The sequence below is a fragment of the Leuresthes tenuis genome, unplaced genomic scaffold, assembly GCF_036924035.1.
Source record: "Leuresthes tenuis unplaced genomic scaffold, fLeuTen1.0.hap1 SCAF_9, whole genome shotgun sequence".
NCBI lineage: Eukaryota > Metazoa > Chordata > Actinopteri > Atheriniformes > Atherinopsidae > Leuresthes > Leuresthes tenuis.
Window position 1 is genome coordinate 33,269,892 of NW_027325363.1, and position 144,179 is coordinate 33,414,070.

At 39.8% G+C, this 144,179-nt stretch overlaps 4 protein-coding genes and 1 long non-coding RNA gene across 7 annotated transcripts in view; 2 read left to right on the plus strand and 3 right to left on the minus strand.

Annotated features, from left to right (window-relative positions):
* The first annotated feature begins 1,429 nt into the window (after positions 1–1,429).
* On the plus strand, positions 1,430–106,612 carry nf1a (neurofibromin 1a). 3 transcript variants are annotated; one of them, XM_072393136.1, is made up of 57 exons: positions 1,430–1,682; positions 11,253–11,396; positions 12,861–12,944; positions 19,479–19,669; positions 22,612–22,718; positions 22,957–23,024; positions 23,172–23,247; positions 23,870–24,027; positions 24,118–24,291; positions 25,037–25,165; positions 25,425–25,499; positions 25,590–25,721; positions 27,160–27,297; positions 27,526–27,639; positions 28,495–28,574; positions 30,716–30,839; positions 31,131–31,377; positions 38,043–38,116; positions 38,468–38,551; positions 39,428–39,811; positions 40,815–40,954; positions 43,525–43,647; positions 43,853–43,936; positions 44,030–44,146; positions 45,126–45,307; positions 45,411–45,622; positions 45,861–46,022; positions 46,158–46,255; positions 47,302–47,437; positions 51,730–51,792; positions 58,346–58,504; positions 59,491–59,588; positions 60,038–60,184; positions 60,261–60,407; positions 62,459–62,569; positions 84,163–84,595; positions 84,712–85,052; positions 85,424–85,626; positions 85,968–86,161; positions 86,256–86,396; positions 88,564–88,843; positions 88,999–89,213; positions 89,580–89,641; positions 89,729–89,870; positions 92,367–92,468; positions 93,002–93,142; positions 93,792–93,918; positions 95,243–95,374; positions 95,695–95,830; positions 96,217–96,377; positions 96,493–96,615; positions 96,728–96,846; positions 96,935–97,035; positions 97,583–97,725; positions 97,905–97,951; positions 100,488–100,704; positions 102,055–106,612. In XM_072393136.1, the coding sequence occupies exons 1-57, from the start codon at positions 1,623–1,625 to the stop codon at positions 102,195–102,197; spliced, it is 8,325 nt and encodes a 2,774-aa protein (XP_072249237.1). In that variant the 5' UTR covers positions 1,430–1,622; the 3' UTR covers positions 102,198–106,612. The 3 variants fall into 3 exon arrangements, with proteins under 3 accessions (XP_072249237.1, XP_072249238.1, XP_072249239.1); XM_072393137.1 differs by having other exon boundaries at positions 39,431–39,811; XM_072393138.1 differs by lacking the exon at positions 51,730–51,792.
* LOC140313812 (oligodendrocyte-myelin glycoprotein-like) lies at positions 64,798–70,611 on the minus strand. Its single transcript, XM_072391786.1, has 3 exons — positions 70,339–70,611; positions 68,397–68,600; positions 64,798–66,726 (listed from the first exon to the last, which is right to left on the minus strand). The coding sequence occupies exons 1-3, from the start codon at positions 70,341–70,343 to the stop codon at positions 65,739–65,741; spliced, it is 1,197 nt and encodes a 398-aa protein (XP_072247887.1). The 5' UTR covers positions 70,344–70,611; the 3' UTR covers positions 64,798–65,738.
* On the minus strand, positions 75,181–76,903 carry LOC140313813 (uncharacterized). Its single transcript, XM_072391787.1, has one exon. The coding sequence runs from the start codon at positions 76,901–76,903 to the stop codon at positions 75,620–75,622; it is 1,284 nt and encodes a 427-aa protein (XP_072247888.1). The 3' UTR covers positions 75,181–75,619.
* LOC140314780 (uncharacterized) lies at positions 80,943–87,822 on the minus strand. The gene is made up of 3 exons (XR_011917162.1): positions 87,648–87,822; positions 83,801–83,959; positions 80,943–83,659 (listed from the first exon to the last, which is right to left on the minus strand). It is a non-coding gene; the product is annotated as an uncharacterized lncRNA (long non-coding RNA).
* Positions 106,613–126,807: 20,195 nt separating the features above from the next.
* The window catches only part of akap1b (A kinase (PRKA) anchor protein 1b), an 18,071-nt gene continuing 699 nt past the window's right edge, over positions 126,808–144,179 (plus strand). The window contains exons 1-11 of the mRNA XM_072393139.1: positions 126,808–126,933; positions 129,896–131,463; positions 134,942–135,066; positions 135,441–135,567; positions 135,727–135,854; positions 135,969–136,146; positions 137,987–138,137; positions 139,109–139,176; positions 140,433–140,506; positions 140,598–140,663; positions 141,358–144,179. The exon at positions 141,358–144,179 is cut by the window's right edge and continues 699 nt beyond it. Of these exons, the coding sequence (XP_072249240.1) occupies positions 129,921–131,463; positions 134,942–135,066; positions 135,441–135,567; positions 135,727–135,854; positions 135,969–136,146; positions 137,987–138,137; positions 139,109–139,176; positions 140,433–140,506; positions 140,598–140,663; positions 141,358–141,420 (2,523 nt within the window). The 5' untranslated portion in view covers positions 126,808–126,933; positions 129,896–129,920 and the 3' untranslated portion in view covers positions 141,421–144,179. The remainder of the gene's footprint in view (positions 126,934–129,895; positions 131,464–134,941; positions 135,067–135,440; positions 135,568–135,726; positions 135,855–135,968; positions 136,147–137,986; positions 138,138–139,108; positions 139,177–140,432; positions 140,507–140,597; positions 140,664–141,357) is intronic.

Below are 144,179 nucleotides of genomic sequence, written 5' to 3' on the forward strand. Positions count from 1 at the left end.
TTGACTGAATTTACGCAAGAAATCCCTTATTTCTGCATTATAATAGTTTTCCAATGAAAGCCTTTCCTAATAGATAATAATCTAAAAAAATGTACCTTAAAAAAATGAGGAAAACTCATTTGAAAAAAAGTTCAAAAAGCAAAAATGTGTGCATCTTGAGACATGTCTTCACATTCTTTAATCAACACTAAAATTTGTTAATATGCAAAAAATGTAGGTATTGCAAAATAAAGTCTGTCATTTCATGGCACTGTAACAAGAAAATATGAGATGCAATGCAAAAGAAGCTGGAAGGCATGTTTATGTTGATTATCTATAAATAGCAGGCCTACCATTGTCTTGTGTTTCCCATCATTCTATTATTGCTCATTTTGACCCTGATATTTTAAATAATAATCATTTTATTGCTCAACAGGATGACAAAAATTGTGCCTTATGCCCGCATGCCAAAACTTTTTTACTAGTGAAGAAAGCAGCTCATAAAGTTATTTTATTATTCATTATTATAGAGTACACTTTTAAAAAGATAATATTGAAATTCCACTGTAATAATGGGATTTTTACATGACCTCTACAGGCAAAGTAGTAAATAAAAAAAGTTAAACTCGATCACATAAAATAGGCTATGCAAGTCTGCGTCTACTCTAAATGATCTTAAACTGAGAAGTTCAAATCAGTTTAAAATTATTATAAATCAAACAAAAATAGTATTTCTTGATCTCTGGTACAGACCACAACGCAGATCTGTAGGAATCCTCTGTATCACGTACCCCACGGGGAGCAAACAAACCAAAGCATGTAAACAGCACTTGGCACCATACCATGATGATCGACTGACCATTTTATATTAACCAGAAGTGCACACCGCCAGCTGCCGCTGTCCAACTTGTAATGCTATATCATATGGACTTGTCCCTGCACACCGTCTCCCAATGAAAACGAATAGCTATTAAAAATAATAAAATCTATTCTTATGGCTGAAACATACTGATAGAGCTAACCATAATAAACGCATGCGCAAAATGGGCCAGAATTTTTTTTCAGTTTCGTACATTCATAGCGGAAGTACGGCAAATCATCCTTCAAAGTAAAACCAAGAATATTAGGTCAGAGACTATATCTGTAGTTTGTTGGATATTATCTAACCACAATATAAATGCTATCATCATTTGTCCTTATAGAATGGCTATTTCATTACTCCATATGCACATTTTGATAGTTGCGTAAGAATTTGTAATCTTCTGTTATTTAAACAAGACAGAAAATCAAGGAAAATTAACAAAAAATTACGGGGTAATGTCCAGCCTCTTCAAAAAGTTTTTTTTCTAACAATGTGTATTTGTTAATTTATTCGATGAACATGAACTGATCATTTTTGCCTGGAAGTTGTGTTTTTCGTTTCAGCTAACTTGATCCAACACCTCCCATCAATTTCACCGAGGAAGACTTCCGGTGGTGTGTCATGGCGGTGGCATGGTGAATCCTACAGAAAGGGAAAAATACTCGCCCCTTCCGTCCTTTCTCATCCATTCAGGTCATTTTTCATGTATAGATAAGCCTGTCAGCTCCGGCTTTATACCTTGGACTTACCCTTACAGCTTTTCGTGTCCCTCTAGCCGGCCATGGCGGCTCACAAACCAGTGGAATGGGTCCAGGCCGTGATTACAAGATTTGATGAGCAGGTAAGATGGGCTGATTCAGTGGATGGGTGTAGCAAGTTTCGGAGAGTCTCAAAGCCTCACTATTCTTTCTGATGTTACATGTATACGGATGAAAACTATTTTGAAGTAGATTTCTTCGCCGTCAGGTGTAGTTTTCCTACAGAAACACGAACTGTGTTGGGTGTTCTAGCTGCAAAGCACTGAAGACGGGGTCTGTCGAGCTAGCGCCGTGTCTACAATCAATTAGCACATTTATCCCGCATTTCACCCAGGATATGTGAAGGCAATGCCATTCAATCCACTAAAAAATCCACAATAGAGCGATATGTTAGGGACGTGTCAACATACACACGGTGCTGCGGACAATTTAAAGTTCCTTAGCTAGCGGTCGTTTCATGCCAGCTAGGAAGCTAACTTTAGCAGGCCTAGTTTTACATGTAAACAAATTAACTTAAGTTTTTAACGTATGAGAAAACGAATGAAGTCGGAGCTACAGCTAACTACTCAGCTAATTAATATCTAAACAACCACTCTGATACACTATTTGTGTGCTTGCTGCAGCAGGTGAAACTTCAATGAAGCTTGGTTTTCCCTTTATCAGTGAGCTATCACTTTCTTTGTGTAGTATACCTATGGTTGTACTTATTTATTAATATTCTTTTTAAACAAAGCTGCTGTTTCCTATAAGTTTTTACATTTTATTATTGTATATTAGTTTGCATAACTCGCTTAATCTGTCGTTAAAGCAATGTTTTAGCCCTAAATTGACGTATTCTAGCAATACTTTGTTAAAACTTCTTGTTTGTAACACAGTTTGTTTGAGTTACTTACAGCTGAAGTAACTGGCTATTTTAAATGAATGTATACTGTCTTACTGAATGGAAATATATCAGACAGTTTAAGCTGAGAACCGTTTTTGTACATAATAGTAATTGGAAGTTTTTAAAAGTCTGTGCTTGTTAAGGTAACTGTCAGAGATTATGGTTTGTAGCTGGGTTTAACAGCTCAGCTTGGATTATTACAGTTAGAAGAAAGTGGCTTTGGGTATTATACACTTCTTAGTTATCATTACTCTAAGCTCTAAATAAAACCTTTCAAGGAGTTTAATTTAGTTAATCTGTTAAGAAACCTGTTTGTTATTGAAACTAATCAGTATTTTACACATATTGTAAAAAATATTAAACTCTTGTTTATAAGACAAACAACCTCTCTGACACAGTGTGCCTAGTGATTCACTACACTAAGTATGATAATAATAATAATAATAATGATACCATTATAAATTATTAAAAAATAACAATATAAAGAATGACAATAGCTTTGTTACAACTTCAGAGCCTCCTAGAAAAATAGATGAAAATAATGGGAAGAAACGGGTGCAACCACACAAACTGGGAGTTGCCTTTCCCGACTGTAAGTGTCATTGTATAAAGTGTATTGCAGTGGATAGAAAGCAGTGCTAAAGAAACCAATTGGTAACACTTAATGTTTCACTTCTATATTGTATGGAACGTGTCTGTTTTATAGTTGGTGGTATTTCATTTTTTCTTGTGTGAAGTTTGAAATTCAGATTTTTCATCTATCTTGACTGTAACAGCATTCTGGTATTACAAACATGGGTTAAACTTTGCCCCTCTGAACAGTTTTTTTTAATTATTATTTCCACTAGAAACTTAAACGGGATTCGGAACTATTGAGTGACAGTAAAGCCCTAAAATGGGTTGTTCTTAATAGAGGTCATATTTATGACTGAAAAGGATGCCGTAGTACTATCTCTCTCTGTGCTATTTTGATCAAAGCATGTCTTAGATAATCAGAAAGACCTCCGGAAACCCTGTCAGCCTCTGAAAAAGGGCATATGCCATTTTTTTAAAAACAACAGTAGTTACTGATGATAATGTGTTGGTATTGGTAAAGAAGATCTTTTTTCACCATTTATTTGAAGATGAGTAATAAATATTTACATGTTTCCCAGATTTTACCTAGATTGATGGAACGGAAGTGAATATTTCGATTGAAGTCGAACACAAAATTCTTACGTTTTCAACACTCTTTGTAAGCCATTGACGTACACCATTGCCAATGCAAAATTCATCATATCTAAGTATTATATTTCTCCCCCTAGCAAAGTTAAGGGGACTTTATGCCTCTAGTGGCATCAAAACTATTATTCTTAAATCATTGATTTTTCTTTTTTTCACATTTTATTTAATGCTATGGGTAAGTCTAGATGGTCCACCTTTAGACCAAACATGATGACACATATTTATTGCTAAAGTATCGACTCCCAGCTGGTGTAGCTGTAAATCCAAAGAATTTACACGCTATAGTAATAAGTGCAATTTCTTATTTTACTTTTCTGCATTCAACTGCCCCCTTTCAGATGCCAGGAAGCTTGTTTTTGGCAGTACACAGCCTGTATGGATACATTTTGTGCCATTTCATATGAACTAATTAATGCCTTAAAGTTACATCTTCATGTAGACCGCATTTCACCCACAACTTGAATATGATTTTGGCAAAATGCCTTATGTGAAATGCCTTATATTCTCCTTAAATTCAAAACTGAAAAAACTACTAAAATGATTTAACATAGTTGTGTTTTTGACATGTTGATTATTAGAACCACATTTTCATTCAAGTGTGTGAAAACAGATCTCGAACATCCATGTTTGATGCTTACTAAGTTCAGTAATATTTGATATAGTATCATACTATTGTGCAAATAGATGCTTTTATTCCATGAACAAGACTTGCTTTGAAGAGATCAGGTAAGTTTTTAATTGCTAGGTTTATGTTCTAGACTTTAGGTGACAAGATTTTGTATTATTATTACTGATTATTGTAACTGTTATGTGTGCCAAGAAAATCTTAGTCAGTGATGTAAAGATGAGAACAGTTCTGACTTTTTAAGATATCATCAGAGGGCAAAACTTGCAACTGTTGTCACATCTTGTTTACCTTTCTCTCACTCCCATGCTTAGATTTACTGTATCTGTATCATATGTGAATGACTCACTGAGATATTTCAGTCCTTGGGAGCCCCAAAGTAACAAACACCCAAATGTATGTAATCAAACACTTTTCTCATATGTCTGCTCTTTTGTTTTTTACTTTTAAAATTGAAAATCAAGGAAAGAAAAACATTTTAGTGGGTATGTACCACACTGTCAAAAATAAAAGACTGTGTGATAAGTATCACAGATATAATTTTTGATAATAACATATATGAGAGTAAAGGCTATCCAAAATCAGTATAGTAACCACGATGTCTACACAACAGCTATGAGGACAGTAGCAGTGGAACACAATATTGTTGAGCTCATTTTCAGAATTATTTATTTATTTTATTTTTGATGTTTTCTGACATGAACACAGACAACAAACAATACAACAAAACAACTTGGCCACAAAAACAAATCTCATACTACTTGTGTGCTATACACAGTACAATACACTCGAGAAAATCGTCTCCCCATATTAATGATCTATGAGGGTATCACTGGGAGGATGTGGGAACCAAGTATATGTACATACACATATATACACAATCACACATATACATGGAAATGCTCAGTCCTATTACATTAATTGACAGCTGGGAGGAAACTGGGTCTCTCTGGTTCTGTTACATATGGCGATCTCTCTAGCTAACCACCATATTTCCAACCATGTAGATTCATCTATTGTAAGATTGAAATCAGCATTCCATTTGCATCGAAGATACTCTCAAGTTCATACTGTTAGCAGAGTTGAGTTCAGCATATCCCTGACCGAGAACTGCTTTCTTGCCTCCAACAAGAAGTAAATCTTCCACTGTGCGTCCAGGGGCTCTTCACTGCTTTATAACTGGCTGTAAAATTCCCTGAAAGCCTTACAGATATTAACTGTGTCAGACTTCCTATGTCCATTTTTGTCTTTAATGGATGAAATTGTCTGAGAGTCAGTCCTCTTGTTCACTAGTCTTGCAAGATGTTTACTTGGTTTATTACCATACTCGTATAATCTTTGTTTAGCGACTCGAATACTCTGCTCAGCTCGATGAGTGAGAAGAGCATTTAGAGATGCTCTTGTAGCCAACATTGCTTTCATATTGATATTAGAGGGGTATTTCATATGCATATGTCTTCTCCAAATCAGCAAGTGTGCCTTCTAAATTTCTTTGGGCTTCTAAAGATTTACATTGTTTACTTCTAGTATAGGAGATAATAAGGCTTCTAGCATAAACCTTACAGGTTTCCCACAATATTGACAGGGTTATAGCTGGGGTTTTATTAATTTCGTAAAATATGTTAAATTCTGGTTTAAAGTAAGAAATGAATTTGGGATCACTAAGTAAGTGAATTGAACCTCCAGGGATTAGAAGAGCACTGTTTCTTGATAAAGAGCAACTGTAAAAATATTGGGCTTTGATCAAAAATAGAAACAGTTCCTATATCGCAAGACACAATAGAGGAAAGCTTTAACTTTGGGATAAAAAAAAAATCTATTCTGGAACTACTCTTTGGAAGAAAAAAAAAAGTGAACTCTTTAGAAGTAGGATGTACAGTTCTCCCTACATTAATAAACCCAACCTCCTCACATGTGTCTATTAATGCCCTGGCTCTTTTTGATGGGACCCTAGAATCTGCAGGCATCCTGTCAAAAAGCAGGTTCAAGTAGCAGTTAAAATCCCCCCACCACAATACAACATTCAGTTTAAAGTTCAGCAAACTCCAAGAATGCCTTTGTGACAAATTCATTAGGGTGATTTTGGAGGCGCATAAACATTAAGAATTGAGATTTATTTCCGTACAGCAGACCCTTAATTATAATATATTGTCCACTACTGTCCGTAACGCAAGATTCAAGTTTGAAGGGCAATTTCTTATTTATCAGGATACATACCCCTCTGATGTTTGATGTGTGGGATGAGAAAAAAGTCTGACCAACCCAGTGTAAGTTGAAGATGTTCTTGATCCTTCAAATGGTTTTCCTGTAGGAGGGCGATTTCCACTCCGTCCTTTTTGATAGAGGTGAGAATCTTTCTCTTCACTGGATGATGAATGCCCCGTACATTCCAAGAAGAGAGTTTAATACTAGGAATACTCATAGTTAAATTAAGTACTTAGCATATCTTAAATTGTTGCTACTCATCACTGCCACACATTTATCATTATCCACAGCCCATATCCAGCATGTCTTTGGGCAGCATAAATAGTATACCAACAGGACTAAGTGTGCTGATAATGCGTAACAAAACAGTGGCCATTCCTGGGACAAAACTATTTACAAAGGCTAACACTAGGTCCTTCGCAAAGTGTTCTAGAACCTCTAAACTTGAGATCACGCCTCAGAAAGCAGGTTCAAATTCTCCTTTCAGGTGGAGGACCCCCTGCCTAACGCTAAATGTAAGCACACTCCCTACTTATCTGGCACAGTAAGTTATAGTAGGAGTGGCTGAAAATATTGACAGACACTATCCCTACCACGCATAAGTAACAATGATAATAACCATAATAAAAATCCAACAAGAAAAGCGAATAAAATGGAAAGAAAAAACACAATTGGTAGGGCATAAATAACCAAACTAACAAAAACAAGAAGAATAAAGCAAAACCCACAAAAAAATCTCTCAAGTCCCGTATCTTAAGAGCATCTCGTGAGCCTCAAGCCTACATTAAAAATAAACAAACCCCGTGAAACATCACGTAGTTTACATGGGAGGTAATTAATGGGTGCGGCATGGGTGAATACCGCCCGTATATTTCTAGATCACTATACTAAATAATACCCATTAAGATTTATTTATTTATGAAAGATATATCCCGTTCTGAGTCAAGAGTCTTTCCGCGGGGAAACATAATAGGAAGTTGCGGGAAAACATAGCCTCTGAAGCTTCCAGGTGAAGCGCCCGACAATTAACACAAGGAAGTGGCTCACCTCACCTGCGCATCATAGGACAGGTACAGAGAGTCAACAAATGCTGAAGCCTCTTCTGGAGAATGAAAAGTTTTAACCGTGTCATTCACTGTAATTCTGAGGGAAGCACGGTAGATCATTGCATAACAAGCTCCCTCGATGTTCTGGAGCTTCTTCCGTACCTGGTCATATTCGCTTCGTCGTTTCTGTGTAGCAGCAGCAAAGTTGGGGAAGAAGTGAATCCTCGCTCCATCCTGTCAGATGTCTTTGAGTCATCTAGCCACATCCATCACCCTTTGATGGTCACTGAAGTTGTGAACCCTCATTATCATTGCGCGTGGAGATCTTGAGGTCTGGAGACCGGGGAGCCTGTGCGCCCTTTCCAACTTGACACGGCCCGCTTTGGTAGCCAGCTGTAGGAGCTGGGGAATCCAAGACTCCATGAACTTAGCTGGGTTTGTCCCCTCCAGTTTCTCTTGCAGGCCAATAATCCTCAGGTTTTTGCGTCGACCTCTATTGTCATAATCCTGATGCCGCTCTGTCAGCTCCTTCTGTTTTTTATAAAGCAAGCAAGCGCTGATCAGCATCAATTGACGTATTTTCCAACACTGAAATTCTCTGTTCCACCTCACTGACACGGTCAGTGACTTCTTTCAAACTCTGAGAAATATTTGTGGCGATTATCGTGCAGCATCTTTTGTAGTTTTTCATCCATCATGATAGCAATATTCGCTGTCTTCGCTTCAAGGGCTTTGGTCAGACCCGGATCACGTGCTAGTATTAGCCGCTAGCATAGCATCGTTGTCTTGAGGGGAGGCCACAGGCGTATCTTTTTCCTTCAAAAGTTGTTCAGGAGGCATTTTATTCGCAAGTTTGCTCAAGAATCGATCCAGGGACATCACCCAGAGTAATCACTCCGAATTTCTGTGAGATTTAATGCCACCAAGAATAAAAAATGCCAATATTGCAGGATTAGTGTGTCAGAGCTCCGACAAAACGTGGCTACTCAGGTGCTTGCATCACCGGAAGTCCAGAATGATTTGTTAAAAATTAAAGGAAAAAAAAGGCAATTAAAATACAGCCAGGATCGCATTCTTCTCCATGTTGAGCTAAAAGCAGGACAGCTCCAAGGTTTTGCTTCACATTGTTGTGTTGATATCATTCACATTCTTGTGATGAGGCATAGTAGTCAGGAAGGGGTCACCATTAGCTAAAGAGACTTATAAGGACTGCTTCGAATGCACGGACTGAGACATCCTGCAGGGGCTGCAGGTGAACAGTGCCAACAGTGATATTGGTAGGGCAGCAGATGTCATTACAGATTACATCAATTAATTGGTATGATAGTGTCTCTACAGAAGACTGTTGATTGCTTTCCTAACAAGAAGCCTTGGATAACCCGTGACTTTAAAGCGCCTCTGAACAAGAAGAAGAAAGCCTACAGAGATTGTGACAAAGTCAAGCTCAGGGCGGTGCAACATGAGTTGAAGAAGAAACTGCACCAGACAAGTACAGATAAAAGATGTAAAGAAGGTTGCAGCATCATAACACCAGAGAGGTTTGGAGGTCGTTGAGAAACATTTCGTACTACAACAGCAGAGACTGCCAAACCACAGATTGTGATGTAGACAGAAGCAATAAGTATGGATTTGACAAACTGGCTACTCATCACCCTGCCATTAGTAGTGTTGTCACCCCTGCCCCCTCTAGCAGCCTGAACCTGGCACGAGTACCCACACCTGTACCTCCATTGCAACTAACTGCCTGGCTCCTATGGTTTTCATCTAATGCCGACACTACTGATACCTCTTCCTCTTCTACTCCGGGACACTCATCTACACCATGCTTCACTGTGGATGAGGTTATAACAGAATTACGGAGACTGAGGCTGGCATAGGCAGCTGGACCTGATGGAATACGCCCAAATTTGCGTAAGAACTGCGCTGACCAGCTGTGTGTGCCTTTCCAGATGATGTACAAGCCGAGACTACAGCCAGGGAGGGTCCCGTTCCTGTGGAAGTCCAAGGTTGGGCAAGTTGAATAACAATAGACCTGTGACCCTCACGTCACATATCATAAAAACTCTGGAGCGGTTACCTCTAAGGGCGCTCAGACTTAGAGTGGGACATGCGGCGGACCCCTTCCGGTTTGCATACAGGGAACGCCTGGGTGCAGGAAATTCAGTATGCTACACCGTGTCTGCTCCCACCTGGATGATTCCAGTTATGTGAGGATTATGTTCTTTGACTTTTCAAGTGTGTTTAACACCGTCAGACCTTCCTTGCTGGAGGTCAAACTTGAAAAGCACGTGGACCCCTCTGTAACCTACTGGATCACAGACTACCTGACAAGAAGACCGCAGTTTGTCTGATTTAGGAGCTGTGTCTCTGACAAGGTGGTAAGCAGCTCTTGGGCACCACATGGGACCATTTAGGCTCCGCTCCTGACCCCCATGTACACAACAGACTTTGTGTACAACTCCAGGTCCTGCCACATCCAGACATGTATGGATGATATGGCAATTGTGGCATGCATCAGGAGTGGACAGGAAGACGAATACAGAAAGCTGAGAAAGGCCATCAGAGAGGGGAGAGATGAAAACTGTCTTCTGAATACTGCAAAGACCAAGGAAATGGTGTTGGAGTTTCGCAGGACCAAGTCTTCTGCTCGGTCAATTCCAGCAGATCCAGAATGTGGACTTTGAGATGGTGGAGATCTACAAATATTTAGGTGTCCACTTAGACCACCAGCTGGATTAGTCTTGGAATACTTAGGCTCTGTACCGACTGTATTTCCTCTGGAGGTTGAGGTACTTTGGTGTCTGTAGTGAGATGCTCCACATGTTCTACCAGTCAGATGTGGTAAGTATTCTTTTTTTTTATGCTGCTGTCTGTTGGGCAGGCAGCATCAGGGAGAAGGACAGGAGAAGGCTGGAGAAACTGGTGAAAAAGGCCTCAGTAATTGGACATAAGTTAGACTTGCTGAGCTCTGTGGTGGAGAGGTGCACGTCTCATCTAATCTTATGCTTTGTATTAAGAAAAGATAAATGATAAATCGCATACTTTAGATTTAGTTGCTGTTTACCTCTTTCAGATGAACTAATTAATAGTGAAAGGAATGCTTCTTTTCTGAAATCATCCAGTCTTGATTATGTAAATTACTGACTTACAAATAATGTTAGGTAAAAAAACTACCCACAAAATAAAACCAAAGAAACAATGAAGTCAAAATGACCCGCGACACACTCCCACAGCTTTTCTCCTTCTTCGTCGGTACAGAAGACAGAGCAACTTTGTTTAATTTACTGTTTTAAATATGTGACTCATAATTTTTTTTCTTTTTTTTTTTTTTCGGTGATTTTGAGCAGAAAAGTTTCAGATTCTGGATGCTTCAGATTAGATGAATATGTTTAGTGTAAATTTACACATTGTACAATTCATTATTTAGTGTGAAACATAGGCTAACACTGCTTGCATGCAGTAGCTGATGGGAAGCACATTGATGCACATCTGTAGACATAAATAGACCTTTGATGGTAATTGTTTGAATCATGTTTTTAGTTGATTCTGCTGCTTTTTTTTTTTGTTAAATTCAATAAGCATGTACATATTTATTTTGATGGCTTTAATATATAAGTAAATGAACATGTTAACATTGTCCTCGTTCTTTTTTTGTGGTGTCTTTCTTAAGCTTCCCATTAAAGTTGGACATCAGAACACCCACAGTAAAGTCAGCACAGAACACAACAAGGAATGTTTGATCAACATCTCCAAGTACAAGTTCTCCCTAGTGATCAGTGGCCTCACTACTATCCTAAAGAATGTCAACAACATGGTGAGTGAGAAAGGTCTTCTGTTTAATGAGAAGAACATGAACAGATGTAACCATTTATTAAAAAAAAAAAAAAAACCTAATTGTTCTGACTGTGCAACAGTTTTTGACAGTCTTCGTTTGAAATCCTAGTTTTGCATTCTGATGTTCAAACGTAAGAGTTCCAGGCACAATGTCACCCTCTGCCATGGTGTACAGAGAAAAAAAACGTTAAGAGAAGTAGGCCACTCTCATGATACAAGAACAACTTTATTGTTTAACCAGTGCATTTCAGCTTCTGGCCCTCACCAGGGTCATCTTAAAACATTCCATAACAAACATTTAAATAAGAAAAATATGGATCCGAAAAAGACAGAAACATTGAAAAAACAGACCAGCCTCTGTACTGGAAAACACGGTATTAGTTCCCACTACTGTTGCAGCTTTTCTCTAACAGGTTTGAATGAAAGTGTCTCAATTTTTGATTTTATGTGTAAACGCAGTTGAAATCATTAAGGGACACATAAAAAAAACTAATCTTGAGGACCGATTGTGCACCTACATGAACTTTAGAAGTGCCAATTGTAAGCCTTAACTTTTCACTTCTGAAGATAATTGACTTGACCGTGCATTTAAGGTTCACCTTGTAAACTCTGAAATCTTGCTGGTTACTTCAAGTACACCTGACAACCTAAAAGTATTCACAAAAGAATGATGAAATATCTTTTTAGTCATCTTCATTTAAAAAAAGAAAAAAAGTCAGCAGTATTAAATTTCACAAGTCTAGTTTTATTTTTGTTGTACAGAGACCTAACCTGGTAATGGTACGTAATAATAAATATTTTAGACAATATCATGTTTTGCCAGTCTGTCTAAAAGCTGCCATTGTTGCCATTTGTTTTTTGTTTGCATTGTGCAACCCAACTATTAATCTTAATTTCTGAAATTCTTGTTTTGCAGAAGGATGAATAAAAATTTGAACAGCAATTAACCAAATAAACAAAAAAAAAGTTAAATGCAATATAATAGCTCACAAGAATCAACTTAAACTTTCTAAAAATAAATAACTTAAAAATAATTGGCCTAAGCTGCATTGGAAGGGCAGAAATTGTCAATGAGAAAAGGTGAATTTCAAGGTGTTCAAAAAAAAGTAACTGAGACAAAAGTTTACGGACTCTGAATTTATGTCCAACAAGATAAGCAAGTGTTCCACGTTTTAGAAAATTAATTTCAGAAATTAAAATAAAATGAAGGATTTATTAACTAAACAGTTTTTTTAATTGAAATTAAAACTGCCTTTTAATTTGAAGAAGATCATTAAGTCTGTGTTTTATTATGCAAACAAAATTCTAATAAAGATTGTTTAAATTTTTACTCAGCCATTAAAAGTATTGAATTGAATGAATTGAATTTTATTATTTCATAAGGGTAAAGTTTGGTTTAAGACTCATCACAGGAGTGATGTTTTGATTGTTACTTTCTTCACAGCGGATATTTGGAGAAGCCTCTGAGAAGAATCTCTACCTCTCCCAGCTCATCATCCTGGACACACTGGAGAAGTGCCTGGCTGGGGTGAGGGTTCTCCAATTCTGCTTTTCTCTGTTCTATAGTAGAATCCCTCACAAAATATGGAATCGCTGCCTTGTCTCAGATAAAGTAGTTTAAAAAAATGATTGAAACGTGAATAAAAACACTGTTAGTATTTTGTTGCACCTCTTCTAGCTTTTATGACAGCTAGACTTTTTTTTTTTCATTTTCCACTTAAATTGTTTGATTGGATTGCGATATAGACTTTTTGCAATTTCTTTTTCAGATGAAGTTGAGGAAAAAAATGATTGATTCACCCGAATTTTGAAGAAAAAAAATGTCACCTTGTAATCTGCTTTTCTAGGAGCTTTGGTGATGCTGAGGTTGTTTTTCAAGATGCTAATGCGTCTTGCCACAAAACAAAAGGAGTTCAAATTTATAATAATCTCATATGACAATTGGCAGAATATCATCAAACTGATAATGACTCATACAAAAATGTTAAGTTTGCCTCGTAGGTAGTCAGTTCTCACAACAGAGAGAACTCTTAACTCAAGTTTTTTTCTTCAATAGTGAGGTTGATCCTTCAAAGAATTCAAGTTGTCATAGAAAAAGATGAGCTCAAAGTACCAGCTGTTTATTTTATTTTTTTCAATATTCCACAATTGCTTCCCCCAACTGTTGACATTTTTCCTTCTACTTCATTTGACACACACACACACAAAAAGGAAAAATTACAAATAAAGGCAGATAAAAGCAAGTTTTGCCTTGATATTCAGCTGTCAAAGTTGTTTTGTGTCATATCTGAGTCTGACAAAAGATGATATATTTTCTAAAGCTGAATTCTCCAAATATGGTGATTCTTTCATTTTGCCAGGGCTTATGAAAACAAATGGCAATTAAGATGAGTTGAAATGTGATTTTGTGAGTTTTGGCAACCAGTCATTCTATGCCTTGAAGACATTTAGTTTTTGTTCAGATAGTTTGAGTTTGTCCTCCTAATCTGTGATTTCTGCATTACGTCAAATCCAAAAACTTTTCAATATCCTTGCTGCACTGTACGTCTGCTTAGAGAGCGTTAAGATAAATAATAGCGGGAGATGACCTGTTTAAACATAGTGAAATGGCTGCGGCTGAATTATCGTCCTCTCCTCCAAAAGTGTCAAGGGTCTGGTATCATTTCACCCTCGACACCCAGAAAAAAAAAAAGATTACCTGCAAGTTTTGTAAAGCTGACCTCAGGTATCACGCATGAACATTTGAAGAGGAAGCAGGTTGGAGCTCTGGGAGACGCGGACTCACCATGGTATTTAGATATTTAGCTTGTTAGCGTAGCCTGCTAGCTAAATAAGCAGAGTTGTCTTGGATTTTAACATTAAAGTGCAACATTAGAATTGTATCATTCAACTTCACAGTCCAAAGTTACAACCAGGCTGTATTCTTTTTCAGTTGTTCACATTTTGAATTTGATTTGACTGTTGGTGCATTACTCCCAGCCATCTTCTTAGCATTTTCAGTTGATGTTAAAAGTCAATATATAATATGGCTTGAATGTATCCTTTTTCAGTTTTGGGTTATTTTAATTAGTAATTAACCGATTAGCCGATTGATCGTTTCGATAATCGATGATCAAAATAGCCGTTAGTTGCAGCCCTAATCAGTTCATCCATCCATTTTTTTTATTATTTAAATTTTTTTTTTACCATGGTTCGCAGGGGCAGGTGTCGAAGCAGAACTACATAGACCTCGCTCCCCAACCCTTTAATTTTAAGCAGCTCTTTCATGGGATGCCATACTATCTCAAAGTTATTTGAAAGACACTTTTATATATAATGTCTCAAGTTTGCCCAGGTTTTGCTTCCTGCTGTGATTAACCAAAGACCTTACCAGGGAGGCACATGAAAAGCATTTCGTAAAGGTGCTTGAAACACTTCAGTAAACTCCTTTTGATGGGGATGAGCAAAAACTCATTGCTTATTGCCATTGGTGACCAGTAAATTGACAGCTTTTCTTTTTGGTGGATCTTACACCTCACCAGTGTTGACTGTTGCGTTCCTCTAATCTGCCTGCCGTGTTCTGCTTCTTTTTTCCCTGACGTTGTCAAATATCTGTTTCCCCTTTCCTTACAGCAAAAACTGTTGCAAAAAAATCAAGTACAAATACACATCAAGTCCTTGTTGTTATCTAATTCTGCTGAATGACCATGAAGGACAGACCAGAATTATTAGCCTGACTTGGATGCAAGGGTCAAAGTTCATATTTTATTCTTTGATTCTTGTCAGACTTCTGTATGGTGTTTTTTGGTGGCTAGGACTGTCTGAGAGGTGAATCTATTTATCAATACTTAATTTGTCTAATTTTTAAGGTTAAAAATCCAAGGAAACGATAGAAATCTGCTTGATGAAAAACATATTACAAAATCCCATCATTTATTTAACAAGAAATATGTTAAAAAGTAGATAAATGCTTACTGCTATGTATTATTACCATGTAGACCCATGGTGATGAAAAAGATTAGTAGCACTCTGGTGCTGCTAATCAGATGCACTTGATCAGTTGATCAGAGCAAGTGTGAGCAACTCTATGAAAGCGGAAGTCTTGTGAATTTGCAGTGCCGAGGAGGAATGACGTCCTTAATTATAACTGCCCATCATTGTGAGAAGGGTTAGAAGATCATTTTGGAGTCCATCATACTATGAGAAAGATTATTCACAAGTATAAAACTTTCAAGACTTTTGCCAAACTTCCTAGGAGTGGACATCCCAGGAAGGTCACCCCAAGGTCAGACCATAGTATTTTCATAGCAATAATAAAAATGAAAAAAACTTACATCTCAGCTACATCTCAGACTCTACAAACCTCGGTTACCATGTTAAATATTACATTTAATGACTACAATTTGAAAAAGACTGAACAAGTATGGCTTGTTTGGAAGGGCTGTAGGAGAAATCATCTTCTCTCTTGAAAGAATATGGTGGTACAGCTTTGGTTTGCAACTGTGAACAAGACTCCTGGAACAATGTTCTTTGACCAGATGATAAGAAAATGGAGAAAATAATGGCTTAAACCAGGTAAGGCATTGCGACAAAGTTCCCAAGGACACCAAAAAATCTACTACAGAATGGCTGAAAAAGACGAGAATCGGGGATTTGCAATGGTCAAGCCAAAGTTCTGACTTCAAGCTAACTGAACTGCTGTAGTGGGACCATAGGCCCGCTCTGCATACATGAATGCTTGCAAACCTCAAGAAACTGAAGCAACATTGTAAAGATTTGGGTGACAAATTTCATCTACAACATTGTGAGTGACTGATAACATCATACAGACAACTATTTCTTCAAGAAATACAGCTGAAAGTGCTTAGGATACTCTTAATTTCTATCTCTTGGCTTAATTTTTGTTTAATAAAACTTCAGAGGTTCTTTAATTGAAGATGTATTAACCTAATTTTAAGAGTGGGTATGAACTAGATGATCCCTTTTTATTTGTGTCCTGATATGTAAAACCCTTCAGTGTTTCCCACAGAATTTTAGGAGACTGTGGTGGGAGACTCTCTGACCTTACACTTAAGTGCATTTTGAGACCATGGATGTAAATTGCTGCATATGAACATACGTTGACAAATAAGAACTTACAAAGGCATATCAGAAGTATTTTAAATTTAATTCAGAATAAAACACTACCAAAAACGAACTCACTCCCTCCTTCATTCGAACAAACAATCTACTGAACAAACAACATTTTTGGACAGGCTATTTACAAACTATTTACACGCTCTGCACCCAGGTGCTGAACATTTTATTTTTCTGGGCTTTTCAAAGAACAGCTACAGAGCTCTGACATAATTAAAATCTCCAGGGCTGGATCCATTAATGGAGATCCTCAAGCAGGCAGCGAGGTGTTCCCCCTAAAGTTGATTACAGAGGTTTGATTTCACCTAAAAATGAAAATAACTGCAATTAATCAAAAGTAATGAAAGCAGGAGGTGCCTTTGGAACACACATTTTGTACCCTAGTCTGGTTAGGTATACAGTTCCCTGTAAATGGATTGAATATTAGGCACACCACTCAGCAACTCTAGTCATGCCATTTTGCCTTACTCGATTCATTGTGGAGAAGTTCCTCTCACAGTTTACACTGGAAACTGGGATGACCAGCGCAACTGCTGCCAAGTGGCTCAGCAATGGGTAGATTTGTCCCCATTCATCACACTCACTTGCCAGGAGAGACAGGACTTCAGATTGGTTCTTGTCCTAGAAAAAAATATTTTAGAGATGTTGATCAAGTTTTGTCTTGATCTTGAATTGAATAATTAAGTCTTGAAAAAAAGTTTGAGTTACATCAAAAAAAGTGTTTATTTAAATCAGGAGAGGAGAATATAAATTAACAAGCCACATCAGCTCGTTGGTACAGGGAGCTCACAACCCCCCACCTCTGCTGCCAAAGAGGCCGAAGCAGGCATATTTAATAATCCATCTATACATCGGTTTCTGCAATAATAAGTTTCTCCTCCATGGTTTTTACTCTCACTTTGCCCTTTTCCGCCTCCGCCTCCGCCTCCGGAATCCAGGTCAGCTGTGTCCTCCGCTGTTCATTTGCATAAAGTTGAGCCTCTCTCAACTTTCGAAGCTCATGAAGCTCATGTTGCGCCGCTCACAACGCCGGCCGCTCATCGACGCCAGCTTACATTGAAGCTGAATGGCAGCTGGCCGCCTCGGCCGCTAAAGACGCTTTTGGTGTGAGCGCCCGGTAACAGGTGATTGTGCTGTGTGCCTGCTCCGACTCTGAATGCTCGGTGGTAATGAAGCAGCGGAGCCGACTACGTTACAGAAACTCTGAAACCGAGACGGTGAAAGCGACCATCGTCGGTGGCCGTGGAGTAGCCATTCCGTAGCGTGGGTGGATCCGGTAGAAATAGACGGTCCCTCACGAGAACTGCTGAGTTGGTGTCTTTGACGCACAAGCCACGGTAACCTCACGTCATAAGTTAGGAAATCAGTCAGTGGGTCTGGATCAAAAGTAGCTAAAAGCACTGGCGTAGAGGGATGAGATAAATGGCGCGAGCGGCAGAGGGAGAAATGGCGGAAAATCAGCACCATGGCGGGCAGAAAGTTAGACTCGGTTTGGTATGTTAGAAGTTGACTGGTTTGATGAGATCAACAACATAGCCTACTGCTCCATTATCCAACTTTATAGCTTTCTCTCTGCATGGGCTCTATTGGCCAAAGAAGAAGTTGCACTTACCCCGCAGTCGTGCTCCGCAGTCGCGCCAAATGCATCAAGAAAAAAGTGACGTCTATGAGCGTGACGGGTGCGGTAGTGAGCTCGCATTCTTCCTCTCGCTTGGTTATGGGCGGTAAGAAAGTACAGCTGTGGAATGGTCTGATAGACTGACAGATCTTTTTTGTTGTTCTTGTTGTTTTTTCTCTCTCTCTCTCCATATGACACTGTGGCGGGCCCAAACAAGACACAATCTCCTTCATGAATGGGAAACACTGCTTTCAGTTGAAATAGGGTAGTCTTTCTTTTTTATATAGCTTTATCATTTCTTTATCTGTACAACAGTGTGTTCATGTGCAATTGTTACAGCACAAGATATGCAGTGTTAAGTAAAGCAAACTTAAGCAAGAAAAAGTTGAATGGCATATAGAAGAGATCTGAATCAAAATGATTAACGTTCATCTATTGTACACTTTGGTTATTACTAACAAAGTCCATGCATGCAAGTGAAGTTCAGCTGCTGTCTGAACATGGCAAAAGAAGCAAAAAGAATTCCGTTACCATGGAAATATTTTGGCAACAGAAATTATTTTATTGATCAAATAAGGGTACATATATTTTGTCTGTTGTTCTTTTTAATGGTTGACACATTACCAATCAACAAAACAAACATGCTTAGCAGAAATGAAATCACTTAGATTGACATCTCATAGATTTGTATGAGGAGTGCAAAGCATGCTAACAAACAAAATAAGAAAAATAATTTGTCTTTGGCATGTTAGGTGGTTTACTTCAGCCAGGATTGATTGTATGGATCTAGTAGTATTATGGTTTGTCAACCATTGTATTGACCTGTCTAATTTCCCAAACAAAGTCACATCCAGTACATTGCATTAAAGAAAGCAAGATTCCCAGTTAAAAGTAATTCTTCTGTTGCTGTAATTCTTCGATTAAAATGAATACAGCCATAACCAAAAGTGAAACCTAAGATGCAGCTACTCAAATAGCTCAGAAATGTCTCCATTTCAGATAAACAGACAAATATGGAATTAAGTCTTATCCCTCATTGTGGGAATCTTTGTCACTGAAGAATATAGTTTGAGTTGTTTTGAAGAACAGTGGCTCTGTTACATGAGAAAATGAACCTTTTATTCTTTGTCGACTCATTGATTGTATTGGATATGGACTCGGGACTGACTTCTGACTGATGTCTGTATTTCTGTATGGTGTAGATGGACTGCTTGCAACCAGTGAGAAAATGGAAAAACACAAAGGCCATGGTTTTGTACAGGTGTTGACCTATAACAGTTTTAAAGCCCTTTTATGCTGACTCTTTCCTTCCCTACCCTTCCTTTTCAGCAATCTAAGGATTGCTTGCGCCTTGATGAGACTATGCTGGTCAAACAGCTGCTGCCAGAGATCTGCCATTTCATTCACACATATCGTGAGGGCCATCAGCACGCTGCTGAGCTGCGGGCCTCAGCCTCAGCTGTCCTCTTCTCTCTGAGCTGCAACAACTTCAATGCCGTCTTCAGCCGAATCTCCACCAGGTAACTCAGTTACCCAGTGCCTCACCAAGTCAAGCCAGTTCAGTTAGTTTGAACCTTTACTCAACAGACAAAAATAGAAGGGAGAATTGTTATTGTCTTCACTGACAAACTTTGTGTTACTTTGAAAATGTGCGAGGAAAACTTTTAAAGAAAATTGGGAGAGTGGTATGTTTACCATTGTGTTACTTGAGCCTTCCTTTTAATGAGATTTAGTAGTTGAAAACTGAGACTATTGTAGTTTTTAAAGAAAAATCTGTGTCCGTCTGTTTTTGTTGTCCCATTCTCCTCCTTTTCATACACCATACAATTTGAATGGGAAACAGATCTTGAATGCAAGCACGTGTACTTTGTCACTGAAGCCGCCCTGTTGTAAGTATAGCAGAAATAGCTCTGGCATTGTCCTGCTGATCCACAGACCTCCCAAGACAAAACCTTTCCTTGATGGTAGTAGATGTCTCCTTTAGAAATGCAATATACACATTTGCATCAATGGTTTTCCGCTGAACCATCCAAAGGTTACCCTCACTGGCAGGGTAATCGGGTGAACTGCTCAGGGCTAAGACCGAACAGTACTGGAAATGCATATGGGAGAAAGAAGCAACATATAACACCAATGATCCATGGCAGGAAGATCTAAGAGTTGACCACAGCAGTCTCCCAGAACAGGAACCAGTGAACATCAAAGTGGCAGACCTCCAAGAAAGGGACTAAATATATGGGGTTGGACTGCAACAGGCCTCAACATGATACACCCATTGGCTAAAACTATCAGCCCTCCATTTACAGTACAAATGAACCAGCTGCTAATAGGTGGATCCCTCTCTGGTTGACTGGTTGACTTGAGTTAGGACAGTCCTAATCATGAGTGATCCACTGAAGAGGGTTATTCCATCTAGCCAGTAACCTGCATCTGTACAACATGGAATCTCTTATCATGATGGATAAGATGAGCAGGCACATGGGTAAATACATGAGTGAGACCCAGAATGGAATTGGAGTTAACACCAGAGGAGCTTAACATCACCTTCTGATCAACAGAACTGTCACTTAAGACTGTAAGATCAGACATACAAATCTGTGCACCACCTGGACTGATCACAAGAAAGCCTAAGACTTGATACCAAGCACACGGATACTGGTATGTTTGGAACTCTGAATATTAACAGGACTATAAGAGCCTTCTTCAAAAACTCAATGGGATTTTAGAAGACAATCTTGGAGTGTGGCGTCAACCAAGCAGATTCTCTGTTCCCACTGCTGTTCTGCATAGGTCTGACCCCCTTCAGCCAGATCATCACAAAGAGTGGCTATGTATACCAGTTTTGAAGTGGAGCAAATATTAGCCACCTCCTCTACATGAACGACATAAAGCTCTGACTGAGCCAGGACTGAGCAAGACATCGACATGCTGATAGACTTCATCAGGATATACAGAAATAAATGCATCATCTTAACCATGCATAGTGAAGGAATGTTTAATAAGACCATAAGAAGATTAAGACAATTCAGTTTAGTTTTATTTATTTGTTTTAACAAATGTCACCTCCAATTACAATCCAGTTTATTGCAATACAATCAAATCTAATTACCGTAAATTCCAGACTATAGAGCGCACCTGAAAATAAGCAACACCCTCTAATTTTACGGGTAGCCTACCAGGAAAAGTCACTGATCGCCTTCTTCATCTTCCTCCTGCGCACTAGAACCATCAAAGTCATCTTCTTCAGTACCTCAGAACTTTGTCACTCCCTTCAGTCTCTTCGTTGTCGCTCACACAATTTCATCTCAGATTGATCGCCTTTGGCGTTCTCGAGTACGAGGCGCTATTTTACGATGATGCTTGCATCAGTGGACACTCCCATCAGTGTTATTTCTGCAAGATTGTTCTTCTTTGTAGTTCAGGGCTTTTGTCTTTGGTGGCTCCTTCGTTTACACCCAATTCTGACATCGTTACATCGTCAATTAATCTGCCTATTGCAGAATCTTCTAGGATTGTGTTACTTGTAACCTATAAACTTTTTGAATTGTGTTGTCATCAAATTCTAGATTTATTTATTTTTGGTCACAGATTGAAGTTTTTTTTTGGAATCCATTGGAAAAGTGTTTGTTTATACATTTGGCAGATGCTTTTATCCAAAGCGACTCATTTTATAAGGGTTTGTACTTGATGACTCAGGTCCACTTGTGATATAGATATGAAGTTTGTTGAAAAACATCTCAAAGTTTTTCTTTTTATAGTGTACTACCCATCTAGATAATGGAAAAAGTGCAGAAATGTAAAGTAGTAACATCCTAAAGTTAAATGATTTAGTTTAAATGTAGCTTACTTTTTTTTTAAGGTGTGGCTTTATATTTTAATTTTCTTTTTTTACATTTTCAAGCCGCTGCATTTAACATTGCACTTCAGAGGCCTCACATTTACTCAGGGAGTGGTTGTGGAAGCATCCTGCCCCAAAGCTTTTATCATCCTTTTCTGTTCTGACACATTTTTCTTTTTCTAGTAGCAAAAAAGGACTGAATAATTTCTACAAATTCTACAGAATATCAATACATATGCTACTGACTCATCATTGTTTGTTTGTAGCTTTTCAGTTTCGTGTCCAATTCAAAAAGGTCTAGTCATCGCAGCATGATCTTTTGGTATTTCAGAACTATTTCATTGTTCAAATTGATAATGACAAAGCCACGGTTAACTATTTTTGTTTTACACTTGGGAAGCTGTTTCGTGTCATTTCCTGTTCATGTGCTACGCTTTTCAACATTAATTTCATGTCTTGAAAATATTTTCAGCCATAGCGCACAGCTCCAGTGGTTCATGATCATCCGGTTGACTGGGTTGGATCGGACCTCCAGTGGAAAGCTAAAAAAAAAAACCTTGACCTCGTGTCTTTGCCTTTTTGACTGCATCCAGGGTAGCAGCTTTGATATGTGTGTCTCTGCAGGCTGCAGGAGCTGACTGTGTGCTCAGAGGACAATGTGGATGTTCATGACATTGAGCTGATGCAGTACATCAATGTGGACTGCTCCAAACTTAAGAGGCTACTGCAAGGTTTGCTTCTACTGTCTATGCCTGTTTACGTTTAAAAGGTGCTAAATATCGCCATATGCAGTTATTAATACAATATTGATTCAATTCAGCATTTGTAAGCAGCTGGATTAGTAAAATACGTGAGAATTACTTGCAACTAAAGCAAAATGATTGTGTTGCAGTGTTATTTTTTGGAGAAAAATCTATCATTTAATAACACGTTATTTTCTGTAATGCTGTTTTGTTTTTTCCTTTTCAGAAACAGTGCTGAAGTTCAGAGCTCTCAAGAAACCCGCCCAGCTAGCAGTCATCAACAGTTTAGAGAAGGTACTTGTTCTTCCAGTCTGAATCTGTCTTGGTATAATACTGGACATTTGTATAGCTGTCAAAAATGAATTCTGTCTCTTTTGTAGAAATGTGTGCTTGCACAGCCCTAATGAATAGCTGAAATGACCCTCAGTTTTCTCCCTACAGGCATTTTGGAACTGGGTTGAAAATTACCCAGATGAGTTCACCATGCTGTACCAGCGTCCACAGACAGATATGGCAGGTATGAATGGTTTCAAACTGGTCCGTCAAATTTTGATGTGCTGATGGCCTGTGCTTAGGCTATATCACTTCTTTCACCTTTCACTCTTTACTGTTTGCTGCTGGCTCATTGGCGCCGCACGTTCAGCACTCAATTCGGCCTCTTTATCGAGCAAATAGAATGTTAATGCATAATGAGTGCGCATCATTCTGTCCTTAAGTAGGCAGTGTGAAAAGAGCTCTTGAGAGACTCGTACAAGAAACCAAAAGCAATAACGTGCTAATTAAAACAGCCAATTCTTATGGTCTTATCATATATTCCTTGATTATTCATGGTGAAGTTTATCTTTTCCTCCTTGGGATTTAATCGTCTTCCAAAAGTGGAAGAGCATTTATTTTTTTCATATTGTTTTTCTAAAATTTAGTTTTATTTGGGTTGTTTTCCTATCTTATGCATGTGCCACATTATGCTAATTGTGAAAGCTGGATCCGTGCATTGTTGTTTTCTGCAAGATTGTTAGCAAAAATCACTAAAGTCAGGATAAAATGATAACATTACCAAAAAGACACAATTTTGAAAACGGTGTAAAATTGTGATGTTTGTGTCCTTAACTGCGTGTATATGCGTGTGTCTGTATACACAGAAGCTGCTGAGAAGTTGTTTGATCTGGTGGATAGTTTTGCAGAGAGTGCCAAACGGAAGGCAGCTGTATGGCCTTTGCAGATCATCCTCCTCATCCTCTGTCCAGAGATAACGCACACAATCTCTAAAGACACAGTGGAAGACAGCAAGGCCAACAAGGTGTGAGGAAAGAAAATGCATGTACGTGCGAACCGAGCACAGACCCACTTGGTCATTCACACAAACTGTACTGTCCTGTTGTGTCTACAGAAACTTTTTTTGGATAGTTTGCGGAAAGCTTTAGCAGGGCAGGGTGGGAGCAAGCAGCTGACGGAGAGTGCTGCCATCGCCTGCGTCAAGCTTTGTAAAGCTTCTACCTACATCAACTGGGAAGATCACTCAACCATTTTCCTTCTGGTCCAGTCCATCGTCATGGATCTCAAGGTTTGACCTCCTACTGAAAAGGGATTGGTTGGACTGTTTGTTAATTCAAATTTATATCCAAGTTATATCTTTTAGAGCAGAGGGGCTGGGGACTTCAGGAAAATTTGACTTGCTCAAGCCTTACATTGTGACATTCAAAAAAAAATTCCCATTTATCAAAAAAACTTGTCCCCAAGCTGTGCTTCTGTTTTTCTTACATTGCTGGTGGAGACATCCCTGAGTTCTGGTTGGCTTTGAAAGATAGTTTATTCAATTTGAAATGGAGATAATAAAACTTTCATTGGAAATAAATAGTACTGAAGCTTGAAGAAGGGTAGTCCCCGCTAGAATTTGGTATATACACTGTCACTGTGAATGTGTGATCTGCAAATGACTATGGCTTGGTATTCAACTTTATTCATTGTGAAGGAAGTCTTTTAGATGTGGCATTTTGAAAGTACAGTGCATTAAAAAAAATCCATTAGATTATAGAAATGACATGATCACATGAGTTGGTTGGATATGGTGATAGTTTTGAGTGAGCTATGATCAAAGATTGGTGATAATACACAATTTGTGTCCCCTCTGAGCAGAGGATAGTGTGTCTGTGTTTTGGAAACGTTCCACGCATCAATGAAGATGCAAATTAGCTGCCCTAAATTTGTCTCATTATTTTGTCCTGGGATTATGTTGTCCCAGTTCTGAAGTTTATTTACCTGAAATGTTCTTGTGAGTGTCCCTCATTGATCTCCTCTTGTTTGACCAGGCTCTGCTGTTTAACCCAGCCAAACCTTTTTGGAGGGGTACAGGCAGTCAGAATGCTGATGTGGAGCTCATGACGGACTGCTTTGTTTCCTGTTTCCGCATCAATCCTCACAACAACCAGCACTTTAAGGTGAACTGAAAATAAAGTTTTACTAATGTTTCTGTATTATTTAACTGCAGTACCTTTACCTAAGAACTGGCGGATGATATTGGTAAATTTCATGTACAAAGACAGTCATGCCATTGGTGTTTGTTTGCAGGATTAATCAAAAAGTTATGAACAGATCTGCTTTAACATTTTACTTAGGAAGGTTTATGGGCAAACTTGCATTGGCACACATTCTTGAACTGTTCTTGTTCTTTTAAGTGTTTCCCCTTTTATCCTTTAGGTCTGTTTGGCCGCCTCCTCCCCTTCTACCTTTCACTTTGTCCTGGTCAACTCGTTGCACAGAATAATCACCAATGTAAGTCTGTGGAGTGTCTTCATGCATTATTTACGATTGAATGTTTTTCATGTGACTTGGTATCTCTCATTCTGTGTTGCCTGCTTTCAGTCCCATCTAGACTGGTGGCCTAAGATCGACGCAGTGTACTGTTACTCTGGAGAGCTTCGCTTTATGTTCTCAGACACCCTCAACCGGGTTATCCAAGGCACTGGCAGTCACGCTCCACTACGCATGACACCGGTGAGCTGACAACTCATGCCATAAGTTGTTTTTTTGAGCGGTAGGGAGAACCACCACCACTCAAAAAAAGGAAAGAAAAAAAACACCCACCCTGATAAGGTAGGGGTGCAGTTGGTGCCCACTCTGTGGTAGTATGCCGGTAGTATGGGGGCAGGCTGATTTGCATGCCTGTGAATATGACCGCGTGGTGGCAGATGTGTCTGCTGTCTACCAGGGAGCTTTTGTTCAGGTCCCGTGGACCCGAGGCGTCTCCCGGTCTGGGAGATCAGGTCCGCCCTTTGTGGGGTCCCCTAGCGTTGGGTCTGCTGCACACGTGGGTGGGTTAGTGGCTGTGCCGAGGGCGGGGGTGATCGCTTGCTTGGGATGGGGTGGCGGGCATGTTTTTGGCCCATCTCTGCCCTTCTGTTGGGTGTCTCTTCATACCTCAAGGAACTATCCTGGTCTAAATCTTCATGACTGTCATTGTTATTATTGTTGTTGTGATTATTTAGTTACTGCCATAACCATGTGTTTTCATCATTTACACAATATTATTATTACCATTATTGCTATTGTTATTAACTATACTAGCCTTTGTCACTATTTTTAGCAAAATAAAAAAAGAAACAAAAGCAATTTGTGAAAACCGAAACCTCAAGGCAGCATAAAGTTGCTCCATTGTTTGTTTTTGTTGTGAACAAGCCAGCTGAAGGGGATGGATTTACATTTTTGGTCCTCACCAATAGATGAGCTGCCTTTTCTTCTTCCTCATGCTTTTTTCCTTTATGGTCAGTACTCGTTTCGAGCAATACTGCCCCAAACGAGCAGCTGTTGTAACTGCGTGAAAATGTCCAGGCAGTTTGGTCCACTGCAGCCTGAAAGTGAACCAAACCAAATAAAGGTGTGAAATTTCTCAGCATTTCCCGCCCAATCAACTTGAGCCCCTGAGACTACACTGATATGAAAGCGCTGTCAGTTGAAATTAAATCAATAATATTTTGATAATCCCCAAACGAAGATGATTTTGATGGGAAATTATCGAGGGACTTTCTTGGTATACAATATGTATGAAAAAAAAGACTCTTTCCAGATATATCTGGCTTTGTTATGCCTCTATGTATTTTGCTATGACTTTTCTCTGTTTTTGTTCTTTGTGTTTTTATTGATTTATTTTTATTCCTGTGATGTAATAATATGAATTAGTTCATTAAAACCTTAAACTGGGTGAAACCTGAGGAACTACATTCACACTTTGTGTAACGGAATGGTTTGTTAAGAACTGACTTAGAATAAACGTTCTGTTTCATGGATGGCGAGGATATTTTAGGCTTTGATATACACAGATTCATCAGTCAGCACCTTCTTCACAATTACGAAATTATTACAGTATTTTTGACTATAGTTTTAAAGTTTGAAAGGGGCAAACCTAACTAATACCCTGTCTGATTCCCTTTTGCAGAGTCTGACCTTTATAGGGAAGAAGACTACCAGCCTTAAGTTCAAAGAGAAAGCCACAGACCTAGACACTCGAAGTTACAAGTGCCTCCTTCTTGCTCTGGTCAAGCTTATCCACGCAGACCCTAAACTCATGTTGCATGTAAGTTCACATGATGCTTTTTGGAATGGTTTATTAACTAGAAAAAGTTTTTATTAATTTGTTTTCTGGTAAACTCAAATAGATAGTTTTTCTTTCAGTTCAAGTTTTTATAGTGTTCATATTTCATGTCAGTGTCAATGAATTTGAGCAGTTTGTGTGACTGGAAAAAGAAAATCTGTTTTAAATTCAGACCTGTTTAGTTTAAGGATTATTGTGCTTGTGTTGTAGAATCCAGTGAAGCAAGCTCCAGAGATGCAGAGCAGCACAGCGGAGCTCATCATTGGCCTGGTGCAGCTCGTGCCTCTAAACACCACCACCCAGCTCTCACAAGAAGCCATGGAGGTCAGGAACCACACCTATAGCTTTTTCAAATTTATTCTCATGCAGGTCATTACATTTCACGGACCAGTTCCTTTTGTTTTCTCCCAAACCCAAAAAATCAGATTGAAGACGCAGAAGTGTGAAAGATTATCTGTTATAAAATGACAAAATTATAGTTTGCAAGCAGTTGAATACACCCAGCCTGTGTAGGAGAAAGTATTGGCTCCAAAATATTCTCCAGTCAGACTCTGTTTGTTTAGTCTCTGCTGCGCTTCTGCAGAAGCATGGTAAAATTACAGAAAAATGTTGTACTATATTTCAGTAAAGTCGTTGGCTTCACAAAATTCAAAAGAAATACTTAAAGCTGAGGGCACAAATAACTCTGACTTTCATATCCGTAAAACATTTTGCAGAAGATCCAAGTATCAGATTACTAGCAAAAGTGTGAATTATCTGATGGAAATGCTTTTCATTTAATAGATTTGTGGAGGAAAGTCGGTGTCATTCACAGTGGTTGTATATGAGTAAAATGGAGAAAACTGGAAATATTTTTTAAAGAAAAAATTGTAAAGTGCTGAGTTTCACATGATAGATTATATAATCACATATTTAATTTAAGGAAGTGTCATTTCCTTTGTCTTAAAGCATTGAATGAAAAGAGGAACAAAATGGGAGGCCTCTTAAAATTAGAAATGAAGGGTGTCTCTTGTGGTTCTGTTCCAGATATAATCCTACTTCTCTGTGCTGTTGTGATTTGTTCATTATAAATTAAGACAGAATATTGGCATTGAGGTTTTTTTTTCTTTTCCTCTTCCTCTGTGAAACTTAACCTCCTCTTGGCATTTCTCTCCTACCTTTTGTTCTAATAATTTCCAGGCTCTGTTAGTTCTACACCAGCCAGAGACCATTGAGCTGTGGAATCCTGATGCCCCCATAGAGACATTTTGGGACATCAGGTACTCAACAGTCATTACATTTCTTTAAAGACGTTTATGCCGGTTGTGTTGAGGCTGCTATGGAAACCAACACTGCCTTAATAACAACATATAGTATAGTATATTAGCTTAGAAAATTATATATATACAATATTGTATGGCCTGAAAGGATTACAACTTGTGTGCATCTACATCATGGTCAATCAAGTAAAAAAACAACTAACATCAATGTAGAAGAAACACAACAGTATATACTGGGTTTTTCCTGGCTTAAAATGAGGCGGTGGTGGTACCTGATCGTGGGCTCACAGGTGCACATGTACCGTGCCTTCAACTGGCTCAAGCAAGTGTTTTACAAACAGTCTATTTTAGGAGTTCTAATTAAATGAATTCTAAAAAATGACAAGTATTGTTTTAGAGCATATTCATTTATTTTTATGTGCTATGTTTAACATTCAGTTCAGTTACATGGAAGCTAACCACCATTTACTTGCACAAGGCACAGTCAGTGGCAGAACATTTGGCCCTCCTTGGTTTGATCCTGTAGAACCTCCTGATGCAGTCTTTATACTCCGAGACCTCCTGGTTTGGGCCATCAATGGCCACCTTACAGCATACATCCAGGTGCCTCTCCTTAAGTCTGTTGCACAGGGGTGTTTTTATCTCCAAAAAAAGAGAAAAGTTCATGCATTATAAACTTTGCATTATTCTGGTGTGGACATGAATTGTGATAGTGTTCTCAATCATGTCTTACAATCTTGAATGCAGAAAATAGCCTCTCAACATCTGCTGAGATGTATTTCTTTCGTGTCTGACAAATTTACCACATCTCATCAATAACACCAATTACTGCGTTGTAGCTGCCTGTCTTCAGTGTCGAGCGTAGGGTCATGTGACAATACATTTCCCTGCCTAGTCCAGTATAAAAAATTCAAAGTAACAGTCAGACGACGACTACAGTTTAATAGTAATGATTTAATCTCCTTCTCCAAATGACAATTTCCACAGATAAGGTAAATGAACAATTTTAAATTGATACTAATGCCAGTTCGTGGTAAATGTAGTGTATATAATTCATATTGCATGTAGGCACACACTAGTGTGTAAACTGACATTTTTAACTGAATCTTGTAAAAATATATTTTACATTTGCCCTCCTCTTATCAGGGAGGGCGGCGCCCCCTATGGGCCGGCTGCCACTGAACTGGATGTGTTTGGGTGCAAAAGAAACAATACTAACCCTTTTCTGTTGATCTGTCATCATCCGTGTTTGTTACAGTGAAAACTTCCTCTTCTTCGTCTATCTGGATGTGGCGGTAAAAGATGCTTTATTTGACATGTTGGCCAGTGCTAATTTCTACACAGCGCCACCTCCACTACTGGTGGTTGCGTGCAACTGCAGTTACATATGAATGAAATGACAGATCCCGACAGGGTAACGCTTGGTGAAATTACCGATTGGTGAAAACCAGCCGTGAGCTGGTGGCGGTAATAAATTTGGCGGTGGCGGCCGCCACCAAATTCTTTATGCAGGAAAAACCCTGAGTATATTATTTGATTTATTAAACCTTGCTAAACAACGTTTAACTTAACAGCTGCTATTGGAAAGACTTGCTTCTAAGTATACTGTAACAAATGCACAAACGTAGCAGCAATTTGAACAAATTGAATGAAAAGATCATAACATTTCTAAGTTAGTGACTTGCATAGTGTCCTATAGCTATAGAAATTCACTGTTGTTGCGGACAGGGAGAGACACGGTGCCGCAGAGAACTGTGCACAAGCAGCATGCCTAAGAATGAATTACAATATATTGTATATAATTTAGCATTACATTAGCCCCAGACCTAAAATTAGGTCTTACCCAGGGACACGTAAAGGGGCTGTTATTAACACTGTAACCACTGATTGGTAGACAGTTACTGTATTACTTAAGCGAGGGGCGCTCCAAAAAGATATATTTATGTTTTCAGTTAAAAAAGAGAAAATGGAATCTTTCCTTTGTTAGCGCCCAGCAACAAACAAGGATTTGTTTTACTGTATATGCGATTATGTGAAGCAATAAAAATATTCCCTTTGAAGCTATATGCCCTGTTTGAGGAAGCTAATCTTTGTGTCATCATCCAAACTTGAGAAATTGACAGAACCTATTCTTTTTTCAGTTCACAGGTGCTCTTCCTAATCTGCCGCAAACTGATTAGCCAGCAAATTGTTAACGGGACAGATGTTCTAAAATGGCTAAGGGAGATCCTCATCTGCAGGAACAAGTTTCTGCTCAAGAACAAGGTGCCCACTATTTACTTGTCACAAAGTATCACTTTGGCAGAAGTAATGACACAAAAAAACAACCATTTTTATAAATGACTCATTGACTTGCAGCCTTGTACCAGTGAGCGCATGTCACAGTGATATGGGCCACTTTCTACTGATGTCTATGATACAGGCAAAGATTCAGCTTCTTGGCTTGAATGTTCACAAATGGTTAGGATTAGGTGTCTGTACACTGTATGGAAGAGAAGCAATGTGTAAACTGCTTTTTTATTTCCTTTTTTTTCTTCTTGTCCTTGATCATTCCAGGAGTGTGCCACCATGGGTGGTGGCATTCCCATCTGCCGACAGGCACAGACAAAGCTGGAGGTGTGTCTCTACATGTTCTTATGGAGCTCAGACACTGAGGCGGTGCTGGTGGCCATGTCCTGTTTCCGCCACCTTTGTGAGGAGGCTGACATCCGCAGCACAGCTGACGAAGTGCCTGTCCAGACAATCCTGCCCAACTATGCCACCTTCAGTGAACTAGCTTCTGTCAGCACCATGATGGGAACAGGTCAGCACTATTAGGCCCTTCCTTCATTTTTAATGTTTGGCTCTGAATTTGACATCCTGTCAAAGTTTTTTATTTTATTTATTTATTTTTTATTTTTTTACTGATTGTATTATTTTTTTTTACAATGTACAACAACAGATGAACTTTTCTAACCAAATCTTCATACATATGAACACAATGTTCACTTTTATCAACAACGGTAAGATCATTTTTTGATTTGGTTCACAATTAGGATGTGTTCACACTTTAAAGGTCTGGTTTGAACTTTGATGCAGTCAGCCTGTTTATCAGTCTGTTAATGTGATTGATTTGAACAAGTGTTATATGCTGTCATCTGGCAGGCTGAGTCCCACCTGTTCTGCAGTATAAATTAAGCCTGAAGATGGCACAGACCAAGACATCCAAGGACACAGTTGTAATTTCTTTTGATGAGTTTACTCAGTTTTTTTGCTCATAACAGCATAGTATAGGCATCAGAAACTTATTTTTTGGAAGCATATTTTCTTTCATGTGTGCAACAGAGGAAACCCTGGAACAGTTTAACCTCTTTATATTTGTTGCACAGGTTCTTCTTGACATATTTCTTGTAAAAATGCAAACAAAAGAATACAACCATATACACTTTTCTAATATAGCCAAAGATTCTGGCAAAGAGAAACGGGACTAAATGTAAAATTTCTTATTTGGTCTGGTCTAGAGAACTGAAATACCAGTAACCCTTAAATTACCACAATCCATTAAGCTGGTATGCTAACAATTGCCTTCTTTAATTTCTTGTGTAATGTCTTTTTGTTAGCAAAGATCAGTGTTGAAATAGTACATTAACATTTTTTTTGTTAAAGTCTCATGCTGCCCATTTTGTACTCAGATCAGTCATTCGATATTGTGTCATAGTTTTATTGATACTCAGTTCTGCAGTATACTGAACTCTGTGAGCTTCCTGACTGAACTCTGCCACAGGTTGAGTAAAAAATTGCAGCTCAGAGGTGGGTTGACCCACTCGATGCTGTCGATTGGTATAAGCCTCTTATGGGGTGCTACTTTCAAGCAGCATTCTTCTCACATTCCATTACCTACTAGTTTCTAAACGATAACAAGCAACATTTCCCTTGTTATCAGAAACGGCAGCTTGGGAGCTGGAACTTCCATCCATCAATTTTCTCGTTGGGGGGCTGGAGCCTATCCCAGCTGTCATTAAGGCAACAGGGAGGTTACACCCTGGACAGGTTGCCAGTCCATCACAGGGCCACACAGAGACAAACAAGACACACAACCACCAGAGCAGCCTTTGGCAGCTTTAGACCAAATTTTGCTTAGGTGAAACTGGGTGCTGTTTTTTTTTCTTCTTTTTTTTTTCTTTTTTACTTTTAGATACTTTCTGTTTGCTTACTTGTTCCTGGAAGTTATCCTCTAATAAGATTCAGCAGGGGCCTGTGCATAGAGGTCAGCAGAAAAGACGGCAAAGCAGCAGCTGTTACCAGCACACACACCTTTTCTACAAAAGCTATACATGCTCCAGAAAATTAGCTGCTTCATTCATACATTGACTCACTTGGTGTTCTGTCAGAGATACTGCTGCTCAATATGCTGGAAAGTCTGCAAAAAGTGTTGGCCATAGAGTTTCCGACATTCAGCTGCTCTGGAAAAAGCTGCCTTGGTGACAGCTTTGATGTGGCTGCTGAAAGTCAGATCTGAGTCTATCAACACTCCAAGGTTACGAACTTGGTCAGTGATTGTAAGGGCCCGAGTCTCAAGATATTTACCAATGCTGACCCTCTTCTTTTTGATACCAAACAGAATGATCTCAGTTTTGTCTTTATTTAATTGTAGAAAATTCTCTCTCATCCAGGTGTTTATTTCCTTCAGACACTGGTACATCTGCTGGGCTGCAGTCATCTGGTGACAGAGACACATAAAGTTGTGTATCGTCTGCATAACTGTGATAATTGATGTTAAAGTTCTGTAAAATCTGATCCAAAGGTGGCAACTACAAGTTAAACAGAAGAGGTCCAAGAATTGACCCCTGGGGGACTCCACAAGTCATGACCACTCGCTCAGATTCATAGCTGCCAATTGTAACAAAATAACTCCGGCCTTCTAAATGGGAGCTGAACCAGTTAAGGACCGATCCAGAAAGTCAACCCAGTTTTCCAGCCTGTGCAACAGGATTCTGTGATCTACAGTATCAAATGCAGCGCTGAGGTCCAACAGAACCAGGACTGAAACATAACCAGAATCAGTATTCAACCTGATGTCGTTTAACACTGTGACCAGAGCTGTTTCAGTGCTGTGATGACGTCGGAAGCCTGATTGAAAGTTATCGAGACTTCCACTTTCATTCAGAAAGTCATTGAGCTGGTTAAATACAACTTTCTCAATAATCTTGGATGTAAAAGAGAGGCTAGACACAGGTCTGTAGTTGTTCATCATAATGGCGTCTAGAGTCCTCTTCTTTAGGAGTGGCCTAATGATAGCTGTCTTTAGTGACTTGGGAAAATGCCTGATGCCAGTGAGCTGATAACTATTTGTATGATTTCACTTTCTACTGAGGTAAAAACACTTTTTAAAAAGTCAGATGGTATTATGTCCAGAGTGCAAGTTGTTGATTTCAGGTGCCGAACGGTTTCCTCCAGGATTTTGACCGTTGTGGTGTTTCTCCATGTTGTTTTCGGTTTGCTTAAGGTGCTCTTGATTCTTATCGGTGCAACAGCTTCCATTACATTCAATATTCTTAAGTTGAAATGATCCAGCAGTCCGTCAACCGACTCTGCGCTCATAGTTACATAGCTATGGCCTCCCTAAACTGAGCACTTGTTTTCTCATTAATGTACCTCTTCTTAACTGAGAAGCTGGTTGTTTGAAGATTCTGAGTTATCAATAAATCCAATAAAATACATAAATGGTCAGACAAGGCCAAATCAATAACCACAACAGAAGAAATATCAACACCTTTAGAAATGACCAGGTCCAGAATGTGACCGCGAAGGTGGTTTGGTTCTGTTACATGTTGCCACAAACCAAACATGTCCAGCACAGAAGAAAATTCTTTGGCGTTTATATCCGTCATATTATTCATGTGAATGTTAAAATCCCCGGTCAAAATAAAATGGTTAAAATCAGTCGAGATAACAGACAATAATTCAGAAAATGCATCAATAAAACTAATCATTTGCAGATCTCCAGTATCCTGGAGCTCTGTAAATGATGAACAGAATTTTAGGAACACCCTTTAAAATAAAACTAAGATATTCAAAAGAAGTGAAATCACCAAATGAGATCTCTTTACACTGGAATGTATCTTTAAATAAGACGGCTTCTCCCCCACTTTTCCTCCCATTTCGGCATTTATCCATGAAACTAAAATTTGGGGGTGCTGTTTCATTAAGAACAGTAGCACTTGTGCTTTCTGTTAACCATGTTTCTGTCAGGAAAAGAATATCTAAATTGTGTGAAATTATGAAGTCATTAACTAACAGTGACTTATTGGACAGAGATCTAATATTAAGTAGAGCGAGCTTTGTGGAGTTTACACTGGTCTCTTTTGTATTCTGAGTTGTACGTGGTACTGTTAACAGATTAGATAGATTGACCCAGGGGATTTTTCAGTGCCAAAACTTAGTTTTATGGTTAGAGTTGGCATTGGGTAAAGGTTAGGTCAGATTTAAGATTAGGATTAGGCATTCTGCTGTGATGGAATGAGTAAGGGGCTGAAGAATGCATTACTTTAACAGTGAATAGTCAAAAAAAGATAAAAGAAAATCAAGTGTATATTTTAAATATATTGTCACTTCCTCTTTCCTTTAGGGCAATGAGCTACGAGCTGTTTTTTTGTTGACAGATAATGCCGGCAGGAAGACAGGAAATGGCATTTATCAAAGGAGTTAAAGTCAGCCCTGAACTGGGTCTAGAACTGGATGGTCCTCATTTTAATCATGCTTAAACAAATAAACTTTCCAAACCAGCAGTTGTTCCCGTTCCACTAAATTTGATCTACAGGATCTTTCGATGATTAAAAAAAAAAGTACTTATTCTTACTTCTTTAAATCCGTTTTGTTCGGTGCTTTAAATCTTGCAAAAATCCTGTAATCATGTTGATTATCTGGTACTATTTTTCGGAAATCGCAGTGATATCTTGGTTCCTGCGCAGTTAAATATGGACCGTGAGCCTTGCCACGCAGTCACTTGGTCATTTTAGACCAATCCGGTGCTTTCTTTTAGTAAACAGACTGTCAGCTGAAAGCTTCCCTGACCTCATTCGACCTTACGATAATGAGGAAGGCCACCCTAGAAGTACTCAGAATTGACTCGTCTCGTGCTTAATCAGGGCTACATACACTGTAATGATGATAAAGTATCAACAATCAAGAAAAATGGGGTTTAGTGACAAAAAACGTCTTATAGCATGACACATTATCCTCCTGAGACCCCAGTCTTAGTTTGGCTTGCATTTTAGATTTCTTCTAGCTATTCGGGTGTTAGGAGGAACCAACAAATAGTTTTAAAATATGTACATATTTCCATATATACATTTTTGTATATTATAAATATTTCATTATATATGATGTAGATATACATATAATTTTAAATGGAACAAAGTCTCTTCTGACACCATCAGATGGCTGTGTAAGTTAGTGTCAACAGGTTCCAGTTTTTACAGATTTCATTTTTATGGTGCAGACAACTAAAAATGTGACCGCTGCGTCTCAGGGTTATCGTACATAATTATAATAAAAACCCAGTTATTACAATTGAGTTATCTTTGTTATCCGTTATTTGTTATCAAAAAGCATTGCAATGTAATGGCCTAATTTACATAGAATTATCTTTCTTATCAATGCCAGAGCTAATGTCATTTGGGTATATTTAATTGGCTCTTTTAAAATATCTACTGCTTTTAGATATATGCAGAAATGTAACCTCCACCCTCCTTTAACATGAATTTATGTCCAATGAAATTGTGATTGCGTACAGACTTTGCTTGTTCACAATAATGAAGATAACTTATTTTTTCCTCTGAGACTGCAAGCAAATGTTTTGTCACTTCTTCAGTTGTTACTCTTCCACAACTAAGACACACAATGCCATCTTGATATGTATCAAAAGGGTTCAGCATAGAGTTAATGGTGGAAATAATTCTGGTCACTGCTTTCTCATCAGCAGCAATTTTCGGGTACTGTCAAGGTCTTTGCGTACATGTGATACCGGACATATCCCTGCCATAGACTCACAATGTCTCGCAATAGCAGCCCTTTCATGCTGTGACAATATCCAGCGATGCACTGCACATTGGTTCAGTGTTATCCCCGTCCAGCCACCTTTTGTCGTGGCATCTCTGTTGCATGTCTGCTCAATGGCTTGGTCACAAGCAACAGATGCAAATCCATGGTTACTTTGACGCTGGACAGTCCACTGACCCTTTTCACTGATCTGAATGTGGCAAGATGGATGGATTTGCCTGGTCAAACACTAAAACTACATGATCTAGTTCCAGTCGGTCAGCAAATGCAACACTTCGTGTAAGGATTGTGTTGACTGTAGACATTTCTGTAGGTGAGGCTTCAATGACCGGAAGGTAATGGAGGCATGACTTCCACATTGTTTTCTACAGAAACGGCTTCACTACACACCTCTTGCGGGGTTACATGCGCCGAACGACTTACTTTCCGACAATTGGGAATATGCATATTATTATGGAAGAAAGATCCTGTAGATCTACTTGAGTGGAACAGAATCTTGTTCCTGAAGCTCTTTTCTGTGTTCACCTTACGGCCTATTTGCTGGCTTTCTAATTTATAATATCCCTCTGTCTTTTAGCATACTATGAGCTGGACTGACATATGCTGCAGTTTACCTTTCAAGCTTCGAGGAAGTCGCATACATCTCCAAAACTGTTTTAGTTGAAAAATGTATTTTGATAAACACAAGGACTAAGTCATTAGTTTCCAATACAAACTGAAAGTTTAATCTCACAAGGGAAAATTCATGTGAGAGGCTGAGAAAAAAGAATTTAGTGTACAGTTTACAGAAAGGGTGCTTTAAGATTAAGGATTTTTTTTAAATTTTTTTTTTACTTTTGTGAATGGATAAGCCAGGCACAGCTCTGTGATGAGTAATAGCAATGCAGTTTAATTTTTATTTTATTATAGAATACAGACATTGTCCCGGCGGTAAGCACAGTTGCTTCACAGCCAGAGGGTTCCTGGTTTAAATCCTGGCTGGATTCTTTCTGTGTGGAGCTTGCATGTCTCCCTTGTGTATGCGTGGGTTCTCTGGCTTCCTCCCACAGTCCAAAAATCTAACATGCATGTTAGATTAACTGGTCATTCTGAATTAGCTCTATATGAATTAATTGGATTATGATTACAATGAATTGAATTCCAATTGGCTTGAATTGGACTATATTACTTAAGTGCCTTGAGATGACAATTGTTGTAATCTGGCGCTATATAAATAAAATTGAATTGAATTGAATTGAATTACCCTGGGAATGTGAACATGCATGGTTGTTTGTCTCTCCGGCTCTGTGATGGACTAGGGACCCACACACGGTGTAACCCACCTTTCACCGCTGGGATAGGCCCCAGCCTAATTGAATTAAGCAAGTGAAGAAAATTAATGGATGGAGAGACATTGTCACCTCTTGACTGTGGTACTTGTTTCCACAGGTCGCTCCATCTTGCAAAAAAGGGTGATGGCCTTGTTAAGAAGAATAGAGCACCCGACACCAGGAAACATTGAGGTACCATTCATTGTTCCAGTTTCAGTGGGTTGTACTGTTTATTTGCTTCTTTAATGATACCATGTTCACTGGTGATTGGTTTCCTTGGATGGTGTCAAGATTAACATTGTAATTGTTAAGAATGAATAGAAATTAGTTGAAGAATTGTAATTAATTGAATGTTTTACCCAGTTTTTGGCTCTTTAGATAAACTATCAGTGTTTTAAATTCTTTATTGGAGTTCAGATAAGTAGGAATTGTTTAGTTTATTGAACCTTAACCAAGCAGTATCATTTAAAGACGAATGGTACCCATTACTGACATTCCTCACTTTATTTCCGCAATGTGAATGGCACTTGATTCTACCTTAAGGCTTGGGAGGACACGTATTCTAAATGGGAGCAGGCCACCAAACAGATACTCAACTTCCCCAAAAACAAGGCTGATGATGGACAGGTAAGCATCTTTTTTTTCGGTGTCAAAAATGCCCACCTTCACAAAGAGGTGCAGACGAGGTGCATTACAATAGCCTCTTTCAGGCATTCACTGCTTTTCATTCAACTGAACATGTTGGCGTCATGTCGGAATGAGCAACATACTGCTTTTCCATAAAAGACTGCAGCTGCTTTCCTATTAGCTATACCCAGAAACACGAGTATGTCTAGTTTGTCTCATGAGTATGTTTTCTATACAGCATATGTCTGAACAACTGGAGAAACATTAATGGATAGACGCACATAGTAGCTGTGACTCAATTGGACATATTAGATACATAATAATGATAATCTTGCAATGTTAATAATGACAACAATAATAAGAATGATTGTGATAAGCTGCTGCAGCTTCTGTTGTCACACACAGCAAACAGCACAGAGGCTGGATGTGATGGTGAACCCAGGTCAAATGAAAAACAATTTGTTTCTCAAATTGTTACTGTGAGCACAATAAAACCGTCAAGACTAAGGAGTCAATTGGAGTCCTTTATCACACCAGCTGCTGAACAGACTTATGAATAAGATATTTTTAACAGCTCTCATTCAGAGCTGATTTGTTTTACTCAATGACAGCTTGTTGAGGTAATATGCATTGCAATAGAAACCTGCTAATTCAGAAAACTGACTGTATAGGGACTCTTTGGTGATATGGTTTGACAGTATTGTGAGTTACAGACCCCAAAAGGAATGCTTGCAAGTAGAATGAAAGAGACCACTACTCTTGGTGTCTGAATTGTCATTGGAACAATTTAACTATTGAACTCACTCGTAGATATACATATGTAGGCTACTGGGTGTTGTGCCACTGCTGCTCAGTGTCCTCTCTGAACCCCCACAGCAGGAGTGGATCAACATGACGGGCTTCCTGTGTGCTCTGGGTGGTGTGTGTCTTCAGCAGCGCAGCACCCCTGGTCCAGCCACTTACAGCCCACCTATGGGCCCTCTGAGTGAGCGTAAACACTCGATGATCTCAGTGGGGCCCTGTGACATGTCCAATGCCATGGCCTCTTCCTGCTCTTCTTCAGCTTCCAGCGAGACACCTGTGAGCCGCTTCCTGGACCGGCTGCTGGCCCTGCTGGTTTGTGGCCATGACAGGGTTGGCATTCATGTTCGCAACAATGTTAAAGACCTGCTGGGTCTGGAACTCAGCCCCGCACTCTACCCTATGCTCTTCAACAAGCTGAAAAACAGCATTGGAAAATTTTTCGACACCCAGGGACCGGTAAGTTTAGCTATGTGAGAGCTTTTCAAGGCTCCTGTTACTCAGAGTTCAAAGTTTTATTGTGCACAGATTATCTACAAGATTAAAGCCACCTACCTAATGTTGTGAATTTGCATGTTTATCTAAAAAAATGTATATATAGAACTCATCTATGTTAAATTTGTTTCCCCAAAATAACTGTCAGAATTTGTTCTTATAGTTGAAACTATTCCAACAGGGATATCAGTTATGAAAAATGATGAGGTGCTGCCTTTCAGCCTCTCTCAGGTCGCCTTACCAAAAACCCCAAAGTTGTTGTGGTCCAACCCTGGAACTTGAGTCAATCAACAGTTGGTAAAACATTTACCCAGTTGTTTCTTTTGGTTGAAACAGCCCGGTGCTGATAAAGCACTGTAACACTACATGCCACATTCACCCATTCACTAACACAGCACGTTGCAGTCCAGAGAGCTACACACATTCATACACAGGTGGATGCATCGATAGACAACGTGGGGTTCAGTGTCTTTTCCAAGGACACTTCGACATGTGGCCTGGAGAAGCTGAAGTCGAACCTCAGACTTTCCCATTGATAGGCTCCTCTTCCTCCTGAGGTACAGCCGCTCTCTTTAGGCTTTCAGCGTCAGTCCCCTCAAAGCCAGCATAGTAGTCCGCCTTGTTAATGAAACAATCTGGGCCACCAGGGATCCGGGCATTGTAACAAAACAATTTCCATGTTTGCTGTAAAAAAAAAAAAAAAAAAAAAAAAAAAAAAAAAAAAAATCTGGACGAGTGCCTTTTGGATAAAAATACTAAAACATGCATCCACTCCTCTTTTCTTTTTCCTAAACTGACATTGTTTTCACACTACAGATAAACTAGAAGAGACAGAAAACGTGCCATGGACCCTTTAGTCAAAGTACATTGTTGAGCCTACTGTGTTGTTTAATATGTATTCTAATATAGACGGATGCCTGTGGGTTTGTTTTTTTGCCTAAACTATACTCTGTTCTTGTATTTCCAGGTTCCCATCAATGACACTAACACTCAGTTTGTTGAGCAGACCATAGCCATTATGAAAAACCTGTTGGATAACCACACAGAGGGCAGCTCTGAACACCTGGGACAGGCCAGCATTGAGACCATGATGCTCAACCTGGTCAGGTAACAAAACGCAATGCCATTTTAAAACGCACTATGGTGAATGTAAATGATGGACAGGGTTCCCGCGGAGTCTTAAAAAGTCTTAAAAGCATTGAAGTTACGAATTTGGAAATAATATCTTAAAAAGTTTTTATATATTGTGTCTTAAAACTTGTGCAATTTGTAACTTCTCCGTATCGCATTCTCCTCAAAAGTTTCGTTTGTCAACCACTATTATTTTGATTAAATAACGTAGCCTAAACAGAGAGTGGTGGAACCAATAATTGAGAACGCAGCTGCTCCGGTTCTGAACACGTCACTTTGCGACAGCACGGGCCACCACACAGACACGGACCACAAGCCACATGCCAGGCAGAGGCGCAACACAAGAAGTTTGTTTTTAACGTTAGTTTACCCATTTCATGTTTTATGGGGAAATATAAATTTAACGACGCTTGGCGAGAAATACAAGCATTTTGTCACTGGTTAAAACCGATGGACAACAATGTATTCCAGGCTTGGTACTATGGGCTTGAAGGCTTTAGAGTCTCATGCCAAGTCGTTCAAGCACATCAAGTCAACCAAAGGGAAGTATCAAACTCCTTCTATCGCCTGAGTATTTCAACCCACTAACGTTAGCCAGCTAGCTGTTAATGTGCCTGAAGCAGCTAACGTAAACCAGCTAGCTGCTAGCGCTACAGCCCCCCCAGCTACGACCGCAGCTAGAGTGGATCTGCGCGCAGCTTTTGAATCCACACCAACGATGAAAGTTTCATTTTCATCGTTGGTGTGGATTCAGTTGTTAAGGACTCTCTCTACTCCCCTTATTCCCAGCATGGAATAAGTAGCTAGCTGATGTAACCAATGTTAAAAAAGGAACTGAACTGTGTTAGTCAAACTTTTGTGTGGCCTGCTGAAACTTTTCTTTTGTCTGCATTTCAACATTTGTTTGAGAAATAAATGAACAAATTAAAAAAAGAATTATTTGCCGGTACGTCTGTGAAATAGGTATTAAGTTTTTATATAAATGGTCTTAAAAAGGTCTTAAAAAGACTTGAATTTGACTTGAAGAAACCTGTAGGAACCCTGGATGGATAAATCATTAAAACGTGTAATATACAGTAAAGCCTTAAAGATTTGTGTTTGTCAGTTTGTTGTTGGTGTAAGCTAAAATATGATCATGAAAAATCTTGAAATTATTGGATTTTTTCACACATCAGTCCCTTTTTAAAGTGAAACAGATTTTTTTTTTATATGGAGAAAGTGTGTAGCATTTTCATCAGAAGCTATTATTGTCCCTATTTGAGAAATGACATCTCTGATGGATTTTTTGCATTTGCTTGCTACAGTTTCTCAATGAAATCACACAAAAGTGCAAGACTGATCTGTTTTGCATTCTTTCATATGAGACACTTCAGGTGAAGAGGGTAAAAATGATAATTAATAAGTATCAGCATGAAACTTTTACATTTTATTTCCTACATTGTACAAGTTTAATTTGCAAATCAGATCACATGTCGCAGTAAGCATGCTAATTTGTTTCAATACAATATCAATACTTGATAAAATCTTGTTTTCATATTTTTTTTCAACAGGTTAGAATAAAAGAACAAATTTCGGATATCTGTTAATCACAATTTCGAAAATTATGTTAAAAAACATAGACATGTTTTTCCTGAACGAGTCTATGAAGGAGAGACTTAAAAATATGGATAGTAGGAATAGAATTGAAAACTTTAGTGTGAGTACAATTGACGTGGAGATTCTAATTTTAAATGAAAAAAATCATTTTGAAAAAACAGCCTTTAAAGTTTTGTAAGATTTTTGTTGGAATCCACTTTTTGCACCCATCATGGTAATCAAATCGTTGCAAATGTAAAATCTCAGTAACGCATTAAAGCTGTAAAATGAATTTTATTTATTTGAACAGAACCAAAGTAACGATCACACCTTACACTGGGCGATTGAAATTGTAGTAGTAGTTTCACAAATATTAGTTCAAGTTGATTGTACTGATAAGTTATACACACCAGCCCTAGTCTTATTTATTACGCAAACAAACCTTATGCCCAGTCTTCATTCCCACACCCCTGGGCTCTAATCCTCTATACTTTGTAGAGGAAAGGTATCTTTATTTCGGAAGGAATAGGTCTGTTGTTCATTTGGCTGAAACCAGCAGAATTTCTGCTGTTATGGAGGTTGTTATACTTGTAGCAAATAAGTACAATTAATAAAGTACATTGGATTAACTAGTTGCTATTTACCCTCATAATTGTTCTTGTAGCAGAAAGGATATTCTCAGTTTTTCACACACCGCATCTGCGTTTTGACTTTTTTTTAATGACACAGTTTGATGTCATTTGTTGTTCTTCATCTGGGTTGTATTTGTTGGTCCAGAAGATAATTGGATGATAATAAAGACCTGATAAGTAAAACCTCAGAATTGAAAGAAGGTGGTTCTCTTTCTCACATGGCACATATAGCCATGTTGTCTGATGATTTTAGTCAATATACAGGTTGACAGTATGTATACAGATGAGACTGATGGAGAACATTTCCTGGGTTCTACTGATCTGTGTTTCATCCCTCAGATATGTGCGCATCCTGGGTAATATGGTCCATGCGATCCAGATCAAAACCAGACTGTGCCAGCTTGTTGAGGTTATGATGGAGAGACGAGACGACCTGTCCTTCTGCCAGGAGATGAAGTTCAGGTCAGTAACACCAGTGGACTTTTAAGCAGCTGAGTGACACCACCTCTGGGACTACATTAGGTTTGTCTGTAGATCAGTCAGTCCATTCTTGTGAACACGAAATGTATTGACAACCATGAAGGATTTTCTTAAAGGCAGAGGCATACAGCTGCACGGTAATTGTACGGCTTTGAGTTTGAATGTTTCTCTCTTACTGTTATTGTAGGAACAAGATGGTGGAGTACTTGACAGACTGGGTGATGGGAACCTCCAACCAAGCTGCTGATGATGACATCAAGTGCCTGACAAGGTGCTACTCTCTTGCCTGTATTCAGATTAACAAATGCATTGTAAGGAAGGGAGAGAGTTCCCCTCTCAACATTTTATTTTGTGTGATTTGCAGAGACTTGGATCAGGCGAGTATGGAGGCTGTCGTGTCCCTGTTAGCTGGTCTACCCCTGCAGCCAGAGGAGGGTGATGGAGTAGAACTGATGGAGGCCAAGTCTCAACTCTTCCTCAAGTGAGAACATGCCATAATATGCTTGAGACTAACTTTTCATGCATATAAAATGAGTTGATATGGCTCAACATTAACAAAATACTTATTTATTTAACTATTTATTTTCAATTGACTTATTGAAAGAAGTGAAGAAAATGATTGCCTACTCCATTCATGTATGACATGAATCAAAACAAGGTGCAAGTTAGGTTCTCTGGTGAGTGAAACAAGAGGAGAAAAGAAGTAAGGGAAATAAATAACAAGCATTGATTTAGTCAATTATGTAGAAATAAATTTAAAGCTTTTTGGGGATCTTGTTGTCTTTATTAACAGTTGAGATTGTAAAGTGTAAAGAGAGAGGGAGATAACGGGCAGCAAAGGTGCACAAGCCAAACTGACCCTGCTGCAACAACAGTTTGGGTCCATGCACATGGAGTTTCGACTCAACCACTTCTCCTCCCCATAGCCAGGCTGTTATATTTATATACTTAGGTTTTTCTTGAGAAAAGAGCACTGGCTTGGACTGGGTTTAATGTTGTCACATAATTTATGACACTATGCAGCTGAGACAGTGATAGTAGATATTTGTTCATATCGTAATCAGTAGACGTGAATTCTGTTCAGTTTTTTTGCAAAATTGCAGATTCGGCTACTTCGTGCTGTGAATAGAGCCTTTGATTTTCCAGGAAAGTTTTGTCCCAAGCGGTAACCAGAATGGCAATGCTGATCAAGAAAAAATTCAAATACTGATGGTGTCATTCTATGGAAAGAACGTCGTCATACACTATTTGTTCAACAAGTAAACTATTTAAATTGGCTTCAGTTTTTTTTATTTAGTTTTTGGCTTTACACTCCAAAGAAGGGCACGTGTGTAGAAACATATCATCATTTGCCACAGAGCCTTATTCAGTTCTAACCAAGGTCAAATCAAATCTGAAGCATCATGTCTTAAAGCATGCCTTTCAAATAAAAACATTGTGTTGTTTTTGGTGGTGTGCAGGTACTTCACCCTGTTTATGAACCTGCTAAATGACTGCAGCGAGGTTGAGGATGAGGGCCAGACGGTGGGGGGACGGAAAAGAGGAATGTCTCGACGTCTGGCATCCCTTCGTCACTGCACAGTCTTGGCAATGTCCAATCTTCTTAACGCTAACGTAGACAGCGGCCTCATGCATTCCATTGGTTAGTCAGCTCCCAGTCGCCACATTTACAGACATGTTTGCAAAAATTTTGTAGATCATAGTATCATATCCGTGAGTACCAGCATTGATTACTTCTTTGGCAGGTCTGGGTTATCATAAGGACCTTCAGACTCGAGCAACTTTCATGGAGGTGCTGACCAAGATCTTGCAGCAGGGAACAGAGTTCGACACACTGGCGGAGACTGTGCTGGCTGACCGCTTTGAAAGGCTCGTGGAGCTTGTCACCATGATGGGAGACCAGGGAGAGCTACCCATTGCCATGGCACTGGCCAATGTTGTTCCTGGGTCCCAGTGGGTGTGTAGATCACTCTCATTTCAAATATTTTGCTAACTTAGTGTTAAAGTTTCTTTATGTGTACTTGGTAGGATATGAGCATAACAAAGCATCTCAAGGTACAAAACTAAAGTTGTATACTCCTTTCACATTTTGACTGCTTCATTTGAGATTGCGCAGCTGTATACAGGGGTAGAATGCCAACAACCGTATTGTTGTCCAGTAGTAATGGATCTTACAACATTTTTCTGATTTCCAGGATGAGCTAGCCCGGGTCCTGGTGACGTTGTTCGACTCCCGGCATTTACTCTACCAGCTGCTGTGGAACATGTTTTCCAAAGAGGTGGAGCTGGCCGACTCCATGCAGACTCTCTTCAGAGGGAACAGCCTTGCCAGCAAGATAATGACCTTCTGTTTCAAGGTAGAAAACAAAGCATTACTCTCTTTAGGAAATATTGAAATGTATAAGAAAGACCTGTTGCTGGTTTCTTGATCCTCAAAAAAGACACATGTTTGTATTTGAATTTTAGACTGTATATTGTGCTTTTTTTGTCAGGTATATGGGGCAGCATACCTGCAGAAGCTACTGGAACCCTTATTAAGGGGAGTTATCACAACCCCTGAACACATCAGTTTTGAGGTGGACCCCACCAGGTAAGTACTTGTATCTGTATCTGGCACAGACTTAATTTAGACTTTCACTTCTCTATTCATTCCCCAGAATTGTATAATAAATATTCGCAGTGAAACATGAAGCAATATTTCCATGATATTGTTTTTAAATATCTGTGGATTCTGAGACCATTTCTCCTATCAAAATTTGAGTTTTTAGTTGTTTAAGAAGTTAAGTTAAATATGGGATTCATCCAGAACCATTTAAAAAGCCCATGTTTTAGACTAAAGTAGATGGTTGCGGTTAGGAGGAGGATACACGGTTTATTTGTTGTGCCAGAGGAAGACGCGATCACATCAACCGCCAAACCAAATTATCCACAACTGACTGGTGAAAGTCTTTAGTCTTTAATCTCTAACTCACGCAACAACTATTGCACCAAAACGTTTTACAGCTGACATGTTTTAATGGAAACATTACAACTGGCCATTGTCCACATTTTCTCCTGCATTGTTGTCCCTTAGTGCAGAACACTATAATGTTGAAAATGAGTGGGAATGAAGTCACCGCAGGGTATATTCACATTCCTTTGGTTTCCCAGAATAATAGGCATTTACAAATATCTGGGGCAGTAAGCTGCAGTAAGGGTTGTTTTTTAGGTTAACCCAAAAGGTTTTGCTTGTTAACATTATTTGGCTACATGTTAGATTTGAACAGATTTCTCAATCTTACCCTAAAAAACACAAGCTAATTAGGTTCATTTCCTGTGTTGTAATGGGTAGCAAACTATGTCTGTCATTGATAAATTACACATTCCAGATTATCAACAGCTCTGCTTGTTTGTGATACTAAGCAAATTTGTGTCCTTAATCAATGCAAATTTAGAATGTTGTCTGCAGGACTGAACACTACTATAAGCATTGTTTGATGATATGATAGTAGTCCTTTTTTTTGATTGTGCATGGATGTACTAAGTACAGGATACAGTGCTTCAAATCGCCTCTTTCAGTCTTAATACTGTTGATGTTGTCACAGCTTAAGAATTTAAATCATGTCTTACCTCACGAAGATGCTTGTTGGCTTGTAGGCTGGAACAAGGTGAGAACCTAGAGGAGAACCAGAGGAACCTCCTGCAGATCACTGAGCGCTTCTTCCAGGCCATTATCGGTTCCTCAAGCGAGTTCCCCCCACAGCTACGCAGTGTCTGTCACTGTCTCTACCAGGTAGGCCACCCCTCCCATCTGTGTCATCTCACCATGCCCCTCAGCCACTCACCCAGCCTCCCGGCCCTTACCTGTGTGTGTGTGTGTGTGTGTGGGCGTGCACACTAAATGTCAGATAAACATTTCAAGCTCCTGGCTCTTCACTCTAAGGCTTCCTGTTGCTCTTCAACTCAATGCTTTGTTGATCACAGGCATCAATGCACTGCTTTGCATACAATTCAGCAATGTTCATTCTGCTGGACCGATGTATCAAGACCTGTTTGTTCAATTTCACATCCCAAACGTTTCTACACCTCGACGTTAACATCCCAGATTTGAAAAAAATCCTCTTAAAGTCTGATTGGACATTTGAAGGTAACTCTTGAATTGGACCTTGTTTTCCTAGCTTTTGCCATCATAACACTGATCCATCTGCACCTCATGAAAAGTACAACTTCCAGTCAAGTCAATAATTGATGCATTAGAAGCAGTGGCGTCACAAATATGAATAATAACTATAATTAGCTTATATGCTTTTCAAGTAATGGGTTGATCATTAAATCTGACACAGTGTATCAATAAATATAGATAAAATTCTCCTAATTTCTTCATATCTGTGCTATAAGAGAAGACTAGCCATAGGTCACATTTTGAGATTATTAAACTTTTCTGTTTTATAAGCTTTTCATTACAGAATTTAATTTTCCAAATTTTGATTAACCTGGTACAAAAGTATTTCTGTATTAGAATAAGAAACAATGAATCCTGAGTTTACTACGTTAGTGTGTTTTACTATGTAACCTAGATTTAATGAGTCTGTACACAAAAAAGCACCCGCTTGAAGAATTTCATCTCTTCCATTATCTGTTTGCAAGCAGTACTTCAGTTTTTTTCTTACTTCTGCCTGTTAGGCTACTTTCCTGAAATAAATAACTTAAATTAAAAGATGTTAATGATAAATTTAACACTGGGGAAGATAGATCCGTTAAATGTTGTCACTGCATTTATTGATCAAATGCATTTCCTTTACTTTTTTTTCATATCATTTTGTTACTTTAACCCCTCATATGGTCTTACCAGCTGGGAGACCCTACTAACCCTTGATGGCAAAAACTAGTAAAATCAGGCTGTGGCTGAGAAAAAATAAGTTGAGATGGGGCGTGATTGTAGGTTTTATTGAGCAACAGTTTCCCTGAACACACTGCAATGATTCCCTTTGACAGACTTGATGATAAATGGTCCACACTTTTATCGCTATTATAAAACCTTTGCTTTGTTCTTCTGGACACTTAACAATTAATACCACATTCAACCATATACACATACACTCATGCAGCACCTTTTGCCTATCTCTCAAAGGCACACACTCACACACTGGGGCAATGTGGGGCTCACTGTCTTGTCCAAGGACTTTGAACCACTGACCTGAGACATGGCTACCCATAAAGCTGTGAATGGTAAAATATTACTACTGTGATCACACCTAATCCTGCTCTTTGTCATGAGGTAAGCTAAGACTGCTTTAATTTTTTGGGATCAAATCTGTGAAATGGAAAATCATCTCACAATACATATCTTCCTTTGTCATATTTTTGGTTAATTCATAAGATCTCACATACTGCTACAAAAATATTTTCCCCATTTTCTGTGCCTGTATCTTTAAATTCTTACTATCTTACTTATTTTTGCTGAAACAGTGAAGAATATGATAGAATAAGATGGGAGGGATGAGTGATAACGTTTACCAAAAGCCTGCATTTAGATGTGGACTAGTCAAATTATAATGGTACTACAACCCAAATGCCACCAGGGGGCCCCCTGATAAAATATTATAAATCATATCAGCAGTACATATGAATGACGAATGTAGTCTCTAAACGTTTCAAGAAATACAGTGCTGAAAATAGTACATCCAAGGAGACAAAAAGCACGAGGTGTCATGTTTGAGCTGTAAGCAACATCAGAAGTTAGTCATAACAGAGACAGCTGAAGCAACAAGCAGAGTTGTGCCACAGTTTCATACAAAACGGTTAGAATGGTCCACAACATTACCTTATCTCTGCGTATTCTACATGCTTGCAGAGGAAGAAACTAGACTTCTGTTTGGTTCTTCAAGGCGTTTCATTTCTCATCTGAAAAGGCTTCCTCAGTTCTAACTGACTGCAGGGATGTTCCAAGCATTGAAACTCTCTTGGGATCGTTCACACCTTGAATGCTGACAAGGTCACACCCACCACACCATCCTGTGGGACATTACGAGTCTTTTATCAGTTCCAGTGCTGAGGGCCGGTGCTGGAAGCAGTTCTAAGTTGGTTAATGCAAAGAATTGGTTTGGTTTTCCATAGCCTGAGAGCCACAACAACATAAAACTTAAACAACAGGAAAAATGAGTGGGAAACTGAGCTTATCTTCTTGCACTGTTGCTCAGACTCCCTACCAGCGTTGCAGCTCAGTTTTCTAATGACGGCTGTCAAAACCTTTTAATTGATCTCCTTATTTCCATGCCTAGTATGTATGTGTTCCCACATGCATCCTGACCACTTGTGATCAGATCTCTTTACCACTCTATATCCAAATAAAGACGCTGTCTATGTCACACAGTATGCTGAGCAACAAGCAAAAAACCATGTCTGTTGATGTTTTTTGTTAATGTCTGAATGGTAATATGACAGTCACATTTATTGCTGAATTATTTACGTATCCAAAATCTTAATTGGGTTACAGATACAATGTGAGAGAAGGTTAAAAAAGAGCTTATAAGAGCTAAAATGACACGCATATCAGAGCTTTCAATTTCTCAAAATTCTGACCAAAAATTGCCACTTCAGTCTGTCCCCACAGATGTCTGTTGCATCACTTCAGATTAGCCAGCAGCTGTGCATAATCTTTTATGTGGGCTGTTCTATAAAAGCTGCAAACAAATATGTACTCCCATTTAGGTGACATCAGTTGCTTGGGTGGTCTCAGAATGTGTCCTGGGCACTGTTCTGTTCAGATTACTAAACAAATGTGAATGAATATGTGCTAGACTAGCCCTAAATGTGGCCTGAGTATTTGAATGTGGATGAGTTTTGCAGTTACGCATGTATTTATCATTGTGTGTGTTAATGGGTCAGTGATGTTATTTCTAAATATCAACGGGCATTATAGCTATGTTGCTGGTGTTTAGCAGCAAGCAGGAGCTAGGCCTAAAGACGGAACAGGCAGTTTAGATCCATTCTGCTCCGTTTATGTGCACAGACATAAAGGTTCACAATTCATAAAGGGACCATCACAAATAATCCAGCAACACAACTATTCCTTTGGATTGTTTTGACATGATAATTTCTCTTTTAGGTTGTAAACACGGTGAAACAATTAGTAAATAGGGATTTACTGCTTTTTCTTATCAAATAGAAGAGCAGGCTATCATTTACTGTCTGTATCTCTCTATACTACTATGGTATAAAAACTATAAAATATAGAAAAACTAATGGATAGCCTGCCTTTATCTGAGTTATACATTTCTGATCGGATACCTATTTTTAGAACACATTTTCGCTTCCAAGATTTGTGGTATAGAATATCATAAATAAGAATTATTAGTTAAGAAAGGCTCTTTTTCCATCTTGTAATGGAGCTTTGTTTCCAGATAACTTTTAAAGATTGTTTTAGATGCACTTTGAACTTTTACTGACACATCGACCCCGGCAGACACATGTATCCAGTGCCTGTCCCCGAGTCCAGCAAAGGATTAGGTGTGATTACAGCACAGTTTGATGGCAAACTTGGTGGCTTACATCATCACATGTAACAAACAAATGATCTAGTCTCGATACACATTGGTTTTCCTCAAACACTCAATTTGACTTTCTTGTGTTTTCCACCACTGCTTCCACGTCTGCTGCCTCCACCATCACACTCTCACCTGAATGGAAAGGGAGCTCTTTAGTGTGTGTTCTTCTCACACTCAGTAACTGAAAGACTTTTTGATAGTGTTTCACATATTACTAACTTAGAACAGTGCATACTTGCAGCAGTGAAAAGTGGTACCTGTTTTAATGGCAAACTAACACAGATACTCACATGCATACACTCAATCATAGTTTGCTGATATTAAGGCACATAAGCGCATGCTTGAAAATGCTTTAAGTTCCCCAATCAATGACGACCTTTGATTTTTTTTTTTCCTTTTTTTTTTTTCTTTTTTTGTGGTTCATTAAGTTTGAATGTATGTACACAACAAGTGCTTAAGGCTGTGATACCTGTGTGTGTTTGTATGTGTGTATGTAGCTGGTGCTGTGACCATGATTGTGCTCATCTCTGTTCTGTAGGCTACTTGCCACTCTCTACTGAATAAAGCAACAGTAAAAGAAAAAAAGGAAAACAAAAAAGCAGTAAGTTTGGAGAATCTATTTTCCTTCAGACACTTTCCCCCTAAGCAAAACATAAGAATAAAAAAGCTTTTTGCATTTTATCCTTTTGGTTTTTTTTTCGGTTCTTCATTTTTCTTTTTTTTTTTGGTGTTTTTTGGAATTGTTTTATTTTCTCCATAATCAACTTTGTGTTCAACCCTCTCTTAAAATCACTGTACTAATATCAGCTTCATTTGATGTACTTTCGATTAACAGTTCCTGGAGAATAACAGCATTCTCTATTCTCTTCTCTTTCTGGACTTTCTGTTGGCACTCCAGGAGTCATTTTTCAGAATATTTCATCTGCACTTCTGTCATGTTGGTCCATCTTATGATTAGTATTGATTTACCCTCAGGCTCATATACACAGTTGTGTGCCTCACCAGCCTAGCGCACACAGCTTTTTAATGGAATAAACAATTTTTTGATGAAATATTCTGATAAATGGCTCTCCCTCTGGAATGCATAGGATTCCTCAGCTTTATGGTGCGGGGCTCCAGACTGAAAACACTGCACTTACCATATTTGCAAACAGTGCAGCTTATACATAGGGACACCTGTGTAATTTGGAAATATGCCTCAGTTGCTTATTGATCTATTTTTATATATATTTTTTCAAATCAACATCCTGTATTAAATAAAACACACGGGGGGTGTATTCTGGCTCTCGTTGGGCTCAGTCAAACACCAATTTCTGAGCAGGTGAGCTTGTATTGGAAAAAGGCCAACTGCAGTGGCTCACACTACTTTTGAGTCGCAAACTTTAGATGTGAAACGCTAATAAAGTATAGTAGCAACATGACACATAAACTGTGAGGGGACAGAAAGAAGCAGTCGTGTCTGCCAAAAGCATTTTGAAAGCAGAAATTAACTAATAAATCTGCAGAAGAGGCTGAGATGACTTTGGGTTTGTAGTCAGTTACACCATTGAAGAAGAGAGCCAAATGATTAAAGTCCCCATGAGTCGTCGTCTCCCCCCACAGTTTTAGTTCCTATAGAAACAACCCAGTCTGCTAATTAGAAGTGCCGCCAACATGCTGGACAGTGAACTGAAATCTAGATGCAACTGCATCGGTAATAATGGTATAATAATGAATTGCTGAACCAGGCTGTTTTAAGGCAACTTTTGCTTGGATTTGGAGTGTTTATTGAAAAAGCCCTGTCTACCTTTTTGATGTTCTTTTATATGATATGTTTTTCTCGTGTTTTAAAAACGGTAGAAAAAGTTAGTCTGGAGCCCTGCGCTGTCCTTTTCTCAGCATTTCTGAATGTAAGTGTATGGTTTTCTGCATTTACATTTATTCCCTGTGTCCTCTGTCAGGACCTCGTCTCTCACATGCACATCACCCCCATTGGCTACTTTGAAGGCATCAGACACTTAAATTTTGCCCTTAGAAAATTGGATTAGGTTATCATGTTTTTTAGTCATCTCATCAAAGTTCCCTGAGCCAAAGGAATGATGAAATGGTTACTTTCTCTATGTATGATCATTGGTGATGTGCAATACAACATTATTTCCTAAAAATGTAAAACTTTTTACATAAAACTGTTTTTTGTGTAAACTGTTTTTAAAAAACAAAAACTAACAAATGTGATGCTTTACCAGAATAATTATGATAATCATAACTGCAAATGTTGAAACTGTGATTTATTTTTAATTTTTTTTAAATATGTGCTTAGTTGAGGGGAGCCTCATCGTCTGTGTTCCCTTTTCATAGATAATTTAAAGACTCATCTCAACTGTTATATTTCACCAATCTTTTAATTCTGGATTTATTCATGATAATCTTGTGAACTATAGCCAAACTGTTTTAACTCAAATATTGAGATTAGCAGCTGGGGAAAAAAGAAGAGAAAAAATAACTTGTGCATTGTATTGACTGATAAATGCTATATTTGGTGTTTTGAATCAAGTGTGCATCTCTTTTAATCTTTTGTTTTTGAGTAGAACAGAATTATTAATTTTATCTTATATAGCAGGATTTCTAAATAAAAATGAAATCAGGGCACTTTACAGAGAAAGTAAAATTCTATTTAATTTCATTTATTATCCACTGAAATCCAATTCATGGAATCTTAGGTCAATCAAATTTATTCCAATTAATAGATAATAACAGAATAAAATGGAGTAAGTTTTCACTGGTCCCAAAAGGGAGACTATATTTTTGAAGTATGTATGAACAGTTTAATTAATTAATAGATTTATTGCACTGAAGTATTTGTCTGAGGACACTTTGTTGTTTCATCACAATGCTGTTCAGTTTTTGCAACACTTCTCTTTGCCTAATAAGCTCCAGGGGCTCCAAAATAGCCAATAAAGTAACAATTTATGTTTAAAGAATTTTTTTTACATACTGGAACAGCTGACTGAGCCCAAGTAATTCCTGGAATAATCTCTGATAAGTGGCATACTATGTATACTAGATACTGCGGATGGTGGGCAGGAGTAAAGCTTAGAGAAAGACTGTAGAGGTTAAAAACATTTCTTCTGTTGATCACTATGGGGGAACGTAAGATCACTGGCAGATAGAATGAACAATTTTGGAGTACTAACAAGTACACATTGAAAATATTGAAAATGGAATACGAAGCGTTTCACGGAACATACACTGTAATGCCAAAAGTATCCACTCATCAGACTTTACACATATATGAACTTAAGTGACATCCCATTCTTAATCCATAGGGTTTAATGTGACGTCGGCCCACTTTTTGCAACTATAACAGCTTCAGCTCCTCCGGGCAACTTTTCCATAAGGTTTAGCAGTGTGTTTGTGGTAATTTTCAACCATTCTTCTAGTAGCGCATTTGTGAGGTCAGACACTGATGTTGGACAGAAGGCCTAAGAAAAAGGTCCGCTCTCATTCACCTCAAAGGTGTTCTATCAGGTTGAGGTCAGGACTCTGTGCAGGACAGTCAAGTTCTTCCACACCAAACTCGTTCATCCATGTCTTTATGGACTTTGCTTTGTGCAGTGGTGCGCAGTCATGTTGGAACAGGAAGGGGCTATTCCCAAACCACAAAGTTGGGAGCATGAAATTGTCCAAAATCTCCTGGTATGCTGAAGCATTCAGAGTTCCTTTCAGAGGAACCAAGGGGCCAAGCCCAGCTCCTGAAAAACAACCCCACACCATAATCCCCCCTCCACCAGACTTTACACTTGGCACAATGCAGTCAGGCAAGTACCGTTCTCCTGGCAACCGTCAAACTAGACTCCTCCATCAGATTGCCAGATGGAGAAGCGTGATTGGTCACTCCAGGGAACGCGTCTCCACTGCTCTAGAGTCCAGTGGTGACGTGCTTTACACCACTGCATCCGATGCTTTGCATTGCACTTGGTGATGTATGGCTTGGATGCAGCTGCTCAGCCATGGAAACCCATTCCATGAAGCTCTCAACACATTGTTCTTGAGCTAATCTGAAGGTCACATGAAGTTTGGAGATCTGTAGCGACTGACTCAGCAGAAAGTTGGTGACCTCTGAGCACGATGTGCCGCAACATCTGCTGACCCCGCTCTGTCATTTTATGCGTCCTACCACTTCTTGGCTGAGTCGCTTCCACTTTGTTATAATATCACTGACAGTTGACTGTGGAATATTTAGGAATTTTCACGACTGGACTTGCTGCACAGGTGGCATCCTATCACGGTACCATGCTGGAATTCACTGAGCTCCTGAGAGCGAGCCATTCTTTCACAGAGGTTTGTATAAGCAGTCTGCATGCCTAGGTGCTTGCATATATACACCTGTGGCCATGGAAGTGATTGGAACACCTGAATTTAATTATTTGGATGGGTGAGTGAATACTTTTGGCGATACAGTGTAACTGCAGGAATATATTTTGTACTCCCTCACCCCCTATCCTGCTTTACAACTATATGGGTGGAAAGAGACAGCAGGCAGAGTGGTAGAAGTAAATGAGCTGATGTGCTTGTTAAAAGGAACCTCAACTCACAAGATTTACAGGCTTACTTTTTCCTACTAAAATGATCTGACTATTGGATTAGTGACCTCATACCGTTTCTGTTCACACTATACACCTCAGACTCCCAGTACAACTGACTTCTGTCATCTGCAGAAATACTCAGATGTCAGTGATGGACAGGAGGCTGAGTACAGGACTGGCAGATTATTGTAGATTTTAGAAATAAGCCAAACATTCCATCCTGAACGTAAAGGTGGGGATGGAGGACTACAGATACTTGGATCATCTTCTTGAAAAAAGCCTTTCCATTTTCCAGACCAACGCTTAAGCACTGACATGCATATATGGCTGCAGCAACTGCCACAATATAGGCAGACAAACTTGGATTGCAACCACATGGGGTGTGTGACTGCATTCTGTGGTAAGGGCATCATGTCCCTATATATTAACACTGAATGTAGTTGTATGCTTTCATGTTAATGTTACGAATATTGCATATTTGATGTCAGAACTGTTGAACTATTAACCTGTGCTGTCTTTCATTTGCTTTTTATCTTTACCCGTGTTAGACAATCAAAGATGTTAGAATACTGAGAACTGTGTTGCGGATTTTCAGAAATGTTCTGTTCCGGATTAGTAGCTGGTTTGATATAGGGCCTTATTGACACAGCAAGCTATTTTAGACAAGCGAAAGCTGACCCAATTTCTGACAACTGAATATATTATTAGACTGGCAAGAGATGGAGAAGAGGTATTTGATTACTTTTGTGAGGAGTGAAGTTGAAATGCAGCACCACAGATGTTGGAGGGGCTGCACACCAGCACAGAGAGTCAGATTTATGTTATGTTATGTGGATTCAATGGCCAGGTTAATGATCTCACACCCCAGTCCTGGTACTGCACGAGTATGCAGACTATTGACTGAGTTACACAGCATGGATACATTTGGTAAGAAGCTAAAAATGAATGCAGATATTAAAGGGCTACAAACCCTTTCAAGAACTCAGAAGTTAGAGAAGTAATTATGATCAACTGACATTCGATGGATCGATTTCTTTTTTTCTTTTTTTTTTCTGTGGCAGGACCCCCCCCCCCCCCCCCCCCCCCCCCCCCCTTTTTGAGTGTAAGTTGCATCATTTGATGTTTACTCACTCCACAGCTGAAAGGTGGCTAAAATTATGAAATATCTGCAGTGTGTGTGATTTGGTAGGGATAAAGAGGTCCTTTCAGTGTGGCCCATCTGAGATGTGTGTCTGGGATCTGTTAATTAGCATATTTCTACATTTTTCTGTGATGTGCCTACCCCAGAACTCAGAATTCTTTCTTTTTCTTTTTCTTGTCTGACTCAGATTTATTTCCGATTTTCTTCCTATGTCAAGTTAGTTAGAAAAGCTGATCAAATATTTTTTATTTTAAAATTAATTTGGCACCTGAGATGGATTTGGGGGTGATGGAGGGTTTTGTGCAAGACCCTTGCCTGAGCACATCCAAAATGTTTGTATCAACCCCTAAATGTTAAAAAACTGAAGATACACATTTCTCACAGGTGCTGTAGATTTGAAGTGGCTGTTTACAAAAACAGATCTTTTACGTATCTCTCTCATTTTCCTCATATAGATAACTTGAACTAAGCTAACTGATTGTTGTCTGAGTGTTTAGATGTACAGACCATTTAGATGCTTAACCTATTACAGTTTCTTTTAAGTTGTAGGGATTCCCTTTTTTATGTATGATTCTATTCTTAATTAAACAATTGATGGCCAATATTACTGCAATAACCTTTTAGGGGCCTCCTCCATGTGCAAAATCCACTGTCGCTTCTTAGCAAATTTATAGAAACAAAGAGTAATTAGATGTAATAATAATAAGTCTTAAAGGTTTGATCTGTTTAGGTGTGACTGAAAGTATAATAATCAATATTAGGGATTTCTGTTGCACCTAACGTCATCTATCACACAAATAAATTGAAATTCCTTTACATAAACATGTTCCACACATTACTCCTTGTCTCTGATGACAGAACGTTGTATCTCCACTTGAATCTGTCAAATGCAGCCCTGCTTTGCTTCAAAGCCAGATGTCATGCACAAATTGCAGTTTTCTTACGGTTGGGTTTCTCTATGTGCACCCATCCACTGCTACTCATCTGTCACACAATGTCCCCATTTTTTTGTGTGTGGTAACATTCAGTTATCTTAGTGCAATATAGAGGTGACAATTGAGTTCCTTGCTTTATCTTGCTTTACCTCTTACTTCTTTTGTTAGCTGTATGGAGCAGGAACCATTCTCACTCTTGTGACAGCACAGAATGATCAGGGATCGTTTCCAAGTCTCTTCTTCATATATTTCCTCCATCTACTGAACTTGTCATCTTACACCAGCCATGACTCAGCCCTCTTTGCTCTTCTACACATTGTGATATGTGTAAATTTTGTTACTCTCATCATTGCTTCCTTTGCAAAATGCTGAAATCCATTTTCAATATTTTTTTTCTTTCCTTTGCTTGAATTTGGTCCTCCTCACACCTTTCCTTCCTCTTCCATCTGTTCTACTTTTCCCATTTGTTTTCCCCTCTGTCTTCCTCTACTCCCCATATCCTTCTCTATACAGGTGGTGAGTCAGCGGTTTCCACAAAACAGCATAGGTGCGGTGGGCAGTGCCATGTTTCTACGCTTCGTCAACCCTGCTATTGTGTCTCCCTATGAGGCGGGTATCTTGGACAAAAAACCCCAGCCCAGAATAGAAAGAGGTCTCAAACTTATGTCTAAGGTAAGGCTGGTGAATATGTTGACTCTGTCAAAAAGAAATTTGAGGGTACATAGAAAGTAAATTGTTTCAATTAGTAAATTGTTGCAGCTCACAGAGCATAACAGAGCAGCCAAGCCAAAGCACATGCAGGGCAATGAGTAGTGGGTTTATGGAGTGGTCTTTGCTGCAGTTAAATCTACTTTCATTGAGCTATGGTGTAACCATTCTTGTCATGGTGCACTGTAGTGTTCGTTTACCTAATGTTTTCATCAGACTCTATTACCGTTTCTTTGTGTAAATCCATGACTAATATGACTAAAAAAACTATTGACTAAAAGTCATATGAGCTTTTAGTCCAAGGAATGTTTTTCCGGGACTGAAGAAGTTAGCACAGACTGAGGTTGTCTGAGGACTGGGTCTGAGCTGTAGTTGACCATTCACAGGTGATTCACAACAGATTTGGCAATGTGGCCCTTTCCAGTAAAATTCTCAAACTTGCTAGACCCTCAAAGATCAAGTTGTGTCCCGGTTGTTCTTTGTGTCCCGGTTTGAATTTTGTGACTACAATCAGTAAGAGCAATTCCTCACATAAAGATTTTACAAGTTTGTACTTTACTGGACCCTACAGTAGAAACATAGCAAGTCAGGGACCAAGACCCCACGATGGTTCTTAGTCAACTGAGCAAATGCTTGCCATCGGGATGCATCTTAAGACTACTCGTCTGAACTTTGAAAATGATAGCACACAACATAACAACAGGCATTAGTTCTGCAGCTCCATGTCAGGACTGAGATATTGGTTCTCAGATATACTGATTTTTGGGCATCTTGAGCTGTTAATGAAAGGCATTTGCTACCCCAGAAATAGTAGTGAATTTAGTGAAGTAGTAAAACTTTTTTTAGTAATTGGAAAATTAGTATAAATGTTTTATTTATAAAAGCCAATCTTAATTTGAATAGAAATCATACAATTTAAAGTGTCAACTAAAAAATTATTTTTGTTTCAGATTCTGCAGAGTATTGCAAATCATGTCCTATTTACAAAGGAAGAACATATGAGGCCTTTTAATGACTTTGTTAAAAGCAACTTTGATTCAGCGAGGAGGTAAGACATCATTCCCCATCAGTTTGTCAACTTCATTATAACAATATAACAAAGCTCTTGACACTTTGTGAAACCATGGTTAAAACAGTGGGTTTTTTTAATGAAAAAAACACCAATATTTATCACAATAATTGATTTGGATTCACTTCATGAAGTGGTGTGTGAAAGGTTTTGCACTAAACATCATTTCCAGACTTCAAAGAAACATATGCAACCTCATTAACTGTTAGAACGAAGTCAGAACACCACCTCGTATTTTAGTCTTAAACTTTCAGCTTCCCACACAACCAGTGTACAAAATTAAAATCCACACTGTAGCCTGAATAAGGCATGAATTGAGAATTGTTGTTCTGACAAAGTTGCAGATAATTGGCAAGTTCAGTTCAAACGCATCAAAATTCCGCAAAGAGTGAGATGCCTAGTGTAGTGTACTTTCCACTCTGCCACAGGTTCTTCTTGGACATAGCATCTGACTCTCCACCCAGTGACTCGGTCAACCACAGTTTGTCCTTCATCAGTGATGGTAATGTGTTGGCCCTCCACCGCCTGCTGTGGAACAACCAGGAGAGAATTGGCCAGTATCTCTCCAGTAACAGGTCAGGACTACCCACTTGTGTTCCTAATTATCTTCTTTTTCCTAATGAAAAAAATTAATTATAAGAAATATTCCAGAGACCATAAAGCTGTAGGCAGGCGACCTTTTGACAAGATGGCGACCCTGCTGGCATACCTGGGACCCCCAGAACACAAACCGGTGGCTGACACTCACTGGTCTAGTCTCAATCTGACCAGCTCAAAGTTTGAGGAGTTCATGACCAGGTAGGATTGCTACCAACTGGTAATATCATATGTCTGTTACCTCACCGAATTTGTCTGCTTATGTACTTTCCATGACATTCATGTTTTTTTTTGTTTGTTTTGTTTTGTTTTTAAGTTTTAAAAGAGTAAGTCATATGTTCACAACATTCAAATGTGTATATTTTATTGATGGCAAATGTCCACCCTGTCATAACAACTCAAGTGCACAGTAAGCTAACCTGTACTTCGTGCAGATATCTCCTAATATAGTTTTACATTTTAAACAGAGCTGAATGTATTGCACAATTCACCACTTTTCACAGGGCTCCAGACTAACTTTTTCCACTTGCAGCACCTCTCGTTCTTAACTGAAAATTGTAGGAGCCTCTTTCCAAACTTTTGGCACTACACTTAAATTGACTTCAGTACAGCACTTTTCCATCTTATTTGTAATACTGGAGTTGCCCTGGTAACAACTTTAAGAAGTACCAAAACGTTATTTTTACTTTAAATTAAAAATAAATTAAACAAAAAAACTTAATTAATAAATAATTTAGTTACAGTTTACCATAACCAAACACTACATAAAGGCATTAAAAATGCCTCTGTTTATATCATAATGGTTCTCATACAGATATATAAAAGTTGATATATATGATACTTCAGTATCATTCACTGGGAACCATAAATTTTAGCAGCTGCCTTTCTTGCATAAGCAAAAGCAGACCTGGCACAAGCTGTACACCAATGTGAAAAAAGACGAACAGTTCTTTACTCTAAACAGCTTTCATTTAACAACAGTTAATCCAGGAATTAGATAAGTTTCATGCAAAATGTCAGACATTTTGTGGCAGAGCATTACTCCAGTACCAGTGATGAGTAAGCCTAAACCATCTCGATAAATCTCCAGAAAACAAATGGTGTCCTATCTGAAGTCTTCACCAGACTCATTCCATGTATCCAGTAAAGGCCCATGTGGGTTAAGGCCGGACAGCAGTTCCTCCAACTACTGTGTTTTCTCCATTGAAATGCATTTTGATTGAAGAAAAGTCCACTTTTACAACCAAATTAGGATTCACCTATTATCATATAAACAAGATGGATCGTCATGGAAACAGTAAATATTACCAACATGCGCACACACTGATGACTTCAATGTCGTGATTAGCTTGGCCCCTGGCACAACAGCTACTATGTACTGGAGGCTGTATTACATTGTGAATCCTTCCTTATGGTATCTGAAAATTGTCAATTTTGTGAAGATATTTCTGGCTGCAGTTTTTATCTAACTTCTCAGCAACAAGCTGACCGGTGGGAGGTGAGGTGTTTGTAGTAATGCTTCTGGAAAATCTCAGCAGCACTCTTCATGTGAATATTTTCCATTTGTTCCCTCCCAAATGTTTTGGTTTTGAGTCTGTCTGACGTGATTACTTTCTTTCCGGTTGTTCCACTGAAGCCCAAAATTGACAGCCTGTGGTTTCAGATATTTTTTACCAGACCCATGATAGATGGACTTTATCTTCCAAAAATGTTGTGCCCACACAAAAGTGCTGCCTTCCCTCATTGTAAAAAATTGCTCCTTTGTCTCTTCTTAAAGTCAAAATATATCTCCTCCTCCCCTCCATTATATTTGAGCAAGAAAGTATGCTGGTAAATATGGCATACTTTTCCAATCAGTGTATTAATCCATTATTGAGGTCTGTTCTTCGGAAGAAGTGCATGTCATGCTGTGGGGAAGCTACAGTGTAGGCTATAACGTTGGGTACACAGTTACAGTGGAGACCTTGGTGTGGATCTTACATTCAAGGAAAAGTTGCCTTTAAGACCCCTTTATTTATTTATTTTATTTAGAATTTTAAAAGGTTAAAAATGATCAATGCATTAGACGGAAGGTAACTGCTGCTGTGCAAAGAAATGTTTTCTAATGAATTAAAAAGTTGTGTTGGAAGGGCGTTGGGGATATTGGCCAGTTTATCACCATGCAGCTTTTAAGAATAATCCTCCTGTAAAACCGTCAGTGTTTATACACTTTGTCAGATGAATGGTGAGACTGATTGTGGTTTGTTCCACAGGCACCAGGTCCATGAAAAGGAGGAGTTCAAAGCCTTAAAGACACTAAACATTTTCTACCAGGCAGGAACCTCCAAGACAGGCAATCCAGTCTTCTACTATGTGGCCCGCAGGTAGGACTATACATCTCATGACCATTTTAAGCTTACATTTGCAGGAGTTTTTTCTGTCAAGTTATTGCCTGCTATATTGAGGGTTTTCATAATATGAAAACTGTGCTTAATTGTAAGTATGGATTTATCTGTAACAATGCTTTGGAAATTGAAATTTCTGTCTAGTCTGAAGAACTCTCTGATAGAACATCAATGGACAGAATAAGCATTGTGGAGAATGGCTGCTACCTATGTGATGAACATATGTTGCTTTGCTTGCCAAGCCAATTACCACAGTTAGGTTGTTTTGATTTGAAGGAGGACTGAGGTGTGCAGGCATGACGAATGTGTGAAGAGTGGCATGAAGCAGGGTCAGCTACAGTTTAATGTGTGTCTGCTAGGGGTGGGCGATATGGCAAAAATATCACATCACTTTTTAAAAATCATGGTTTCGATCACGATTTCCATTTTATTTAAATTGAGAAGTTGGGCAGCTCGTACCGCGGGTCAGCTACTTGAAGCAGGCGTTTGAACCTCTCGTTTTCTACCGTCTTGAACGGTATCATATCTTTTGCAAAATGAAAGGTAACTGCTTCTGTTACCTCTTTCTATCACTTGCTTGACTTGTCACACAGAGTGCCTTTGTCAAATGCCTGTGTTAATGTGGTCTGTTTTGGTCTTAGCTAGCTGCTTCCTCCCTGTGGTGCCGGTGCCACCGGGCCCCTCGCTGTTTGGCTCTCAGCATACTGTCTGGGATGCTTCCTCTTCAAGTGTTTGAAAAGGTTCGTCGTGTTGCCACCCGACCTGCAAACCGTTTCTGTGCAAACTTTGCAAATTACATTTGCTTGCGCTTGATCAGTTGCAGAAAATCCAAACCAATTCCATATAATGGAGGTGGAATTTTTTGTAGCGACCAACTCCTCTGTTTGGCTTTCAGCCATGGCTCTCCATGCAGCTACTGCTACACACACAAACAAGGAGGCGGGTAAGAAAGCGCGTCACTGCCCGTAATTCGCTGTGATTGGTCGGTCAGGTTGACGACGTAATACGTCTGGTGCATCGGTGCATCAGCATAGAACTGCAATTTATAGAATTTGCCCTAAACGATCCCACGATCTCTGCAGTTTGACTGATCGTCTTCACATTGTAATTCACTCTGTGTCTGCATAAGTATACTTTACGCAACACCCTTCTCCTGATGTTTTCAGGGAGAGACATAGAAGCAGCAAAGCACACACAGGACATCTTCATGAGACAGTCTGTTGTTTCAGAAATTCTGTCTCACTGGTTTTACATGTAAATACAATATAGCCAAAGTCGCAGCATAGCCCTGGTCCATAACGTATTTGTTTGTTGACCTTGTCAATTCATAGAAATTTTCAAGGATTTTCCCAGAGCATGGAAAATGGCCTGTGGCTGCAGGTTAACATGTCTTAGCCATTATTTTACATATAAATGTGTGTGAAAACACAACTGTAGGTTTCAACTTATGTGCATTTTAGTTTCATCATCAGAGTAACTGTCCAGAGCAGGCATTGTAGAAATAGCTTGTCTAGTATTTATTGGAATATTCCCGCAGTTATAGGTGGAGCTTCCGCTGTATTTAAAAGATGTCTCCTCCTTATTTCAAGCGGGGAAAGTGTCGCAGTTTGACCAATTGGCTGACAGTCTGTTGCAGACAAAGACAAATATACAGAGCAGTCACCATATAACCCACGAATCAGCTGGTGCAATTCAGTAGGCACCCACTCTGCATCTCCTTATTGGGGTAGACGCTTGACCAGGTCTAAAGTGGGGGCCCAGAATAACTTACCCTGCAGAAGAGAAGTTTCTCTGTGCGTCTCGTCTCAACATAGATACAGATTTCCTTCTGCAGTGACTGTGACTTAACGTAGGTATCGAAAATGAATGGGTGGATGATATTATTACTAATGTGATTTTTTTATATATATATATATATATATATATATATATATATATATATGGGAATCTATCACAAATGCACTCAATTAAATTTTTCACATCGAAACACTCTACATCTCAACATGTCTGTCATGATAGATGTATTATGATATGATACATTTCTAATGTGATTAACATCTTAGATCACTTGAGGGCTCTTTATATATTTGTGAATGGTGAGTTCATGAGTAGCCAAAGAGCAACATGTTTATTTTTATTAATCTTTATTTGCAAATTGGTTTAAGTGAATCGGAGCAAAGCATTAAACTGATGGACTGTTGCATCAGTTTAATACCATTTGCAAAAAATGTAGACCCATGCTGCCCCAGCTGTTCTGTTCAGTTTAGCAAACACACATTGTTTCCAAAGTAAGGCTCTCTCTTCCTTTTTCCTTAACTTTTGCACCACTGCCTTACTGTCTTTGTTTGCACAATTCCAAGTCCAAACTGCTCATGTTGTCTTAAAGTTCTCAGATTTGGATAAACAGCCATAGAATCCCAAACATTGAAGTTTTATGACCATATTCCAACTTTTTTTATCAGCTTAGTTACAGTGAAAGAGTGGTCCAGACTGAGTCTATCATTTTTTCTTTTTGGCTAAATGCTGCTAAATTCTTCCAAGGAAAGCCATCCAACGTGCCCCGGACCAGAGCCTCTGCTCCATTCTAAATGCCACTGCGGTGGGTATCGCAGCAGGAGCCATGCAGCTGGGGCAGTCTTAACCAGGTTGTCTTGCTTTGCATTGTTGAAAAAAATACATCTGATCAGCTTTTGGAGAATGTCTTTGTAAGGAAACCAAAACTATTGTTGCCTCTGTTAAAACTTCTGATGAGACTTCTTCCTGGGTCTTTACAAAGAAAATAATCTATTTCTTGTACTTTGATACAACTGAACTTCTTTTCTGGTGCATATTATCAGAAAAAGTACATTATCTGTGAAATAACAATGGATTAAATCCTACTGGCACACTTCAGTTTTTTTCTTTAATTTTTCTATTTGAAGTAGAATAACTATGTAATGCATTTGCTGCTAAAGGTAATCTGGTGTGATACATTGTCAGCACTTGAGCCGTTTGTTATCTAGGTTTTTACAAACGGCTGTTTTTCATTATCACTCACACATACAGTCATTCAACACTTCTTATTCTATACATGCAGGGCTTTTTCTATCATACTTGCACTCACGTTGGTGCCCAAAGTTCAAGATATTGTACATCCAGTAAATGTTTTTCAGAAGGTGGTGAATGTTGTGGTCATGACTGCAATTGTCAGGGTGACAGTTTGAATCTTAACCAGAACTGCGTGACTTTTGTTGTCTGAGTTGGCTATCTTGGGCTTTTTTGTTGAAGATTGTGGGCCCGTTGTTGTGCTTGTATGTGGGGAAAACTTTTGAAAATTTGTAGAGGAAGTCCAGACCAACAGTACATGGTCTCCAGATGCAGTCACACCTCTTTTGCCTTGATAAATGTCGGTTTCATACAGTGCAGGTTTTGCCTGGTAGCTTGACGTGACTACCACAGTCCTTGCAGGCGATTGACCATCAGGCCCTCTAGCTTTGCTGTTAACCCAGAGTGGTGGCTCTGTAAACAGAGCAGAGTGCCATTCCCTTCCTGTTGTTGTCAGGTGAATTTTTCCACAGATTGGGGTTGTATAGCAAGGGCACCCTAAGACGGCTGCTTGGGTTTTCTCTGCCCATTTAAGCAGCCTTGTTATGTTTTCTTCTTCTTCACAAGCCCAAGGGTTATCTCCAAGAGTTATCATCTCCAGCCCTGTCAGCTTATCAAAAATACCCTCTGATAACCAGGAGAAGCGGTTAGCATGCAAATAAAGCTTCACCAATCTCGGAAGTCGATCCAGTGATCCAGGTAGGATCTGCACCAGATAGTTATGTGATAAATCAATGCTCTCCAGGTTATGAGGCATATTTGTTGGCACTGTCCAAAACCTATTATGACTGAGGTTGAGAAATTTGAGACTCAGCAGTGTGTTATTGATGAAGACCACTCTCTCCAGCTCATTGTCTGACAAATCCAGTACTTTCAGGTTCCAGTGGTAAGCTGTGTCATTCTTGTCCAGTGAACGTAGATGATTACCCACTATTCGGATGTCCCACAGAGACCGGGGCAAGGAAGGAGGCAGACTCATCAGACGGTTGTAGGAGAGGTCCAGGGTTCGCAGGTGGGCATAGTGACTAAGTTGGCTGTCAAGACCCTGTAAACTGTCAGAGGAGAGTCTTTTTACTTGGTGGCAACGCATTTTTAAAAGTTTAGTCCTACATACAGTTACCTTCCCAACACAATGTCTTGTTATGAGTCAGAATTGCTGGCTTGCAAGTAGACACTGTGTGGCCTTGATGAAAAATTACTAGGAAAAGGTGCCCATCTATACCTTTAATTTCTGTTAGCACTGTGACAAGGGAGAATGTAGTCATTTTAAACTTTTTTTGTTTGTTTTTGGGACGTGGGGACACCAGCTAGAACAAGTTGATGAAATCCTGTCCCATTCTCATATCATGTTTAATCACATTGATCTGAGTGCTAATTTATGGTCCAGTAACTCCCCCACCCTCCTAGGGAACAAGCCTATAACTACAACAAAGTGACGAGATGCCAATACACTGATCTTGTAGTTTCTAAAAGTCAACTTTCTGTGATAATGAGGCTAGTTTATCATTTTTGACTCGAGGGCAGCCATTAGCCCCACATAGCAGTGCTGACAGTTAACAGCTGACAGTCATTTGTATTTGTCACTTTTATTTGCATTCAGATAACATGGACCAATCTCATCTCTTTTTGTCTGAGCCTCCATGTGAGAAATTATAGAAGGTAAATGTTCTGTAAGGCCAAAGTCTATGCGGTTTTATTTGGGGTTATTTGTGGGTTTCAGTCGGCACGATTGCATGCACAATTGAGTCGAACTACGGTTACAGCTTGACTGCCATTTTGATGGACCATCAAACTGGTCCCAGTATACTTTCACAAGAGCAGAATGAAGTTACTTTCATAACCTACTTGCGTTCAAGAATCAAGAATTTCTCTCGGTTGTCATTTTCTCTGAGGGAGATAATCATATGTATAACTATAGCCAAATTCAGTGCAAGGACCTTGTCCTTAAGTTACTTGAGTTGTGATTCTGTTTGATTACGCTGTGGTTATAAAATCAGGATTTTTTTCAGAGCAGAATGGCAATATGTGAACCATACACCTATGTGCCTCTGAGTCGTTTTCAAGTGCACAAACCGTTGTTATGCACACTCTCAAGCCTGAAACTGCCCTACATTGCCCAGGGACTCCGATACAGTAGTTCACAGCTTTGGTTTCCAGCCCTCACAATTTTTGTCATGTTTGATTGATGGCATCTTTGTGGCCTCTTCAACATGACAAAAAAGTCACAAGAGCGACAAAAAAAGACCAAATGCTCTACTGTATGTATTTTTCATAGGCTGATTTCTAATCACACTATCTGACAGGTTTAGCCGTCTTGACAAAAGAATCAGAAAAACGTATGAATGAGAGCAGGTTTATTAGGAATTTGGATGTATTAATATATACTTACACTAATTGTTTTTACAGAATCTAGCAAAAGATGGTACAGTTTCATAGCTTTCGATTAGACTAATACATTTTTATTTATTCCATCGAATGCTCCAGCAAACTCAATCTTTTTCTTTTTTTTCATGTAAGCAGGCTTGGTGTGTTGCAAAATAACACTTTCACATGTGGACAGGGGGAGCCAGGTGCCAAGTCATACCTTTAGATTGCTCTTACTCCTGAACTACAGCTGCAATGTTGCTCTTTGTAGCCTCTGTTACCTCTTGCACAAAAATCAAGTAATTATCTAAGAGATAACCTGTAAAAAATATTGCAATGCAGAGCTGCAGCTGCTTACCTATTAAAAGACAAGTTGAGAAAGCGGATGTTGTGCTGCAGACCAGGCAGTAGCTTGGTTAGGCCTCTTGAAGAGCAGTCCACAACTCTGTGACCCCCACTGCAAGAGCACACAGAAGGACAGATCGACAGCACCCAATCTCCCAGAGGCCCACACAGCAGCAGCAGGAGCAGAGAAGCAGAGCACGTAGACATGGTCATGGCTCTAGAGATTGAGACAAGGGGTGCATAGGTTAGGCATTTGGACAATATATTTTTACAGCTTTGTGGGAGAATGCATTGTATTCTTTCATCATGCAGAAAACAAAACTGAAACTACACATTTGTTCATGGCTTGGTCGTGTTGGCTGCTCTGTCCATCACATTGGTCCAGACAGATATTGCAAAAAGGTAGATTGATTTGTAAGGAGGAAAACAGTTCCCTGTGTTTTTTTGTTTTTTTTCAGGAAATATCTCAACATGTACTTGATGGTTGGGCTAAATTCCTTGCTTCCATGGCAGTGAATCATGATAACCAGTCACAGTGATTGCTGTTGACAAATTTGAGAAAAACCAACAACATTCACAACAGTCACTGCTATCTAGTGTAATTAGTAGGCGATGTTTACCATCATTGAACTCCAGCCTTTCTTAGAAAGTATTAGTATTTTTTCTTGCTTTTGTATTTTGTTCCTTGGTAATGGCTCTGTTGGGAGTAACAGTAATGCTAATACTTTTTCATGCCTACAGGTACTTTTGACTTTGGCCTGAAAGTCAGCATTCTCAACATTTTTGGTTGCTTGCATTTATGATGGTCTTGTACCCCCTCCCTCATTGATGAACAAAAAAGTTGCCTCTCTAAGACGATTGCCGATGTCTTTCTTCCTTAGCATTATGTTTACGCACACTTGAATGCTTCTGACCAGCAAACTGCCAAAACATCAGTTATTATAGAGGTGGTAACACTTGCTGATGAAAAGTGCCTTTGGTTAGCAGTGTCTGGGTGCTATAAATGAACTGAGACATGATTTCACAGGTTAGTCCTACGATATGTACATACAAACAAAATCCAGAAGGTTAGTGTGCAGGGTAATTACTTACAAAGACAGCTGTAGAGCTCACAGGATTTTCAAAACCTGCTGTATTAGGGAAAACAGTGACCAGTTAACCTGCAGTCAACAAGACATGCCAACTTTACATTCTCCCTCGGGTCTCTGCTTTCTCCCACTGTCTGTGAACATGCATGTTAGATGAATTGATAAAGTTATGAGTGTACGTGTGCATGGTTGGTTATATCTCCTCTGATGGACTGACAACTTTCTAAGATGTACGCCATCTCTCACCCAGTGACTGCTGGGATAAGCTTCGTCATGCCGTAATCTTTAACAGGATAACTGGTATAGCAAATGTATGGATGGATGGATGGATGGATATTCCTAATAGAGATTCTTTAGATTTAGTCTACCCTGTGGCTCAGCCACTTCTTATTTGGAACCTCCTGATGCATTTCTAAGTCATCCCGAGTGTTAACAATCTTGAAGTTTTGCCAGTGGGACTATAGCACAGAGGACTGCAGTACTGTATATTTAGGGCAATACACTATGTGTCAGCAAATGCAGACATTTTAATCTGAAAAAGAGATTTTTGTGTTCCGGGACAAAAGACTTTGAGACATGACAGCCCCCTTGAAATGTGCTTTAGAAATGTCATTACAGCATTTAATGATTTGCTTGATGAGGGTACACTCTGCTGTGCACCTGCCTTACTTGTACATCACTGGTTTCCTCTATGTATTTTTGTTTGAAGCTGTATTATTACTTTTCTCCCTGATTCCATGGTATATTCCAAATAAACATCTGCACATTATGGAGCAGCACATTTTAATAGTTATCTGCATCAATGGTATTCAGAAACAAATGGCTCTCTGCTCATGAGCATGTGTCTCTCCTTTTCAGGTCACTCACCTCATTATTCTAGTGTTGGTGTGTCATCTTTCCTTTTTCCTGTCGTCGTATCCTCTAGCTCCAGATGGCTTTTGGTGGATAAGGGTATTTTTTTGTCTGTTGTGGGTGTCATTGTGTGGATCAGTTCATGTTGCCTGTTAGTCGTCGTCGTGCTCACTGCTCTGCAGGCATGTGATGCAGCTGAGCGCCAGGTTAAGAGAAGGAGAGATGCATAGTGGAGAAGCAGTGAGAGAGAAAGAGGGAGAATTGCAGCAGCAAGCCTGCTCAGTCTGCTTCTGATGAGGCAAGCAAGATCTGAAGGTGTGTGTATGTGTGTACTTACAGAAGCAGCTTTTTCATACAGCGCACTGCATTTATTACTTTTCTATATAATTTCTTGTCAAATGTACCACAGAGATCAATCTATTGTCACTTTTCCCACTTAGAATCAATTTGAAAAATAAAAAGAACTAAAATCGGCTGCAGTTAAAGTTAAAGACCAGCCAGCATCTTGTTATGGTAGGCTGTGTAGAAGGTGAAGAAATGGGGATTTCTGCAAAGCTGATGGAAACCAAAGATGGATAAAAGAATGTGGTCACAAACACGACAGACATGTCCTTTTGTATGCTTGTCATATAAAGGGACATCGCTTAAATGTTTAATTTGTTACAAAAAACAAAGACCTGTGATTAAAACAGGTTATTATAGCATATTTCAGTTAATATCTAATCGCTTCGCATAATGAATGAATTTTTCTTATCTTGGAATTAATTACTTATATCGATTAGCGCTGCAGGCTGGAGAACAGCCATATTACTAACATAACATACAAGTCAAATTTGCCCATCTGTAGGAAAATCCTTCCCTGTAAATGGGTGGTGTGTTATGTAACTTGTGTGAGTTGGAATTTCTGTACCTACCTCTGAACATATTTTGTGTGAATTACGAGGAGGAACAGCGGCAGGTTAACGAGGAAAGTCTTTTGTGCCTGTGAGGCACAACTGATGTGTGAAAAAGGCTGCTTTCTGCTATCTGCTCTTGCTCTCTATCCCTGCAGAAAACTGTAAGCTTAGGTGTGAGTGTGTGCATGTGGGAAGGTAAACAGCAGGAGGACCTGGTTTGCTGTCAAATCATTGCATTCGTATTGAACCTCTCAATCTCATATTTATTCTGATTTAGCTAATAATCTCAGAAGTGATTGGTGCAGTTTGTTATGCACTTATGTATCTTTTGCAAGACTTTCACATGCTGTAGTGCAGAAAAGAAAGTACTCAATTATGTACAGTCCATGTCACTGCCCATCACAGCAAACAAAAACTGTGCAGTAATCACATAAAGTGGATTTTTGAAATGCAAGTAAATACATGCTGCTGAAAACCTTTCAAAAAATTTGAAGACGATGTCTATGCAGTGAATTCAGCTGTACTTATATTTACCATAATCTGCCACAGCGAAGGTTAGAAGCAGCAGAATGACACAATACATAGTGCCGGACACACTTCAGTCAGCAGCATTTGTTGTGGGACCAGGACGGTGGTCCAGTTAAATGGCACAGGCCAGCGTGACTCAATTGTGCCTACAACCATACTGAATGGTAGCTGTACGCAGTGGTTAGACTTAGCACGACACCGCACCTTCTAACACACACACACACACACACACAGATGTATTACATTGGCCCCTCCCTATTTGTACACACATACCAGATCAATAATCAATTCTGCACAGCAGAAATGCTGGTTGGGTCATACTGTCATCATCTGGATTTGTCAATTTGTAGACTTTTTATATATATTAGTATTTCTTTTAAGTTTTTAGCACTCTTTTTCTTTTCTTTAAAGCATTTTGTAAGACAGTCCCTCACTGCCCCTCTCTGCTTCAGGCACAAATATAAAGACTTATTTGAATCTGTGATCATAAACTCACATTTCAGAGGCAGCTGATTTGACCAAGTAAATGTGGCGGCTGACAAATGGACTGCAGTCTGTTCAGCGAGTGTTAGACTATACAAGGAGCAGCACGATGGCGGAGGACAACGTGTATGTGAGTGAAAATCATTGTCACAATATCACTAGACTAATATAAAGTGGATGGCAAAGTATTTCATCAACTTACCTCTGGAGTGAGCACTGCTCAGTTTGAGTGAGTTCCCCTTGTTAAGTTGGCAAAACTAATAAAAGAACAGTATGTATCATATTTTATCGTTGCATTTATTAATTCTTTGAGTGTATCAAACATTCAAGTTCTCTACAAGTAACATTCTGTTTGCTCTGAACGTTTTGTTGTTTTGCTCTCCATAGCCTTCTGTTGGTAAGATTCTTTCTCTTTTATAAAGACGCTGACAGTCAGCAGGAGTTGCTGTTAGGTGCTAAAAAGTGCTGAGGATGATGCTATGATTGATTGTCCTTTAGCAAGTGAATTCTGTTTTATGACGATGATGCCAACACATTTACTGCACATTGGAGAGGCGAAAATCTCTTCTTCTGGCAAACTGTCATCTGAATGTGGAATATGTAGATATGTGCTTCTCATATGAATGCTAGAAATATCTATATACTTAGGAAAACATTTTGTTTGGAAAGTTAAAGGCTCAGTTCAAACTTCAGGGTTTTTTATTTGTCACTTATTCTCAACTTAAAACACAACGCATAATTTGCCATGTGTATGAAACTGCATGAGATCTGGGCTTCATCTATAAAAGGGTGAATAGGATCCATATATACACAAAGTGAATGTTGTATTTCTTTTTTTTGCAAAAAGAAAAAAAGAAAAGAAATGCATGAACAAAAGTAAAAAGCATGCACCATAAAATGATTAAATTAAAAATAGCTCTTTGAGGGAACTGACTGCAAAGTTCCCTTTCGCAGTCTACCTGAAAATATGCACTTGTGGATGAGACTGATACTATCTGCAGGCCAACTTTTACATAAGTGGTCAGAGTAATGCACTTCATGAATGTGGATGTGTTTTAATTCTCCTTCATATCTGTATCGCCTGATCCTGAACCATGACAACAACTGATAGGAATGAGAAAATGAGTTGATCTGACAGAGACATGGAGATGTTTACATCATGGAGATATAGTGGTACCTGGACCCCTTATATAATTAACGTTATCTTCTAACATCACATGTGCATTCATCATGCTTCCTGTTGATAAATTCCCCATAAGAGGCTGCAATGGTGAGTCCAACTACTCTTTTCTCCACAACATACGCAACGATGATTCATCAGTATTCATTTTTAAGGCAATTGGCCCGATTGGAGTAAACAAAGTGATCACTACAGCGGAATCCATCAGCCTGAGATGTCATTCTAAAAGGGAAGTTAAACAGGTGAACACGTTTGCTTGTTTAGGCTTTGCTTGAGTTTTGTTAAATTCGTTAGGACCCATGAGGATATGAAGTGTAAGGATTATGAGAGAGCAGTCACTGGATTATCTCTAGACTTTGCCACTTTAAAAAGTCAATATGTGCAGGTGCAGATTTGGTGTGTGAGATGATTGGAAATGACATTGTGTGTCGTGTGTGTGAAAGTTTGTCTGCACTGCAGATTGTGCAGATTGATTTTACATTAAAAAATCTATGAAGCTGGTCTTTCAATCCTAATAGATGGTCTTCTGAAGCTAATAATTTCATCAGTTATCCTTTTAAACATATTTCAGATGAAAAGGACTCACTGTTTTCGTGTCTGTCTGGAAGAAATTGGACAGGCTTTCCTGAATATTGTCACATCTTGCATCATCCTGAAATTCAAGAGCTGCATCTTCACATCTGACCAGTGTCAATCCAGCTTTTTCTCCACACATTAGACTTTGAATGGTTTGGTGATGAGAATGCGCTGACAAAATACTAAAAATTCATGATTTTGGTTTTCTTCTGTGATTAAGAACTAAAGGTTTTTCATGGAATACCTAGAGTTTTCCAAATAATCCGCATTGTTATTTACAGCCAGACTCCAGTTTTGACATGCGTGTTTTATAATCTGATATTTATCAAATGGCTGTGTGGCGTAAACTGTCATCGGGGGGTGGGGCGAGCTGTTTGATCATGTCAATCAAACGGGAACGCGGAAATATGGTCGGGAAGGGAGGAAAGCACGACTCGTACAACTAAGAAAAGAAAATGTAGCTACAACAAAGACGGGGAAATATCTACCCTGCAGCGCAAGGCGAGTCTGGTAAAGTTTTGTGTGAAGTTTGCTTGAGTCATTTTTCTGTTTCACACAGAGGTGAATACGACGTGAAACGACACAGACTAGCATGATAATTGAAAGAACAATTGTAGTCCTGACTGTCTATTCTGTGTAATTGTACACTATCAGGTGTGTTAACTTGAGAGTCACTGTAAAATGATATGAAAGCTCCATGCTAACTATGTTTTCTTACGTGAGAGAACTTGGGAAAGTTGCATTTAAATAAGATATATTTGTTAAGTTTTTATTTGCAGTTTGTTATTTTTAATGAATCAACCAGATGGCATAGTATAGTAATGTTACAAGTTAAGGGGCAGAATAGAGATGTTTATTTTTTTTTTTAGACTACCTTGATGCATTGGCATTGTACCACATTGTCCCACACAAACAGTCTTTGTCCCACATGTGGTGAATTAGAATGTGGTCACCCTAGTCTCTTATCTTGTTCACTGTACAACCCATGCTATTGTGCAGAGAGTGAATGAGTAAGGGACACAGACGAATGAAAATCACATTTTAATATTCACGTAGACTGAATTCCAGAATAAATTTGAATCATGTTTTTATTTATATTTCCACCTTGAAGTTTTTTTATCATCACATCACTTACATGAAGTAAGATGTTGAGAGTTAAAACATAGCCTTTTATATTTACAGCAAGAAAATTTACCAAGTTCCACTGTGAACACCCAGTGTTAAAATAAAAAGTGAGAAGGAAGTATGAATAGTCATCAATCAGTAGAGTTACACTGAAGAGCTATTTTACATGACAAAATGAAAATGATATATTATACATATACATACATATACTATATTATGGGTCTGCTGTTACATGGTAAGACAATTAACTTTCTGAAAAGGGTCAGAAAACTTTTGTTTTCTTCTACTGTATAATAGACTTTAGTCTTGTAGTACTGCTTGTCAAATTTTCAGAGTCCTTGATTATTATGTCTCATAATTTCCTCAAGCAAAGACTAGTTGATCAATTTCCTGTTCCTGTCACTTCAGTATTGCCTAACACCAGTGCAAGTAAAATCATTGAGATTGAACATCTGCTCGATCTATTGGATGGTTTAGAAATTTGTTAAAGGTTGCACAAGGTCATCGTTTATGTTTTTCCTTGCTCTTTTTCCTGTGCTCCAGATTCATTGAAGAGATTCACAGAATTATCTTGTGGCTGGTTAGCTGCTTCTGAATTATTTGTGGCCAGAATGTTTTTGGTTTCCAAAGGTGTCTCTGAGACACGGTTTTCAACTGTGTCTACTGCTTCATCTACATTTTTAATTTCTGGAATCACTATAGATGACCCATTGTTTACTTGTCCATCTTTTCCAAATGTGTTCCCTTGTTTTTTGCCTCCGAACGTAGCACTTGGAGTCATGTCTTGTAACTCTTCATCCATTTCTGGAAGCAGGGACAGTCTTTTAGACAGTCTCTGTGGCAGAAAGCTTGAAAGAGAAATTCGGTTAGAAGACCTAAGCGTGACTTGGCCATTATCATCTTCACCCACCAGAAATGGTGTAGGACCAGCCCAGTCAGTAGTTGTTATCTGCTGCTTCTGAAACCTCCATTTCTTTATGTAAATTACTAGGAAGCCTATCATCATTAGTGCCAGGGCTCCGCCTATTAGCCCTGCCACTACTTTGCCGTCGTTAGTTCCCTTTTTGGAGTCCTGTTTTTTCTTTGAGTTGGTGATGTGGAAGACTGGGCTTACAGTAGTTGTGTGTGGGCCTGTGGACCCTACAGCATTACCACTTGTAACTGGATGTGTACTTGTAGACTTGCTGTCTTCGAGCTTGAACGGTGTGGAGGCTGCAGAGATTGGGATTGTCGACTGCGATTGAAGTGTAGTCGAGGAAATTATTTCTTTCCTGTTGAATTTAATGGCTGATGTCTTCCCTGTGTCTATGGTTTGGGTGGAGGTGCTTCTCACTGGAGGTACTGTTGAAGGTTTGGTTGGTTTGCCAGCTTGAATGGTTGCAACCACTGTTCTAGGTGTCATACCTTTGGATTTCTCTTCTGTTGTGCTTGTTGAGCTGTTTGAATCATGCCATATGGAAGTGATTGGAGTTGCTGCTGTTTGAGTATTCACCGTAAAAGTTGTCAGAGACGCTGTATGGGTTGTTTGCAGTGACGAACTCCTGCTGGTTTTTCCCTCCGGTGGATTTACATCATCTATGGTTGATGGTGTGCTGTCAATACCTGGGGTCTCTGAGGGTTTATGTAAGATTGACGTCTCCTGTGTCATCAGCTGGCTGTGATTGAAATTCTTTTGGGTTGCCTCACTCGCCATCACATTAGCAAGGTTGTTGTGCAGACCAGATGTTACTGTGTTGCTTGCCGTCAGTGGCAAGAACCATATGAAAATTAGGCTTACGAAATCACTTGTCATTGTCTTCCTCTGTCTTCAGGCTAGTTGCTGTGTCTTCGTTGCTAGAATAGAGGAAGTTTTGGTCAGAGATGCATAGAATACAGTCTGAAGCAAGTGCCATCTGATGAGGAAATGAAGGAGGAAGTGACTTTAAGTAAAAATGGTTCTGTTCCTCTGATAATGCATTGTCATTTCTCAAAAAGCACGCATTTTAGGTCTTTAAAAGTAGCCCTGCAGTTAACAGTCTAATCAGATTTATTGTAATTTATCCAGTAGTCTCTAGTTTTACATAGTCACTTCAGCCATAAATGAACAGAGAATAACCCAAGGCTTCTGGCTACAAGTGTGAGGAAAGTAAACGCACATCTTTTTAAAACATTTTTTTTTTAGTAATAATAAAATGTTAGCAAACATTTTGTAACTGCTTGTACTGAAACAAAAACCTGGTGGACAAAACCCCAGAGGGTTTACTAAAGAGTAATATTTTCTCAACATCTTCCTGTTTATTGTTTCTCAGTTACAAATTGCTCCAAGACTGTTTAGTTGTTACTTAGATTTGCTATCCTTGGTTAACTTTTTTCGCATCAGCATTAGCTCAAGGCACTTGACTTAAGTGATACTTAAAATGCACTTACCGATACACTTTACAGGAGTAAGCTCACGTTCCTGGATGTATTATAAGTTGGATAGTAGTAAGATATTCAGCTGCTGCCTGTTGTAAAATGTCTTCTTAATGAAAGCAATATCAAGGGCAGGAACAGCTCCACTCTACTGAAATGTTTCTTGACTGTTTCTTGCCTTAACTGACAGGAAGACATGTGAAACCAATGCTTTCCGGATGGCAGCGCTAAATTTAGTAGTTCATGTTTTACACCAAACTGCAGAACTGTTAAATGTGTAATTGAATTGGCATATTTAAAATTTCTCTGTTTAGTAATATGGTACTAAAGGTTTTCATAACAAAAAAAGATTAAATTAAAAAAGAAAATTAAACTTTACTGTACACACCAGTGTCGCACCATGCATATATTATGGGAGGGCTTTATTCTTTGTCACACACAGTTGTGCATAGTACAGTAGTTAGCATAGTTAGAGTACCAGAATAGCCATAATCAAATAAACTTTGAATTATCAAAGAACAATTAAAGGAGAAACTAAAAATATAGTCCAATTGGTTGGTTAAATAGTTCAGTTTAAGTTTAAGATACATCAAAAATCAGTTGTGTCAGCACAAACTTTGGGGAGGGTTATATGTTAAAATAAGATGTTTGTTTTAAAGTTAAACAGTATGTTCTGCACACTGGGATGGGATTTTCAGCAATCGGTCAGAGTGCATGGGTGGCCAGCTCTAGGAAGAGTCCTGGTGGTTGCAAACTTCTTTCATTTATGGATGATGGAGGCCACTGTGCTCATTGGGATCTTCAATGCTGCAGCAATTTTTCTGTAGCCGTCCCCATATCTTAGGCTACATTCACACTGCAGTTGCAAATGACCTGAATCCGATTTTTTTTTTTTTTTTTCCACTTTTTTTTTCAGATATGTGACGCATATCTGATTTGCTTGTGAGCAAATTTGTGTGAACAGCGCAAGTCGTGTTGAATCTGATATTTTATCAGGCCAAAATGTGTTTTAAATGTGGTACTGAATGGTATACGTATCTGATTTTTATTTTTTTTTTTATTATTTTTTTTTTTTAATGTGACTGCAATCTGAACAGCCAGGTCGCATTTAATGCGACTTTGACACCATAGTGACCCACGCTGCACTGTTTTGTAAATGAATGACAAAGTTCATTGAAAAAAGAAAATAAAGCGTGCCACAGGCAGGGACAGGCGGGAGCCAGGAACACAATCAAAACAAACATGGATGACTGCAGTGAAGCAGTCGGCTAGCAGAGGGATAGGGAAGTTTTTGACCTCATTAGTATTTGGGGTGACACTTCGGTGCAAGCTAGACTTGAAGGGTCTTTTCGTAACCGATCTGTTTTCGAAGTCATGCACAATGGCGCAAACGGAGGACTTAGCGATGCCAAACAGGTGGGCCAAGGTGCGGTTACCCACCCCCGTTGCTACCCAATATAACCCCACTCCTACTCGCTGTCTCAGGGAGATGGATCTCCTGAACAACATGTCTCCTCTTAAAGTCTCGGGGAGAGACACTGACAAATGTGATTAAAGGTATTCCTCGACATTCTAAAGTTCTGGAAGAATTCCTGCTCCGTGTAACCAGCCACATCCTGATCCCACCACTCCTGGCTCCGACGCCGCATGCAAATACGGATGTTGCGGTTATTGCTCTGCATAGAGCCATCATTAACATCTGAATTTTCTTCCTCCTCTTCCTCCTTTGTGATGTCACCCGATCATAGATTTGCCGGCTGTCGCCACATATTTTTAGCATTAAGTCATACAGTCCTGCAGTACCAGTTGCCGTTGCCATGGTCGCTTCCGTAAACACCATTGGGGCATGGTCTATGGGCGTGATGTCATCAATGATCAACTGCGCATGCAGGTCACTTCAGGAGTGTTCACACAGCAATCCGTAGACGGGCCACATTTAAAGACAACCAAACAAAAAATCGGATTTTAGCAGTGAATCGGAATTGTGCATGAAGACCTGCAGTGTGAACGTACCCGAAGTCTCAATACAATCCTGTCTCGGAGGTCTACAGACAACTGGTTTGTGCTCTGATATGCACTATCAACTATGGGACCTTTTTATAGAAAAGTGTGATTTTCCAAATCATGACCAATCAACTGAATTTTCAAAAAATTCAAAACTTCTGAAGGATGACCAGTGGGTGCACCTGAGCTGACCTTTGAGGGTCATGGCAAACATTCTGAGTACTGATGTATATGTTTTATTTTTGTTTTTTATTTGTAATAAATTTGCAAAAGTTTTTTTTAAGTATTTTTTTTTGTTTGTTTGTGGATTTTGTCTGTAGAATTTTGAGGTAAAAGATGGATTTAATCTATTTGGGAATAAGGCTGTAACATAGGATATTATGGAAAAAGTGGAGTGATGTGAATTCCTGAATGCACTGTACTTTGAATTATGGAAGTTTCAGTCTTCCATATTGGGTTGCCCTCCTCAATAATGAATGTTTTTATAATTTTTCAAAAGAGAATTAGTTGAAAAATATTTATTTGTCGTTCATACAGATGAGACAGGTTATGTACAATACCCAGTATATTGTATCATATAGGAGGTGACACTACAGTCATGTCATTGTTCAACCTGTAGAATGCTATAGGTAAACAAAATGTTGTCTCTCTCTAATGCAATAACTTTGATTTAATGTAAAAGAGCAGGTAAAATTACCGTTTTGAGTACGTATGTAATGTTTGTTCAATTTATTTCCATGGTGAGGAGTCGAAAAATGTTTTTAAAGGGGAACTCCTGTATTTTTAAACCTAGACCTTATTTCTGGCAAGAAATACGTTTATCTACTCACTGAGAAGATATTTAGATAAATCGCATTCAACAACATTTTCAGCTACAAGTACAAGCCAGCTATCACTAGCCTATTGTCCACCACTTGATGTTTGTAAATAAATAAATTAAAAAGGTGCTACCTCTTAAAATGAAAGCAAATACATTAGGGCTGTACTGATGTAATATTTTTATGCTCAATTATCCTGGAAAAAAGAAATTCATAATGGGAATATTATTGTGTTGGGGTGCCACAAGATTTGTGAGCCATCTGAACTTCTATTTGTGACCTGTGGGGGCAGTAATGCGCCTTTGCTACGTCTAGCCTGCCAGAACCTGAAGAAGGACGAGGAGGGGAGGCAGCAAGCAGCCAGAATGACGTCGGAAAATACTAGTATTACCATTGAAGATTCCCCCACCAATTTCAAATAGTTTGTTTGGCAGCATTTTGGGTACCCGGTGGAAATGATAAATGGCAGTAGAGTGACTGATAAGTTGTCAGTGACATACTTGGTCAGGCTCTGTTTGCACTACAGTATTTGCACTTTGTGTAGCGTTCTCTAAGTGTATGGGGCTTCTAAAGTCACTCTTTTCTGCTGACAAAAACTCACCAACATAATACTCTTTGGAGCTGAGCAACACACTCCGTTTATTTTCCATCTCACAACCGCAACTCTGACAACAATAACAATGTCGCCTCTCTCGGCGTCACACCCGTCGCCCCACTCTCACATTTTGTATTGACAGAGTAGAACTTCGATTTGGTTTTGCACATAATATTGTTTGCACTTGAAAAAAAAGAAAGAAACTTCCATCTCATTTTCTATACCCGCTTAATCCGTCGGTCAGGTCGCAGGGGAGAAAGAAATATTTTATTTTATTTTAACTTTTATAAATTTTAGTTTTAGTTTCAATTTGTGGAAGAAGAAGTTGATTAATAGTTCATGCTTATATCACGCATGTAAAGAGTTATAATAAAACATGCGGTTAAATAAAAGTCTGTTGGTCCAGTCATATTTTGTCATGGTACTTTTCTTAAAGTCTGGTGTGTATCATCACACCTCTATTATCATGTTATCAGGAGAAAATGTTAAATGTAATGCTATCTTTAACTTTAATTCACTTTTCATACTTTAGTTTGGCAAATTAAGTGTGGACAGATTTGGACAGTTGCTAAGCAACCACGTGTAAAAAGAAGACGAAAGATCCACAAGACTCAGTCATGAATACGGAATCACCTGAGTTCAAATCCCTCGTATGGGTGAAATGCTCACATTAGTTTTTTAAACTCTGACTTCTCCAGGCTTAAAAAGAGCTTCATGTCCCCGGCTGTGGAGAAGGTCAAAGGTCAATGATGTACATTATTCAGGTCTGATTTTCTTTTGTAAGTTATTGTCTCATAAGCATTAACTGCCCCGACATAACCGAGAGAGAGAGAAAATACTCCTGTGACATTATAATTCAACTTTAACCACTCACCGATACCGTTAGTACAACATATCTGTCAGGGCTAGACCACAGAATACAAAGTAGTGCATGTCTGAAAAGGGCTGGTTGCAATGCAAATGATATATTTATCTAAACAAAAATAATAATGGCAACACTGAAATAAATGTGTAAATTTTTTCTTTGTTTTTCTTCACCGACACTCGTTAGGTGTATACAGTTTTAGTTTATCTGCCTAATCATCTCTTACAATTATGCTATCATATACTATACAACTAAAACCAATAATAGTCTAGAGACTGTGACCTAAATCATTAGTATTAATTTGAAACACGAGACAGAAATACCTTGCAAAAATCAATTTATTTAAATTCTGACTGTAACAGGAGTTTTTATTGATACAAGTTATAAAGGAGCAATATTATTTAGGCAGCTACATATTTAAGCTGTATATTTGTCACCAGCTTTCTAACTAACATTTCAGCATTGCTTAAAGCTTGAATTTGATCTTGGAATGTCTTTGATAAAGTAGCTGTGGATCTTCTTTCTGTTGGTCTGCCTTTTGTCTATTTCTTGAATTGTTGTGTTGGTTCAATTGATGTTCAATGTTGGAAAAAAGTTTCTGCCAGAACAAACAACTGTCTAACAATATGAGGCATGTTTTTACTGAAGCATTGTTCCTGATATCTTTAATCAAAAAAAGAAAGTTTACTTTTGGTTTCTAAATTGGCAAAAATACATTTCTTTTTATTGATGCTTTAACCTTGAAGTCAGCAGAACATTTTTTCTACCAGAAATATATTGTGGTTTTGTTTACTTTTTTCTAAATGGTCTAGTTATCTTTAAGAAATTTATCTTCTAACGTCTTACTGAAAGTAATGACACACACAGCTTTTTTTTTTTGTATCAAACAAAATTATTCTTTGATCAGAATTTTGATAGATTTGAACTATATAACACCAGCTGTACAATTCTGTAGATATTTAAGACTTTATTTATTTGCTTTTGAGTAAAATAAGTTGAAAACACTTGTATTAACTACCAAAGCACACACATTCTGTAAGCATTAGCATTCAAAATTTCCTGCAGGGCCCAAGCAGACCCACAATTTACTGCGACTTAAGTTCTGGTGTGCAATAAACATACAACAATAAAAATGAAACTTAAGTCAAAGTACGACTGAGCAACAAAACTGGTTATGTTTGTGCCTTGATCGACCGAGGTGGGGTTACCTCTTCACACAACAAGGGGCATGTTCTCTACATCCCTGGGAATCTCCAAGCAGGAGTCCCGGGAACCGGAGCTCTGCATCTGACTGGCCTTCTCTTTAGGGTCAAAAGACATTTCAGTAGTTACTTCCTCAAGTCCTATCTCAGCCTCCTCCATTGCCTCTTGTATTTCAGTCTGCCTCTCTTCTTCCATACTGCTGTCTGCCCTCACCTCCTCAAGGATGACGCTGGTGTCACACGGGCCAACAAATCCCCCAATTTCTGTTTGGTCTGTGTCCCAGTAGCCAGTACCACTTACCAAGTCCATGTTGGACCTTGAGGTTCGGGGGGCATATACCCGGCGCTGAAGGAGGCAGACCTGACATGCAAGTACTATGGTGGCAACCAGCAAGCAGATAATCAACCCTCCTGCTGAACTGATAGCAATTAGACCCATCTCAGTGTCAATCAAGCAATCACCACGAGTGGCAATGCTGCCATTAGAAAAGTCCTGTTGGTCAGTGGTCGTGAAGTTAGCCTGCATTGCGGAGGTTGGGCTGCTGCCTTGGTCTCCTGGTCTGGATGAATATGTCTGTATTGTTGAAAGGTCTTGGTCTGCATCAATAGGACCTAGCAGCAGCTGGTTGAGCAGTAGAAACAGACAGAGTGTTCTGGGGGTTTCCATCGTGTTCTGAAATTAAGAAAACACTTTAGAGAAATCACATTCATCCTAAAATTGTGACTTTCTGAATAATGTACAGCCTGTAATTAAGGCGAGTGAGCCAGGAAGAAACTGGAGAAGTTTTTGTTCATTTTTTTATTGAATACTTACCTGTAGAAGTCTTCTGGGGTTCGTGGTGGGACAAAGAGAAGCACTTGCTGCGAACAGACTCAAGAGATGTTATGAACTCACTTCCTGAGCCCCTCTCGGGGTCTTTTTCTGCTCTGGTTATTTCAGGGTCTGTGGTTTGACACCACAAAGGTCAAAAATCTTATATATAAACAGAGACAAAAAAAAATTGCGTTATTTGTCTGAGTCAAAAGGTTCCAAAACTGTAACAGCTAAGTCACATATATAGCTATGATCTTTTTTTTTTTTTATATTCCTGGCTCATTTGTACAAAGCGCACCTCAAATGCATTCAAATCAGTTAGCACAGAGGACATGAATAACTTATTTTTCTTCTTTCTTTAGGTTTAAAACCGGGCAGATTAATGGAGACCTGCTCATCTACCATGTCCTCCTCACCCTTAAGCCCTACTACGCTAAGCCCTACGAGATAGTAGTGGACCTAACTCATGTTGGACCGAGCAATCGCTTCAAGACGGACTTCCTGTCCAAGTGGTTTGTGGTCTTTCCTGGCTTTGCTTATGAGAATGTAGCAGCAGTTTATGTCTACAACTGTAACACTTGGGTGAGGGAGTACACCAAGTATCACGAGCGGCTATTGACTGGCCTGAAGGGCAGCAAGCGACTCCAGTTTATTGACTCTCCAGCTAAGCTAGCTGAGCACATTGAACCTGAACAACAGAAACTGCCTGCAGCCACTTTGACATTGGAAGAAGACCTGAAAGTGTTCCACAATGCCCTTAAGCTGGCCCATAAAGACACCAAAGTCTCAATAAAGGTGAGATTGCACCTGGCTTAAAACTTAATTCTATGATAAACAAAGGTTAGTATGATCAGAGATTTGAAGAAAAATGTTGGTTTCCAAAAATTACATATTTCTTTCTTGTTGATCAGGTGGGCTCGACAGCAGTTCAGGTGACCTCAGCTGAGCGGACCCGTGTTCTTGGTCAACCAGTCTTCCTCAATGATGTTTACTATGCCTCAGAGATAGAGGAGATTTGTCTGGTGGATGAGAGTCAGTTTACCCTTACCATGGCCAACCAGGGCACTCCACTCACTTTCATGCACCAAGAGTGTGATGCCATTGTCCAGTCCATAATCCATATCAGGACACGCTGGGAATTGTCTCAGCCGGACTCTATTCCACAGCATACAAAGATTCGACCAAAAGATGTTCCAGGGACTCTGCTCAACATTGCTCTACTAAACCTGGGCAGTTCTGACCCCAGCCTCAGGTCAGTCCTGCAGGGCAGTAAAGCTGGTCATGCTTGGAAAAATAGTTTTACCCCCAAAAAATGCATTACCTTCCTAGCTTTAGTTCAAAGAAAAGGGGGTCTGATTTATGTCATCTATGTGAAATATGATTGTATTAAGATTTCCTTCACTAGAGCCAAAAGTCAAAAACCAGGTGAAGCAGACCTGCACAAGAATATATTGACCTATGTGAAGGTTAAATGGAAATTTATTTACATCTTTAACCACTTGTATTTGGACAAAATAATCTAAATACAAGGGGTTCAATTAAATCTCAATAAAAGCATTAGGACACTTTAAAGCTTTTTGGTGAGGTCTGACACCTTTAACTTGTTGTCCATCTCACATCCAGGTCTGCAGCTTACAATCTGCTTTGCGCTTTGACATGCACCTTTAACCTAAAGATAGAAGGCCAGCTCCTGGAGACATCAGGCCTGTGCATCCCAGCCAACAACACGCTATTTATAGTTTCCATCAGCAAGACTTTGGCTGCCAATGAGCCACATCTGACGCTCGAGTTTTTGGAGGAGTGCATCTCAGGTTTCAGCAAGTCCAGTAAGTCTGCACACATGCACAGAAAATGACACAAGGTAATATTCCTTAATCCCTGATTGATGTGACTTTACTGTTAACATATTCCCACGGCTTGTTGTACTGACATTATCAGGTGAGTGAAAAGTTCCTATGCTACACTCATCTGGCCCTGGATATTAACCAGATAAACACAAAGAGATTAGATATTACAGCTCTTCTCTCCGATTAGCCATTTTTGTGACATCCAATCAAATTATTGAGACCAAACATGGGCCAGTAATGATAGGTGGCCACTTCGTTGTAGCACCCTTTGAACAAATGTATATCATATGATATTTTAAAGCAAAACTGCTCTGTTACAGGTATTGAGCTTAAGCACCTCTGCCTTGAGTACATGACACCGTGGCTTCTAAACCTGGTTCGCTTCTGTAAGCATAATGATGATGCTAAACGCCAGCGTGTCACTGCCATCCTGGACAAACTCATCACCATGACAATCAATGAGAAACAGATGTATCCTTCCATCCAGGCCAAGATCTGGGGCAGCCTGGGCCAGGTGAGTCTATAGATGATAGACCATAAGGCCCTTTATAGAGAAAAATGTCTTGTATTGGAGTTTTTGACCTGTAACCGTTTCCCCTTGTCTTCAGATCACAGACCTGCTGGATGTTGTGTTAGATAGCTTTATTAAGACCAGTGCCACAGGAGGCCTGGGCTCTATCAAAGCAGAAGTCATGGCTGATACTGCAGTGGCTCTGGCTTCAGGGAATGTCAAACTGGTCTCCAACAAGGTAAGACTTCTCATAGTGTGGGCTATTACACCAGGGATGATTGCTTGTCACGTACATTTTATGATAGACAGTTTGTTTATTGAAACCTGAAAAGTTTTTTTTTTAGTTTCAATGTCTCTGGAGTGTTTCACGGTATTGGGCTAGTTTAACACCTCCTTCGTGTGGTGTGCATTGCTTGTGTGAAACATAAACATTTTCATTAAAGCTCACGTTATCAGATTAGACCATGCACAAGCCGGCTGTGTGACATGAGTATCAGCTGCAGCTTGAGTCACACTACAACCATGTTCCATCTAGATTTTTAATTTGTTGCTCATTTTTAAGCAGTTTTCTGCAGTATATTTGGCTCAAAAAATCGTTGGCCATCATATTTACATCGTTTCACCTTTCTTTATAGTTTCAGCGTGTGGGCAAAATCTCACAGATTTAGAAAATATAGCTTACCCATCAAGGTAATTTTGATCTTTTGCTTCAGCAGCTAATTTTGTCTCTATTGTGACTCTATTGTGACTAACTATGACACCACAATTTGATAGTATATTTTAACTAACATACTTACAGGATAGTTATTTTATGTTTAAAAGGTTCAATGAATAAGAGGCCTTTTTTTGTCATTAGAATGTATACACTTTAGAAAATCTTTCAAATTTTGATTGGCCAGAACTCATGCTTTTATTGCCACCATATCATTAGTCTGCTCACTACTAGTGAGTAAGACCAATGATTGCACACAGTAAGGAAGGATAGAAGACTGAATCAAACATTAAGAGAGAAATTAGGTGTGTGCTTTGTCACAGATTTCCCAGAACATTGCATTAACCCTTCTTTCTCCACAAGTCCAACATACCTGGGCATGCAGCTCGAAGCTTCCTCAACCAAACAAAACCATTTGGCCTTCAGGTCAAGTGTTCATTGAAACAAATACTTACTATATATGGGGTAGCATAAGTTTAACATTTCATTCAAATACACACTTTAATCTTCAATGTGGAGATTTCAGTGGGACATTTTCATTGAAAAGAAAAATTACACCTTTTTTTGAGGATTTTTTTTCTGTGAAACATGTACAACATGCACATGTAATTCCAAAATAAGTTAACTAAAATTACTTTAAAACATTAAGATAGACCAGATTTTTTACAGAATTGCTGGATTAATTTTCAAGAAGAACTAAATATAACCTAGTTTTAGTTTCTGTACCAATTATTTAATTTTGATATTGGAATCAGATTTAATTTGATAATTACTTACATGGTTGTAGAGGGAAAAATTCCAAAGCTGTGAATCTTGCCTGACTTAGAGAAACAAAAGAGACAACCTCATCCACTCACTATCCATCATCTGTGGGCTCTGGCTCCAAATTCTGCATTCTACTCAGATAAACAAACACAACATAGACAGACAGATACAATAGAAAAGCCAGGGCCTGGCTCCTATTATGGCAGACATCAGTGCTGTGCTGAATAGTAGCCATTGTGGGGACTGTTGACTAAGAAATGGCTGGCAGTGTTTAAGCTGTAGTACTGCTCCCCTCAGTGATTTAGGGTCGTTTTCCCAAAGTGCTGCACTGAATTAAAGGTAACAAACTGACAACTGTACACAGCTGTTGAACTATATGTGGGTCTTTATACTCGTGTTATCTGCTTTGCATTACTACTTGTTGTCATGTCAGGGACAACTTACTGAGCACAATGGAGCCTTGTCTGCTTCTCTTGAACTCTTTGTCACCCAAGATTTGAATAAATACTGTTTTCTAACTGGTTAGAACTAGAGCTGTTTTGTCATGTGCATCAGCTTCATATTTAAATAGACTTGTATATGCTTCCATTTGTTAGCTTAACTGTGGTTTATTCTTACCAAAATGGTTTAAATCAAATGGGTTTTGAATGGTCATATCACATGAGAATGTATGAACTTGATAGTCATGTCATATGCAAAAGTTACATGCACATTTTCAGTTGACATGTGCTGTAGTGACCTTGATTGTCATCAGCTCAGTTTTGGCACTTCCATCCTGTGTAGTCTGCAGAACTGTCCGCTTGTCTCACATGTCTTACAGTGCAGATTCTGCCCTTTATTTTCAGCTTAACAGCAAACAAAAATGTACAGCATGAGACCTGCTCTTGTTGTTATTTAAATGTTGGTCCTGTGCTCTTCTTTGTGGCAGGTTATCGGTCGGATGTGTAAGATCATTGACAAGACGTGTCTTTCACCGACACCCACACTGGAGCAACACCTTATGTGGGATGACATTGCAATCCTGGCACGCTACATGCTCATGCTGTCCTTCAACAACTCTCTTGATGTTGCAGCCCACCTGCCATACTTGTTTCATGTAGTGACCCTACTAGTAGCCACGGGCCCATTGTCCCTTAGGGCCTCCACCCATGGTTTGGTTATCAACATCATCCATTCCCTCTGCACCTGCTCACAGCTCAACTTCAGTGGTAAGGAAACACTTCAGATGTTTTTTTTTTATTCTGCTGGTTTGTCTGTATTTGAAAGCTTTTCTGACACATTAATCTCACAGTCTATACAATGCAATCCTCAAGCAACAGCAACTCTCTTCTCATGGAAAAAAAAATGTTTTCAATGATTCCAGAGGAGACAAAGCAAGTTCTGAGGCTGAGCCTGACTGAGTTTTCACTGCCCAAGTTTTATCTGCTGTTTGGCATCAGCAAAGTCAAGTCAGCTGCCGTCATCGCCTTCCGTTCCAGCTACAGAGACCGCTCCTTCTCACCAGGCTCTTATGAGAGGGAGACATTCGCCCTATCCTCTCTGGAGACTGTCACTGAGGCTTTACTGGAAATTATGGAGGTCAGCAAAATAAGTGTGTGCCTAGCATAAAGAAACACCCATCGATCACTGCATTGTTTGGAAATGTGTCAAACAATACGAGTATGATGTCAGTATAAGATAAAGGTGATATATTATAATAGAATGTTAAGTTTATGTCATGAAAGAAACACAACAAGACTGACAAAACTGAGCTAACTCTTCATCATGCTACTCACTGTAAAACTGTTGGGTGCAATTTAAAGATGGTCACCAGGTTTTCTTTGCATGGCACTTTAACAGCTTATTTGTGCTAGATGTGCCAAATCTATCAAAATGAACGTGTATTGTACAACTTGCATCAAAGTACCTCTGGCTATATGAGAGTTTCTTTGTTTTTTTCTCCAGGCTTGTATGAGAGACATCCCAACTTGCAAGTGGTTAGACCAGTGGACAGAGCTTGCACAGAAGTATGTACCTCCATCATTTAAACAAATTTGGGCTAATACAGTGAATGTGAAGTATGTGGAACATATGTGTATGTGTTTGGATTGCAGGTTTGCATTCCAGTACAACCCATCTCTCCAGCCCAGAGCATTGGTTGTATTTGGCTGCATCAGCAAAAGAGTGAGCCATGGCCAGATCAAGCAGATCATACGAATCCTCAGCAAGGCTAGCCCTCTGCTCAGCATAGACCGGGTGAGTGCACTCATTAACTTACAAGATCCTCTCCGTTATGCCTGTGCTCTGTGGCATCAACATGACTCTTATACCACCACAATGAAGGGACTGCTTGAAGTCTTGAACCAATGAACTTCATCAAAGAATGTGTTTCGTTCTATGTGATGCTTTGTTAACCCTTGTTAGTTGTGTGTCTGTTTGAGTCTTTCTGCCTTTGGTTTAATCTTCAGCAAGTGAATTTCTATGAAATGGTCATTGTCCATCTGTACTGTGAAGAAGCTTTGCTGCATTTTGATGAATTTGAGAAGAAGTTGTATTCCTTTTCTCACTTCACATGAAGAAATCCAATAATTCCATCTGAGCAGCAAATGGTGACAGTTGGATCAAACAAATGTCCAACAGAAACATACTCGGGGAGGATAGCTATCTGCCTCAGCCAATTAAGTCATGGAGTCAGGAAATATAAAAGGCCTAGTTGTGAAATTACAGAGGGTGTTTTTGTCCTGAACAAAAGTATGAGCTGAATCTACAATAGTTGAGTCTGATAGCTGAAGGCTCTGTATTTATCTAGTATCTATGTCTTTAGTCACATCATTAATAAACACCAGTGACCGAGTGCCATTTGAAGCAATGCATGCCCATATTGTCAAACTACCTCCACATATTCTTTAGGTGATATCTCTCAGGAGCCTGATCAGGCCTCCAACACTCTTTCTTCCCCTCAATTTGGTACTTGTTGATCTTTGTTTTTTGCCATTGTATGGCAGGGTTCAACTCAACTCTGCTTGAATTGGCTCTTTCCTGCTTTCCACTGGTCAGGGTCCATTCAGTGTGGGCTGGATTTGTTCGGAGCACACAACTTCCCTGTGGGGGTATAGAGCGATTACTAAATACCTTTGTGATAGGACTTTGATTTTAGAGAGTTTGAATTAAAAAAAAAAAAAGAAAAGCAAATGTTGTGACACATACAAGTCAACTCGAGTTGGTGAAGTAAAATACACTGATGAATAAATTCTACTTTTGGTTAATTAAGATGCTTGTGGATTTACAATTCATGGTAGGATATCCACTCCCACAGAACTGTAAATTGTGCACATGCATTTTAAAGTAGTGTCCCTGTGCATGCAGTACTTCAGTGCTCTTGCAAAGACATTGTGGTTGTATCTACAGATGAGATTTCTCTCTGACCAGTCAGTGGCCTACAGTGTATCACATGTATCTATGTACTGTCCCAGCTTGTTTGGAATCTTAGCTGAGGTAGCACTGAAAAGTATTTGTCATGTGTTGCTATCTAGAACGGAAAACTGAAAACAAATTATGTCAATTGATGGAGAGTTTGTTTAACTTGACTGGATGTTTTAACAGTGTTTTTTTTTATATATACTCTATATTGCCAAAAGTATTCACTCACCCATCCAAATAATTAAATTCAGGTGTTCCAATCACTTCTATGGCCACAGGTGTGTAAATCCAAGCACCCGGACTGCTTCTACAAACCTCTGTGAAAGAATGGGTCGCTCTCAGGAGCTCAGTGAATTCCAGCATGGTACCGTGATAGGATGCCACCTGTGCAACAAGTCCAGTCGTGAAATTTCCTCGCTACTAAATATTCCACTGTCACCCGTCAGTTGTATTATAACAAAGTGGAAGCGATTGGGAACGACAGCAACTCGGACACGAAGTGGTAGGACGCATAAAATGACAGAGCGGGTTCAGCGGATGCTGAGGCGCATAGTGAGCAGAGTCAGTCGCTACAGACCTCCAACATTCCCATAAACACTCTTGTGGAAAGCTTGCTCAGAAGAGTTGAAGCTGTTATAGCTGCAAACCCTATGGCTTAAGAATGGTCACTTAAGTTCATATGCGTGGAAAGGCAGATGAGCGAATACTTTTGCCAACATAGTGTATGTATAGGTCTAACTTAAATGCCATGATATTTTGTCTTTTTTTTCTGGGTTTAAATCTTCCAAAGGTTGATGGTTAGAAAAAAAGAAATTACTTAGTTATTCAATTAAATTGAATAATACTTTAGCAATATGATTTCCCTTTAGGAATTAATAGAGTATTAGTTGTTATTAAAAAATAACGATAATATGATAAAGAGGGTCTCTTTATCAGGTAAAATTTTAATACGTCACCAATAGACTCCTTGTATACCCAGTTTCTTCGGTTGCCATTGTTTGTGTAGGGCAGCACAAACATGATGCCACCTATCTGTCCTTTGTTGACGTGACTTTTTCTCACTATCTTTTAATCTGTAGTTGCAGTCGAGAGATAAACCGCTTGACTTTTTTTTATTATAGGCGGCTCAAGCAGATTTTTCCTGAAGTAATCTGAAATTTAGAAATGTGGATAACTTACCAACTTTGTTTTAAAACCATGTGAATATGGTATGCGGTTGGCATTAATTCTGCTGGTTTTATTTTGTTTTGAAAGAAAGGTTATCACATTATAAAGCATGTTTATGAAGGCTGTTACAATCTTGTTTGGTTTTTAATCTCTTTTTCATCACAGGGTTTGGAGAGCTGTTTAAAGGGGCCAGACAATTACAACAGCCAAGTGTTGATAGAGGCCACAGTCATTGCTCTGACCAAGCTGCAGCCTTTACTCAGCAAGGTACAAGATCATCGTCATAATTGCCAAACCCAGTCACTGCACTGTATTTCCTGTACAGCTTAGCCTTTTTCTGAGTGCCATCAAACTTAGGACGTGTTTATTCCAGACAGTCATTATGGCATTGTAAACACAGATTTCCTCTTATCGCCACAAGTTGAAACTTTTTGTTGCACTTGCTTAGGTCTGCAGCTATATTTACCAACTATGAAGTAGTTTCGATAAATGCTTGTCGTGAAGAACAAAGATCACACTCAGAGTGACTGATGTAGAAGTGACTTGCAAAGAACACTCTTGAGCTGCATCTAATATCCAGGCTACTCCGGCTTCTGACAAGTCTCACTCTTCTGTCTTTTGCAGCTTTTACACTATGCTTGATGAGTTTTAATCAGAATTAATGACCCACTGCACGATTAGTTAAGCCATGACTGCTTATTCTTTTATCTTTGCACTTTGTCACAACCATCTTGTATGTTTTAGCTGAGTTGGCTCCAAGTTGAACTCTCCTGTGTGTGTTTTTTTTTATTTTTTTGCAGGACTCTCCAATGCACAAGGCTCTGTTCTGGGTGGCAGTGGCAGTGCTACAGCTAGATGAAGTTAACCTGTACTCTGCTGGAACTGCCCTTCTGGAGCAGAACCTCCATACTCTTGACACAATGCGTGTATTCAATGACAAGGTAGAGCGCACGCAATACACTGTTGAAGGCACAAACTGTCCTGGGTTGATAGTTTTTGTTTTATTTTTTTCATTAAAGGCCACTTGTTCTTTTCATAATGCAGAGCATCATGTTGGCTTGACGCATCTATATTTTACTTGCGATAAAGTTTGCATGCATGAAAATAACAGCAGTTCTCTGAAATGAGTAATATGTTGTCAGGTGCTCGTCACAACCCACAACCTTTTTGTCAGAAGACTATTTCAGGCTAGAGGTGACATGTCTTAATGAATTGAAATCGAAAGTCTAACGACTGCTGAATGAGGACTTTTAAATGAGTAGATGTACCAATGAGCTCTGGCAGCTTTTGAAGTGTGGATTTGCTGTGAGGTGCCAGACAGCAATCCGACATCTTCTGTAACTGGATGAAGACTGCAGATGTGTATTTCTCATAAGGATACAGAACACGGTCAATTTATGTTATTTATTCTCTTTTTTCTTTTACAATTTCTTGATTAACTTAACTTATCAATTACTTAATTAAGCACACAAATACACCAAAGTATATGCTCCCTGTGCATCATGTGTGGCCAATAACAGAAAATATTTTATAAAGAAGACATAGCAGAATGAAGCTTTCTCACCCATCTGCTATTGTTTGCTCCTCCAGAGTCCGGAGGAAGTGTTCATGGAAATCAGGCGTCCTTTAGAATGGCACTGTAAGCAAATGGATCATTTTGTGGGACTCAACTTTAGTGCCAACTTCAACTTTGCACTGGTGGGCCACCTACTCAAAGGTAAGGCAGTGCGTGGTCTTTTTCATGCTTTAACCCCTTAACAGTTGGGCAATTTTTGCCTGAAACTCCTGAAGAAAAAAAAAGCATACCCAAAGTAAATTGAAAGCTGTTCTTGAACCACTTGGAGTAGACGTCTGGTTGAGGTTTCTTTTGAAAGAGAACACTTTTCACCCACAACAGTCAAAATCTTGGTAAGTGCTACCGACACAGAGTAATATGAGCTTGAGACAAGTGAAAGAGATGGATTTTTATGTCTGCCTAATTTTTCTTCCCAAATATGTCTTAAAAGTGACGTTAGCATAGGACTGCGGACTATGCACTACGATGCTTAATTTGCAACTCTAGAAGCAAGACTACTTCTCTGACCTTTTTACGCATTACATTTGCCATATATGGAAGAAGAGACCAACCTGCATACAGTTGTTTTCAGAAGTTCATTAGCTATTCAATGCGCTACTCCAAAGTCAAATCCGCCGCAACTGGTTCGAGCCTCGCACATAAGAATAGGTACAGATACTTTTGACGCATCAGTGAGTAATTGACTATTGTGCCCCAGCAGACAGGGTAAACAGTCATCTATTGGAACAAGTCAGATGTCATTCAAAAGGTTAAAGACCAGAGCTGTTTCGGTATCATGGTGTGGCTAATACATGCATGCTAACTGAAGTTATGATCAAGAATATGCAGAAAAATATGCATCTGATGGAAATTTTGAAAGTTTGCTGCGGCAGACTGTGTCTTTGTGGGCGTAAGACTTGTTGTAGACTAACTATTTTACTGGAGTACATTAACTGGACCCTTGCCAACGTAACAGGACCATTTTTGTTACAGTTGTATATTTTCTTAGAATGCTGTGAGGCTTTATAAGTGACTTTGTCTCTTTTTTGTATTTGCGACTGGTTTGACATAAATGTTTACTGTGCCCACAGCTCTGATTGTATCCTGGATTGGCATACATCATTCGAATCACAAGACCCTTAGCTTTCCAACGGTAGACAACATGTTTGGGTACATATAAAGGGGGGCTGAGGAAAACCCCAGATTTGTCCTGAAAGATTCAACATCCCGCTGGCAGGACGTAAAAACGTTAAGGGGTTAAATAAAACGCCCTCATAAAGCACAGCCGAATCTGCTATTACTATGGTTTTCCTGGTATTGATTTTTAATGAAGGTACATAAAAATGCTCCCAACTTTTGGTTCACTTTTTTTTTTACTGCGCCACTTTGACTTTTTGTTAGTTTGTTTAAGGTCGCATTGTGATGCTTTTTTCGGTCAGTGTTTAGTAGTTGACTGTTACAATTTCTCACACTTGTGTCACTACAGGCTACAGACACCCATCGCCCACCACAGTGGCGAGGACAGTGCGAATCCTGCACACACTTTTGGCTCTGATCAGCAAGCATCTGAAATGTGACAAGTTTGAGGTCAACACCCAGAGTGTGGCTTATTTGGCTGGTATGAAACTAAATAAGACCTTATTTGTATATTTTCTCATCACACTTTATTGAAATTCTGTTTACATGTAAAGTCTTAAACACATTATACAGTTGAATACAGGTATGATTAGAAATGTTGCAAATGTTGAGGGACTGAGGTAGTGTTAACTGAGGCTGAATGTAAGGCGGTAAAGGGCCGCTGATTAACAAATGCAGAACAAATATTTAAACTGTGACTTTCTTTGATGAAGTCATTTTGTAGGTTTTCATCTGCCATACTATCGATGATGTCCATCATCACAAGCTGCTTTTTTCTTTTACTCCTTCTTTTTTGCGTAGCTTTGCTTACTGTATCTGAAGAAGTCAGAAGTCGCTGCAGCCTCAAACACAGGAAGTCGCTTCTCATCTCTGACCTCTCCATGGACCCAGTGCCCATGGACACCTACTCTGCTCACATCAATGATCCCACCTGCAGGTGGCTGAAAGAATGGGATCTTTTTCTCTGACCTATCCACAGCACACATAGTCAGGCTATATGATATCATACATGCTATATAATATAAGTTATGAAAATGTAATAATTGTGACTTATGTGATGATTATATGATTTCCCTTTGGGATAAATACTCATTTCATTTTCATGCTCACTTTAGAATAGAGATTTGGCACAAAAGTTAAACTTTTGATTACTTATAGTTGATGTGGATAGTTTGAAGTAGGCATTATGTTAAAACAGATACCTGCCTGCAGTGTCTTTGCTCTTGTGAAATATGAAACCAAACTGCCAGTTAACTTGACAATTAAGTTGTTCCCATTTCCATAACCCCCTTGACAACCTTTATCCATGTACCTTCTTTCCAGAACTCTACACGAGCCTCAGCCGTGGACATCACCTCAGGTTTCGGAGCGCTTCCTGTTACCACATCATTACCCCATAATGGGCCAGATCAGCCCACGAACACGCAAGTCCATGAGCCTGGACATGGGCCAGCCTTCGCAGGCCAATACAAAAAAGCTTCTGGGTATGGATAATCTCTTCATTGTGCACAATATCAGTCAAGCTTTACTAACTATCCATGTTGTCAGTGTTAAATCTGCAGACTGCTAAAATATGTGTTGTCTGTGTGTGTTTGCCAGGCACCAGGAAAAGCTTTGATCATCTCATATCAGACTCTAAAGCACCAAAGAGACCAGAGATGGAGTCTGGTATGACTACCCCTCCCAAGATGAGGCGTGTAGCAGAAAATGACTATGAGATAGGTGAGAGGCCAGGACCAGAGGGATAATGCTGGCACAACCTTTTTTGTCTTTTGTGATATAAAAGTTTCATTGAGAACATATGTAATGGAATCTTTCATTGTTACGACTACAGAGACGCAACGAATTGGAAACTCTCACCTACGCAAGGTGTCTGTATCAGAGTCTAATGTTTTGTTGGATGAGGAGGTGCTGACTGACCCAAAGATCCAGGCTCTGCTACTCACTGTTCTGGTGAAGACACACACAACTCTGTAGAGTTTAAATGATGGGACTGCTCATGTTGTTATTCAACTCAACAGACTGTGGTTCTGTTCTCCAGGCTACCCAGGTCAAATACAGCACTGATGACTTTGACCAGCGGATTTTGTATGAGTACTTGGCGGAAGCTAGCGTTGTCTTCCCAAAGGTTTTTCCAGTTGTGTAAGTAGAGCACTTGATCCCTTTCTCTTCATTAGCTTATTTACTGACAATTTCTATCTTTCTTGTGACGTTCTTTTTTGAAGGGAAATATTTGGATTCTTCGAGTTTCTTTGTAAAGTATATAATATTAAAGTTGTTGTAGGTACAGCTGGTTTATATCTCTGGAAGTGATATGTGACCTGGATATCTAGTGGGATCTTAGCTCAAAGAAGCGCTCAATCTAAGAGGATACCTGAGTGGACTGTTGTGGACTGCTATTTACAACCTTTTAAACCTTTTCACAGAGAGGCCCTCTGGCTTCCTGTGAAGTTGCAATCATGTATAACCCCACCCAATGTAGCTCTATGTGGTATCCTCATTTCACAGATGTGAAATGAGCCCTACACTTAACTGCTGGATACTCTCTCTCAGTTTAAACATATTTTTGCTGTTTCAATTATTAGAGATGTCCTTTGGTCAAATCTACAGTACAAGCTGAACACAGGCATGCTCAGCTACACAAAGAAGTTTCTAACACTGAATGATTGTATGTCTGCCTCCTCCTCAGCTACAACCTGCTAGACTCAAAGATCAACTCTGTATTGTCCATGTGCCAGGACACCAACCTCCTGAATCCTGTCCACGGCATTGTCCAGAGTGTGGTGTACCACGAGGAGTCACCCCCTCAATACCAGCCCTCATATTTACAAAGTAAAGAGGAAATGTTCCCCTTGTACAGGATAGACATGTTCAACTGTGTACACAGTTAGACCTGTAGACCCAAATAGCACATTTGTTCAAGCTGTAACAGTAAATTGAAATGGATGGCATTTAACTGTCACCTCTCATCAACTTCTTATTTATTCTGCTTCTTACCTTTAATTTTACAGGCTTTGGCTTTAATGGACTTTGGAGGTTTGCCGGACCCTTTTCTAAGGTATGAATGATGTTTTCTCCTTTCATTCTATCACATCCTCCCTTGCAGGAATTCAGCTCATAAAGTAGTTATACACTGACCACAGCCTGCCAGTTGGGGTAGTGATATATGAAGCAATGCACCCTCAAAAGAATTAGCACTTTAGCATAGAGGTTGCAGATCATTTGCTGTCTACTTTTCGGCACTAGTATTTAGAGAGAAAGCACAGTTTAGTAGATTTTTTTTTTCTTTAAAGCGCTCAGTCATACTTGCCATTGAACTTGATTGCCAAATACTGTGAATGTGTGCAATATGATTTAAAATGGAACTGCTGTGTTCAGGTCTTAAAGCTGTTAAACAGGGATGAGTAACAGCAGCTGCAGTGAGAGTTTAATGTTGTCTTAATCCAGAATTAGTCACTTCCATTTAAGCCACACTTTGTTCTGCTGCCAGTATGGGCTCACCTGCTCCAAATCTTGATGATCTGCTCTGCTTGGAATGGATCAGAGATGATGAGGTCTGATTTGCTACCACCCTTGAAGTAGCATTCATAAAATGCCCCCTCCCTGCCCCCTCCATCAGTTAGATTCATGTACGTCTCTATTTCATAACTGAGTCCTCATTCGCTGCATGATGCATCTTCTTTTTATTTATTTATTTATTTATTTTATTTTTTTTTTTTATTTAAAATGTACCATTCCGTTCTGACCAGAGTTTGAAAACAGCCTCTTGGAATCTTGGGTTTTCTCAAAAGTCCTTGAAAACCTCTTAACCTCTTGAAAAAGTACGAAAGGAGAGGTTAAATCTCTTAAATGTAGCTTTTGGAATGCTTTTGCTGGGGATCTCGATTAGTTGTGCAATGCAATAGTCCAGTCTGGAGGAGACAAAGGCGTGGATGAGGGTAAGAGTTTGGAAATGTTTCTGAGGTTTGATGTGAGCCTCAAAGATTGGATGAGAGTCAAATCTAACTCCCAGGTTGGTGACTATTGATGAGAGGGGAATTCTCCTGGCCGGAGAAAGCGATTCTAGTTATGACACATGTTTGCGAATGATGTTTTTTCACACCTGTGTCTCTTCCAGACAGGCAGTGAGTTTTAAGAGATGACGATGACAATGATGCCGAAAGGTGTGCGTCTGTTTTCATGTAGAGTTGTGTGATATCAGCATAGCACTGGAATGATATTCCACAGCTGCTGATGACTTGGTCTTGGTCCAGGTTTAGTGTAAACAGAATGGGTCCAAGCACGGATTCCTGAGGAACCCTACAGATGACAGTGTGTCCTGGACCTTGAGCCACCCATGCAGACATATTCAGGTCTATCAGAGGAGTAGGATTTGAACCAGGTTCAGGCAGAATTACTGAGTCCAGCATTGTGTTGCAGCCTGTTGAGAAGGATGTGGTGTCAAATGTTGCAGACAGGTCAAGGAGGACGAGGAAGGAAGGTGAACCTGAATCAGCTGCCATTAGCAGGTTATCGGTGACTGTGATCAGGACTGTTTCTGTGCTGGACGGAAACCAGACAGAAATTTATCAACCAGACTGTTGTGTTTGAGATGGTCCTGAAGGTGGGCAGCAAGGACCTTGGAGAGTAATGGAAGGTTGGATATGGGCTTGAAGTTTGGAGACTTTATGGTTAAAGACGTTTTTTTGAGAAGTGTTTTTTTTTTTTTTTTAAATCCTTGAAATTATTCCAGAGCTCTTCTGTAATTCCTGTGAGTGGGGAAGTCTGGGGTTTGAGGAGATGGTTTGTGGTAGGGATGTAACGGTTACCGGACAACTAGTGGAGGACAATTATCCTGTCTGCAGAACATGCAAGAAAAAAAGTTGCTGCGAAAGGCAGTAACACTACAAATGTACTGGCCCATCCCCATGAGCGTCATCTACAGCTTGGAAAGCAGTTGGAAAACCGAAAGAAGAGATTTACTGTCCTGGTCAATGTCATGTTGTGTGTGTCGCATCAAAATCCCAACGGGCATACTTAAACCTAAAGGAAGCAGCTAGATTAAGTTGTGACCACCAGGTTATTGGTTAGGGTTAAAGGTTATGGGACTATCTCAGTGATATCGCATTCCGTGTCTCATTAAACCAGGGCTTTAACAGTTACAGAGATAAAGGATCTCGACTCCAGAGTTACCTCTTCACAAGTTGTAACTCTTAGTTTGTCAATAGAGGGGCAGAAATACCCTCTTTCAAAAGAATTGAAAGAGTGTGTACTGTTTTCCACATGAATATGAAAGTTTGTAAAAGAGATGCAAAGGAGACTTGACCCAGGCAAGTGTCTTGTATCTATTATCTATCTCAGTGGGACTTTGTTATTTTAAGAAAAATATATAAAAAATGTATAGTTTGAATGGAAAACAGCGAAGCAATTAAATTGTGCATTTCTTAATTGTAATGGTGGTTGATCGAAAAGCCATTCATAAATCAATGGCCTTCGCTGAAATGTCAGATCAGCGTGTTAACAGCGAAATCTCATCAGCATTGTTCGTAGAGTTACTAACCATCTAAAATTTCTAATTTTTTCTGTCTTCTCCCCCACATACGCTAACCCTGCAGCAAACCCAGATACCCGATTATGCTGAACTCATTGTCAAGTTTCTGGAGGCATTGATTGACAGTTACCTGCCAGCAGCTGACGAGGAACGAGGGGAGGAGCAGCTGAGGACGCCCACCTCCCCCTACCCTCCCACCAGCCAAAGCCAGCTGAGCATCACTGCCAACCTCAACCTGTCCAACTCCATGACCTCACTGGCCACCTCACAGCATTCACCAGGTTTCTGTTTTTCACACACACACACACACAGGCGGCTGTAGCTCAGGAAGAAGGTTGGTAGTAGGAACACATATTATGTGTATGATAAGAAGAAGAGCTGTGTGTGTCTGTATGGGTGTATGTGGCTTGTTGTGTAAAAGCGCTTTGAGTGGTCAACTAGACTAGAACAGTGCTATATAAACAGGGTATCCGCGGGGTATTTAAAAAGTCTTAAAACATCTAAAATCCAATCATTTGAATTTAAAGCCTTGAAATGTCTAAAATTATCTTAAAATTTCAGAAAATGTCTTCAATACTGAATTAGACAAAATTTTGAAAGGTCTTAAAAATGTATTAACGTTACTTTTATTTAAAACAAATGCATGAACTTCAGTCTTGCTTTTAATTATTAAAATTTTTGAGGAAGCTATAACATAACATAACAAAATGGAACTAAAGTACCTGTGCACCCCGGTCAGAATTTATCAACTAGTTAGTGTGTTGGCGCACGACATAATTTTTCTGTTATTGCTCCGTTGTGAAGTTCTGATAAAGCGGGGGGCTTCCCGGCACGGTGCACCCGGCATGTGTTCACACCCAGGCAGGTGTCTCTCATCTCCAAAGTCAACAGTAAAACAAATATTAGTTCACAATAGAGAGGCTTCTGGTGTTTTTAGTTAGGTTAAGCATTTTGCATTCCAATGTGGGGAAAAAAAAAGACCATACCTTGCAAGTAATTCCGGGCCTCCGAGTTTCCTTCATGCCTTTTGTACTTTTTTGCCAGTATGGTTGTGAAATGGGTCTTAAGTCGTATTCCTTATGGTCTTAAAAAGTCTTAAGTTTGACTTGTTGAAACCTGCAGAGACCCTGATAAAGTCCATTTACCATTTACACACACACACAAATATGTCCTCCATTTGGTGTGATATTAAAATGTTTTGCTAATTCAAGTTCCAATAGAACAACCTTTTCCTGACTTCTGACAATGGTTTCGTCTTTATTACTGTGTGGTTTTGTTTCAAGTTGCTATCTCAAAGATGGACTTGACTAAACAATAGTAAAGATGGTTTCAATTCAGCAGTCAGACTCTAACCCCATCGGTAGAAGTGTATTATGTTCCATCACTACTCTCTGCTGAAGCACAGTTCAGATATCTGGAGTAATTGACTGCTTAAAAATCAGATCAGTTTTTCCACAGTACTGTTATACTTCTACTGTGTGTGCCTGTGCCTTTTGTTTGCAAAAGAAAGTGGGGGAATGCCTAATCTCTTGTCTTTCCTGCTCCAGTGAGAAAATGGACAGTTGTCAGTCCTATATTTATGTGGAAATGCAGCATTTTATGTCTTATCTATCCTCTCTGTGGTCTTCCAGGTGGGGATAAAGAGAATGTCCAGCTGTCCCCTAGTTCTGCTCTGTCCAGTGGAGGGCGCACTCGCCACGGCTCAGCAAGCCAGGTCCAGAAGCAGCGCAGTGCCGGCAGCTTCAAGAGACCCAGTATTAAGAAGATTGTGTGATCAACTGCCCCTCCATCCAGGACTGCCAGGCCACATGCTGCACTCCATATTCCTCATTATTTTCTCATTGTTCTTCATAAATGTTGCTTTGGCAAAGGAAGTAAGCTTGGAATTTGCGTCAAGGAATATAATCAAGGGCAAACTTGAATTCTGCTGCTGGAGATTTCTTTTTATTAATCTATTATTTTAGACTGAACGAGGTGTTGGAGAAGCCTCGATGTCAATGTTTCTGCTCTCTTCCGGATTCGATGTGAAGATTCTTCTTCACTGCAACAAAGGCCGATGGGAAAACTGTGAGATTGAGTTAGGATGTGGACTGAAACATGTCCCAGACACTTGGCACAGGACAAATCCAGACTTGAGGCTGAAGTTTGATTTGCAGCCTCAGGGAATAGGGAACAGTTTGATCTGTCCCTCGGGCTGTGTCAGTGAGATGGACCACATTATGGTAGCGCTGTGTGACAGGACCTACACTCTGGACCTGCTTGGACATCTCAGCCCCCCCTCTCCCAGTTCTGTACATATTTGACAAAGACAGAAAATGTATATCTAGTCCTTTGTGCTAATGTAGATGTTGCTGTTTTCTCCATGGTGTGCCTTTGTCAGGGTTTTTCAATGTGTACAATTTGTAAAGTAAAAGTCAAACCTTGCTGGGGACAATGAACAGGTACTAATTATGGAGGCAAGCTGTCCATATCGCTATGAGCTCATCCAAACTGGGTCATGACCTGCCTCCAGTGATAGTCAAATATATAGTTGACCATATGTCCAATTGCCTGAAGATATCCATCCTGTACAAGTAGATAGTGCTACATAAATCTTCCTTTATTCAAACACTTTCCAAAAATGATCTTCTCAAACACTTGAGCCATGAAATTTGCAAAACACTAGGGGAATCTCAACTGTGTAAATAGCTGCAAGTTCCTTTTATTTAGCTCCTCTCTTATTTTTACGATGACTTGTATTTTCTGCAGCGTAACATTTTAATTGGTTGACAGTGTCAAGGAAAATTGTGTAATATGCAATAATCCTAAACTCCTTTGTGAACCACTCATTTTATTTGTTAACAATCAGCGAAAACACATCACTGTCATTTCACTGCAGGAGAAGCCAACTCCTGATTCACTGCAGTGTGTTCACATCTCATACATTAGCCCCTTTCACTCAGCTTTCACACTAACGCTGCAAAGAGCACGTGCTCATTATGCCGCCATCGCTTCTTGTTAATCACTCGCACTGATAAAGCAGAGGTGACTGAGCACAACTCAGTGGCTGTTTTTCCATCCAATTCCAAAGTCAATCTGAAGCAAACTTTTGAAATATCTTATCATATGAAATGCTCATCGGGTTAATTTCCATCTGCTGGTGAACTAGTGTGTGCAGTGTGGTTAGACGGTGGCATTAAACTATCTGTTCCACGTAGTTGTAATAAATGAGAGGAGTGGTCGCTGAGAGGAAACAAAAGATTTAGGAAGAAAACACAAAACCAATGATCTTTGTGAGAGAAAAGCAATTTTTAAAAACTTTAATGGTTATTCTTCTGTCAGCAGGTATTGGCCTTGTTTATTCTTTAGGAGCAGAATCAGCTGATCGATCATGTGATGAGAACTGTCGGCATTTCCTTCTCCCCTTACGAACAGCGACTGTTTTTTGATCACCTCAAAAGAACAGTTTGTTCTTTTTAGAATTCTTTTAGTTAATCAACGTTTCTAAAATGCAAATGTAAGATGTGTTGAAAGACGATTTTGATGTAAACCTCAGTGTGTTACACCATGCCAGCTCCACATGATGCACAGATTTAGGTCTGTGACTACCTCCATTGCCGGCTCAGAGGAGCATCAGCTTTAATGACTCATTCCACCTCTATCCCTTACAAACACAGCGATGAGGGACAACAAAAGCATAACTGTCCCACTTTGAATAGGTGGTATGAAAAGGGCTGTCATCTCACTAACTTTGATTAACATCACATTAGCAGTCTGGTCTGCACTCAGATCCAAGAGAGGTTTGACCTGTGGCCTCTTTAGAGGGAAAAAACTCTGCCTCTTATTGCTAGGGATCCCTGTTATTGAGTGTCTGTCATTATTTGTAGACGAAGATGGATAACACATCTCACTACAGAAAAGTGAAGCCAAAATGGTCTCACAAATGTGTCCTGCCATCTTGCACAAGTATTGTGATTAGCATCTACAGCTGAGCCTTCTTTGTAGCTGGTTTGCTACGGATCTACTTTTTCCACAGTCTGGTTGTGCTCTTTGCTTAGTGTTACATGTTGTCTTTACCCTCCCACCCAGCCCTGCATACAGTCTTGTTTGCAGGTAAGCATCAGCTTTCTGTACTGTCAGAACGCATGATGAAAAGACACAGTCCTGCTCTTTGCCCACACATCTGCATTATATCACTGCTCTCTTTTTTTCCAGTGTGCTGGAGTGTTTGAAACTCCATTTACTTCTGTGCTCTAATCTTTAAGTTCACTTCAGTTAACTGGGCCATCACACTGGATGTGCTCTTTGTAACATTAGTAATACAGTGTACTCGCACTCCAACACATGCATAAGCATTCCCAGCACAGTGAAATCACAGATCTGTCAGTTGGAATTTTTTCAGGATCTCTCTTTGAAATTGTCTTAATTCTTTGAAAGATGTTAAAAAGCATTTGCAGTAAAAATGGAGTTTATGGCTCACACATAGCTATTAGTATTGTTTAGCTTAGAAACAAATAATGGCCTTTTAGCAGTACAAGGAGTTATGATGGTCAATGTGGGAAGTTAGTTTGTGGTAGCCAGAGGTTGATTTGGAATTGATGGAAGTGAACCAGTGATTTGCTTTGAAAGTGGTCACTTGATGTTTAGTGAATGGCACTGTGTGGGATGTGTAATGAAACTGATCTATCCAAATGCTTTAATCCTGCCATAACATGTCTGCATGAAAAGAGTTGAGTATTCTTGTACAACTGTATTATCTCCACCAATCTGCAGCTTTGTCACATATTTATCAAGTTTTCTGTATTTGTTGATCAGAATTTTGTCCATGTTTGGTTCTGATCCAACAACAGTGTGTACTGCATTATATCAGCATGTGATCATTAGACGAATACCACGGAGAGGGGCAGCCTTAAAAAAGCTTTCTGAGATTGAACCTGACAGAGTGATGAGTTTGATATAAATTGGTCACATTAGGTGTTCCCTGATCCAATTTCAACTGCAGAAGACCAGTTCAGTAGATAAGTTTCATTGATAGAGTTGCTCATAGTGACCACCAAAGCGTTGCAGAGTGCTCAGACTGCACGTGTGTCTCCAACGCTTCCATCTGCACACACTTCAGAAGTTTCTCCTGGCTCCAGATGAATACATTTGAAGATGTCTGAACTGTGCCGCTGACTGCTCACACACTCAAAGCTCCACAGCATTTCCACTCGCTAAGAAGACCTTTTAATTCAGGTGCTTCAAGTTGCAATGACTTGGCAAAAGGACGTGACAAATTACATAATGATTACTGACCAGTCAACCAATGTGATATCTTCAGGCATCAGATTATAAGAAACAGCGTGCCACACACTGGATAGTTTTGTAGTAAGTTCTTGAGGTAAAGAGGGCAGGATGTGTTGTAGAAAGTATCATATGAAGGAAAGGAACCAAATGCTGATGGTTTTGTTAGTTTGTCATGAGCCCTTAAAGACGAAGCATAATTGGTCTCATGCACATTTTTCATTGTAGACGTCAACATCTGCTGAGTCAGGCCCTTCCTGTGCACTGTACACTTGAAAGATGCGTGTTTATTCATTAAGTTTTGCGATTCCACCAAAAAATATCATTTTCCAAGTGAGTGCTGATCACTTTTCACACTGTTAAATTTACACTCCCTGATTTTCTCCTGAAACGTACCCAACGTGTGCGTCTTTTACCCAGAAGCATCTGAAGGAAAGCTCAGTTTGAGCAGTGTTAGCTGCAGAGAGGATGATGCATTCAGAACCTCTGAAACAAGTGGTTGACTTGCACTAATTTAAAAATAGTCCTGGGTTTGTAAAAATGAAAACCTCAAAATGTGGCATGTTTTATTTGATGTTATGCAAAATCTAATGTCTGTAGAGTATTAGTCTGAGTTCTGTTTTTAATGCAGTATGTGTGACAATTTGTAAATACTTTGTGTACAATTTGAGATGGTATATTTACTACACTGTACATACCTGTGATATTGTATCATTTTGTTTTTGTAAAGCAGTTAGTTTCTGTATAATAATACACAAATGGAACTATTCCAGTGTTAGTAATAAAATGTTTTGCTCTTCAGCGTCTGACCCTTGCGAATAGCTCAATGTTATTTCCAGAGCTAGGATTTTAGAATCAAAATGTTTATGAAAGTTAACACTGTTCAGAGTGATGCAGAAAAACTGCTCCATGCATTTGTCATTTCAAGATTGGACTACTGTAATTCTTTATTCTTGGACTTTCCCAAAATTCTCTGAAAAGCTTTCAGCTGATTCAAAATGCTGCAGGAGGGACTCTGTTCAGAACCAGCTTGGGAAGTGGTATATTCCCCCAATTTTAGCTTTTTTGGGGGGGGTCATGACCCCTAAACTGGTAGAATGTCTCAGATCTCAGGAGCAATAAAAAAAAAATCTGTCCAGAGAAGCTCAGTCCAGTCCTAGGAACAGCTAAGATACTCCATAGAACTCTCAAGCTCCCAGACATCTGGTAGAGGACCTTAGCTAGAAAGAGCGACCACCCATCAAAGAGAGAATGAGCCCGGACCCGTCTGATACGGTCAGACTTCTCGTGCAGCTGGTTTTGGCAATCTGCAGCCAGTTGATCAATCCTGTCACAGTGTTGTCCAAGAGTGGGACAGTTTTCACTTTATCAACAACATGCGGTCTATACTATAGACCTAATATACGTAGACACCTCATGGCGTGCTGGAACGTAATCCAGCATCGCCGCCATATTGGGTGGGTCTCCTCACTCTAGGCTAGCACCAGAGTCAACGGAGAGCGAGCAAATATCTTTCCGTTCCGTTTGTAAAGCGGCCCACGCTGAAAATAACGGCAACATTTTGTCACATTTAGCTTCAAACCATGTTTAAAAAAATGGTGGGAATTTTTGAGACATTTACAACAATATTTGTCAACTTAGAGATATTTTAAATATTCAATCGAGACCAGAATTAATTACCAGATTAGGGTTATTGAATATTAATACCAGGTGGTTCGTCAACCTTTTTTTGTCAATAAGCAATTTAATAAATCAAAATACCGGTGTGAGTTTGCATGTTGTCCCCGTGTATGCGTGGGTTCTCTCCAGGTACTCCGGCTTCCTCCCTCCGTCCAAAAACATGCATGTCAGGTTAATTGGTGACTCTAAATTGTCCGTAGGAGGGAGTGTGAGCGTGCATGGTTGTTTGTCTCATTTGTCTCTATGTGGCCCTGTGATGGACTGGCGACCTGTCCAGGGTGTACCCCGCCTTTCGCCCAATGACTGCTGGGATAGGCTCCAGCCCACCCGCTACCCGATCGACGGATTGAAGGTATAGAAAATGGATGGATGGAAAATACCGGTGTTGTGTAAAATATGCCACAGTGATTGGAACCAACGCAGAAACACCACGGATTAAAAACAAACTAACAGCCAGCTAGGTTACATGAGTATGAAAGTATACCAAGCGGCATGACATCCCAGTGAGGTGGTGGGTGTGGCTGGCCCAGGTGCGTATTGTAGCTTGTGGGAGCCTAAAGAGATATTAGCAAAATATTAGCAACATTATCTTTCATGTGTTTTTAATGTTTATATGCGCAGCAGTAAAAACCCCGGATGTGATTGGCAAAGGACAAAAAAGTAGGAAAATGTAAAGTCAAAGTCAAATAGGGCTGCAACTAACGACTATTTTGACAATTGACTAGTCATTGAATATTGAAACGATTAATCGACTAATCGATTAATTACTAATTAAAACAATCCAAAACTGACAAAGGATACATTCAAGCCATATCTTATCTTGACTTTTAACATTAACTGAAAATGCTAATAAGAGTGCTGGCAGCAATGCACCAACAGTCAAATCAATACCAAAAAGTGAACAACTGAAAAAGAATACAGCCTGGTTGTAACTTTGGACTGTGAAGTTGAATGACACAATTTTAATGTTGCACTTTTATGTTAAAATCCAAGACAATGCCGTTTTTTTTATAGCTAGCAGGCTACACTAACAAGCTAAATATCTTACCATTGTCAGTTTGCTCTCCCAGAGCTCCAACGTGCTTCCTCTTCAAATGTTAATGCGTGACAGACGTGTTTCCGAGATACATGAGGTAGGGCTGCACGATTATGACCAAAATCATAATCACGATTATTCTGATCAATATTGAAATTCCGAGTATTAATCACGACCATCGTCTGGAAAAACATCTATTTTTATTGCACCATTTATAAACAAACAATGTGCCAACATTTTTTTTGTGAAAAATTAAACTTTAAATTAGAATAAATGATAAATAATGCAAAACAAAAACAAAAACTCAACAATTTAACATTTTAAAGTACTAACTGTATTGATCGGACACATGTCTTTGGCCAAATAAAAATATATTGCGTCTGTTATTCCTGCGTGTCTTTGGGAGGTAGATGGATCGGGTTCTGCCCGGTGCAGGCTGCTGTAATGGTTGTCTGGGTTGGCGCTGGACACGGACGGGGATTTTGTGAATTAACATTAGCTTTGGCCTTCATGCATTCCTCATATTTAGGTTTGTGATGTTTTTTCAGGTGGTAGAACAAATTAGTGGTGTTACTCTGCGGGGCAGACACTACTTTGTTACACTCTTTGCAAATAACTTGTTCTTGTTCTTGTCACTTGCCCTGAATTCAAAACAAGTCCAGACAATGGACGTCGCCCCATTTCGAGGCACAAGCTCCTCGCGATCCCCAGATGCTACTGTATTCTTCACGGCTTTTGACATGACTTGCTCTCATCAGTCTTACTCATAGACTCATAGTCTAACTAGCTGCCGCTGCAGGCTGTCTTACACTGTGCGCTTGTCATTTAGCCAACTTAATAAAGCCTTAACCACACTTTCGCCCCCTGGTGGTTGGTAGACTACTGCTTGAGAACATGTGTGGTTAGATATGCAGGCAGCAGCGCTCACATTTTGAATGTAAATATCGTTGACGATCAGGTTCATTTGATTGTGGCCACCAAAATCGTGATCACGATCAAAATACGATTAATTGTGCAGCCCTAACGTGAGGTCGGCTTTTCAAAACTTGCAGGTAACCTTTTTTTTCTGGGTGTTGAGATGAAATGATACCAGACCCTTGACACTTTTGGACGAGAGGACAATAATTCAGCCGCAGCCATTTCACTTTTCACACATGTTTAAACAGGTCATCTCCCGCTATTATTTACCTCAACGCGCATGCCTCTCTAAGCAGAGATAGGTCGGAAGTGAGATGACTCACTCAGTATGAAAAATGACATTCAGCTCGACAGCGTGAAAAAGACGTGTGATGACGTAACCGAAAATTATCGACAACTAAATATGTCAGCGACTAATTATGTTATCGATTTTTGTCGACAACATCGACTAATTGTTGCACCCTCAAAGTCAAATTTATTTGAATAGCACATTTCATGTACAAAACAATTCAAAGTGCTTTACATAAAATAAAAGCATTGCAGCGGGGAGCAGAAAAAGAATTAAAAATATGTAAAAGAATATAAATAGAAAGAAATACAATAATTAAAATTAATTAAAATAAGCAACAGTCTAGATAAATTAAAAGATACCGTGCAGATTTCAAGCATAGACACATGAGAAAAGAAATGTTTTTAACCTGGATTTAAAAATGTCTACACTTGGTGACAGTTTAATCTCCACTGGCAGTTTGTTCCACTTGTTTGCAGCATAACAGCTAAATGCTGCTTCTCCATGTTAAATCTGGACACTGGATTGGACCAGCTGAACTGAGTCTTTGGATCTAAGAGCTCTGCTGGGTTTATATTCTCTGAACATATCACAGATGTATTTTGGGTTTAAACCGTTCTGGGATTTGTAAACCATCAGTAGGCTTTTAAAATCTATTCTGTGACTGACTGGATAACCGGCGCAGTATTGATACCAGATCGCGTGGGATTACATTTCACAAGTCAGATTGAACAATAATTTAGGTTATTTTACCATATATAATATTATGTAGTCATAACTAACGTTATAAGTGTAATGTTATTACGGCGGGAACTGGTACTCTCTCTCATAATCTGTTGCTGTTTTTATTTTCTTCTTCATATTTTGAAGGTTTCCCTGTGATACAGGCTTGAGGAAGCAATGAGAAGTTGCTATAAGACGAGAATGTTTTGCTGCGACTGAGTCGTCAAAGGTCTGTTGTGGGCACTTCAAGCCTGATGATTTTGACTGGACGGGTGAGATTGTCAGGCTTAGAGATGATGCTTGTGTCATTTGGGGTGTCTGTATTTCACAAAGTAAGACTGCACCACATCGCAAAATGAACTACTCTGGAGTTACAGAGTGCCAGCATACGCAAGAAGCTGTGCAAAACAGTTGTTTTTCAAGGGTTTTAGCTTCCCAGCCCCAGTTGTAAGCCTAACAGGGTAAAAAGGCTAAAAAGGAATTATAACACTTACTTTATATTACATATACTGTGTCAATGTTTACTTCCACCATATTTATAATTCCACCATTTTTAGGACTGCACATATCTTTTTCTAATATATTTATAACTATTTTTACTACTGGACACTTTTATGTTTTACTTTTTTTGTATTCACGACACTTTATTTTATTCATTGTTGTTGTTTTGTCTGTTTTTCTTGAGTGCCGACAAATGTCCGTTGTAGGAATACAATGACAAATAAAAAGATCCTTGAATCCTATATGGGAGCTTGTATGTATATGTGTTGCAGAAGGGTCATGTGTGTGTGTGCGTGTGTGAGAAATAAATTCAAATGAACAATCAAACTTGTTTCTTTATTAAAATAAAAAAATAATTAATTTATACATTTATGAATATTAAAACATACCTCATTAATGTCACAATACTTGTCCGTTTACTACTGCATTTTTGTTCAATTAGAGGCTTTTGATTACTGTCCTGTAATTTTTATTTCATATTTTCATATTTAAACATTATTTTATTCTCTTGACTATTTAGTAACAACAAGTTACAGTGTAATTCAATTCAATTCAGTTTTATTTATGTAGCCCAAAATTACAACAATTATCATCTCAAGGCACTTAAATAACATTGTCCAATTCAAGCCAGATGGAATTCAGTTCAATGTAATCATAATCCAATGCAATCCAATTTATTAATTTCGAAATAATCCAATTCATTCATACAGAGCCAATTCAAAAACAATATCCTAGCTAAGGAAACCAACAGATTGCACCGAAACTTGTCTTCAGTCCAATCTCCCGTCCTGAGCGTGCCTGTGGCGACTGTGGAAAGGAACGACTCCCTTTTAACAGGAAGAAACCTCTGGCAGAACCAGACTCAGGAAGGGTGGCCATCCGCCTCGACCAGCTGGGGTTTGAGAAGACACAAAAGAGGAGGAAAAACAGCATAACACCATTCAAAGGATATCTGTTGGAACAGGGAAACACAAGTTAATAACCACAATAATGTCACATGTACATAATATCATTTGAGAAATTAAACGGGGAAAAGAGAGCAAAGTGAGGAAAGGTGTGACAGATGAGGTCCCCCAGCAGTCTAAGCCTATAGCAGCTTAACTAACCTACTGGAGTGTTTAATTATATGCTGTTCATTTTTTTTTAATGAATGTTGGAAACCATTTAAGTTGCCTTGTTTTGAAAAGTGTAATAAAATAAAAAATGGAATAAACTGCCTTCGTGTCTGTTGTACTGCTCCACAACTCATGAATTTGTCTCGTGCCTGTCATCCAACGGCGTGACTTTTACTCCGGTTAGTGACCATCGGATGTTCACTACATTTCGCGGTGAATTGTGGGATACATTCAGTTCACTATATAGTGAACATTAATAATCACTAAACATTTGGACACCTCTACAAAATGGCTAGGTCACACAAGTGCACTTTGATTAGCTGCTCTCCATATTGTGCTGCTTTTTAGCCTTGGCAATTAACAGCGAACAAATGACACCTCTGTGGCTCTGTGTAAATCACTACCTGCTCTTTCAAAAGCTTTCCTGATGTCCGTTGATCTTCTTGACAATGCCAGTTGCTTCTTGCTCTCAAAATATTCTCGACTTTCAACAATAGTCTTGTGGTGTTTGGTCTCCTGGTGTCGTTTCAGTTTGCATGGCTTCACGTTGTCATTAGCTAGCTTCTCGCCACAAATGACGCATTCTGGCCGGGAACTGTTCTGTCCTTCAATAAAACCTAAATCAAGGTAACTCTCGAGATATTGCCTTGTTTTCCTCTTTGATGCAAATGAACCATCGGTACTTTTACTTTTCTCAGACATTGTGTTTTAGTTATAAAGTGATGCTGACAGTAGGGAAACAATCAGGGATGAACTACCCAGGTCTAGCCTAACCTAGCCCGTTAGCTGCTTACGCATGGTCAGAGGTCAGCACAGACAAAGTTGTGCGCACCCCATGCGATCTCATGGCGGACCCCAGGTTGGGAACCACTGTCATATGTCATATGTTGCTCGTCATCTGGTTTGTGTTTACCTAATTCAAGATCGGGTGAAGACTAAAATATTTTGATACTTAAAACCTTCTAATTGAAAGAGGGTGGACTGTCTTTGAAAGCATGCTCTCAGTTTTTCTGAATCAGAGGATTCCTTACCAGTAAGCCAATCTCACCACTGCTCAGAGGGACAACAGAAAAATTTTAAACAAAAAAAGTAATTCAAGCAAGCGGTAGATACTGAAGTTGGCCTCCCATTTACAACCTCTGGTTTGGCAATGAAAGAAAAGGGCCATCTCACTGTCCAAATCAAGTGGTCAAGATTGACTAAATTAGCCTATAGAAATGAAAGCTTTGATGAATTCCATACCGACACAGAAGGCAGACACAATCAAAGTAAAACAAAATCAGTTGAGGTCTAAAGTCCTGCTGAATTGAGGACCTGCCAAAATTTCTCACAAATTCATCACCATTCCTTTTTTATATCCAAGAGGTTGTCAAACAAATGCAATATGACGCTGGCAAGGAGAATGACAGAGAGAGCTGGACAAACAAAAACCTTCTCCTGGATACGAGCCACTTACTGATGTAATTCTACATTGTGCTGGCAGCATTCCTCTTGGGACTGGTCGTGTGCTGCCACCCAGTCTCACAGCAAACATGAAATAGTCCACTGAGATGTTTTTTTTATAGTTTTTGTGCATCTAAAGGCGTAAATAACACCTTAGCAGAATACAGCATTGGCACATTTCATCAAATAGTGATGCAATGTAAAAACTATTGCATCACATTTAACAGGTGAGAAAGTTCACATTTGGACTATCAAGTTGAAAAGCTCCTCCCCCCTGAGCTGTCACCTTATTGTGGTGGGGGAGTTTGCGTGCCCCAATGAGTCTGGGAGCTATGCTATGTTGCCCGGGGCTTCAAGCCCCTGGTAGGGTCACCCAAGGCAAACAGATCCTAGATGAGGGACCAGACAAAGAACAGCTCAAAAGACTCCCTATGATGAACAAAAAATTTGGACCTCGTGATCCCTTGCCCGGATATGGGACACCGGGGCCTCCCCCGGAGCCAGGCCCGGGGGTGGGGCCCGGCAGCGGGCGCCTGGTGGCCGGGCCTGTGCCCATGGGGCTCGGTCGGGCATAGCCCGAAATGATGACGTGGGTCCCCCTTCCGACGGGCTCACCACCCGTGGGAGGGGCCAAGGGGGTCGGGTGCTATGTGAGCTGGGTAGCAGCCGAAGGCGGAGGCCTTGGCGGTCTGATCCTCGGCTACTGAAGCTAGCTCTTGGGACGTGGAATGTCACCTCTCTGTTGGGGAAGGAGCCGGAGCTGGTGCGCGAGGCTGAGCGGTTCCGGCTAGATATAGTCGGACTCACCTCGACGCACGGCTTGGGCTCTGGAACCAGTCCTCTTGAGAGGGGTTGGACTCTCTTCTGCTCTGGAGTTGCCCGTGGTGAGAGGCGCAGAGCAGGTGTGGGCATACTTATTGCCCCCCGGCTGTGTGCCAGTACATTGGGGTTTACCCCAGTGAACGAGAGGGTAGCCTTCCTCCGCCTTTGGGTGGGGGGACGAGTCCTGACTGTTGTTTGTGCCTATGCGCCAAACAGCAGTTCAGAGTACCCACCCTTTTTGGAGTCTCTGGGGGAGGCACTGGAGAGTGCTCCTACCGGAGACTCCCTCGTTCTGCTGGGGGACTTCAATGCTCACGTGGGCAATGACAGTGAGACCTGGAGGGGTGTGATTGGGAGGAACGGCCCCCCCGATCTGAATCAGAGTGGTGTTATGTTGTTGGACTTCTGTGCCAGTCATGGACTGTCCATAACGAACACCATGTTCAGGCATAAGGGTGTCCATATGTGCACTTGGCACCAGGACACCCTTTGGACGCAGTTTGATGATCGACTTTGTGGTTGTATCATCGGACTTGCGGCCGTATGTCCTGGACACTCGGGTGAAGAGAGGGGCGGAGCTGTCAACTGATCACCACCTGGTGGTGAGTTGGCTCCGCTGGTGGGGGAGGATGCCGATCAGACCTGGCAGGCCCAAACGTATTGTGAGGGTGTGCTGGGAGCGTTTGTCAGAATCCCCCGTCAGAAGGAGCTTTAACTCCCACCTCCGGCAGAGCTTCAACCATATCCCGGGGGAGGTGGGGGACATTGAGTCCGAATGGGCCATGTTCCGTGACTCCATTGCCGAGGCAGCTGATCGGAGTTGTGGCCATAAGGTGGTCGGTGCCTGTCGTGGCGGCAACCCTCGAACCTGCTGGTGGACACCAGTGGTGAGGGAAGCCGTCAAGCTGAAGAAGAAGTCCTATCGGGCCTTTTTGGCCAGTGGGACCCTGGAAGCAGCTGATAGGTACCGACAGGCCAGACGGGCCGCGGCTTCGGCGGTTGCTGAGGCAAAAACTCGGGCCTGGGAGGATTTCGGTGAGACCATGGAAAACGATTTCCGGACGGCCTCGAAGAGATTCTGGTCCACCATCCGGCGTCTCAGGGGGGGGAAGCGGCTCACAGTCAACACTGTTTACAGTGGGGACGGGGCTTTGCTGACCTCAACTAGGGATGTTGTGAGTCGGTGGGGGGAGTACTTCGAGGAACTCCTCAATCCTACCAACATGTGCTCGGAGGAGGCAGAGTCGGAGAGCTCAGAGACGGGGCCTCCCATTTCTGGGGCTGAGGTTGCCGAGGTGGTCAAAAAGCTCCTCGGTGGCAAGGCCCCGGAGGTGGATGAGGTTCGTCCTGAGTTTCTCAAGGCTCTGGATGTTGTAGGGCTGTCTTGGCTGACACGCCTCTGCAGCATCGCGTGGACATCGGGGACAGTGCCTCTGGACTGGCAGATTGGGGTGGTGGTCCCCCTCTTTAAAAAGGGGGACCGGAGGGTATGTTCCAACTATAGGGGTATCACACTCCTCAGCTTCCCTGGTAAGGTCTATTCGGGGGTACTGGAAAGGAGGATCCGTCGGATAATCAAGCCTCGGATTCAGGAGATGCAGTGTGGCTTTCGTCCTGGCCGTGGAACAGTGGACCAGCTCTATACCCTCGGCAGGATCCTGGAGGGTGCATGGGAGTTCGCGCAACCAGTCTACATGTGTTTTGTGGACTTGGAGAAAGCGTTCGACCGTGTCCCTCGTGGAGTCCTGTGGGGGGTGCTCCGGGAATATGGAGTGCCGGACCCCTTGATAGGGGCCGTTCGGTCTCTGTATGACCGGTGCCAGAGTTTGGTCCGCATTGCCGGCAGTAAGTCGGATACGTTTCCGGTGAGAGTTGGACTTCATCAGGGCTGCCCTTTGTCACCGATTCTGTTCCTAACTTTTATGGACAGAATTTGTAGGCGGAGCCAGGGCGTTGAGGGTGTCCGATTTGGCGACCTCAGAATCGTGTCTCTGCTTTTTGCAGATGATGTGGTTCTGTTAACGTCGTCAGGCCGTGACCTTCAGCTCTCACTGGAGCGATTCGCAGCCGAGTGTGAAGCGGCTGGGATGAGAATCAGCACCTCCAAATCCGAGACTATGGTTCTCAGCCGGAAAAGGGTGGAATGCTCTCTCCAGGTCGGGAATGAGATCCTTCCCCAAGTGGAGGAGTTCAAGTATCTCGGGGTCTTGTTCACGAGTGAGGGACGAATGGAGCGGGAGATTGACGGGCGGATCGGTGCGGCGTCTGCAGTGTTGCGGGCTCTGCACCGACCCGTCGTTGTGAAGAGGGAGCTGAGCCAGAAGGCGAAGCTCTCTACTTACTGGTCAATCTACGTTCCCATCCTCACCTATGGTCACGAGTTGTGGGTAGTGACCGAAAGAACAAGATCGCGAATACAAGCGGCCGAAATGGGTTTCCTCCGCAGAGTGTCTGGTCTCTCCCTTAGAGATAGGGTGAGAAGCTCAGTCATCCGGGAGGGGCTCGGAGTAGAACCGCTGCTCCTCTGCATTGAGAGGAGTCAGATGAGGTGGCTCGGGCATCTGGTTAGGATGCCCCCTGGGCGCCTCCCTGGGGAGGTGTTCCGGGCACGTCCCACTGGGAGGAGACCCCGGGGGAGACCCAGGACACGTTGGAGAGACTATGTCTCTCGGCTGGCCTGGGAACGCCTCGGGGTCCCCCCGGAAGAGCTGGAGGAAGTGGCCGGGGACAGAGACATCTGGGTTTCTCTGCTCAAGCTGCTGCCCCCGCGACCCGACCCCCGGATAAGCGGCAGATGATGGATGGATGGATGGAAGTTGAAAAGCTCTTCAAACCACTGATGTTTCAAAGTAGCATTATTTCGCTTTTTCTTTGTGCTTTCAGTCTCTGATTTACGTGTTACAAATTTTTTGTAAATTTTTGTAATGGTGAAGAATTCCAATATTGTTGTTGTTGTACATCTTGGAAAAGAAAATCAAGGTATGTCAGTTACTGCCATTCCAACAGAAAGATTCCAATTATTTGCCCAAGGTGTTTGCAGATGTAACTGGTGAAATATATGCAGTCCACATTGGGGAGGAGAGGGTAACTCTGGACCTCAAACAAAAAATCAAAGACACTTAAACATCTGACAACCTTCTTTACACGCTGTATGTAAAGGAATTAAAGCCAGATCAAACACTGAGAATGAATTACGGCAAAATGCACATTTTCGTGGACTTTGCTTCAGGACCATGAGCATTTTAGATGGTAATTGAATACAAGGAATATTACTGTGGCTGAACAAAATTGTAAGACTTAAAGAATGGTCATGTAAGCTTGCTCAAATACAAAATGCATGTATAATTCCCTTGATACAATTTCCAGTCCAGTTTAGAGACTGCAGATTGGTTCCCTCTGGACACTCAAAACCATTTTTCTCTTCTGGTATGTTCTTGTTACTGCATGCAATATTAACTCATTCATAAACTTTTACTTATACTTTTCTCAAGTATCTTTAGTTATGACAACATCATTTTTCTTTCTCTCTAAACATACAAGTGTAACAATAGAATATTGGGATTTATATCAATATCTCAAATAAGCAATCGCATAAAAGGAGTAATTCAATTTACCTTAAACATATATCGAGGGCAAATTTCTCACGCATATTAAATAGTGATTAAGAGGTGAATGTAGCTAAAAAAACAAGAGAGACACCTACTATCCTCATTTGACAACTAGTTTCAAATCACATAGCACTTCAACTCATTTAACCGAGAGAATTACTCCATATGAGTTAAATCACCTAAGTTACAACAAGACAGGATGGTGATTAACCATCCTAAGCAGACACGCATTTAAAACAACATACAACACATAAAAATCAGTGAATGAACAAATAAGCAAGAAAGATGGAAACAAACAATAGCTATAGCTATAGCTCATCAATCAACAAGTAACAATAAATAAGAAGCCAGCACGGATAAATATTCTAATTAGCATGCTGAAGTCAAGCTTATTGACATTAGATGTGCAGCTGGTGTTCCACACAAAAAGTACATAAATTACAAAAATTAACTACTTACAGTGAGTCAAGAAAACACTACATCTGAACTGTTCTGAAAGAAGCTGCTTCACCAGCCACGGAGCCCCATTGCTCTTGCCATGCTCAAAGTTTAATTTACCCTCCAGTAGGCGTCACAATGGCGTCATAACAAAATAATGTGTAGGTAATAAATGAGCATTTAATGTTACAGTTTTACAAAAATATAAATAAAAATGCTACACTGAATACTTTACTAACAACATATTGAGAAATTCCAAAATGATATGCCAAAATAATAAATGTTAGATGGAGAGTACAATCAGGAAGGAATGATGTAATTTTAAGACGAAAGAGGGGCGGGGGAGATCCACATGTATAGGGTGGTAAATAGGAAAAGCACATAGAAATGGAAAGCATGAGGAAATACAGACAAACTGATTTATCAATTTAAAGCTTCTGAAGGTTCTATTTAGAGTTACATTAGGTATTTAACCAAAAACTGTCACAGTGTTTTGTAATTAATTTTATTTCAATCCAGTTTATTTATACAGCGCCAAATCACAACAAATCTCAGGGCACTTCAATGATACAGTCCAATTCAAGCCAATTAGAGTTAAATTCACTGTAATCAAATCCAATAAAATCCAATTATTTAAATTAAAAATGAGTCCAATTCATACATACAAAGCCAATAAAAAAAAAAATTCCTAGGTAAGGAAACCAACAGATTGCACCGAAACTTCTCTTCAGTCCAATCTCCCGTCCTGAGCGTGCATGAGGCGACTGTGGAGAGAAACTACCTTTTAACAGGAAGAAACCTCTGACAGAACCACACTCAGGAAGGGTGGGGTTTGAGTGGACAGAAAAGAGGGGAGAACAAACCTTGTGCATATGTACCAAACAACATCTCAGATTACCCGACCTTCTTGGAGTCTCTGGGTGGTGTCCTGGAGGGGGTGCCACCTGGGGATTTCATTGTTCTTCTGGGGGACTAATGGCCATGTCAGCAAAAATGGTGTGACATAGAGAGGTGTGATGAGATGGAATGGCTTCCCTGATCAGAACCCAAGTTTTATGTTTGAACTTCTGTGCTAGACATCGATTGTCCAGTACACATTTCATGTTTAGGCATAAGTCTATAAATGTACCTGGTACCACACCACCTTAGGCCAAAGTTCTCTGCCGTGGTGGTAATCAGAGGACCCGCTGATAAACACCAGCGTGAGGAAGGAATGAAATGGAGGGAATTCGGTGAGGCCATGTAGAAGGACTTTCAGTTAGCCTCAGGGATGTTCTGGCAAACTATTCGGCAACTCAGAAAAGGAAAGCAGAGCCTGTCTCAGGGTGTGCTTGGGCTGGATGGAGAACTGATTGGTGGTGAAAGGAGGCGAGTGTGTTGTAACAACAGAGGGATCACACCATCAGCACACTACCCCCAGGAAAGTTTACTCCAGGGTGTTAGAGAGGATGCTCTGACCAATTGTAAAACCTTTGATTCAGGAGAAGCAGTTTGGTTTTTATGCACAGGTTGTAGAACAATGGACCAGATCTTTACACTCACACTGTTACTGAAGGGGTCATGGGAATTTGACCATCCAGTTTACATGTGTTTTGTGGACTTCCAATTGTGTTCCCCGAGGGATTCTGTGGGGGTGCTGCGAGAGTATGGGGCACCGGAGTTGCTTTGGCAAATTATTTGGTCCCTGTATAATCAAAGCAAGAGCTGTGTCCACGTTCCTGGTGCCAGCTCAAATTTGTTTATAGTGTGTGTTGGACTCCGCCAAGGCTTCTCCTTGTCACCAATCCTGTTTGTGCCTTTCGTGGACAGGATCTCGAGGCATAGTCAGGGAGAGGAGGCCGTCTAGTTTGGGAACCTCAGGGTCACATCTCTGCTCTGTGCAGACTATGTAGTTCTGTTGGTTTCTTCAATCCAAGACCTTCAGTGCAGACTGTAGCGGTTCGCAGTTGAGCATGAAGCGGCTAGTATAAAAGTCAGCTCCTCCGAATCTAAGCGCCATGGTTCTTAACTGGGTCGGGGATAAGTCCCTGCCTCAGGTGGAGGATTTCAAGTATCTCAGGATCCTGTTAAGAAGTGATGACAAGTTGGAGTGAGAGATGGATGGATTAGAACTTCATCAGCCGAAATGAGGGTGCTGCTCCAGTAAGTCATGGTGAAGAGGGAGTAAAGGCGAAAGGTGAAGCTTTCAATTTACTGGCCTATCTTTGTTCCAACCCTCACTTATGGTCATTAGATCTGGGCTGTGACTGAAAGAATGAGGGTGCGGATAGAAGCAACTGAAATGGGCTTCCTTTGGAGGGTGTCTGGAACCAGCCTTGGAGATAGGGTGAGGATCTTGGCCCTTCAGAGCTGGAGAGAGGGATGTCTGGGTTGCCTTCCTGAACTTGTTGCCTTAGCAACCTTACCTCGAGTAAGCAGAACACAATGGATGGATGGATGGATATGCTGACTTACAGTTGGGCTCTGTTTATGGGCTTTATTATGGGGCCCTAGCTCCTGCATTTATATACTGAATCCCAATGTTATGTCATGAATCTCTGGATTTTGTTGTTTGGGCTTCTGTTTCACGACTTCTTCCCTCTATGTGTGTTTGTCTTGTCTTTCCCTGTGGAAGTGAGAGTGTGAGTGTGGTATGGTTGTGGCAGGCTGCTCTCATCCACAGTTTGTATGAAAATGTATGAAAAGTTATGCACAGATTTTTGTGTATAATCCTACGACTATCCATCAACACGAGCTACCAGTGCGCCTGCGCAAAGCCTGAAGTCAAGGCTGACGTGCCTTTTATTCACAGAGGAAAATAAACATTTTAAAATGTTTGAGGCGTTACAAAATATTATAATGTTTCAACATTATAAAACATTGTTGAGAGCACAGAATGTACTTTTTAATTTGACAATCTTCCTTCAGGGAATGTATGCAAGCTTTAGTTTGTTAGTTATTAAACTGTAAAGTTTATTTTTGTTTTGAACATTGCTATGGTGGTTACTAAGGACGCTACTATCGCTGTAGCTTGCGCAGACGGTGGAAATCACAATGGGCTACTTTTTTGCTTTTTTGTTTTAATTTGCTTTTGTTCCGGCTTCGCTGCTGAAACACTCTATAAAGGAAATACACGCAGGCAATGGAGAATTAAGTTTGTTTTGGATGAACAACCGCGCACCCTGAAAGATCACTGCCCACTGACATCTTCTGCATCGAATCAGAGCGCCGAGGCCAATGGAGAGAGCCGGATTAATTATATTTACAGGAGGATGTATTCACGGACAGCTAATATATAAACAAACAAAAATAAAGATAGGTTTTATTTGTCATTCTTATGCATCACATAAAAAGGAAATTGTTTTGCACACATCCACCGTTTGGAGATCAGTGCAGTTAATTTCAACAATAAATAAGGAATCATGGATAAATAAATCAAAACAGATAAAAATGGTCAGGGATAAAAGAGAATAAAAATGATCATTAAATAGGTTGCTCCAACAAATAAACAGCTTCTGACACCAGTTCTATTTTGAGCTAAACTTACACAGTTTGGACAGGGTGGAGCGAATAGAATGGAGCGCATAAAATGAGACCCAGGCTAGCTGAATTTACTGCAAGATCGAAATGTTAAGAAACACTGTAAGTGTATGGAAATCCCTTCATCATCTTCACATCATCGCTAATAAACAACATTGTAAAGCTATGTATGCAAAAGTTAAATCTGCATATCCAGATACGTATTGGCACTACAATATACTGAAGTCTTGGTCATCTTGGACCATCCTGTCAGCCTGGGGAAAGGGATACAGTAGGTATAATTGTCCATATAAGGTCATTAGAAAATATTATATGAAACTCACTGTAAATTATGGGGAAAACTGGGTCTACACTGGTCCGAATTTAAAAGTCTGACAGTGTATTAAGCAGACGTCAATATTTTGAACACATGTGGCCACTGATTACCCCTTAAAACATTTAATCCAGCTTGGTCTTAATAAGGGTCTGAGAAATTACACCTCAAAGGGCTTTGCCTTGGAGCAAGATGAAAATTAAACTTTGGTGTAGGACTAAAGTGAAGACATCATTGGAAAGGTCTTGAATTAGGGAGTAACATATGTCAGTATGAAAATTGTGGGCAGCTCCTGCTCCTCAGAGGTGACCTTTGAATCTTGAACCTGAGACGCTTTTCAAGGCTTACAGAGCAGTAACAAAATGGACCAATTGTAAACAGTTTTGGAAATCTCTTGACCTATACTAATCATTACCTGTGGGATACCTGTAGGGGGCGCCACTATGTAGGGTCAAAACTCAGAAAAAACGGGATTTCACCCTTTTAACTATAAGCAAGATCAAATCTGACCAAAACAGATGTGCTTCCCAACCCCAAAACCTACAATAAGTCTGAAAGTTTCCTGGTCACAATTTCACATATTATAGGAAACACATTCGAACTACAAAATATATGGCGCTGCCTGCCACTGTGTACGGCAATTTAGTACAAATTGTAGTTTTTAGGGTTAGGGTCAGGGTTGCGAAATTGGGGTTTAAAAAACATATATCTGCGCATTCTTCAGTATACCAACAGTACAAGTTACACCTAACGTGTACGTTTATGTCGTGAGAAAAGCTATATTATGAAAACATAAAAATATGCTAATTTAGACATGATTCCTGCCACTCTGTTTCGCCGTCGGAAAGGGGCGTGTTCAATAGCTGAAACAAATGGAAGCCATTTTTCACTGCGGGGAATTGCGCATGTGCACTGGTAGCTCATGTCATTGGATATTCGTAGGATAATGCACGAAAATATGTACATATCTTTTCATACGTTTCCATATGAATCCTTTTATGAGAATAGGTTGGGTTGTGGATGAACCTCCGCTTGAGACAGTTTAAGCGTTATATGTCAATGGAACAGTAATAAAACCAGAAAACCAATTTGACAAAAGATGTGAAGCATGAGTTTATGAAGTCTGAATTTCAGTTGCTTTCCATATGTTTTGCTGTGGTTTAGTTAACATTAACTATTATTCTGATGAATCATTCACAAAAATTGTACATGGCTGAATATGGTAGTGTCGTTCTGTTTTTGTTTTCATCTAAAGCTTGTTGATATTCAAGTTTTCTGCCTCTTGCAGGGAAAATGCTCTCAACCTGGTGTATGAATTTTAAGAAATGTGTTTATGGTGCACAGAATTTATTATGATTTCATTATATAGATTTTTTTTCTCAGCATCCCTAACTGTGATGAAATTTGAGTGTCTCAGTACCAATATTGGATTTGTAGATTTTTACACCACTTCTCTTTATCACTATATTTTATCAACCAGAATGTGTAACATGGTCTGAAACTGAATTTTTTAAATTAGATAACATTACCTATCCATAACTTAAACTGGCATAAAGTAATGTAAGTAAGTAAGTGGTTGTTAACTGCTATACTACATCAGCATAAAAGCCAAATAGTGATAAGATAAAGACTATTAGCAGTTTACCTTGTTTACTCTGCAGTACACAAGTAACCTTTGCTGTCTTAGCTTGTGTTTTTAGCTAACTTAAACCCTCTTTTAATGACCAAAAACATCTGACTACAATATATTTCCTCAACAATTCATTTAAAACAAGCTTGTTAAGTCTTGTTTATGAGATTGATTAGTCCTAACTGGAACCAAAAGCATTATTGAAATGATGATTTGTCACATGCAACACATATCCAGAGCAGAATGATTTTAACATCATGTGTACTTGTTAAGCTCCCTGGGGAAAATTAAGTTTGTTTTCCAAAGCCACTCTCCTTTCCAATGCCTGTGCTTACAGTAGGAGACTATTTTTTGTCTTCTTGGAGGAGGGTAGGTCCCCCCTTTCCCTGATGAACTGTATGGAACTGATACTTTTTTCCATTTTTCCAAAGCTGAGTTTCTAAGTCCTTGCCTCCTCATGCATAGGTTACCAATAATGTGCTTTAACTTCAACATTCCTTCTAACGTTGCACAGAATGCATGATCTTGTGTTGTTGTCCGTGTCTCAGATCTTTCTATGAATGGGTTTTGTTGGTACTTTGCAATGCACCTTTTTGTACTTTTTAGATTATAATAAAGGCTATAGACAGAATTGCTTGATTTTTTTCCCCCTCTCTCAAGGGATTTAATTTTATTTATGTATAAGCTTCATGTGTGGTACAGAGAGACAGCTGGAGAAAGTCTGTGTTACTATATCTGGCAGCAGGATTGAACATAAAAGGGAAGCACTTTCTGTTGCAAAGTTAGCATCAAGATGCTCAAATCAGAAAAAATAATATTAATAATTTGTGGGAAACCCTGTAGTGTATTGTCCTACTGCAATATAGCTTGGTGGAATCCTGAGCCACTTGAAGAGGTATCTGTTGACTTGTCTCTCGATTCTTACCACGGCTGTCATACTTATGTGAGTCATCAGTTTAAGAGGCTAGTTGTTAGCCTCTCTAAACTAATACACAACAGAGATAATACATGATGAAATAGGAAACTGTGTTAGATTCATAAATTCCTGCCCAGATCAAATGAGTGGTCACCTTCTACCACTGCCCGTTCTGTTACCAGTACCAACTTATCACTGATCATTTCATTTCATTGATCCACATACATTGGTCTAGTACACGGACAACCACTGAGGCTTTGGAAGAATATATAAGTATTTAATTAAAAATAATTTTATTTTAGTTTGTTTGTTTTTTTAATTTAATTCTACATTTGACGATTGTGCGACACCCGTACGTGATTTATTGAGCTTTTCGACCCCAGGTAGGCCAACCATTTTTCTTTTCTGTGGGAAAGGCATGTATCTGTCTTTGCACTCCTTGATCTCTCGGATCAGCTGGTTAAGGGGTCCTGTATGTTCCAAGCACCAACAACAACCTGGGATTCTTCCTCCTCTGGAGCCACATGCTTGCTTTTCACCATTTATCCAGTCAGACTCTTGGCCAGAACACAGAGATCTTCCTTTTGCTACCCAGAGAGGAAATAGTCTGGAGTTTGCACATCCCTGTGGAGTCCATCTCTTGCTGTTTAAAGCAGTCCTTAGCTTTTGAAGGATGATAATTTTTGTCTACACACCGCACAAATTTCCAAAGCCTGCAGAGTCACATCTGCAATTGCAATTGGATATCCTATAAGGTATAGTATTTGGTCCTATGATTGATGACTAAGGTTTTTATTTCTCTCCATGGTGGTTCCCTGGTGTCTAGCTCTTCCACAGGGGTGTACCAAACATTGGTAGTAGGCTTAAAGGCTGGCCCCTTACTGTGGCTCACTCCATGAAATCCTTAGGACAGGGATATCCACATCCGGTCCTCAAGGGCCGCTGCCCTGCAGGTTTTCGATGTTTCCCTGCTTCAACACACCTGATTCCAATCAATGCTTCATTAGCAGGCTTGTGCAGAAATGAACAATCTTTTGAAGAGATCCATTTAATCTGAAACTTAGACAACATATAGATTCGACTTAAAAAAAAAACTGAAGCAGCTGTCAAATGCTTTCAATGTTCTTAAGATAAGAGTTGAAACAATTGTCCTAATTTTTTCAACAGCTGTTGCTTGTATCACATTCAAAATAAGTAGCTAATATTGAAATAAAAAAATAGAGCCTTAGTTTCAACATTCAAAATGTTTATTTTGTGCTATAATGAACAACATAGAGTTCAAAAGATTTGCAAAAAGATGCCATCATTTTGTTGAGACTTTACATTGCATCCCGTCTAAACTTTCTCAGAAGCAGGGTTGCTAAGGCAGATTTAAGTCTTTCTGTTAATATGCAGGTTTTGTTTTTCTTTAAAAAAATGTTTAAATTATGAATTTAGTGAACTTTCACAATGCTATTAAATGATCTTTGCTCTTCAAATCAAACACATTTTGTTAAAACAAATTAGTTTTAGGTCAAATGAATAAAAACTGTATCAATGTTATGCTATCGAAAAAAGCTTAGTTACATTAGCTGTATCATGTTTTCCAAAGAAGTATATTGAAAATCAAACAGCAAATGCTGTTGTTTGCAGTCATTGCAACAATGTATGTGCAGTACATACTTGCACAATTTTCCTAACTTGCCTACATTTGCCTTGAAAGATATTTGAAAATATGAAGAGTTAAGTTTAATCTCACATATACAGCATTTTTATATACTGTTTCGATATTATATGTCGATCATTAATGAGTTCCCTGTCTTTTTGCATAAGAGCTAATGATTGACATATGAAGTTGAACAGAGATTATAGTTGTCTGCAGAGAGATGTAAAAAGTGATTGAAAAAGTATAAAAGTATTTTTATAAGGCTGTGTGGTTGTCTGTGTGAAAGAGTTGAGGCGTGTTTCATATTTAAGGCTGAGTGATCGTTTGCTTTCGCTTCTGAGGAGACCAGGTTCTTTCATAAATCATGGGATCAACATGGAAAGTCGTATCAGATTAACTGTAAAAGATTCAAGACAGGAGCAAGTGCCTGCACTGCGTTCTCGCTTGTCACGAGAGTGTATGCGTGAATATCGCGAGATTTAACCAGCTGTTAGTCTATGTTTTTTTTTTTTTTTTTTTTTTTTTTTTTTAATAGTGGTCCTGGTCGGTCAACACGTGGGGGGAGAGCTTGACTCTGTATATTGATACATTAGGAAATCATCTACTATCAGTATAGCTCTCATCGTGGCGGCATTGAAGAACTTGAAATACTGTGAGTAAAGAGGAGAGCATGCATTAAAGTACTACTGGGATGGTGTTAGCCTGTAGCTTTGTGCTTTCTGTACATACAGCTTGACTTGTTTGAAATCCAATCATAACGATGCAGCACTAACATATTGTGAAAATAACCATTCATTGGCGTTTTCACGCATCTTTGCAAGCTGTCCGTAGAGTAGCGTGCCGCTTACTGAGTGCAGCGATCTCATGTCATTGAACAACTAGCCTACACATTTTGCTTGTAGTCAGAAGAGCAGCTAGCCTTTGTCCCTGTTGTGTAACTTTAGTTACTGCAGATGCTCTCTTTCTTCTGTGGCCTGTACATATACTAACAACTTGGCAAAATGTGGACAGCATTAATATCTTGTAATAATACCAAATGTCTGGTAGCCGTCAGCAGCTGAATGCAGTCTGTTGTCATGTTCGCTTGGCCGGCTAGCAAGCTAGCGTGAAGGTCTGAGGCCCATATGGGACCAGGAGCAGAAAACGTCCTTTAACCCTGCGTCAGACACACACGTGCTCCCCATGTATTCACTTGTTTGAAGCTGGTTGATCCATTGCCGAAATGTTAGGGTCTAACCCGATGTCCAGTGAAGTAAAAATTCTAAAGTTACCATTATGTAACCTACCATACTGGTTATTAGCGGAGGGAATAGCGAGCTGTCGTTTGATCAAAATGGTATTATTCTTCATTAATATGGTTGTGTTTGAGCAGCTGTGTTGGGCCAGCAAGCTAACTCCACACTGTGGATCCTGCAAGAAAGGCCTCCTGACTAACCATGTTGTATTTCCAGCAGAGTTGGCGTTAAGTCATAACCACGTCTGGGACTACACGACATAAACTAAGCATATAATACTTATTACAAAATATTTGTCTTGATGCTTTTCTATGTCGTTGGCTTAGGCTGTACACTTTCTTACACGTCAAGATATTTCTTTTGGATGTGTCGTGCATTCGGATAAATTGGGTACGAGGCAATAGAGGCCAAGCGGTACGTACTCGTGCTCATTTCCCTTGTTGACTCAATCTATTATCCAAATGTGTCCTCTGGCGATGATGTGTTCAGTTTTGCAACAGCATCTTCATCTTGGTGCAAGTTATTTAGAACACACACACAACCAACTAGTCAAAATGCTCACCCTCATCGTGGTATTTCTGCTCGCTAACTTAATGATTACATCGGCTCTTGTGTGTGGCGATTGTGTGAATGATCGCTCATGACATTTTTATGTCTGGCTAGTAATGAGATAGTCCAGGCACGAGACAGCGCTAGCAGGATTATTTGGAGCCGGGCCGTCCCATTGTGGGTATTATGAGCACCTAGCTAGCCTTGAAGTCTGATAGCAGCTAATTCGGCTTCTGGAAGTTAATATTATCTCTGGTCTGGGGTAGATAAAACGGAGAGTTATGTGCCAACTTTTCGTCGTGTTATTGAAAGTTGAGTTTATTCGTGGGCCTACTTTCTCTGACAGCTGTATTTGAGAACACGCGTGTGACTGTAGCTGGCACATGAATTAAAAGTAGCTTGTAGCAGTGTAGTTTCCGTGTATCATGAGTGGCTGTGACTTGTCTGAAACTGGATAGTGATCTTGGATTATTCACTGAAACGGGGAGACTATACAAATGTGTCGTTGTGTGTACATGTACTGTTCAGTCGATGCGGCGGAATAGAATAAGAACGCAAATTAGCGGCCAAGATAAAGTGGCTGTTGGTGCAGTTCGGACAGCGGCAGGGAAACACGGCGGCTCACCCTCCGCTGAGCTCGGTCTTTAGATCGCCGGAGCTCTGCACGTTGTCAACTGTGTAACGTGTAAATGGAGCCCAGCCCCTCTTATGTGAAACACCAATGTCACGGTGTGAACGCGGACTTTGAGGTCAAGAGAAGCACCAATGAACAGCAAGCTGAGCCGTGAGCCCTGCTTCCAACTTCTACTCTACCCTTGTTCAAGGTTAATGTGTTGTGCGCCACCATTTCATGTTTCCTTCTGCCGGAGGTGGACATTGAACAGAATCAATGACAGCATGTCTTCCTGTGGTTATTGTAATATCCACATTGAGGAAGAAATGTATGCAGAATCTAACCACGGAAAGATTCCTTCCAGGTTTTACTTTGACTTTTTTCATTGAGTTTCTTTGTTCTTCACATAAGTTGTGGTATGTTTTAATCACTCTCCTCATGCTAAATTTAAATTTAAAGCTTGATTTTTGCTCACAGCACAGCCACAAAGTAACTTGCACGGAACCATTTTTCATCATTTAAATTATCATAAGATTGAATACATTGTTACCCAGCATAGCTACATTGTTCATGTTTCTTTCTTTCTTTTGAATCAACATATTTCCATTCAGTAATAGACAGTGAAGTCTATTGGAAGAACCAAACATCTAGCACCCACAAATCTTTTGAAACAACTTTTTGTCGGCCTACTTCCAGTCCTTTGATGTCTGAATGTACCATAAAGGAACTTGGATGAATACAAAAGATATTATGATAAATAAATGTGATATTTTAGCTGTTTTAATGTAATGCTCAAGACACAAATTCAGTTAACCTGTGAAGCTGGTTCGTGGAGAGGGCAACAAGAAATGTCTGATTTTAAATGTTTGTTTTTCCTCTAGATTTTAAAATTAAGTGAAAATCATCCCTCAGTGATGTCTTATGGCCAAGTAAAATGGTTTTGTGGAGTGTTTTATTTGTGTCGAAGAAGCAGATTTTCTTTCTAAGACAGCAGACAAGATTACTTAGTTTTCGTGATATTTATACTCTCTGACTCGCTGTAATCAGTCTTTTGTTGGTGGAACCATCGCAGTTATCATTTACATATCCTACCCTTGAGAGCATCATCAGCGTTCAGTACCAAGTGCCAGGTCAGGCTTCTGATACTGGCTTTAAATTCTATTCAGTGTTGTCTGCCAGCTAACACAAATCTACATCTGTGTCTTTGTAAATTTCAGGCGTGGCTGCTGGTGTCTTGAAGAAATGCCGTTGAGGTTTCGCTCTGTTGTGCCCTACACACTGCCTGGAGTTCTCGTGTTGATTGGGTGGTGGTGGTACACATCACGGAAGAAAGAAAGGCTCATAAGCCATGACAGCTCAGAGGGCCCTCCGACTGCTGTGAGCCTCAAAACATCTCAAACAGAGGGCAGCAACGGTTTGGTTGAGAAAGGCACACCCCCACATGAACCAGACAGCCCCATCCATAGACCTCCACAGGTCACTAGCCAGAGAACAGAACATGAAATTATTTCTCAAATCCATAGCCTGGACAATGAACCAGCACCTTCACTGGAACAAAGTTGTGAAGAAGCTGCCCCTCACCATGGCAGATTAAGACAAGAGGAAGTGAATAAACCATCATACTCTACTCTACTGTTACTTGATGACCAAGATATCTCAAAGGGATCATTGAAAGACCACAAAGCCCCAGAAAGAGACTCATCACCTGTCGGAGTAAGAGATCTGGAGAAAAAACTAAAAGATTCAACAGCTGCTCCAGAAGCCTCTGTAGAGGAGGACATCACAAGTTGCTCTCCCACAAAAGTACACCTTTCTGATACAAAGAGACCAGAGCCAGAGGGTGAAGTTGCAATGCATCACAGCACTGTTGGTACACAAAATGAGAGGCTTTGTGTACTTACCCCACCCAAATCGCAGAGGGTCATCCCATCAGAGGCTGATTCTCTGGAGACTCCTCCTTTGGCTCAAGATTTACACCAACACATTCTAACTAGTACACCTACTCACCCCACCCTCATCTCCACAGTCCAGGTTTCCACCTCCACATTACTGACCCCAGAGGACACTCACTTAAAGAAGAGCACTAATGAGGAGCAGGACCTGGAGCTTCTGGCAGCTGGACTCATAACTGAGGTCATCTCGGCAGCCACCCAGGAAGTCCTTGGTGTCACCAGCTGCAAGGTCACAGACAACAGCCAGCTAAACTCTAGTAGCAACACACCAATGGCCAGCAGCAAGCTGTGCTCACAAGAGGAGCAAGTCACAGTAATACAACAGCACTGTCATCTGACACTTCCCTCTAAAGGAGGCATTGAGGGTAGAGAAGCAACCGAGAAGGAGGTGCAAGGAGTGCCAAATGGTTGCCCCTTGGCTCCAGTTGTGGAAACTGCTAAGGCCAGTGATGGGGTTCATCATACAAAGGATGCACAGAATGACACCTGGCCAACACCAACAGATCAAGCAACTCCAATGTTAAACATTAAACTTAAAGGTGACGAGGTGGCAACACTGGCTGAGGATTCAGCCTGCAGCACCTGCCACTCTGAAGATGGCATCAGCAACGAGGACTTACAGAGCAGCACGTTTGAAAACCAAATGGATGTTATCCAGGTTACAGACTTGTCAGCGAAGGAGGCCACACAGCCTCAGTCACTAATTGAGACCATCTCAGAAGCAGCTGAAGAAAACTCAGTGGATGCTGTGTGTGAGATAAAGAGACTTAATGGGATTGGCCTGAGGAATGGAGCTCATGGAACTTGTGAAATGGACACAGACCAGTCTGGAGGTGAGGCATAAATCTGTTTGCTCTGACTGTTAGTCTAAGATTTTTCTGGGCATAGCATAACTGTACTTGTGACTTTCAAAAGTTTGGTAATATATCGGTCGAAGGTTAACGTCTTATATGCATAACATGAACAATTGAACTAGGTAGGTTATCAGAGGGTCTGGACATTCAGCTCCAGAATTTTATCACTTAACTTTCCAATGATAGAAAAAACACATTTCTGGGGTTTCTTGATTGTTATCAGTCTGGCCACATATGTCACCAAAAATCTGTGGAGGAAAATCTACCACAGATTTTCTAAATGTCGGTTCTTAAACAACCTGCAGGCTACTCTCTAACACATGCTTGCCTCTGTCCGTTACAAATAGCTCAGATTCAGTTGGACCTGTATGACATTGTGGCATTTGATAACCACAAACTATCACAGTATGGTGGTATTTCAACAAAAAGTCTAAAATATTTTGACGTAGTTGGATTTAAAAAAAAAAAATTGTTTTTCAACATGTAGAATATTTGGAACATTATGTTAAGTAAGATTAAGAAAATTATTATATTGATAGTTATATAGAATTCCTCTAAATGCATTTCAAATAAATGCAATCCCTTAAAAAAATCAAAACATAATAGCATGAGCTTAGAAAGAACACCTCTAAATTAAATGAAAATGAATGCTTCCACGTAAGTGAGGCCAAACCTGTAGTTCAACCTGGAGTTTTTTGGAGACAGGGTCACTATCTACACATGTCATGTTATGATTTCATGGTGAGGGGTATGGTAAGGGGAGAGAGAAAGGAAGTGTGTTGGCTCATGTGTTAACTTTACACCAACACACATTCCTGCATCATCTTTACAAAATCCAAAGGTGCTGAAAACTCTAGAGAGCCAGGAGGCCAAACTTTTTGATCAGATGTTTGATCACCTAAACTACAATATAAAAGGGATACAAGCTGAATTTGACTATAGTACTAAAGTAAAAGTTTTCATTCAGCAGGAAATCCGTATGTCTCTGAAATTCTCCTGCCTCGTATAATGTTAGGTAAGTAACTAATTATCTTCCTCAGTAGCAAGGATATTCAGCTATTTATTTAACTGCAGCTAGATAGTCTGGCTACAGATAGTTGTAGCTGGTCACAAATGTTCATGCTCAGTTCTGCTCCCGTACAGGGAAAATGATCATTTTACCTGTATATAAGTACTGCATACAGCCGCTCTTCACAAGTGAATCTTGCATGTCGAATTCCCTTCCTCCTTTAAGACACAACTTGTTAAATAGCCAACTTTGTGTTTTTAAACTGAAGTTTGGATGTTAACCTCCTTCGGCCACCATAAACGGCTGTTTTTAGTAGAATTTAGTTGATATGTCTGTGGTGACTTAATATGGTTAACATCGGTGTCTAATATAGATATATAAAGTGATAAAAGATGCTGTGAAAATTGAGATACTTTTAAATCTTGGATCTTAAATGCATCTTTTCTTAATTTTCTGTTTGGGGAAAGAAAGAAAAAAACAGCATTTGGGCTGTAATGATTTTTTTCCTGCTATCAGAAACAGAAATAGGCTGCTTTAATGCACACTAGCTGGCGACCTTTAGAATAATGTGTGCACGATTTGGTATGGACTTTTTCCACTGTAGCTGGAGATGCTCTCACAGCAAGAAATGCACGAGATGAAATGTTAGTTTATGTATGTTCATTCGTTGGCTAAGGACACACTGTCATGCTGGCTGTAGCTTACACGAGTTTATATCATATATGTTTACGTACATTACATATAAAGTTATAAAAACCTGGGCATCCCATAAGAAATTTAATGCAGTAAACACAAAAATAATCAAGATATTCTTTAAGTCGTACCAAAAACACTCTGGCTCTATATTGATTATTCTGTAAATAGTCACTGTATTGATCCCAGAGGGAAATGGGTTAGCAGTTAGCTGTAAGTTAGCAGCAGATGCCAGCAAACAATGCTTTCTCATCAACAGTAACGGACCAAGCCGGAGATGTACACAGCGTAACTCGTAGTAATGCATGCATACCGTTAATTACTGTCTTTAAACATTTAGTATATACTAACCTCATTAAACAATTGTTCTTGGAGACCTACATCTTTATCAGAAGCATGCCAATGTAATGTTAACACACCGAGGTCAGTGCACGGCATTCAATGTAGCAGCGAGAGTGAGGAAAGGGCCGGTGTTGTGTTGGAAAAACACCTTAAACACAGCTGCAGGTTGTCTTGAGTTACAGAATGGAACCATTCAACTAGAAAGCTTCAGTTAAAGTAATGTGGGAACAATAATCTTCATATTTCAGAAAGTAACAGCAATAACGCCTTAGAAGTAGGTGTATGTCATCATTACCCAAGTCATTAGATGAATAAATACAAAATAAACAAACCAAGACTAGTTATTTCTCAGATACTTCCCTTTCCCTAGTCAGATGTTCAGGCTCTGAGAGTTGGAACTGATCCCTCTTTGTGGCTTAATTTCTTCGCAAATCCAGCATTGAACTGGACAAAGTTGTTAAAACAATTCAGTGACAAGTGGTTGCTGCACATAGTCTTTTACCAACTCTTAAATACAGTTTATCCACTGGGCTCTTATGTCTGCAATCTGCTGGCAGATGGAAGATGCATGCTCCTCAGTACAGCTGACAGCAGAACATTTCCATGCAAAGTAGGACTTCATTTGTCTACCAGGTTGGATGCGAGTGGGCAAGGCTCAGATTAATCAGGCTTCGCAGAGGAGGGGGGGAGTCAACTTCATGAGTGATGTAAATTTGAAATGAAAATCAGATTAGCTCGTGAGGTGGGGCAATTTAAAACAAAGTGGCACTAAAATAAATTTGAGAAAGAAGTTTTTTCACTTGCTGGTGACCTCAGACACCCTAATATATGCTCCCAGGAACATAAAAATGTGATTTGTTTGCCATATTTTGCAATCTTTAATATTGTTTTTCCAGTTGTAAGAAGTCCAGACTATGACCCCTGAGTTGCATTTTGCGGACAGCGTGGCAATGATATCGATAGGATATTAAAACTGTGCTGGTTGTCATACCCAGACTGCTCAGTCATCTACCTGTCACAAACTATTTGTTAAATTAAATGACACAATATGTGTGCAGCTCATTGGAAAGTGACTGAAGTGCCAAGCAAATAACTTGAATCAACATGCATAATTTCATTTTATTTTGATATCGTTGCTGATAAATGCTTTGGTAATAAATGCAGTTTATCCTACAGAAATGCCAAACTAAAGTTTGATTTTAAAGAGGAGATTTTTCCCTAAATAGTTTAACTTGTTGTTTTTTCTCTTGTAAAGTCCTACTTTGCTCTGATATTTTCCCTTTGAAATAAAACAGAAATGAAGTATTTTCTTTCTATGACCAAATATTTTATTTCTCAGTACTTGATGCCAGGCTTTTATAAATGGTGGAATGTTTGTGTGAATGATCGTGTTTACCATGTGTCTGTGTCCAGGTTCTGATGTGAACAGTATGGACTCGGTTGACAGCGGGTGCACTATGGGTGCTGTGGAGAGCCAAAGCAACAGTGCTATCGCCTCAAGCTCAGAACTCATCATTTGGGAGATTGAGGTGCCAAAGGTTAGTCATGACCTTTGGCACCTGACATGACCTTTTACTATGGTCTCAGCACTCCTTTATACTACAAAAGACCTCGAAGAAATTTCACTACCAGAATGCAAATCTAATGTATGCTGTTAACAAAGGGCTACTTTTGAGACATGTTGGCATATTTTTTGTTGATAAATTATGACGCCACAAACCTGATGTAAGTGCTGTTTAATGTAAAATCTTCTTTTTTACATTATTTGATGAAAGAATGCATAGAACCATTCTTGAGTCTTAAGATCTGTCTGTTGTTCTGTCCATTTTATTTTATTCTTAGAAAAGTCTCAGGTGTGGGATGCTTTGAAAATGTTTAAATGTTGACTGATCCACCTGCCTCCCTGTACCAGCACCTTGTAGGGCGGCTGATTGGGAAGCAGGGGAGATATGTGAGTTTTCTGAAGCAGAACTCTGGTGCAAAGATCTACATTTCCACTCTGCCTTATACACAGGAGTTCCAGATCTGTCACATAGAGGGTTAGTATGTATGAGCTTGTTGAAATACGAAGGGTCTTGTATAGGAAACTGATTGATGTTGTTACTTTCAGAAAAACCTGAGTTAAACTTTGCTTTCATTCTCCTGTTGATCTAGACTCAACTGGTAAACCCGGGACTTGTGTTTTGATCTGTCTCTAGGTGCACAGCAGCAGGTTGATAAAGCCCTATCACTTATTGGCAAGAAGTTTAAAGACCTGGACTTGACCAATCTATATGCACCTCCACCACCGCCACTCACCTTGCCATCACTTCCCATGACTTCCTGGGTAAGTACAAGTTCTATTATCTTAACTGCCACTGACTCCTCAGGGAAGCAGACTGAACCATGGCAACACTTTACACTACACCTAAACATTCTCTTATGTCCTTTGTCTTCTCAGCTCCTGCTCCCCAGTGGTGTAACAGTTGAGGTAATTGTGGTAAACATTGTATCAGCTGGTCACATTTTTGTTCAGCAGCACACCCACCCCACCTACCATGCTCTGCGAAGTCTCGACCAGCAGATGTTCCTGTGCTACTCCCAGCCAGGCACCCCCACTCTGCCCTCACCCGCTGAAGGTAACTTTTGTTGGAAAATCATTCATTTCCATTTTGATTTAGAAAACCACATTTTCTCAGTGGCTCTGACACCTCAGCATTGGTAAGTTTTACATGTTAGACAAGCAAGAGAAAGTCCACGATAAAAACATTAAGAATTATCAAAGGAGCCTTGTTCAGTAGGCAGCATGTGCCAGAGATGGGGACACGAGTCGCACTTAAGTCGCACAAACAAGGACTCGAGACTTGACTTCAGACTTGCTCTCAAAAGACTTGAGACTTGACTTGGACTCGAGGTTTCGGACTCGTAAACAGTCTTCATTTCATGAAATAATTGTTTCAGATCTTTATTTCATTAATTCCGATGTATGACAAAGCTGATGGCAGGCTGAGCGCAACATGGCGTCACACGTGTGCAGCCACTGATATCACAACTACTCTAACCATGGCAATGTTGAGCTGGAACTGTGCCATATGTTGTCACGTTTGGTTAAAAAGCCTTCACACAGACAGCAGCAGCGCTCTGTCACACTTTTCGGTCTTTGGTTACACACTCCCATCACACATTGTATTAATGTGTTGAATGATAGAAAGCTTAATTTGAGACTTAACTTGGACTTGGAAAAAATGACTTCTGAATATGTCTGGCATGTGCAGCTTTGGAAAACTCAGTTAACTGTTTCCACATGTAAACTGTCAAACTTAGCATGGTTACTCATCACAAGGGATGTCAAAAAGTACCAAAATAAGTAACCAGCAATGGGGAAAAAAAAAAAAAAGTTTTCAGAAGTGTTTTCATGAATAAAGTGAATTAGAAAATCTCAAGAAGATGCTAGGAAAGAAGCCATTTGACCAGAGACTGCAAGAGGCTGCCACTCATGCAGTGCTATTTTAAAAGTTCAAAATGCAGAAAGTCGCATTAAATTAAGCTCTGAAAATGCCGAACAGGACTCAGTCTTAGTTATCACATATCACCTGGCCAAAGATACGGCCCCAATAAACACTACAACACGAGGGATTTCAGAGGATGATAAACACGCTCAACAAACGGTACTCTATGCTCTCCCGCAACTACTTTTCTGACGTTGCGCTGCCCGACATGCACAACAAGCAGCGGGCAGTGGTCGAGGCAGAATAGCGGAAAATAGAAAATTTTTCCATTACTTCTGATTTATGGTTCAGTCGCACCATGGAGCCATATTTGAGCATGACGGTTAATTTTTATAGCGCCTGATTTCACTATCAAAAGCCTGACAGCTTCCAGACAGCTTTTTTTCCCCCCTGAAGACCATACAGGAGAGAACCTAGCACAGGGATTAAAGGACGCCCTCTCATCTGGGCTCCTGAAAGAGGATAAACTGACCTGCATCACAACAGTCAAAACTATTAAAGGCCATTTCCCTCAATGACTGAACCAGGATGCAATGTTTTTTTGTTTTGTTAAAGCTCATCAGTGCAATAAACTTTTTTATGAAAAATAAATAATAATAATCGTGACCTCAATTCTAAGCAAAAAAATTGTGATTCACCTTTTTTCCAGAATCGTGCAGCCCTAGTATCTAGACATTTGATGGAATCCCAGCTGGGATGTAGACGCTGGCAGAACTGTGTGAGATCGATAGCAGCTCGTGGTTTATTTTGTGCAATCGCTGCACAAAGTACATATTTTTTCCCTCTAAGTTCCTTGCCTGCAATCTGTACTTTAAATGAAAAATTAAATTTGACCTGTGTGACTAATATACTTTACTGTTGTAATGTAATAATATTGTTAACATCAGCTGTTCCCTTGCAGTGATGAAAGGGCTAGTTTCAGCCTGTTCTTTGAGATGAAGAGGCTTTTCTCTTGTTTGCCTTCTTCCAGTTGGTGTCATCTGTGCAGCTCCAGCAGTGGAAGGAGCCTGGTGGAGAGCTCAGGTCATCACCTTCTATAAAGACACGAATGAGGTGGAGATTAGATACGTCGACTATGGAGGCTACGACAGAGTTAAGATTGACTCACTGCGGCAAATCAGGCGAGTGTTAGGTGTCCCACTGCATTCAATTGGCTGATGAGAAAATGCAGGTGAAACTGCAGTCTGCTGTGTTTATACTTTCTGTGAGTTTTCTTAACTCATCCCCACAAGACAGACTGGTAACCCACAGTGACAGCCCTGAAACATAGCTTCCCTATAGTTTCTGTCTCTTCATCTTTTAGTTTGGCTTAATTAACAGAAATTGGAAATATGATAACAAACTAATTAAGCGTATACTGCAGAGCTAACATTACAAACCACACTTTGATTTTGCCATCGAAGGTTAATCCTGGTATCACTTTTGTTCCATCCTGATGGGAATAAAAGATGAAAAGTGAGTTATTTTATTGTAAAACTTTGTTTCAGTGCTGCAGGTTTACCAGACATTGTCTTTTCCTATGGTTTCTTGACTAGTGTATGCCCATTGTTGCATAACCCAAGAGCTGGATCTATTAAAAAGCTGACTTCTGGTTTCTGTCAGTACGGCTCCTGCGTTTGGCAAGTAGCTGCTGGCTGTAGACTTGGGCTTCATGTGCTCTAATTCTCATTCCGTCAAGGTTCCATCAACTCCTTCTTAGTGAAATGTGTCATTGTCTGACTAGTGATGCAAGCAGGGAAGGATGAAGAGATCATTGTGGTGCCATTTGTAAACGTAATGTTTCATTCAATAGAAGAACTTGCATTCTGACACATTTAGACCCTGAAGTGTCAATTTTATAATAGAAGTGGTTGAGAAAAGTCTATCACACACTTGTTTACCTACATGTACCTGTTGTACGGTAACATCACTTTCCTCTGCTCAGGCTCAAAGCGTGAGTTCATTTGTGAACTATTAGCTCTGATGCTGATTTAAAAAGAAATGATGAGAATCAAATTTTGAGACTGTCAGTACAGAGTGTGTACTGTTGTACACTCTATGAGCTACAGTGTACGCCCATATTTCTAACAGATGATTTCTTTTTATTTTCCAGGTCTGATTTTGTAACACTACCATTTCAAGGTGCTGAGGTATTGCTAGACAACATTGCTCCACTTCCAGGTACAGCACTGTTGGCATGCGTTTTTCTTTAGCCTTTTTAAGTGTTTGGACCAGTTGGTCTATGCAGAGTGGATCTTGTCAACTTGGTGTCAGTTCCTGTCGAGGATATTAGATTTTTGAATTGTCAAATTTCAGGATTGGTATTTGTAATACCACAATAAAATGTCTTTAACAACTAAACCAATGTTATATTTAGTTGGCTTTTTGGATTGTGCAATTTTCAAGCTCAGGACATTTTTTTTTCCTTCTTCAATTAACAATTGTAATTTTTGTCAGATTTCAGTGGAGTCGAATCCCCTTTAGTCCCTCTGCTCTGAATGATGCGCATTACTTACATTTCTTTTTCATGCCATTTTTTTTTCAGCACAATAATCTAGCAAAGAGCTCATTGACTCAGCACACACTACCAAATCAGTTTAGTTAATTCTGTTGTCACTCATGCCAGCCACAGAGCTAATGCTTACAGTAATGAAATACTAAAGAACTCATTGAATATTGATTGATTTATAGATATTCAGCTGATCAGCACAAGTGAGAAAGGGTCAGTTACTTGAACCAAGTTAACAACGGCTTGTACACTGAAATGACTGATTGAAAAAGATCGAACACCACAGGAGGGAAGTCATTTCCAAAGTCCTGATCTATTGACGAACTGTGCAACGCTGTGTCCAACCACAGTAACATGAACTGCATTTATGCAGTCGGGCCACTGGGAGCTAGAGCTATCTTAAAGTCAGCACATGCTTGTGGCCTAAATCATAAAGCTCTGAGTCAAAACCGCCTGTACTTCACTCGTGCTGCCATTGGCCCTGAAGTATTGCCCTAAAAATTCCCCACAATAAACTCGCCCAACCTGTTCTGAAACAGCCCAAAGCAGTGGGAGCATGTGCATTTATGCACAACAGTAGGAAATTATTACAGGTGGTGTGCACATGCAGTGTTACTCTGGGGGAAAAAAAGAACAAACAATAGGTGGGTAGAATTTCTCTCACAGTAAACGAAAAGGTGTGTTCAAACAGAAACATCTTCTGGAAGGGTTAATCCAGTTTTACTGCAGAAATGAAGCACACAGCTGAACTCCCCTCTCATGGTGTTTGATTTTGCTTTTCTTTTTTTCAACCAGTCACTTCTGTATACCAGCAAATGTCAACTTGGTTAAAGTAACTCTCGCTCATAATGAGCCGTCCCATCTCTATCCCATAACAGGTTTACTTTCTCTGCAGTGTTGCTTTAATTTATCATTTGTCATTTATCAGGGGAGGATCGTTTCTCAACAGACTCAACATCAGCATTTGAGGAAATGACCAGGGGTGTGGCTTTGCTAGCACAAGTAAGCACAGAAGCCTTCTTCCACTGAACCTCATCAGGGTCATGCAATCATTTTTAGCTCACTGGCTATTTGTATTTGTCTTTCTACGAAGGTCTCAAACTATGATAACAACACCGGCCTCCCACTGGTCCACCTGTGGAACATGGTCGGAGATGAGGTATGATGTATAGATTCACCAGGTTTGAGTGACTTTTTCTGTAATCTTGGGAGTGGTTTACCACAAGAGGAATTCTAGAGGCCCACATATTATCACAATGACATAAATTAGCTGGTTTTCGTTGTAGTGTAAATTATGATATTTGGTATTCAAGTAACTGTCTGAGAGATGGTATAGAGTAGGTGTCCTTCAATTAGGTCAAGATTCTGTTACACAAGGCCTTATAAGTAAGGGATATTCCAACTCGGTGCAGGTGAGAGTTACTTTAGTAGCCTGACAAATTGGTAGGTTCTTGAGATCAGTACATAACATATTTAGCTGACTTTATGGAAAACCTGGAATTGGTACACTTGATACCAAAAGTTCAGTATAGGCTATTTTAAAACGGTACAGCAACAGGCAGGTCAAATTCTTGCAGAGTAATGATGTTCTTACTAGAGTTCTTTGCTCTCATCCCTCCTCATCCTCTTTGTTGGAGGGATTTATTTTGCCAGAGTCCACCTTGCTCTGATTTTCCTGAGACGCAGGCTTTATTTCCATTAATCAATAAACTGTTCAGTTCTCATTAGATAACCACATAAATTCCTTTTCAACCAAAGCAAGTATACGCTATCCTGCTAAATGTTCTAAATGTTAAATGTGCTAAATGTGTATTGATGTAGCCTTCATTTGAATGCTTGTCTTCCTCTTGCAGGTGGTTTCAGTGAACCGTGCGCTGGCAGAGAGAGGCCTGGCTGTTTGGGTGGATGGATTTTGAACTCATGATGTGGTTTGAGTTCCAAATACCCACCCCGTCCCCTTACTCTCTTGTCAGCAGTCTGGGACCCAGGTCATCTTTGGGATCCTGACCCTACCAGGCACACCACATGGTCTGAGAAGATTGTTTTTCTTTTTCAGTTGTGCTCATCTCCCTCCACCATTCTTTTGAACAGAAATCAAACCTTGTTTTCAGGCAAAATCTACAGGAATACAACACTACTTCTAATAAGATGAGCTTCCTCTCTTCTTGTCCACAAAAAGTACATCAAGAAGGAAAGGAAGAGGTTCTTGTAATTTTTAAAAGAAAAATCTATATTGTAACTAAATAAAGGTTCATGAAATATTTTTTTAGCCCCCATTCTACCTTTATATTTGCTCTTGGTCTTTGCACACTGACTGTGGATCATCAGGCTACATGGAAGGACCTGGCAAACCACTGGTTGTAATCATCTGTTGGTCGGTCCGTTTCCAAGTAGACTGATTGTTTTGATGGAATGTGGTGTGGAGGAGGTGATGATGTGAAGCATCCTGTGGCCTCCACATGGACTTCTCTGGGCTGTGATCCAGTGAAGACAGAGGAATGAGCCGTTTGCCTTTGCTTTGCTGTTTTCCATCTCTGTAATACACATTAGAAGAGACTGAAATTGTATTGTACCACACCAAATGCACTTGAACTGAATTATTTTTGTTCTTAGTTTTTTTTTTTTTTTTTTAACTGACACTCAGTTGTGCAAGACTTCTTCATCTCAATGTTTAAGTTGCATTTTGCTGACTGTAAGGCTGCACACAGCTGAGAAAACTGATCAGTGCCAGCATATAATCGTTAACGGCAGGTTCTGTTCTAAATGGCTGATATAATTGTACTCATCCACTCAGGCTGTGTTATAGCTCCTCCAAATCTCCGTATTTTGTCTGCTAAAGTCCTAAAAGCTCAGCTGTCTTTGTTTTTGTGCACAACATAAATCTTCTGCTCTCGAGAACCGTGATATGATTATGGTTGGATTATGGGAATGTTGTATAGTACTTAATGACTTTAACGGAGTTGGAGTGGGTTTTTAAGCCGTTAAAACACCTGATAGCAGTCTGAAGGGAAATGAAGCTGCTAGACATCTGTGTTGGCTTCTTTTGACATTTTGCATTGCTTATTACGTCTGATGCATGGCCTCTGGTTTATTAGTGATTCCAAAGAAATTGGAATTGATATTATTTGAGATGAACACACTTTGTCATAAGTGCAGGTAGAGGTCTGCAAAGCTTTAAAGCAATGAGGGAACCCATGATATTTTGGACCGACGAGGCAAAACACTACACAACCTGAAGACTATTGTTAACTTTTGAACTCAGTTGGTAGTAGCTTGTCCATCTGATACGCCCTTCTTTTCTGATGCTGATAAGATCAGGGCCTTGAGCTTATGTGGATTTAAAGTCCATCTTTTTGAAGATTTGACTTAATTCCAGACTAATTTATCTTTGGCTTAATGTTTATTTGCATGTGGCCCTTAGCCCAAGATGCTGATGGGGATTTTGGGGCCTCTGAGTCTGACTGAGTGGCACCATGATACAGTTAATAAACTGACTGGTTTAGCTCACAAGTGAGGTCTTGTGAAATGGTGGCATTACAAACCGCATCAACAGAGCCCTGATTGGAGAACTTAATGTGAACTGAAACCGTTCCATCTTGCAGTTTCTAAGGCAGCAGAGCATGTTGTCCAGCAAACAAGTATACAAAATGGAAACACAACTTGAAGAGATTCTAAAAAAATTTTAAAAGACTATGTGAAAAATGTCTTTTAGTATTATTGAACCATTCCTTGAATTCTAACCAGAGTATCTTTGTTCATCTTGACATCTGGACAACTGAAATCCGATGTTGCACATTAATACCGAACTGCCAGATTGTTGTGTTGTGAAAGAAAAGGGAAGCAAGGACAGGACAGCAAAAGGTTGATTTCATACTTTTGATACTTATGCCACTTAATGTGAGTCTGAGCTGTAATGATGGAATCAATTTGAGAGAAATGGCCCAGTCCAAATGGTCAGCTGTTGACAAACTTGCAACTGATCCTGAGGTAGCCATATTATACAGTATGTTCATCTAGTAACATCACCATTTAACACTGTTCTTTTAAAACTCTGGTTTATTTTCCAAATTTGGAAGAGGACAGTGTGAACCCAGACAAACGAAACCAAGTCGGTTCATGAGCTGCATCTGGCAGTCGTTTGCCTGTCCGTCACAGAAAAGCAGGCTGCTTGCTATGTGATGCATATGTCTGACAGATATCTCAGAAGCTTGGCGTGAGACGAGTTCAGTGAGATAAAAGATTGTTTAAAAACTTTGATCACAGTCGTGCAGATCACCTGAGTATACAGTGCAGAAATGAGAGTAACAAATTTAACTAAAGTGGGGGAAGTCCACTATTTGCCACAACAGCAGTGACTGAAGCTTCACACTGAAATCTACATCTGAATGCTGCTGTGACCATAGCTAGCCATAATTTGTCCGACCTTCCCTTTGATGACTAATGATTCGGCAATGTCTGATTCAGTGTGAGGGGCTGATGTATCCCAGCAAAGGCTTTCAGTTTTAGATAAAAATATCCTGGAATCCCTGTACTTAAAAAAAGGCAAAATAATTAGTCACTTCAATGGCGTTTAAATCACTGTTCTAGCAATAAGGCAGCTTTGACTAATAAAGGACAGTGGGGTGGATGGGCCTTGAGGAGTTCTATTTGACAGATGTAAGCACTGGGAAAGTAT

Excerpts from the sequence above, each read along its gene's own strand:
- nf1a (XM_072393136.1), top strand. The coding sequence starts at position 1,623 with ATGGCGGCTCACAAACCAGTGGAATGGGTCCAGGCCGTGATTACAAGA. Across the intron at positions 43,937-44,029 it reads GACATCAAGTGCCTGACAAG|AGACTTGGATCAGGCGAGTA; the intron begins GTGCTACTCTCT and ends TGTGATTTGCAG. Across the intron at positions 46,256-47,301 it reads TTTGAGGTGGACCCCACCAG|GCTGGAACAAGGTGAGAACC; the intron begins GTAAGTACTTGT and ends GTTGGCTTGTAG.
- LOC140313812 (XM_072391786.1), bottom strand. Across the intron at positions 66,727-68,396 it reads CTCAACTTGTCTTTTAATAG|TTTACAGGGTCTTGACAGCC; the intron begins GTAAGCAGCTGC and ends CTCCTCTGACAG.
- LOC140313813 (XM_072391787.1), bottom strand. The coding sequence starts at position 76,903 with ATGACAAGTGATTTCGTAAGCCTAATTTTCATATGGTTCTTGCCACTG.